At 34.7% G+C, this 115841-nt stretch overlaps 4 protein-coding genes and 4 pseudogenes across 4 annotated transcripts; 4 read left to right on the plus strand and 4 right to left on the minus strand.

Moving 5' to 3' along the window:
- The first annotated feature begins 14835 nt into the window (after positions 1-14835).
- Positions 14836-20183, plus strand: LOC120190936 (annotated as a pseudogene).
- Positions 20184-24860: 4677 nt separating this feature from the next.
- On the plus strand, positions 24861-25266 carry LOC120191017 (CSC1-like protein At1g10090). The gene is made up of 2 exons (XM_039194024.1): positions 24861-24994; positions 25068-25266. Exons 1-2 carry the CDS (start codon positions 24893-24895, stop codon positions 25221-25223), a joined length of 258 nt encoding a protein of 85 aa, XP_039049955.1. The 5' UTR covers positions 24861-24892; the 3' UTR covers positions 25224-25266.
- A 15133-nt stretch (positions 25267-40399) lies between these two features.
- LOC120190998 lies at positions 40400-42088 on the minus strand (annotated as a pseudogene).
- A 3941-nt stretch (positions 42089-46029) lies between these two features.
- Positions 46030-49479, minus strand: LOC120190832 (branched-chain-amino-acid aminotransferase 2, chloroplastic-like). The gene is made up of 10 exons (XM_039193866.1): positions 49295-49479; positions 48542-48615; positions 48043-48214; positions 47514-47690; positions 47278-47409; positions 47095-47193; positions 46833-46949; positions 46630-46725; positions 46429-46541; positions 46030-46313 (listed from the first exon to the last, which is right to left on the minus strand). The coding sequence occupies exons 1-10, from the start codon at positions 49361-49363 to the stop codon at positions 46199-46201; spliced, it is 1164 nt and encodes a 387-aa protein (XP_039049797.1). The 5' UTR covers positions 49364-49479; the 3' UTR covers positions 46030-46198.
- An 11009-nt stretch (positions 49480-60488) lies between these two features.
- LOC120190973 lies at positions 60489-61746 on the plus strand (annotated as a pseudogene).
- Positions 61747-63832: 2086 nt separating this feature from the next.
- Positions 63833-97826, minus strand: LOC120191041 (homeobox protein knotted-1-like 2). Its single transcript, XM_039194039.1, has 6 exons — positions 97703-97826; positions 70277-70693; positions 70029-70151; positions 69735-69870; positions 64255-64508; positions 63833-64126 (listed from the first exon to the last, which is right to left on the minus strand). Exons 2-6 carry the CDS (start codon positions 70664-70666, stop codon positions 63923-63925), a joined length of 1107 nt encoding a protein of 368 aa, XP_039049970.1. The 5' UTR covers positions 70667-70693; positions 97703-97826; the 3' UTR covers positions 63833-63922.
- LOC120190937 lies at positions 91634-93321 on the plus strand (annotated as a pseudogene).
- Positions 94270-97836, minus strand: LOC120191040 (homeobox protein knotted-1-like 2). The gene is made up of 6 exons (XM_039194037.1): positions 97703-97836; positions 97140-97561; positions 96886-97008; positions 96615-96750; positions 94646-94899; positions 94270-94517 (listed from the first exon to the last, which is right to left on the minus strand). Exons 1-6 carry the CDS (start codon positions 97707-97709, stop codon positions 94314-94316), a joined length of 1146 nt encoding a protein of 381 aa, XP_039049968.1. The 5' UTR covers positions 97710-97836; the 3' UTR covers positions 94270-94313.
- Between the last annotated feature and the right edge of the window lie 18005 nt (positions 97837-115841).

Genomic DNA, 115841 nt, shown 5'->3' on the forward strand with positions numbered 1-115841 from the left:
TGAACACTTACAAGACGCATACGATACAAAGAGGTTAGGTTAATATTCTACTTTTAATTAGACTTTGATCTGATAATAGAAAGGCCTTTACGCAGGACCAGGTTACTGATCACCCTCTTAATTTAATCATTTGTCCGCCATTACTTCTCATGCTATTGGTCTTCACGCTGATGCTGCATTTTCTTCTATCAATCACACACAATACAAGTAAAAAACAGTTTGGTCCGTCAATTATTACGGCTCAAAAACTGTAATTTTTTATTTTTTTGACTTTGTTAATTTAAAGATTAAGCAACAGGCGATGCATTTTCAAACCTCTTTCTCCAAGATTGCAGAAGAAATTTGTAAGGTTTTGTCGCCATAGAATTGTCACGTTTATTTCCATTTTCTGGTAATAGAAGCTCGTAAAAGACTTTGATGTTCCCATCCATTAATGTTCGCGTCCAATTTTTCAAACGTGTCTGCTGCATGCAAGTTATTGCAGATCGTACTTGTAAGAAATTGTCTTGTCCTTTGTAAAGTCAGTCTTTGAACTACTGGAATTAAGCTTCTAGAGTTGAGCACAAATCATCCCATATCTGTTTTAATATAATAACTCCATGGATGCAATGCTTTTTGTATTCTGTTTGTTGTAATATACATTACCATAATCTGGGACGAAGCTAAAATTCAATGTTGAGAGGTAAAGTTTTATATTAAAAGAAAAATAGTTCATTAAATATTTAAATCTAAAATTTGAGAATAACGAAAATCTTATTTGATTAATATTTAAATAAAAAAAGACCTAAAATACTATAAAAAATACTTAATGTCCAAATAAGTGCCGAAAGTTTATTGTTTGTGCCAAATATGTGTCTATATATTTTTAGTCAATCCGAGTTTTTAAGTTACCAACGTTAGTATTTTAGGTGTTTGAGATGTAACAACAGTTATCCATTCATTTGCTAACACGTGTCCCTGATTAATTTTTTTTTTCATTTTATGTAAATTTCGAATATATTAAAATTAAAATAAAAAAATATTAATAATAATATTTTAATCCTACTAATTTAACCTAAAAGTAAAAAATCAAAAATTTTACCACGATCCATCCTCCCCATTCTCTTCCTCACCCACTTTGCTGAAACTCTCCTCCTTCACCAATCTCTTCTGAAACCCTTCGTTTTTCCTTCGTTCGTCTTGAAATCATTCTCGATTTTCGTTTATGGTAAGTACCCTAATATTCTATGATTGACTTCGTTATGTTTTTAACCTACCTTAAATAGATTTGGGGTTTATGGTTACCTCAAAAATTGAAAACCTAGAACTATTTGGAATTTAATGTTACATATGAAATTGAAAACCCACATTTTTAAATCAAACCCCCATGATTTAGTTCGCAAAAGACGAAAGCCTAATATAACAAAAGGACAAATATTCGAGCCAGTACTTTTCAGAGAAAATGTCAAACTATTTTTGAAACCATGAAAAGGTCAAACTTACACTGCTCGAGTTATTTGTTTTTAACCCACATTGGATTCTAATGCTTTGAAATCTAATGCTTTAGCCTTTGGTGTTGTTGTGTGGAGTCTACACATAAAGTGGAAGCATTATGCTGCTGTTGCCAAGATATTTGTTGGTAAACTACTTTTTTATATTTAATTGTGTTGCAGATAAGACATTGGTTAAAACGAGATAAGACATTGGTTATAATACTCTCTGTTTTAAAATCGGATCGGATCGTTCGGTTCAACCGGAAATCATTGTTTAGTCCGGTTTAATCTAAACCGGTTGAATTGTTATTAGTGAACCGGCCAGAATCCATGAACCGTTCGAACCGGACCGGCTAAAAACCGAGATTTTTGTTTAAAAAAAAAAATTAAACCAAACAACGTCGTTTGTTAAATGAGCCAAGTCGAACTCGAGTATTGCTGAGCTCGACTCGAACTTGAAAACTTTAAAAGTAAGCTCAACTCAACTCAAACTCACTAGCTAAAAATTATCAAGTTCAACTCAAACTCGAAATATAATATTGAAACTTGAACTCAAAAAGGCTTGAACTCAAAAAAAATTATAAGCTCGATTGAAGCCTAAAATTCGTGCTTGATTGAAGTGAAAGAATAGTTCACTCAATGCTCACCAAAAGGCTCCATGATTTTGAATGCCAAATTACCTCTATTATTTATAGAAGTTAGTTGTGATGCGCTTCTATGTTTCTTAGTAATGTGAGATTGTTTTGTTCTCATATTTTTACTCTTTAGACTTTTGGGATGCTCTTCTATGTTTCTTAGCCATGTGGGATTATTTTAAAAAAAAATTAAACCAAACAATATCATTTGTTATGATTTTTAACCCCAAATTTATTTTTTAATTATACTTATAAATTATATTTATTATTTAATATGTTTTACCTTAAATTATGTTGTAGTTAATTTGAATCATTTTGTTTCACTTGATTTTATGGTTTTTAACTTATATGTTATGACTTGCTTTGAATATGACTTGTGATATAATTATTTTTATTAAATATTTTTGGTATTTTTATTTAATTTTTTTAAATAATTATGACGTCGTCCGGTTCTTCCGACCGATCGGATCGGTTCGACCGGTTGAACCAGTGAACCGGTAACATAACCGATTCGCTAACCGGTCCGGTTCTGAAAACCATGATAATACTATAAAAAGCATATGTTCTGTTTAAAATTGTAGGAAAAGTATGTGATTTTGGTTAAATATTGTGACCATATAATAAAACATTGGTCATAATAGTAGTAGAAAAAAGTATGTGGTTTACCATTTCATAGTGTTATGCAAATAGGTTTATATAGTAAATTATTTCATGGTTATGTAATGTTATTAAGTAAACTATTTCACTGTAAGTTTATTATTATTAAGTAAACTATTTCACTGTCAGTTATGTTTTTATTGATTCTGGTAATGACTGAAGTAGTGTTGTTACATTTTTGTTTATTTTAAAAAAAAACTTATTGTAGAAAATGACTTTAGGGCAAAGATATTGTTGGTTGTGGGCCTAATGCTAAAAGTGGGCCTTATGAAGAGGATGATGAGATCGTTTATGATGAAATAAATGTTACTGATGAGGATAGTAGTGAGACTGAATGGTTAGATGAGGGCATTTACTGTCTGAGGAGGAGGAGGGAGGAGGGAGATAGATGCAATTAAAGATCAATTTAGGCTAGTTAAAAAGAAAATCAAAGATAAGTTTGTCACTAGAGAAGACATCGGACCTGAGGTTGTATTGGAAGGAAATGAAGCCAATGAAGATGTGTTAGGATAGGGAGAGGATATTGATTATCTAGAATCTTCTGATATTGGTAGTTATGAGATGAATTCAGATGGCCAAACAATTTCCAAAAAGACTGGTAAGTTGTTTTTCGATCCTTCAATCGATAAACCCAGATTTCATTTCAACTATGAATGATTTTTAAATCCCGATAGCAATTAAAAAATGCCCTTCATGAGTATGCAATATCACATAATTTCGATTTTAGGTTTGTTTCAGAAAAAAATAGAAAATAAAGGTTGTTTGTAAGACAAAAGGTTGCCCATTTGTGATTCCTGCTTCCTAGGATAAATCCAATGGTTGTTTGAAGATCAAGACTTATGTTAGTGAGCATAAATGTTCAACCACCTTTAAGAACAAAAGGATAACTTTTAAGTTGGTTGGAAAATACTTTTTAAACAAGCTTAGAATTTTTCCACAAATGAAGGTGTTAGAGATGCGAAAACTTACTAGAGAGGAGTTAAAAGTTGAGATAAGAAAGAGATGTTGCTTGAAGGCTAGGAAATAGGCTTTAGAAAAGATAAGGGATAGTGTTGTAGAGGAGTTCAATTGGCTGTTTGATTATGTGTTTGCATTGAGAAGTGCTGATCCGAATAAAACGTTTGAGCTAATGGTAGAGAATCTCACTAAAGCTTGTAAACCGATTTTTAGGAGATTTTATGCATGATTTAGTGCTATGCAGAAAGACTTTAAAAAGGTTTGAGACCTATAATTTGTTTGGATGAATGCTTCTTGAAAAGGAAAATCAAAGGTGAAATCTTATTTGTTATAGGTAGAGATGAGAATAATCAAATGTTCCATATAGCTTGGGCATTGGTTGATGTTGAAAGTAGAAATACTTGGGGTTGGTTTTTGAAATTAATTCAGACTGATTTGAACGTGGGAGATGGTACCCAGTTCACTTTGATTAGTGATATGCAGAAGGTAATGACATTTTAATCACTTTGATTCAAACTATTTTTTTATTATCAATATTCATTAATTCAATTTTTTTCTTATCATTATAAATATTCTCTAATTAACACTGTTTTTTGATTGGAGAGATTGATTGAAGAAATTTAGGTGGTGTTTCCAAATATGGAACATAAATTATGTGCAAGACATATGTATGCTAATTGGAAGAAATCACATAAAGGTGGTAACATATAGTTGTTGTTTAGGAAATGTTGCAAGGCTACTACGAAAGTAACTTTCATACAAATGCTTCACGAATTGGTGAGTTGAAGAAGAAAACATTAGATGATCTTATGGCAAAAGACCCAAAACAATGGTCCAAAACTTTCTTCTGTACTAGATCAGAATGTGATACAATAGATAACAATCTCTCTAAAGCATTTAATTCTGCAACTATAGGGGCTAGGTTTAAATATGTTGTATCAATGTTTGAAGATATTAGGCATTATGTCATACATAGGCTAGTTGAATAGAAAAAAAAATCAAATAGCTGGATTGGTGAGTTGTGCCGTAGAATTGAAACAAAAATTGAATTATATAAACATAATACTGCATATTGTCATGTAATTTGGAGTGGGGTTGAAGGGTATTAGGTAATGTGTAAAGAAGACACATTTTTGGTTGGTCCTATAGGCCGTAAATGCACTTGTAAGATATGTGACTTAACTGGAATTCCTTGTCCCCATCCTATGTGTGTCATCTTTTTTAGGAGGAAATGGTTGAAGACTATATATATATCATTTATACAAGAAGCATGTGTACAATGATTTATATAGTGTTATTATGTCCACCATATCAAGTTCAAGGTTTTGGAAAGACATTGGAATGGGCTGCATAAACCCACCATTAAAAAGAAACTTATCTGGAAGACCAAAGAAAAAAAAAGAAAAAAAAAGACAGTGAAGTTTGCAGTGGAACAAAATGGAGAGAACGAGGATTTATGATGAGTTGCAGTGTATGTAGCCCCTTAAGGGACATAATATAAGAAACTGTCCAAATAAAAACCAATCCAATGTAAGTTCAAAGTGTTTTTTTAGTATATTTATTAAGGTATACTTTATGAAATAGTGACTCATAAATTTTTTATTTTGTTATTGATAGGTTGCGAGTTAAAGTGTCCAATTAGTATCTGCTCAACCAATGCATTTTGACTCATTTTAACAAATTCAAGTGGTGTTATGTTATTGATAAAAAATTTATGTTATTAATATATTGAAAATTCATTAAAATAGTAACTCATATTTTTTTGTTATATTGATGAAAGATTGAAATTGAAGGCGATCAAACAACAAATCCTAAATATGGATTGGGTAGGCCAAGAGGGAGAACAATTATGCAAGATTTTGGCATGTATACAAATGAATGAATCGATTTTCAAATTTTTAATATTTTTTTACTCTAACAGCCTAGAAGACCAAGTCAGGTCCTACTTTCTCGACCTCACAGTAGGGGCTCAAGCAACTGCTATATTTCTACAAGATTTTGCATCTTTCCAGGTGTCTACAACATTTTCCCAGCCCACTGCAACATCATCCCAACCCAATGTAGCTTATTCTCAACACTTAACAAATGTTGCTCAGCCTCCGTAGGGAAGACCAAAGATGCCCATAAAAATTCTAATCCTACATACATTTACCTTAGAAAAACTTTGATCATTCTGCTATGTTTGGTATTTTGTTTACTGTTGTTATCATTTGAAAACCTTTGATCAATATGTTGTGATTCAACTGTTTTGTTTAGGACATGTTTTTGAATCTAATGCCAGCAGTTACTATGTTTAGGACATGTTTTGCACAGGATTTGTTTATTATGGCTCATTTGAATGATGTGTCAATGTGTTAATTGGTATTTTGTTTGCTACTGTTATCATTTGAAAAACATGTTTTGGACATATTTTGTTTGTTATGGTTGATTTGTATGATATGAGTCAGTGGATTTGAATGATTAGACAGTTTGGGACATGTTTTGCTTATTATTGTTGATTTGAATGATATGAGTCAGTGTTAATTAGAATTGTTAAAAAGGTGTTACATAATGGGATATAATTTGTATGTTGTCCACAAATGTGTTAGCAAATATAGACACCTTATTGAGACCTACATTAAACATTAGGCACCTTATTGATGTTAAATATAAACTTTGGGCACCTTTATTATCTCATAGTAAAAGTTAGGTAGTTAATTTGACCCATTCAAACCTTGTTTAAATAAATAATGTCTTTAACCAGCTTCTATCTACGATAAACAATATTTTCCTCATAAGGTGGTTGAAATAAACAACATTTGATATTTAAAAATAAAATATCATTGACAAACATTTTCCTCATACTAATAAACATTATGCTTAGCCTTAAATCATAATAATAAATATAGGTTCTTACAAAAATTAAATCATACTACTAAAATAAGTTCTTACAATATACTCTAGAATCATCAAATCTAACAATTTATACTCTCTAAAGACCACATTTTATCAAATTGTACATTATCCATGAAGTAAAAAAAAAAGGCAATCTTATAGGTTCTAATCTTCACTTTTTGATTCTCTACCATTGCCCTCAACCTTCGAACTTCATCAAGTTCAATAAGTTCCTTCAACTCATTATTTTCGGCTTTGAGTTTACTATTATCGACCATCACCATTTCAAGTGTTGCTCTCAATTCTTCAACTACACAACCATTGTTTTATTCTTTGTCAACCCATTTAAAGAATTTGCATCAATTCTAATGATGTTTAAACAACATACAAATGTCATATTTAAAGTAGAAACAAAACAAACAACCACCAATTAGTCTAATTACATGTAAATGTTGGGAAATAAACGAGTACGAGTAATTTTCATATAACCAGATTAGTGAGAATACAAAATAAAAGCGGAAAAATAATACCCGAAATTGATAACGGAGTTCAGCCAATTATGCCTACGTCTTTGGACTGCTTTAGATCTTTTACTAAGAGAGAAAATTTACAGGTGTTTACAAAACACTCACTACTCACAAGAAAACTCTCTAGTATTGGGAGAAAGAAATGATTTGGGATTTTTGGATGATTTTGAAGCTAAATGAGCTAAGGTATTTATAGTTGAAACTTAGGGACTAATCTTTGAAAATACCCTAAATGACTAAAATATAATTAATTATTGCTTAAATTCAAAAAAATGGCTGCCTAACTTCGACAAATTAACAGCCCCCTTAGCGGCCCTTAATAATAGCCGACAGCTAATATTTTCAACAATCTCCCACTTGAAGACTGATTTTAATCTGTCTTTACACCTCGATCAATGCAGTAGCATTTCTGGTATTTTATTTTAGCATGCCAACTGAAGCTGAACACAACTTCAGTTTGTCCGTAGTCACCGTCTTTGTCAACATGTCTGCCGGATTTTGAGCTCCACTGATCTTTTCAAGTTTCAAGATATCATCTTCCAGAAGAGACCGGATAAAATGATATCTCAATTTTATGTGCTTTGTCCTGGAATGAAAAGACGGATTCTTCGCTAGATGGATAACACTTTGACTGTCGCAATACAAGAGATTTTTTCTTGTTTCTTGCCTAACTCTTCTAAGAAACTTTGGAGCCAAACCATCTCCTTGCTGGCTTCCGTAACAATGACATATTCTGCTTCAGTTGTGGAGAAAGCAACTATCTTCTATAGTTGAGAAACCCAACTCACTGCAGTTCCTCCTAGAGTATAAATATACCATGTAGTGCTTCTTATGATGTCAATATTTTCGGCTAAGTCAGCATCTACATAGTTGTTAGTATCGTATCTCTACCTTTGAAACAAAGTGCTTTGTTTGTGGTACCCCGCAGATATCTGAGGATCCATTTGACAGTTTCCCAGTGTACTTTGCACGGATTATTCATGTACCTGCTAACAACTCCCACTGCTTGAGCAATATGGTATGGTACAAACCATGACATACATCAAACTTCCAATTGCTGAGGCATACGACATCTTCACCATGTGTGCACGTTCTTCTTCTATCTTTGGTGACTGTTCTTTGGAGAGTCTAAAATGAACACCTAAAGGTGTACTTACTGGTTTAATATCTTGCATGTTGAACTTGGAGATTACTTTGTTGATGTACTCAACCTGTGATAACATCAAAGTCCCCGACTTTGTTTCTCTCTTAATCCTCATCCCAAGAATCTGCTTTGCAGCATCCAGATCCTTCATAGCAAATTGCTTCGACATTATTTGCTTCAAGTTTATAATCTCTTACATGTATGAGCCTGCAACGAGTATGTCATCAACGTACAATAATAAAATAATAAAGCTGCTGTCGAACCTCTTGATGTAGCAACAATGATCTGCTTGACATCTGGTAAAACCATTGCTACTTATGAAACTATTGAACTTCTTGTACCACTGTCTAGGAGCTTATTTTAAACCATACAAGCTCTTCTTCAACATGCATACCAGGTTTTTCTTGCCTGCCTCTATGAAGCCTTCTGTCTGCCTCATATAGATTTATTCCTCCAAATCACCATGAAGGAAAGCTGTCTTCACATCTAACTACTCAAGATGTAGATTCTCTTCTTTTTGCTGAAAGCATTTGACAACCAATCTTGCTTTGTAGCGTTTGCTACCATCGTGCTCTTCTTTGATCATGTAAATCCACTTATTATATATTACTTTTTTGCTTTGTGGTAATTTAGCTAATTCTCATATCGGATTTGATATAAGCGAGTCAATCTCATCTTTCATGGAAGACTCCCACTTGACTGAATCTTCCACCTGAATTGCTTCCACATAGCACTCTGGTTTACCATTGTCAGTCAGCAACAAGTAGTGCAAAGAATGCGAATAACGCTGGGTTGGTTTAGGAGTTCTAAATGAGAGTCTCAGTTCTGGTGTGTATGGTTCTTCTTGAACTACTTCAGGACTGATCTGAACATCATTTCCAGAAATCTCCTCGAACTCAGCAAATTCTTTTGTTTCAGCTTCGATATTAGAGCTACTTAATTCTATGGTTGACCTGTCTTTGTACATTACATTCTCATTGAAAATGACATCTCTGCTTCTGATGATCTTCCGATTTTCATAGTCCCAAAATCAGTAACCGAACTCATCACCACCATAACCAACAAAGACGCATTTGTTGGACTTTGCATCAAGTTTACTTCTTTCAGCAGAGTTTATATGTACATAAGAAATACAACCAAACACTCTTAAGTGTGAAATGTTATTTCTTTCTTGCTCCAAGCTTCCTCTGGTATTCCACCATCCAAGGGAACTGAGGGCCATGGTTGATCAGGTAAGCTGCAGTGTTGATAGCTTCAGCCCATAGCAATTTGGGTAATCCGACATGTATCATCATGCTTCTGGTACGTTCATTTAGAGTTTTGTTCATGCGCTCTGCTACTCCATGCCGCGGTATCATGGGAACTGTTGTCTCCATCTTGATCCCATTGTTTGAGCAAAAATCTCTGAATCTAATATTTATGTACTCTCCTCCATTGTCAAACCTCAACCGCTTGACTTTCAAACTAGTCTCATTTTCCACCATGGCCTTCCATTTTTTGAAGGTATCAAAGACTTCTGATTTCTTCTTCAGAAAATAAACCCACACATTCCTCGTAGAATCATCAATGAAGGTGACATAATATAATGAGCCTGCAAGAGATGGAACTGGAAATGGGTGGGTATCTTGCCAATCTTTGCAAAACTGACTTTCTTTTGTTTGCCAAAGATTCAATCCTCGTATAGTCCGACATCTACATTCTTTAGATTTGACAACTTCCCTTTTGACAAAAGTGTCTTCATTCCTTTCTCGCTCATATGGCCAAGCCTTTGGCGCCATATGTTTGATTTTCCATCAGCATCTGCTACTGCAATGATATTCTCTAAATTTGAGGTTACATAGAGAGTATCAGTCTTCTTACCACAAGCAATGATGAATGCTCCTTTGGTAATCTTTCATTCACAGCCTGAAAAGGTTGTGCTATATCCTTCTCCATCAAGCTGTCTTACAGAAATCAAATTTCTTTTAAGGCCATAAATATGTCTTACTCCTTTCAGCGTCCAGGTGGTCTGGTTTGGCAACTTTAATCGGATGTCTTCTTTTCCGACGATCTTCAAGGTTTCATCATCAGCTAGATGAACCTTCCCAAAATCACCATTGACATAGTTCTCCATGATTTCTCGGCATGGGTGGAAAGATACCCCTGAATCCAATATCCATGATTCAATTGGACTGTTGACGCTTAGAATCATGGCATCACCTATCTCATCTGTCACGTTAGCAGATTCCTGTGCGCCAGTATTTTTCTTCGGTGCTCGACAATCTCTTTTAAAGTGACCCTTTTTGCCGCAGTTATAACATATAAAATCTTTTTCCCGTTTTTGATTTTCCCCTTCTGGATTTGGATCTGCCATGATTTGAATTTTTTTATGAAGTTTTTCCTCTGGAATCCGTGTGCAAGGCTGAGGAGGTTGATGCTTCACTCAATTCTCTCCGTTGAATTTCTTCGCTCAGTACCAGATCCCAAACATCGTCGAATTTCAATTTACTGTTTCCTGATGAGCTGTTAACTGCTGTAACAGTAGTATTCCAACTGTCTGGTAGAGATGATAAGAGAATTAAAGCTTGAACTTCATCATCGAATTCAATTTCCATAGAACTCAACTGGGTTGTGATTGTGTTGAGTTCATTTAGGTGTTGAGCTACTGATGCCCCTTCCGCCATCGCAAATTGAATAATCACCTCATTAAGTGAACTTTGTTTGAGGTTGATGGCTTCTCATACATATTGGAGAGAGCCGCCATAAGACCCTCATAAGACCGCCGTGGTCTTTTCCTTTACTATGTTGAAAGCAACATTGCGGGATAACGTCAGTCGGATAACTTCGAGTGCTTGTATGTCGAGAAGAGCTCAGTCTTCATTCTTCTTGCCCTCTTGTTGCTTTCCTGAGAGAGGTTGATATAGATTTTTCTGGTTCAGAAAATCTTCAATCTGCATCTTCCAAAAGCCAAAGTCCGCACCATCGAACTTATCAATTTTCACATTCCCTTCGTTTGTAGCCATCGCTCCCACTCGAATATGGCTTCCTTTGGATCATTTCTGACAATTTCCGCGAACCGTCGTGTATTAGAACACCTCCGTCAACAGATTCGTATCGACAAAATTTTACTATTCATGTGAATAGTAATCTCGCAGAAAAACAACAAAATTCACCACCAAAAGCTCTGATACCATTATTGGAAATAAACGAGTACGAGTAATTTCCCTATAACCAGATTAGTGAGAATACGAAATAAAAGCGGAAAATAATACTCGAAATTGATAACAGAGTTCAACCAATTATGCCTAAGTCTCCGGACTGCTGCAGATCTTTTACTAAGAGAGAAGATTTACAGGTGTTTACAAAACACTCACTGCTCACAAGAAAGCTCTCTAGTATTGGGAGAAAGAAATGATTTGGGATTTTTGGATGATTTTGAAGCTAAATGAACTAGGGTATTTATAGTTGAAGCTTAGGGACTAATATTTGAAAATACCCTAAATTGCAATGACTAAAATGTAATTAACCATTGCTTAAATTAAAAAAAATGGGCTGCCTAACTTTGACAAATTAGCAGCCCCTTTAGCAGCCCTTAATAATAGCAGCCGACAGCTAATATTTTCAACAGTAAAAAATCAAAGTTGCCTAATTAGAACATTTAAATTAGATGCACACACCAATAAATCTACTTACAAACAAACATCAATTACAACATTCAAAATAGAAACAACGTAAACTAACACCAACAACACAAAATATATTACATGTCAAAATTCAAATAATCTACTTGAACATTCAAAATAGAAACAAAGCAAACTAACACCGATAAATCTACTTACAAACAAACATCAATTACATGTCAAAATTCTAATAAAGGAACCGTCTTCGACTCTCCTGGTTTCATAAGCATTATAGAAGCCGCAAAGGACCGAAATCTCGAAAACAAAGACGTATGGAGCGACATTCATATCGTTTACAGCCTTTCCAAGGATCTAGGTTTACCAGGTTTCGTGTCGGCATGATTTACTCAAACAATGGAACAGTTGTTAGTGCGTCAACCAAGATGTCGAGTTTCGGACTTGTTTCGTCGCAAACTTAGTACGTACTTTCAAACGTGTTAACCAACAAGAAATTGCCAGTAAATGCATGAAGGAGAATCAAATGAAGCTTAAGAAGAGGAAAGAGATGCTGGTCTCAGGCCTTAAGAACTCGAGAATCGGATGCCTGAAAAGAAATGCAGGCTTGTTCTGCTGGGTTGACACGAGACATCTTATATCTTCTAACACATTCGAAGCTGAAAGTTGTGGGGCGAAATTATAGGCGATGCTAGATTGAATATTTGTCCCGGTTCATCTTTTCATTGCAGTGAACCAGGGTGGTTTAGGGTTTGCTTGCCAACATATCCCAAGGAACACTTCGAATAGCAATGCAACGGGTTAAGGATTTCGTCTAACTTTGAGCTTTAGCGCCGGGATTAAGATAAGTTACCAGCAAAATGTGGCTATTTTAAGCAGAAAATTCCTAAGCAATTAGGTTCGCAAATTATCATCGACTGATCATGATGAATAAGAGCGTTAATTCATAATATATCTTCTTTTCTTACTCGGCCAAAGCAGAATGGAAATCGTCTGCCCTCATTGGTATCCCACTCCCGGCCCCTTGCATCATAACAGGCCACGTACTTATAATATGTCTCCAAATTATGCCCCTAAATCTTGCTCCCATCCGAGCCCCTATGTAAAATGCTGCCGCGTGTTTCTTGTAAATCTTATCTTTTATTTTAGTTTAGAGTTAATTTAAATTATTACCCTAATTTTAAACTAGTCCTTAAACATTTGAATATTTCAATTTCATCATTAAATAAAGAGTTTTGTTCTAAATTGATCCCAATTTAAATGTTTAAATTTCATCATCAAACTATCAATATATGCTATTCAAGTATTTGTTAATAAAACCATTAAAAATGTTAATTGCCATGTAAATGTTGAAGCATATTATGTAGTAACATAATGTGGCATAAACGATAATTTTTTTTAAAATAGGGGCATAAACGATAATTAATATTGTGTCATGTCTCCCAAAATCAATTTAGACTAAAAGTGAAAGGTTTCTTAGTTTTTATTTTTGTTCTCTCAAATTGTTTATAATTCTTTCTACATGTCAAAAAATATATTATTATTTTATTTAAATTTACCACTAAATACCGTTTATGTCACATCATATTATTATATAATTCACACTATTGTTTACATATAATTAATAATTTCTATAATGATTTTATTAACAGGGAACACTATTAGCATATATTGATAATTTGAGATAAAATTAAAATGTTCAAACGTTTAAGAATCAATTAGAATGAGTGTCATAGTTTGACAGTAAAACTGGAATGCTCAAAATTTTAGAGACTAATTTAGAATAAGAGTCATAATTTGAAGATACAAATATAATATTTAAAAACTTAAAGATCAATTACGAAAGAGAGTCATAATTTAAATTAACTCTAGTTTACTTTGGTTGCATTCTTTGAGTGATAAAAACTGATAGAAAATAAACTTTAATAATAAAATTTAATTTATAAAATAGAAAAAAAGATTATCTCATAAAATTATGATAGGTTGGGTTTTGATAATATTTTTTAATTAAAACTATAATTTTAAACAAAAAATCTAACTCTTTAACTACTACTTAAAATGTTCATTCAAACTAGAAAAAATATTGCATCCAAAAAATTAACTTCTAAAAAACGAGGTTACTGGGAGTGAGAATTGTGATATGTTTTAAACCATTTTCAATTATATAATTTATGCATATAAATAAAGATTAATTATTTGATATATGAATGGTATAAAATTTGAATTGTCCGTCCAGCTCAATTGGTAGTGCGCAAGGCTTTTAACCTTGTGGTCGTGGGATCAAGTCTCACGGTGGACAATTCATAATTCTGACTGTCGGAGGTCTCCTACGGAAGCTGGTCTTAACCTGGCGTTGGGGGCAGCCTATTATCCTACCTCCCCCTTACCCCATTACATATGGGAATAGATCAACTAATTTATAATGGTATAAAATTTAAATTTTATAAACATGTTTATTTGAAATTTATATCTATAACTTTATACATAACATAAATATTGTTGTGTTATTTGATATTGTACGCTCGTACATTTGGTATTCCTGATGTTTGAATCCATAATCTCAAAGAATAATAATAATTCTTTTAGCACCGTTTATGCCAAATCATGTAATAATTAAATGGTTTACAACCTTATAAATGATGTGAATTTAATGATATAAAAAAAGAAAATGATATTCGTGGAAGGTCAAGTCAACAAATGAAGAATCCGTCGCCGACCGCAATTCTATTTGAACAAAATAGGTAGCGATGCAGAAAATAGAAAGTGCAGGAAAGGGCATGATTGAGGTTGTAGTGCTGCAATTGTGTACAGAGGATCTCATATTTTTTGGATCAGTTGTTGCCACGTAGCTATTGTCCGCGTTTATTGCTAAACCACTCATTTAATAACAACAACAACAAAAGGTGGCGTGGTAAATTCGCTGAAAATTGGTCAATCTTTTTTCTCCTCAAATTCTTCCTTTCCTTCAAGTTTGGCTCTGAAATTCTTGCTTCTACCAATGGTTTCCAACTTGTGAAGTGAATAATTTTTTGCTTCTGCATTTGGGAACCTTTTCGGAGTTGTTTGGCAAGATATCACCTCACGTACTTTCTTTTTAACTATTCTTTCAATACTCGTTTATCGTCGTTTATCCTAACTGATTTATTTTTGTTTAAATTGCCCGAGATTGGTTGTTTGCTACATTTTCCAATTTATATCTATTTTTATATATATATATATTATTGGTCGTTTGAATTTCCTGAGATTGTAGCATTTCTTAAAGTTTGCTAATTATTTAGTTGAAATTTCATCGAATCTTTTGTTTGACATCTAAATACTATTGAATTTTAGTTCCTAAACTATGAAAAAAATCTCATATAAATTTTACAGGAATTTGTTCGGAGCCAAACTTTGTTTCTAAACTACCATTGTCGCGACAATGCATTCCACTGTTTGGAGCTAAATGGAAGGGAAATGATGTCATTCCATGGCCATGCGCTTGATACTCAAATCCCTAAAGCTCGAGAAAAGGATTTAGGGGATTGTGATGGACATCGGTGGTCTTTTAACGTCTGCCAGAATCAATATATCTATATGTGGTGTGCTTTTTTCATTTATTCCGTACTGAGAAAACAACCAAGCAATGCAAGTGTGTATTTCACGCGGAGATTTATTTCGGAACCCGTACATCGCGATGATCCGTTTGGCCTTCATAGATTTGTGCCCTCGGCAGGATGGATCATGCGTACCTGGAAAGCAACCGATAAAGAACTATTGGAAGCTGGTGGTGTTGATGCTGTAGTTTTCATGAGAATAGTTGTTTTCAGGTCATTAAGTCTCCCAATAGAAAATTTTGATTAATGAAGTCTAAGCTTGCAATCACTTCATCAAAATTTTCAACTACTTTGATATTTAAATCATCATGGTTTGCTTTGCCGGTTTACTGACTATCGTTCTTTACAGTATTAGGATATTCCTCATTGCTAATGTTGTTTGCATTTCCATGGTGCTGTCGGTGAATTATTATGGAAGAGAAATAGTGGAGCGCAAGAAGTTAAGTGTAGAAACATACGATGTATTTACCATCGGAAATGTAGAACCAGGTTCAAGAAAGTATGTTTTCTTTTTGGACCCATTACAATGACGTGACGGTTGCTTTATTACTGATTGACGAAAACCCACCATATATATTGAATGTTTTCTTCTTTTTTTTCCAGGCTTTGGGTGCATTGTACGTCATATCCTTTGCGGCATTTGTTCTACTATACTTAGTAAGGATGCTCAAACCAAAATGCATGATTTCCTCATAATCTATTATATAGTTTTTCCAGTGTTGATGCTTTCTTAAGTTTCTTCTAGCATTCATTTAAAATTATTGCTTCTATATAGGAGTATAAAAGTATCACTAAAATGAGGCTAGCACATATCACTGGATCTCATCCCAATCCAAGTCATTTCACAGTTTTAGTCCGTGGCATTCCATGGTCCCAGGATCATTCATACAGTAAGTCGTTGGAAAGTTTCTTTTCGACTTATTATTCAGATACCTATATGGGCCACCAGATGGTATATCGGCCTAGTACAGTTTATAAACTAAAGGTATGCATCTATCTTGAGTGAGTTATATTTGTGGCGTAAGCTTGTGTGAATTTGTAATTTGAAAGGGCATTGATCTTAAAATTTTCTTTTAATCTCGTTGGTTATGTATTTATGCTGTTATTCACTACTTTCTTGGCATCTATTGAATGGTGTTGGTGATTACGTTGTGTTTTCAAACAAGCACTGTTGCTCTCATTTCCCCTTTTTATCATTGTGTTCTATAGACAATATAAAATGGTTTGTTTAGTGGACACTCCACGTGTTCTATGCTTATTCTTCTCTAAACATTCTCTGTTTTACACGAAATATTCATAATTTGTAACAAGTTCTATTATGTTCTCTAACAATGTTGTCTTTGCAGAAGGATGCCAAGAAGATGTACAGAATGCTAAGACCCATAGAGACGGAGTATGTACGGGGTGATAAGCCATGTTATCTTTGTGGGGGAACTGCACATACCTTTAAAGTGGTTCGAAATGGAGAAGACAGCATAAGAAGTCAAACCAGCATTGATGAGTTGCACACAACTCAAATAGAAAAGGTTGTAAATCCTGGAATTCTTTAGTCTAATAATGTTGATTTTGTAGTTCTAGTATGTATGTCTTAGTGGTACATAACTATGTTTGCCTTTGATAACAAATAACTCTTTAGTGGATATAGATCTGCTCTTTGCCACCCTAGGAATTTCTGTCATTTGATGATTATAAAAGGCAATTTGCCTTTTTTTGTGTTTACTTGTTATTAATCTCATTCTAACCTGTTGTTGACATGGGTGTTTCAGCTGAATGTTACATTTGAGCAACTTGTTTTCTGTTGTTTGCTTAAATGCCAGAATTTGCTGTTCCTGATAATTCTGACTATTGAAAGGATATGTAGATATAGCAGTGGACTTTACATTACCTGAACACTTGGTTTTTTAAATTGTTATGGCCTTCAGAATTGATGGTCATTTTATTTTGTTTCTTAATGGAGATTCTCTCCCAATGTTGTTTCAGTCTTATCAATTCCGTTTCCATCATATGGGTGTTGGTGTTTGAAAGCAAATACATATCACTAATGTTTAAATCTTCAATGGCATTGTGATATCATATGTTATTTTGGCATTTGATACAGGAATGTCCAGCAGCATTTGTTTTCTTCAAGAATCTTTATGCTGCTGTTGTTGCTGCACAAGTCCTTCAATCATCGAATCCCATATTATGGGTCACTCAACTAGCTCCAGAGCCACATGATGTTTATTGGTCAAACCTCTGCATACCATACAAACAAGTTTGGGTCAATAAAATAGCAACTCTTCTATGTGCTTTGGCCTTGGTGTTCGTGTTTTGTTTTCCAGTTGCCTTTGTGCAAGGCTTGACTCGACCTGATGTGCTAATAATTTGGTTTCCACAACATGAAAGACTACTAAATATGTATCATTCTGCATCTCTTTTGCAAAATCAGCGTTAGCTTTTAGTCTCTACTACGTTGCTAGTTTGCACTTTACAGTCTTGGCTGATGCCTGATGCAACGAATTAGGATACGGAAATTGCAACAAGTTGGATTATATGCTTTCATGGAAGAAAAAAATGCATAGAAAGAACCACAGAAAGAGACTTTATTTGTAATTCGTATTGCGATTTCTACCATTCTACGCTCCTTTATGATCAAAGGTTTCATGTCGACTTCCTTAAGGAGATTTGTATCCACATATAATGCTGCTATCGACTCTCTTGTTTTTGGCAATCACATAGAAATTAGAATGGTTGGAAATACCTGGTATAGGTGACATCACTGACATGAACTAATCAACTAATGGAAATCTTTTACTTATAGTAGCTCATTTTCTTTGATTCTTAAGTACATTATTATTTGTTGTTTTAGATATTAGTGGAAATTGGAAGGAAATGCGTCAAGTATTGTGGGTGACCTGCAATATTTGACTCGATTGTTAACCCATCATGTTTTTGTTTTGAGCAGGCAGTTCATAAATCGTGTGGTAAAAGGTTACCTACCAGGTGTGGTTATGGTATCGTTTATGTATGCTGTTCCACCAATCATGATGCTGTTATCCAAAATTGAGGGAAATGTTTCGCGTAGTGAGAGGAAAAGGAGTGCTTGCATTAAAGTTTTGAACTTTACAATCTGGAATGTTTTCTTCGTTAACGTTCTTTCCGGATCCTTTATCGAGCAGGTGTATGTTTTCTCAAAACTTCAAGAGTTGCCTTTTCAACTTGCCAAACAAATGCCTGACCAGGTAAATTTCCATCACTCCGTAATAGTTGGCTTAATAAGACCTAACATCCTACAGCAAAAGTCTTAACAATGGCGTACACTTTAATACCATTTCTTTCATCGCCAACCATTCGTAGTAGGGATGGGCATGGGATCCAAACCCGACCTGATCCAATCAGGTCGGGTTTATTTTAAAAAATTAGGGTTCAAGTCGGGTCAGGTTTTTTAAAGGAAAAGTTCGGATTAAGTCGGATTCGGGTTTAGAGTGAAAAATACTCTACCATAACCCAAAAAATATTATTTACCATATATATTTAACAATAATTACAATAATACTCCTCTATATATAATTATTTACCAAAAAATCGGGTTCAGATTTTATATCAAAAAATGAGATAATGTTTAGGTCGAGTGAAAGATATATATTGTTTTAAGTAGGTGAAAGTTGTAAAATTTTTGGCGATTCTCATCCCTACGTAAGACAAAAGTAGCTTTTTGTCCCTTTTATATGAATCTTCAACTTGTAACTGTAGCTATTGTTCTATCTGCATGCTGCCTTCTTTACGACTTATGTGCTGTCGTCAGGCTGGGCAAGCTTGGCCACTGAATTAATACAACTTTTAAGTCTTGCTTGAAATTTCGTCACTAAATTTATTCTAAGAAGTAAGACAACCAACTAATATTGCTTATACCTTCCCGCACCATACTGAAATTCCGCGAATGCTTCTGTTTGGACTCCTGGGCTTCACTCTTTCCATCCTTGCACCCTTAATCCTGCCCTTCTTGCTTATTTACTTCTTTCTCGCGTTCCTTGTCTATCGAAACCAGGTTTGTTTTTGTCCCATTCATTTTATGTCCTTTTTTCTTCTTGTTAATCAAATAATAGTTTTGCAACTGTAAATTTCATACCCAAAAAGTTTCTTAATCAAATAATAGATCTTGAATGTATTTTCAGTACATGATGATGTTACGAAAATATTCTGTTTGTATATTCATCATTAGTTCAAGCATGGTTTTGTTGGCGCCAACTGAGCCAAGGTGCATGATAAGATAATTCAAGTTTATCTGTTTTCTGGATTTTCTGTTTTCAGCTGCTCCATGTATATGTCACAAAATATGAAAGTGCGGGACTGTTCTGGCCTGTTGTCCACAACACAACAATCTTCTCTTTAGTTTTGACACAAGTTATTTGTTGGGAAATAAACCAAGTACAAGTAATTTCCCTATAACCAGATTAGTGAGAATGCAAAATAAAAGCGAAAAAATAATACCCGAAATTGATAACGGAGTTCAACCAATTGTGCTTACGTCTCCGGACTGCTGCAGATCTTTTACTAAGAGAAAATTTACAGGTGTTTACAAAACACTCACTACTCACAAGAAAACTCTCTAGTATTGGGAGAAAGAAATGATTTTTGGGATGGTTTTGAAGCTAAATGAGCTAGGATATTTATAGTTAAAACTTAAGGACTTAATCTTGTAAATACCCTAAAACTTAGGGATTATTGTGATTATCCCATTATCATTTTTCAACAAACATCTACCAAACTTTGAAAACCATTTTTTCAAAGTTGGTTACCAAACTTGAAAACCATTTTAACAATCTCCCACTTGAAGACTGATTTTAATCTGTCTTCACACCTCGATCAATGCAACAGCTTTTTAGTCTTGTTACTCTAGCATACCAACTGAAGTTGAACACAACTTCAGTTTGTCTGTAGTCACCGTCTTTGTCAACATATCTGCCGGATTTTGAGCTCCACTGATCTTTTCAAGTTTCAAAATCTCATCTTCCAGAAGAGACCGGATAAAATGATGTCGCAATTGTATGTGCTTTGTCCTGGAATGAAAAGACGGATTCTTTGCTAGATGTATAGCACTTTGACTGTCAAAATACAAGACATTGTTTTCTTATTTCTTGCCTAACTCTTCCAAGAAACTTTGGAGCCAAACCATCTCCTTGCTAGCTTCCGTAACAGCGACATATTCTGCTTCAGTTGTGGAGAGAGCAACTATCTTCTGTAGTTGAGAAATCCAACTCACTGCGGTTCCTCCTAGAGTATAGACATACCCTGTAGTGCTCCTTTTGATGTCAACATTTCCAGCTAAGTCAACATCTACATAGCTTGTCAGTATCGTATCTCCACCTTTGAAACAAAGTGCTTTATTTGTGGTACCCCACAGATATCTGAGGATCCATTTGACTTCTTCCCAGTGTACCTTGCCCGGATTATTCATGTACCTGCTAACAGCTCCCACTGCTTGAGCAAATCTGGTCTGGTACAAACCATGGCATACATCAGACTTCCAATTACTGAGGCGTACGGCACCTTCACCATGTGTGCACGTTCTTCCTCCGTATTTGGTGACTGTTGAAATGAACACCTAAAGGTGTACTTACTGGTTTAGCATCTTGCATGTTGAACATGGAGAGTACTTTGTTGATGTACTCAGCCTGTGATAATATCAAAGTCCCTGACTTTGTGTCTCTCTTGATCCTCATCCCAAGAATCTGCTTTGCAGTGCCCAGATCCTTCATAGCAAACTGTTTTGACAATTTTTGCTTCAAGTTTATAATCTCTTGCATGTCTGAGCCTGCAACGAGCATGTCATCAACGTACAACAATAAAATAATGAAGCTATTATCGAACCTCTTGATGTAGCAACAATGATCTGCTTGGTAAAACCATTGCTACTCATGAAACTATCGAACTTCTTGTACCACTGTCTAGGAGCTTGTTTTAAACCATACAAGCTCTTCTTCAACCTGCATACCAGGTTTTTCTTATCTGCCTCTATGAAGCCTTCTGGCTGCCTCATATAGATTTCTTCCTCCAAATCACCATGAAAGAAAGCTGTCTTTACATCTAACTGCTCAAGATGTAAATTCTCTGCAGCTACAATTTTCAACACCAGTTTGATAGTAGACAGTTTCACGACTGGAGAAAAAATTTCATTGTAGTCAATACCTTCTTTTTGCTGAAAACCTTTGACAACCAATCTCGCTTTGTAGAGTTTGCTCCCATCATGCTCTTCTTTGATCCTGTAAATTCACTTGTTGTGAAGCGCTTTCTTGCCTGGTGGTAATTCAGCTAATTCCCACGTCTGATTTGACAAAAGCGAGTCCATCTCATCTTTCATGAAAGACTCCCACTTGACTGAATCATCCACTTGCATTGCTTCATCATAGCACTCTGGTTCACCATTTTCAGTTAGCAACAAGTAGTGCAAAGAAGGAGAATACCGTTGGGTTGGTTTAGGAATTCTGGAGGAGCGTCTTAGTTCCGGTGTGCCTGGTTCTTCTTGAACTGCTTCAGGACTGATCTGAACATCATTTCCAGAAATCTCCTCAAACTCAGCAAATTCCTTTGTTTCATCTTTGGTATTGGAGCTGCTTGATTCTACAGTTGACATGTCTTTGTACATCACATTCTCATTGAAAATGACATCTCTGCTTCTAATGATCTTCCGATTTTCATAGTCCCAAAATCGGTAACCGAACTCATCACCGCCGTAACCAACAAAGGAACATTTGATGGACTTAGCATCAAGTTTACTTCTTTCAGCAGAGTTTATGTGTACATAAGAAATACAACCAAACACTCTTAAGTGTGAAAGGTTTATTTCTTTCTTTCTCCAAACTTCCTCTGGTATTCTGCCATCCAAAGGAACTGATGGCCCACGGTTGGTCAAGTAAGCTGCAGTGTTGATAGCTTCAGCCCAGAGCAATTTGGGCAATCCGGCATGTATCCTCATGCTTCTAGCACGTTCATTCAGAGTTCTGTTCATGCGTTCTGCTACGCCATTCTGCTGCGGTGTCATGGGAACTGTTGTCTCCATCTTGATCCCATTGTTTGCGCAAAAATCTCTGAATCTCCTATTTCTGTACTCTCCTCCATTGTCAGACCTCAACCGCTTGACTTTCATACCAGTCTCATTTTCCACCATGGCCTTCCATTTTCTGAAGGTATCAAAGACTTCTGATTTTTTCTTCAGAAAATAAACCCACACTTTCCTTGTAGAATCATCGATGAAGGTGACATAATATAATGAGCCTGCAAGAGATGGAACTGGAGATGGTCCTCATACATCAGTATGAACTAACTCTAACTTTTCAGCCTTAGGTGTCTTACCAATCTTTGCAAAGCTGACTTTCTTTTGTTGCCAAAGATGCAATCCTCGCATAGTCCGACATCTACATTCTTTAGATCCGGCAGCTTCCCCTTTGACAAAAGTGTCTTCATCCCTTTCTCGCTCATATGGCCAAGCCTTTGGTGCCATAGGTTTGATTTTCCATCAGCATCTGCTACTGCAATGATATTCTCTAAATTTGATGTTATATAGAGAGTACCAGTTTTCTTACCACGAGCAATGACGAGTGCTCCTTTGGTAATCTTCCATTCACAGCCTGAAAAGGTTGTGCTAAATCCTTCACCATCAAGTTGTCCTACAGAAATCAAATTTCTTTTGAGGCCAGGAATATGTCTCACTCCTTTCAGCGTCCAGGTGGTTTGGTTTGGCAACTTTAGTCGGATGTCTCCTTTTCCGACGATCTTTAAGGTTTCATCATCAGCTAGATGAACCTTCCCAAAATCACCACTGACATAATTTTCCATGATTTCTCGGCATGGGGTGGAGTGGAAAGATGCCCCTGAATCTAAGATCCATGATTCAATCGGACTGTTGACGCTTAGAATAATGGTATCACATGTCTCCTCTGTCACGTTGGCAGATTCCTGTGCGTCGGTATTTTTCTTCAGTGCTCGGCAATCTCTTTTAAAGTGACCCTTCTTGCCACAATTATAACAAGTAAAATCTTTCTTTCCCTTTGTGGATTTTCCCCGTCTGGATTTCGATCTGCCATGATTTGAATTTCTTTCTGAAGTTCTCCCTCTGGACTCCGTGTGCAAGGCTGAGGAGGTTGATGCTTCACCCGATTCTCTCCGTCAAATTTCTTCGCTTAGTACCAGATCCCGAACATCGTCGAATTTCAATTTACTATTTCCCGATGAGCTGCTAACTGCTGTAATAGTAGCATTCCAACTGTCTGGTAGAGATGATAAGAGAATTAAAGCTCGAACTTCATCATCGAATTCAATTTCCACTGAACTCAACTGAGTTGTGATTGTGTTGAGTTCATTTAGGTGTTGTGCCATCGATGCCCCTTCCGTCATCCGCAAATTGAATAATCGCCTCATCAAGTGCACTTTGTTTGAGGCTGATGGCTTCTCATACATACTGGAGAGAGCCGTCATAACACCCGCCGTGGTCTTTTCCTTTGCTATGTTGAAAGCAACATTGCGGGATAACGTCAGTCGGATAACTCCTAGGCCTTGCCTGTCGAGAAGAGCCCAGTCTTCATTCTTCATGCCCTCTGGTTGCTTTCCTGAGAGAGGTTGATATAGATTTTTCTGGTACAGAAAATCTTCAATATGCATCTTCCAAAAGCCAAAGTCCGCACCATCGAACTTTTCAATTTTCACATTCCCTTCGTCTGCAGCCATCGCTCCCACTCGAATCTGGTTTCGTTTGGATCGTTTCTGACAATTCTTGCGAACCACCGTGTATTAGAACACCTCCGTCTACAAATTTGTATAGCCGACAAAATTTTACTATTCACGAAATTCACTATTCACGTGAATAGTAACCTCACAAAAATTGACAAAATTCACAACTAAAAGCTCTGATTACCAGTTGTTGGGAAATAAACCAAGTACAAGTAATTTCCCTATAACCAGATTAGTGAGAATGCAAAATAAAAGCAGAAAAATAATACCCGAAATTGATAACGGAGTTCAGCCAATTGTGCTTACGTCTCCGGACTGTTGCAGATCTTTTACTAAGAGAGAAAATTTACAGGTGTTTACAAAACACTCACTACTCACAAGAAAACTCTTTAGTATTGGGAGAAAGAAATGATTTTTGGGATGGTTTTGAAGCTAAATGAGCTAGAATATTTATAGTTAAAACTTAAGCACTTAATCTTGTAAATACCCTAAAACATAGGGATTAATTGTGATTATCCCATTATCATTTTTCAACAAACATCTACCAAACTTTGAAAAACTATTTTTCAAAGAAACATTTACCAAACTTTGAAAACCATTTTCAAGGAAACATTTACCAAACTTTGAAAACCATTTTTTCAAAGTTAGTTACCAAACTTGAAAACCATTTTAACATTATTGCCGTTGCGATCTTCGCCCTGAAAGAAGCACCAATGGCTTCTGGTTTCACCATTCCTCTCATAGTTTTCTCTCTACTCTTCAATGAGTACTGCAGGAAGAGGTTTTCCCAGGTTTTCAGGAGGAGCCCCGCACAGGTAAGAATCAGAAATCTTACAGTCTCTTTCTCTAGAAAACTCCCCAACCATTTATTCCGGTAGGTTGTAACAGGTTCTTATAGAGATGGATCGACGAGATGAGCAAATAGGAAGGGAAGAAGACTTTTACAGTCAGTTGCGATCAGCATATTGCCAGTTAGCGTACATTACAAAGGACTTGACCATTTCTGAGGATTTTTCCACAGCCGGACCCAACAGGAAGCGCTAACAAGAAGCAGCAGATGAAAATCCAGTGAATCATGGTATGCATGTTCTGAGTTGTTGGTGTTTCCTTTCTTCTTGAATCGATTAGCATTTTGTTTAAATCTTGGCTTTCAAATTTTCAGGACCTCGCCACATTAAATTACAAAAATAGCGGGCAGTTGAGAAGGGGATGAAGACCTGGCAAGAAGTGAAACTGATTCTTCTGAGAATTAGCAAATGAAGTAAGTTGCACTTTTAGCTCTAGAAATGATTTCCCTTTCCATTACGATCCTCATAGTTTGTAGGGGCAAAATGCCTTCCATACATTGTACATTTTGAAATGTATAATACACAACAGTTTCAAAGGAAAAGTAAAATGTCGTGTATCTTGTTAATTTGCATTACTGAAATAAGGGGAAAATGTTAATACTCTCTTCGGCTGGAGTCTTTTAATATATTTGTATTCTTTTTCGACCTCGGTAGGTTAATTTCGTGACCTATCGTATTATAATTATGGATAAACTACATGTTATTTAAATTATCAGTTTTATTTATTTTAATTCCTAAATTTTATTTGTTTTAAAACTATACCTAACGTTTATTTTTTATTTCATTTTAATATTTCAATTTTCAAAACTTAAAAGAACTTTTACACGTGATATTTTTTATGAGTAAATTATATTATTCGTCATTTAACTATTTTCTCACTTATATTATTGTCACTAAAGTTTTTAATTTAACTATTCAACTTCAAAATTGCTCATGTTTTAATCACTTAATTTATTTAATTATTCTCTTCTTCCACATAATTTGTGTCTTATATTTTTTTTAAACGGTAAATAAGGCCTTATTAAAAAATCTTCTCATAACGTGATCTAGTAAACACCAAATTAAGACAACGAAGGAAAAAAAATATCCACAATTTTATTAAACGAACAAAGAGGAGAACATCCAACACAACAATTGTACGAAACATAACTAAAGACCTAAGAAAAGCAATCCTAGCGTACTCATAATAACACCTAGATATGAAAAACCCTAATAGTAACAAGGGTAACGAAATTGCTAAAACATACTCCCAACAATGCACTGGCCAGAGCTTATGTAGCAACTTTACAAGCGAGCCAATGGGAAAGAATGAATCCATCAACACAAGGGATGTTTCTACCTACGAATGCAATTTACAAGCCTCCATACGAACGCACGAAACAAACCAAACCATGTTGGTTTAGATCGTATGCGCACCACACCTGAGGAAAATCAACAGTACCCAGACCCAATGTTAGCAAGCAAGACTGTCCCACGAAGCGAGAACAAGAGATAGGATGAATGAACAGCACACTAACAAGAAACGAAACACCCCAATCAATGATAGACCGAGGGGGTGCTCGGTGCGGTCGTACCCTAAAAATTTTAAAATCTCTTATATTTTAAGTATTTTCATTATATTTTATATGAATTATCTAATTTCGCATTCCCTCATGTTTTATAATTTCGCACCTCCTACATTTTTAATATAATTTTTTAAGTTCGCCCTCTAACATAAATTCATGTGTCCGTCCTTACCCCATGAATAAGCAATTACAGCAGAGAAAATCCTCTTAACTTTCAAAACCCCTTTTGGCCAAAGTATCAGCTTTAATGTATTGAACTCGATGAATGTGACGAATAATCCATCGATCTGTATGAATCTGGTTATGTAACCTCCTTATTAGCGACGAATACAACGAGACAACCTTCGTAGGATTCTTGACCCAATCTACGACAACACTACAATCACATTCTATGTTGAGACGAAATTTAAAAGCCCATGCAGAAGAACTAAAACATTGACAACATATTGAATAGCCAGCAATTTAGCAAAGAAAACAGTCCCTAACCCAGCTGACAAAGAAAATTCCATTAAGATATCGCTACAATTATTCCTGATTAAGTCACCTATACCACACAAACTAGTCGAACTCTTACACTGTTGGAAAAGTCAATTAAGGTGGGTTGAAAAAAAAACAAAAGGGGAGCACCGTTTTTCAGCAAAGGGGCATCGAATTCGGTGCCCCAAATTTAAATTAAAATGTTTTTGGGTTAATTACATTTTAGCCATTGCATACTTTAGGGTATTTACAAGATTAATCCTGAAGCTTCAACTATAAATACCCTAGCTCATTTAGCTTCAAAATCATCCCAAAATCTTCCAGTTCTCTCTCAAGTGTGTTTTGTAAACACCTGTAATTTTTTCCCTTTAGTAAAAGATCTGCAGCAGTCGGAGACGTAAGCACAATTGGCTGAACTCCGTTATCAAATTTTCGGGTATTATTTTTCCACTTTTATTTCGTATTCTCACTAATCTGGCTATAGGAAATTACTTGTTACTCGTTTATTTCCCAACAACTGGTAATCAGAGCTTTTAGGTTGTGAATTTTGTCAATTTTTTTGCGAGGTTACTATTCATTACTATTCACATGAATAGTAAATTTGTGAATAGTGAAATTTTGTCGGCGATACGAATTTGTCGACGGAGGTGTTATAATACACGGTGATTCGCACAAATTGTCAGAAACGATCCGAAGAAGCCAGATTCGAGTGGGAGCGATGACTGCAGACGAAGGGAAGGTGAAAATTGAAAAGTTCGATAGTGCGGACTTTGGCTTTTGGAAGATGCAGATCGAAGCTTTTCTGTACCAGAAAAATCTATATCAACCCATCTCAGGAAAGCAACCAGAGGCATGAAGAATGAAGACTGTGCTCTTCTCGACCGACAAGTCCTCGGAGTTATCCGACTGACGTTGTCCCGAAATTTTGCTTTCAACATAGAAAAGGAAAAGACCACGACGGGTCTTATGGCGGCTCTCTCCAGTATGTATGAGAAGCCATCGGCCTCAAACAAAGTTCATTTGATGAGGTGATTATTCAATTTGCGGATGACGGAAGGGGCATCAGTGGCTCAACACCTGAATGAACTCAACATAATCACAACCCAGTTGAGTTCCGTGGAAATTGAATTCGATGATGAAGTTCAAGCTTTAATTCTCTTATCATCTCTACCAGATAGTTGGAATGCTACTGTTACAGTAGTTAGCAGCTCGTCGGGAAATAGTAAATTGAAATTCGACGATGTTCAGGATATGGTACTGAGCGAAGAAATTCGACGGAGAGAATCGGGTGAAGCATCAACCTCCTCAGCCTTGAACACGGAGTCTAGAGGGAGAACTTCAGAAAGAAATTCAAATCGTGGCAGATCGAAATCCAGAAGGGGCAAATCAAGAACAGAACAAAAGATTTTACCTGTTATAATTGTGGCAAGAAGGGTCACTTTAAAAGAGATTGTCGAGCACTGAAGAAAGATACCGTTGCACAAGAATCTGCCAACATGACAGAGGAGATAGGTGATGTCATGATTCTAAGCGTCAACACTCCGATTGAATCATGGATCTTGGATTCAGGGGCATCTTTCCACTCCACCCCATGCCGAGAAATCATGGAGAACTATGTCAGTGGTGATTTTGGGAAGGTTCATCTAGCCAATGATAAAACCTTGAAGATCGTCGGAAAAGGAGACATCCGATTAAAGTTGTCAAACCAGACCACCTGGAAGCTGAAAGGTGTGAGACATATTCCTGGTCTCAAAAGAAATTTGATTTTTGTTGAACAGCTTGATGTAGAAGGATATAGCACAACGTTTTCAGACTGTGAATGGAAGATTACCAAAGGAGCACTCGTCATTGCTCGTGGTAAGAAAACTGGTACTCTCTATGTAACCTCAAATTTAGAGAATATCATTGCAGCCGCAGATGTTGATGGAAAATCAAACCTATGGCACCAAAGGCTTGGCCATATGAGCGAGAAAGATGAAGACGCTTTTGTCAAAAGGGAAGCTGTTGGATCTAAAGAATGTAGATGTCGGACTATGCGAGGATTGCATCTTTGGAAAATAAAAAAAAGTCAGCTTTGCAAAGATTGGTAAGACACCCAAGGCTGAAAAGTTAGAGTTGGTTCATACTGATGTATGGGGACCATCTCCAGTTCCATCTCTTGTAGGCTCACTATATTATGTCACCTTCATCGATGATTCTACAAGGAAGGTGTGGGTTTATTTTCTGAAGAAGAAATCAGAAGTCTTTGATACCTTCAGAAAATGGAAGGCCATGGTGGAAAATGAGACTGGTCTGAAAGTCAAGCGGTTGAGGTCTGACAATGGATGAGAGTACAGAAATAGGAGATTCAGAGACTTTTGCGCAAACAATGGGATCAAGATGGAGACAACAGTTCCCATGACACCGCAGCAGAATGGCGTAGCAGAGCGCATGAACAGAACTCTAAATAAACGTGCCAGAAGCATGAGGATACATGCTGGATTGCCCAAATTTCTATGGGCTGAAGCTATCAACACTGCAGCTTACCTGATCAATCGTGGGCCCTCAGTTCCTTTGGATGGCAGAATACCAGAGGAAGTTAGGAGCAAGAAAGAAATAAACCTTTCACACTTAAGAGTGTTTGGTTGTATTTCTTATGTACACATAGACTCTGCTGAAAGAAGTAAACTTGATGCTAAGTCCAACAAATGTGCCTTTGTTGGTTACAGTGGTGATGAGTTCGGTTACCGGTTTTGGGACTATGAAAATCGGAAGATCATTAGAAGCAGAGATGTCATTTTCAATGAGAATGTGATGTACAAAGATAGGTCAACTGTAGAATCAAGCAGCTCCAATACCAAAGATGAAACAAAGGAATTTGCTGAGTTTGAGGAGATTTTGGAAATGATGTTCAGATCAGTCCTGAAGCAGTTCAAGAAGAACCAGGCACACCGAACTAAGACGCTCCTCCATAATTCCTAAACCAACCCAACGGTATTCTCATTCTTTGCACTACTTGTTGCTGACTGACAATGGTGAACCAGAGTGCTATGATGAAGCAATGCAAGTGGAGGATTCAGTCAAGTGGGAGTCTTCCATGAAAGATGAGATGGACTCGCTTATGTCAAATCAGACGTGGGAATTAGCTGAATTACCACCAGGCAAGAAAGCGCTTCACAACAAGTGGATTTACAGGATCAAAGAAGAGCACGATGGGAGCAAACGTTACAAAGCGAGATTGGTTGTCAAAGGTTTTCAGCAAAAAGAAGGTATTGACTACAATGAAATTTTCTCTCTAGTCGTGAAACTGTCTACTATCAGACTGGTGTTGAAAATTGTAGCTGCAGAGAATTTACATCTTGAGCAGTTAGATATAAAGATAGCTTTCCTTCATGGTGATTTGGAGGAAGAAATCTATATGAGGCAGCCAGAAGGCTTCATAGAGGCAGGCAAGAAAAACCTGGTATGCAGGTTGAAGAAGAGCTTGTATGGTTTAAAACAAGCTCCTAGACAATGGTACAATAAGTTTGATAGCTTCATGAGTAGCAGTGGTTTTACCAGATGCCAAGCAAATAATTGTTGCTACATCAAGAGGTTCGACAATAGCTTCATTATTTTATTGTTGTACGTTGATGACATGCTCGTTGCAGGCTCACACATGCAAGAGATTATAAACTTGAAGCAAAAAATTTCGAAGCAGTTTGCAATGAAAGATCTGGGTGCAGCAAAGCAGATTCTTGGGATGAGGATCAAGAGAGACACAAAGTCGGGGACTTTGATATTATCACATGCTGAGTACATCAACAAAGTACTCTCCAGGTTCAACATGCAAGATGCTAAACCAGTAAGTACACCTTTAGGTGTTCATTTTAGACTCTCCAAAGAACAATCACCAAAGACGGAGGAAGAACGTGCACATATGGTGAATGTGTCATATGCCTCAGCAATTGGAAGTCTGATGTATGCCATGGTTTGTACCAGACCAGATATTGCTCATGCAGTGGGAGCTGTTAGCAGGTACATGAATAATTCGGGCAAAGTACACTGGGAAGCTGTCAAATGGATCCTCAGATATCTGCGGGGTACTACAAACAAAACACTTTGTTTCAAAGGTGGAGATACGATACTGACAGGCTATGTAGATGCTGACTTAGCCGGAAATGTTGACATCAGAAGGAGCACTACAGGGTATGTCTATACTCTAGGAGGTACTGCAGTGAGTTGGGTTTCTCAACTACAAAATATAGTTGCTCTCTCCACCACTGAAGCAGAATATGTCGCTGTTACGGAAGCCAGCAAGGAGATAGTTTGGCTCCAAAGTCTCTTGGAAGAGTTAGGCAAGAAACAAGAAAACAATGTCTTGTATTGTGATAGTCAAAGTGCTATCCATCTAGTAAAGAATCCGTCTTTTCATTCCAGGACGAAGCACATACAATTTCGATATCATTTTATCTGGTCTCTTCTGGACGATGGGATTTTGAAACTTGAAAAGATTAGTGGAGCTCAAAATCCGGCAGACATGTTGACAAAGACGGTAACTACAGACAAACTGAAGCTGAGTTCAGCTTCAGTTGGTATGCTAGAGTAACAAGACCAGAAATGTTGTTGCATCGATCGAGGTGTGAAGACATATTAAAATCAGTCTTCAAGTGGGAGATTGTTGGAAAAGTCAATTAAGGTGGGTTGAAAAAAAACAAAAGGGGAGCACCGTTTTTCAGCAAAAGGGACACCGAATTCAGTGCCCCAAATTTAAATTAAAATGTTTTTTGGGTTAATTATATTTTAGCCATTGCATACTTTAGGGTATTTACAATATTAGTCCTGAAGCTTCAATTATAAATACCTTAGCTCATTTAGCTTCAAAATCATCCCAAAATCTTCCAGTTCTCTCTCAAGTGTGTTTTGTAAACACCTGTAATTTTTTCCCTTTAGTAAAAGATCTGCAGCAGTCCGGAGACGTAAGCACAATTGGCTGAACTCCGTTATCAATTTTTCAGGTATTATTTTTCCGCTTTTATTTCGTTTTCACTAATCTGGCTATAGGGAAATTACTTGTTACTCGTTTATTTCCCAACATACACGCTCCGTCGACATTGAGGGTTAAGAAATCAGGGGAGGATCTCTCCAAAGAGATACAACAGAACTGAGAAGGGTCGGATCAGCTATCAAGTTATCCAATGATACAGGACAATCGGGAAATTTGGCTTTAAACCACCAGGCCAGCCGAGTCTTGACGATGAACATCAACTGGGAAACGTCCACAATATTGTCTTTGAAGACTATCATTTGTAAATAGCCACAGGGACCAAATGGTAGCAGGGGAAATTAGATTCCAAATTGACGCACGATTAGATTGAAAGAGGACACCATGCCAAGCTAAGATGAAAGTCATAGGATTATTAGGGAAAACCATAGACAACCCCTATAATGCAGCCAAATTAGACCACACTGTCCAAGTAATACTACAAGAGGAACCCATGGAAACTGAGAAGTCGTCTGTGTTCAAATGTGTCGTTGGATTGTGGCGTGGAAGTAGAATTTAAAAACTATATATTTGATATTTATAAGTCTTTTATTTCAAATTCACGTTAAAAAAATCATACTAGTCTTTCTTAACAAGTGATATTCTTATCATTTAATACACGTTATGTTAAATTTAATTAATTTTCAAATTTATCCTTAATCGATAAATTAAAAAGTTAGATTCTTTATTAATATTGTTGCGAAAGATGGCTATCGGATAGAGCAAAATCGCAACTGATAATTTGAGAAAAAAATGAAGATAAAAGAGACACAAAATTTACGTGGAAAACCCCTAAACATTTACGGTAAAAACCACAAGCAACGGTAGAAGAATTTCACTATGAGAAAATAGGAATTACAACTTCTCTCAATCTACCAAGGAGAAAAAATGATAATTCTCTCTTGATAAAAAAGGAGAAAACAACTCTCAAGAAACTCTCTAAATTTTCTCTAGTATTGGAAGAAAGCTAAATGCTTTGGGATGGTTTTGAAGCTAAATGAGCTAGGGTATTTATAGTAGAATGTTAAGGACTAATTTGTAAATACCCTAAATTACAATGACTAAAATTGAGATTTTACCATTATTGAAAAATTCAACAATTGCTGCATCCATTTAATTCCACCGAAAGCCACCGAATTAGCCATGTGCAAAGCCACCAAAATTGACTTTCAACAATCTCCCACTTGAAGATTTGATTGGAACAATCATATCTTCACACCATTCTTTCTACCTTGTACCTTCATGTTGGTTACGTTTCTGACATGCCACAAGAGGATCGACACCAGGTAAATTTATCAGCATTGATCACATTCGTCATGAAATCTGCTATGTTGTCTTTGGTATGGATCGTCTGCATATCTACCGTCCCTTCTTCCACCTTTTCACAAATGAAATGGTATTGAACTCGTATGTGTTTTGTCCTTGAATGAAATACTGGATTCCTTGCTAAATGCAAGGTACTTTGACTGTCACAAAACAGAGAGACATACTCTTGATTGTGCCCAAGCTCCTCCAATAGCATCTTCAACCAAATTGCTTCTTTACTGGCTTGTGTAGCTGCTACATATTCTGCTTCTATTGTGGACATAGCCACAACTGACTGCAATTTTGGAACCCAGCTACAGCTCCACCAACAATTTTAAACACATATCATGTAGTAGATTTGCTTTTATCCAAATCCCCTGCATAGTCAGAATCAACATACCCATTGATAAGTAAATTTGATCTTCATAACATAATGCAATATTTGAGGTCCCTTTAATGTATCTCAGGATCCTCTTTACTGTATTCCAATGCTCTTTGCCTGGATTCACCATGTACCGACTAACTACTCCCACTGCTTGTGCAATGTTTGGTCTTGTGCATATCATAGCGAACATTAAACTTCTCACTGCTAATGCATACGGTACTCGATACATCTCCATCCTCTCTTCTTCACTGCTAGGACTCATACTGGAGGATAATTTGAAGTTAATAGGAAGAGGGGTAGAAATTGGCTTACAATCTTTCATGTTGAATCGTGACAAGATCTTTTTTAAATAATTCTTTTGTGAAAGCCAAATATTCCTATTACTTCTGTCTTGGTGAATTTGCATCCCTAGAATCTTGTTTGCCGATCCCAAGTCCTTCATTTCAAATTCCCTAGCCAGTTGTTCCTTCAATTCTTCAATATGATCTTTATTGGGTCCTGCAACCAACATGTCATCCACATACAACAACAATATAACAAAATCGTTATCACCAGACCTCTTGAAATAAGCACAAGGGTCTGCATTAAGTCTGTTGTATCCAAGGCACATAATGAAGGAATCAAATCTCTTATATCAACACCTCGGCGCCTGCTTTAGACCGTACAGAGATTTGTTCAACCTGCAAACCAAGATCTTTTTTTCTTTTTCTTCAAAACCTTTAGGTTGGAGCATGTAAATCTCTTCTTCAAGATTTCTATGAAGAAAAGATATTTTAACATCTAGTTGTTCTAGATGTAAGTTCAATATAGCACACATTGCCAAAACTACTCGAATTGTTGTTAGTCGAACCACAGGAGAAAAGATTTCATTGAAATCAATACATTCTTTTTGAGCATATCCTTTGACCACCAGTCTTGCACGATGCCTCTCAACTTGATCGTCACCATTTCGCTTGATTTTGAAGACCCATTTATTACCAATTGGCTTCCTTCCTTGTGGTAGTGACACAAGGTCCCATGTATTATTTTTATGAAGGGCTTCAATTTCTTCTTGCATCGCCATCATCCACAGTGAAGCACCTGAGTTGTTTATTGTCTCCTGGTATGTTGATGGCTCAACGTCCTCTGTTAAAAGGCAGTATGCAATATTACCTTCTATAACATAATCTGAGTGCCAATTGGGACGTCTTCTCACACGATCTGATTGATGAGTTATTGGAGCTTCAGAACTCTCTGGTTCTTGTTCATAATGTGCTGGTTCTGCTTGAAAAGAATCTCCTTGTTCAAACTCTTTTTCCACATGTATCTATGTAGTCTCTGACTTTTCAGCGCTACCATATTCTTCTTTTCTTTGTAGTTTATTTCTACAAAGATAACATCCCTGCTGATGATCACTTTGCGGGCAGTGGGATCCCATAAGCGATACCCCTTTACATCATCAGCATACCCCAAGAATTTGTATTTCCTGGATTTTGGATCCAGCTTTAAAATTTCTTGGGAGTTGTACATCACGTATACAATACTTCCAAATACATGGAGGTTTGAATAATTAGTTGGTTTACCAGTCCATATCTCCATTGGTGTCTTCAGCTCTATTGCAGTTGATGGAGCTCGATTCACCAAATAACAGGCGGTATTGACTGCTTCTGCCCAGAATGATTTTTCTAGGCATACATCCATCAACATTGCTCTTGTTCTTTCTAACAAGGTTCTGTTCATCCGCTCTGCCACTCCATTTTGTTGAGGAGTGTTCGCCACTGTGAACTGTCTTTTGATGCCTTCTTTCCTGCAAAAGTCATCAAATTTTCGCTTGTATATTCTCCTCCATTATCTGTTCTGAAACACTTGATCTTATTTCCAGAATCAAGTTCCACTCGCGCTTTGAAGATTTTGAAAGTTGAAAACACATCTGACTTCATCTTAATAGGGTACACCCAACATCTCCTGGAGTAGTCATCAGTAAATGAGACAAAATATTTTGCTCCACCTAGGAATGTAACTGGTGCTTGCCACACGTCAGAATGAACCAATTCTAGAACACTTTTGCCTCTAGAATTGACATGTTGAATTTTAACCGGTGTTGCTTACTTGTTATGCAATGCTCACACAAAGGAAATGATATATTTGTTAAGCCTAGAAGTAGCTTTTGCTCACAAGAACTTTCATTCCTTGTTCTGACATCTGTCCAAGTTTCTGATGCCATAACATTGTTGAATCTGAACTACATGAGGCAACAGAGGCTTCTACTTCTAGCAAAGTCTCTCCCTTCAGCATGTACAAGTTTGCTGCTATCTTTTTTCCTTTCAGCACCACAAGCGCTCCACGGAACACCTTCATGATTCCTTTCCGTGTTTCAATCTTGCTTGCATTATTATCTAACAATCCGTAGGATAATAAATTTTTCTTCAAGCCTTTCACGTGCCGCATATCTCGAACAACTTTAATTGTTCCATCATACATCTTCAATTTGATGGTTCCTAAGCCAAAAATCTCTAAGGCATGATCATTGCAACTATACATAGATCCTCGTAAGACAGGTTCATAATGATGGAACCATTCTCTTCTTGAGGTCATGTGATATGTCGCTCCCGAATCAATGAGCCATATATCTACAAATCTTTTTCTGCCTTCCACGGTGGTTGACGCTTCACAGCATAGAGCATCTCCATCATCTGAAGTATTTGTGGTATTGCCTTGTGGATTGGAGTTTTTATTTAGACTCCAACAATCCTTCTTCAAGTGACCCTTCTTTCCACAGTTGTAGCACTTTAAATTCTTCTTGCTCCTCGACTTCGATCTACCATGTTTGTGACTGCTGCTTTGGCCACGTTCTGTTGATCTCCCTCTCGTCGTTTCAATGCTTCTGCTTGTTGCATATTTACTTTTCTGTCTTCCTTGTTCTTGTGCCGATTTTCTTCTTGTAGAACAGCTGCTGCAACGTCATCGAAGACTAGACTGGTGACATTACTATTTGTCAAGTTGATGATGAGTTGATCATACGAATCAGGTAGACTTTGAAGTAGAAGTTCAGCAATATCTTGTCTCCTATTGTACATCTTAAGGATGTAAGCTGAGAAATAACGTGTTCAATGTGTTTAAGTGCTCTGTCACTGAAGTAGATTCTGGCATACGGAGAGTGTACAATTTTCTCTTAAGAAAAATTTTATTATGCAACGGTGTGGCCTCGTACAATTTGGCGAGATGATCTCATATCTCCTTAGTTGTATTCTTCTCCTCGATACTTGACAATACTTCATCTGCTAATGCTAGATGAAAGTTTGACATAGCATTCCCGTCCATTTCGATCCATTTGTTGTCATCTGTGAAATCCACCGGCCTTTCACTAATAGCTACTAGACAACTATCTTTCCTCAGGATGGCCTTCATCTTTAATTTCCACAGTGAGAAATTTCTCCCATTGAACTTTTCAATATCAAATTTCGTTGCCATAGCTTCTTTTACGGATAGCTCCCACTATTTCACTATCGTGAATAGTTCTCTGGAACCTTCAAAGAATGAGTAATAACTTCTTACTTTCTTATGTTGGAGGATCCACTTTTTGGTGGCAACCACAAAGACAATAAGCAGATATTACACACTCAAATATGGCTCGGATACCAATTGTTGCGGAAGACAGCTAACGGATATAGCAAAATCGCAACTGATAATTTGAGAAAATAAAAATGAAGATAAAAGAGACACAAAATTTACATGAAAAATCCCTAAAAATTTAAGGTAAAAACCACGGGAAATGGTAGAAGAATTTCACTATGAGAAAATAGGAATTACAACTTCTCTCGATCTACCAAGGAGAAAACAATGATAATTCTCTATTGATAAAAAAATGAGAAAACAACACTCAAGAAACTTTATAAATTTTCTCTAGTATTGAAAGAAAGCTAGAATGCTTTGGGATGGTTTTGAAGCTAAATGAGCTAGGGTATTTATAGTTGAAGCTTAAGAACTAATTTGTAAATACCCTAAATTACAATAACTAAAATTGAGACTTTACCATTGTTGAAAATTTCAACAATTGCTGCATCCATTTAATTCTACCGAAAGTCACCGAATTAACCATGTGCAAAGCCACCAAAATTGACTTTCAACAAATATAATCATGAAGAATAAGTTACTAATTTAAATAAAATTGAAAAGTAAATATACCGTACTTCGTTGGGATTAATAGCTTATGTGTTGAATTCCTTTTTTGATGCCGATATTTTTACCACATTGCTAACTCCATTTTGCGGTGGAAATGGAATCAATGGGCTTCTTATGTCCATTTAGCAGAAAGGCTTGGTTGAATATGGATAGGCTGGGTCCAATTTGAGAAACTTGCTCGGAGATTTTCTAAAAATATACCTTGCTCTTAATTCTTATAACTAACTGGAATGACATCAAACATTGCAGGCAACTGGAGTGACATCAAACCTTGCTCTTAATATATATATATATTATTAATTAAGTTAGAATATGTAATGTAAAGAATGACAAAAATTCAAGCGAAGTATCATAATATCCAAATCCCACTGTTGACAAAGCTAAATGAAAACCTTCCGACGGCTACGAGAATGAAATTAATTAATTTGATTTTGATGCACGCTGTCATATTGTATTTTTCTCCACTATTATCACGTACGCATCCAAGACCTAGAGCAATATTGTTAATTCATCTCCTGTTAATGAGTGTCGTTATCACTATGATTTAAAAATGCCCATAGCTAATATAATATGATTATTTAGAAAAGAAGGTTTATACATAATATTTAAAACACAAAAAAGTAGGAGAAATAAGTCGTCGTTTGGTTGTTGTCATGGCTAGGGCGACGTCTTCCAGTCCAGGAACAGGGGTCCTTAATCAAGGATTCATTATTTTGGGCGACTCATTAATTAATTAATTAATTAAGCTCGAAATTTTGTAATTATTGGTTTCTTTCTTTGGACCTTTTCTGTTCTGCTTCTTCCTCGCCTGGGATATTCTTTCTTGCTTTACAGATAATTCTAATTAAATTTGAATTTGCTTATTCTTTATATATATATATACACACATGCTATAATTAATTATTTTTCAGAATTATTGTCCCTTTCTATTCCTTTGCCTGTCTGGCTGGCCGATATTTTATCATCATTTCTTTCTGCAAAACTAATTTAACTAAATGCATAGCACTGTGTCTGTAAACATTTCGAACAAGAACTGGATAAGATTTCTATAGTAGAACTTATATTGGTTTGGATACAGAAATTATAATTGGTAGAGCGAAATGATATTGGAAAACTACCTAGCATGTCAATGGTTGACTTGGTAATGTATTTGAATGAGGAATTGATAAAAGTGGTAAATTTCGGTTTTAAAAGTTGGTTTAGGTGATGAGACCAAAGCTTATGCAAATAACAGGTAGGGTTTGTGGAAATTGTCAACCAAGTTTAACAGATATCATGACCATCCCTTACCAATCAATAGAAAAACTTGTCAACCAAAATACACATTTTGTCACCCCAATTGTTACAACTGTAATCAACACACAAGAGTCCATGATGATAAAACGTGCTCCGTTTCTTTCTGCTACCAGAAGTGAAAGATTTTTATATAACATTATTATTTTGCCAGAGATTTACATAAATGGGAAGCTCAAGCTTCTGTTATATATATACTACTAAATGGTAATCTGAAACTCCAATATCTGTCAAGATAAAGGATATTGACACACCGCATTTGTCTAGCTAGCTATAAATATGTGTACAATTAGGGGTGATATCGGTTCTATTCAATCACATTTTTTTAGTTATTTATTTTTTAAATTTTAATTTAATTCAGATAATAGTAATTTTAAAACTTCCAAACTATTAATAGTTTAGATATATGATTATATTTCTTAGGTATCTTTGCTCACTCTTATGTACAGTTGATGAACCTTGTCAGTTTTCAGACGTGCTGATGGTTGGACCTTGAACACCCTGAATATTATTGTGCATTTACATGTTTCCCGATGCCATTGTGATCAGGAGCTAATACTTACAATGGGATGCGTGTTCAAGAGAATTAATTAAGCTGCTTTTCTGGTCTTAATTTAATATTTCTATCATGTATCAGTTCCTTGAACAGCCATTGATTATTACTTTCCAGTAATTTCTTCAAACTAGAGCCAACAGACCAGCATAACACACTTGGATATTGCTGTTGAACTTTAAAACTATGTCTCTAGATTCGTATTTTTAGGTATAAAATCAAATATATATCAGTGAGAAAGGAGAAGAGAGTGGAGGTAGAGAAGCAGACACAGATCAGATCTAAGAAGAAAAAAAGGAGAGCCTCGTAGATATATAGGAGCTTCAGTGTATGGCAGAACAAGCAAAAAATGTCGATGATTAGAGAAGGGATTGTTCTTTAAGAACATTAATCACTAATTAAGGAACGGTGGCATGTGCTTTTAGCCTTTGGAGATTTTATTTATTTCTGCTAGCATGCAATTAGTTCTATCCAGTAGCCTAGCTAGATACAGTGGGTTTTTCTTAAGGAATCTAGCGTGGAGGCTGCGGCTTGTTTGGACATTCCGAAGGAGCATTTCTAACTTGTAATAATATGAACATGGATATACAATGCAAGAAAATGCATGCACATCAGTTAATCATATCTGGCATAAACTAGATATTGACCCTTCATAATTCCCTAGTTCATCAATCAGCATAAGATAATGAGTATGATAATACAGTGTAAAAGAAAATATAAATTACAGTCACTATTGATTAATTAAGCATGAACAATGAAAGCAAGCATATTTATATATATCAAACTCAACGAGATTATTATTAGGGTTTTTCGTCTATGATTCAGGACCCACCATTTCCTATGCTATTGTGCTCCTCCTGGGTACCTCATATCAGTGAAAGCATATTCTTGAAGCATTCCTTGTTGTATGACTCCGTATTCTGAAGCACAAGGAGGGCCAACCAGGGAGCTTGTATCGGCCCAGCCAATGCTTTCGCAAGGATTCACAGCTCGATTATTGACCATATCTGCCCCATATAAGAACTCCATCCCATCTAATCTCTGTGGGTTGCTATATCCCATTTCCTGGAGCTCTGATGAAAAAGTACCGCTTTGTCCTTGCAGCATGTGCAGATTTGCTTCATCCATGGTGTACTGAGAGTTCACAAACTGAGCATCGATGTTATTGTTTAAGTTCAAGGCATCCATGGGAGAAGAAGAGGAAGAAGAGGGTATGTAAACAGACTGCTCATATAGATGTTGATCGGTGGAGGATGAATCGTTTGGAAACTGATGAAGTGTTGTCCCATCGTTAATCACATGATCATCATCAGAAAATCTTCCTCCAAGCTTGATAAGTAATCTTCTCATCGAGGCTTGGTGGTCAACTTGATGTTCTTGAGCACTTGAGTGTTGTATGGGTGGCGCCCCCGCCGCCAGCACAGGCAACTCTGGCCAGTAACGGCTTTGGTTGATGTTATCAGCTGGAACCATGGAATCCCCCACACTAGCTGATCTCTTCAGAGCTTGCTTTATGTTGTTGCCTCTACGAGACTGATGCTCTTTGCGTTGCTTGCCGAGAAGCTTCTTCTTAAGCCTCGTGTTCCAATAGTTCTTTATATCGTTATCAGTCCTCCCCGGTAATTGTGCAGCAATAATAGACCACCTATTGACGATCATGCGAGGTGTAATCTCTTAGACATGAAAAACGTTTGCTTAAAATGAATCAAGCAAAACATAGGGTTTGTCACTTTTGTTGACTTTAAAGAATTTTTTTAGGACCAAAAATACCTGCTACCGATACTGATATAGAGGCTGCAAATAATCTATCTTCTTCTTCGGAGAACCCTCCATGCTTAATATTCGGGCGGAGATAGTTTAACCATCTGAGGCGACAGCTTTTCCCACATCTCTTAAGGCCTAAGCTACAAAAAAGCAACCCTTTAGAATCTCATCACATCAGATACCATAAAACAATTATTAGTATTTTCTAGTTGGAAAAAGAAAGAAAAATCAAGCAAGCAGAGCCGATGGATGGGTTGGTTTATCTTAAAATATTACCAATTTTCTGAGGCAAAGCGATCCAATTTCCACCGGTACCATGCTGCTCGATGTATGCCTTGAGCTTGGCGTCTTCTTCAGGTGACCATGGGCCTTTCTTAACGTTAGCTTTGTCACAGCAAGGAGCTCTCCCCATGCTTTTCCTTAGTATTCCTTTTTGAGCTTTTCTCTCTCCTTCCACTGAAGCAAGAATTATAGGAGAGAGAGATAGAAAGAGCCAGGGGATTTATAAAGCTGGAAAAGGATAAACATGCTTCTCAGGAGATCCATATTTATATATTTATATATATTTTTTAGAAGAAATAAAAGTATGGCATAAAGAAAGACTGATATAAAAAATTAAAATGCCAGAGCAGGAAAATAGGGTTTTTTCTACTTGTCTGTCTTGGTCTAGAATGATACCAGTAATCAATGATTAATTTTATACATAAAGACTGCTGGCTTTTTTAACCTATGGTATCTGACTAGAATGTAAGTGTGTATTATTTGTACCTGTTTTTTTTTTTTAGTAAAAGGATATCTCGTTAAAAAATTCATACTCAAGTCCCATTGAAGAACAACTCGAACAGCAAAAAAAAAAAAACAAGGAAAAAGAAGAAAAAAAAATCAAACCATAATATTAATGCTCAAAAGCATCATAATTCAATATTTTAAATACGAAAAGATATGAAAATCACAACAAAAATAATACAATAAAAAAAGTAAAAGATAAAATCAAAAAATAAAAATTTAATAAAATCCAACACCACACTGAAAGAATGAAACAATCACATCAAAACGCAACGCCCAATTAGGGTATCAATACAATAAGAAGATCCCTAGACACCCATTTTCATTTGAAGAGATTTTTTAGAGTTTCTTTTATTGTCACAGCCCAAATTTAGGTTGAACCTTTGATTTTAGGGACTAATTTAAATTTTCTTGAAATTTTCAGTCTAATTCAAAAAACTCTAAAAGAAGACCTACGTTTATCTGATTTCCCCAAACAGTACTTATATTCATATTTTATGAGTATATATATTGCCATTGAGTAGTGGTATCAGCATAATTATTAATATGAGCACATGGAATTATGATATATATATTAATTTGTACCGTTCACCGCAGAGCCTCAGGATTGATTACTTATTATCAGCCTCGTTGCATTATTTTTGTAATATTATATTTGCTATTGTTGAGATTCTGATATCATAATATATATTTTTTCTCAAGGAAAGAGATATTGTGAGTAATTTATATGAGAGGGCTTTATAAGAAATTGCTGCAGCACTTTCCTTGGATTTGCTCATCACTGTAACATCTCTATATTTTAATTCGTATATCAATAGTATCCTTAGCAAAAACAGATTTATAATGGTCAATTAAAGTAGAGGGAAAATAAAACGTTGAAATTGAGAAACAAATGTCAAAGTCCATTTATGGGAATCTGATGCATTTTATATAATCACGTAATCCAGTGGGAAAATGCTCTAGAAAAATGTGGAGAATATAATTGATATGTCCAAGCAATTGAAGCAACTTTCTTTCTTCTTGGTAGGCACCAGTTGTATAGTGACATGCATGCAGTGTATTTAGCAGCATATGAAACTAGGCTGCTTGCCTGATTAATACGTATACTTGGTGAAGGCAACAATAGATTATGCCACACTTCCACCATTGAACAGCTCCATAAAACACAGGCTTTTGAAATCACATGTTGTATGGGTGAATCAACAGTCCAATTTTCACTTTTAATCTTGAAAGAAACAAATTAAAAGGAGATGATGAAATTAGCAAATTAGTTCAAATCTCTTTTATTCAGAAAATATAAATAAAATAAAATTCATGAAGAAAATTTATAATAGAATAAATTCAACTCTATCTATAAATCGATCTAGTTGAAAACAAATAATGCATGGAAAAAACAAATTACAAATAGAAAACAAAAAATAAGCACAATGATGAAGATGGAAGTGGAGAGAAAGAGGCCAAGCGTCAACATCACACCTTGATAGACCTTAATAATCGTTGGCTCTCGATATATGATTATATATATAGAGTTTGGTTAGTGCAAGACAGATATGCAATTCAGGTAGTGAGTGGTGCAGTAATATTTGAAGGCAGCCAAACCATTTATCACTTTCATTTTCTTTCCAATATATAACTCTTAATTATATATGAAATCCAAAACCCTATATATTGCATGGATGAAAAATCATTAAGACGTCATAAAATTACAGATCCCAAAGCGTTTTTGACCTTGCTGCCAAAAGAGAGAGAAAAAAAGTAATACCAGAAGAAGAAATTCAAAATAAAAGTGGAGATGGAGAAGGTCAAATTAGTAGGTCACCATTAACCATCTTTTTTGTTGTTGCAGCTTGAATGGACCTATACCTTACCAAAAGTCAATCGTCCCTTTGACAATTTTGTTGTTTAGTACAGCTCAAGACAACTTTCTTCTCCAGGTTCTATTCTAGTTTCCCTGTTTGACAGCCAAATAGATTGTAAAATAACCAGCACAAGCTGTTCCACATTTTCTGTTCACGGATTTTTTTCCAACCCTTTTCACATCACATCATTTTCACGTTAAATTCTGAGATTTTTTTTCCTGTATTTTTTGTTCTTGTTAAGACACCACTAACTCATGCACCCAAAGACTTTAAAAATTAGTATTAGGAAAAAAAATTCTGGAAAAAGCCATTTCGTTGGAACTCATAGGGTAATCAATGAAGATTTCATGCATGTCTTATATGGCGTCTGCCTTTGATGCTTGTTTTTTCTTTTTCTGCTCTTTTTAGTTGTTTAAGATTTCTGCTACCTTTTGTTTTGGGCCATATATGTTTCCTTTTTGTTGGCCCATTAGTTCTCGGACCTTTGGCCCGCTTTTGTTGCAATCCTTTTTCTCTTCCTTAATGAAGGCTTACTTTGGTTTTAAAAAGGTAAACTATAAGTTTAGTATCTAAACTATTACTTTTGTTTCATTTAGGTACTCATGCTTTATTTTTATTCAAAATCATATTTAACGTTTAGTTTAGATTTCGATTTGTTACTCCGTCATTAAAAAATTAACAGAATTATTGATGTACTTTTTTAATGATGACTTGACATTACCTCATGGTGACACTTCAACATAACCGTTAAGTTTTTAACAGTGGAGTACCAAAATGAAACATGAACTCAACATTAGGTATGATTTTGAAACAAAATAAAGTTTAGATATCAAAACGGAACAAAAGGAATAGCTTGGGCACTAAAATATAGTTTACCCTAAAAAACACATCCAAACGTCACAATTTCAAGGGTTAATTTTTCTTTTGTTTTGTATCACTACACGAAATATATGATATTCTATTTAAATCTTCAATTAATTATTTTCTTAGAGTATTCATGTTTAAAATTTGTACCAACATGTTTATAGTTTTATTATCTTAATGCTTTTTTTACGTGATTGTTCCTTAATCAATAATAATTCTTTTTAGGAAAATATATTAGAAAGTGAGTTTAATGGTCGAAAAAATGTTAATTTAAATATAACGATTTTACTACAAATTTAGACGATGAAATAGCAGATGAGTTTGTAAGTAAAAGTTCATTTTTACTTAAACACATAACGGGTTTATTTAAATTCAAAGCAAAAAGAATTAATTAATTTCGTCAAAGTATTTGTTCTAAATTTGCTTTGACTTATTCGATATTAGGAAAATAAATTGTCATATGATATTAGACAAATGATTTTAGTAACTGTAAATAAAATTTTAATAGTTTAATAGTAAATTAATTTTATTTTATTTTAGTAACATTTAACATAATTTTGATATGATTTTAGTAACTATTTTTTTATTTATGATCATAGCATCGAATATGGATTTATTAATTTGAGGATAGAGTTCTACGAGTTAAGGGGCCATCAAACTCAGCCTACTTGGTAAGGCCCAAATACCTGCAGGTTGAGTCCGCTGCATAAACTATCATTTTTTTTTCTTTGAATAATTTGAAGTGACTATGTATCTATTAAAAATATTTATTAATCATTGTCATGTATACGTTGTTGATTGAACCCAGGATTTCTAGAGAGAACAATACTCCCGTTCACCAGTGATATACTCCAACTATAATTTCCAAATTGCCATCTTCAAAAGATTGCTATTGCTTTTATATAATGCAGCCCAAAAATAAATTGGGATTTATCAAGGTATATATGAAGATCGAACTTCAGAAATATATTAATCCATCATATAATCCAACTATAATTTCCAATTTCAATGTTATTCATAAGAAAATTATTAGTGCATAGAATTGAAACCAAACCAGATTTCCATAGCCAGTTTTCTTCTGTGATCATTGCTTCTACTGCAAGTTTAAAAGAGATTGTTGATATATGATACAGAAAATTATACAAAACTTCAAGAGACTAAAGGATCTCGACCGTCCATCCTTTCTTATCCTCAATGCGGCCAGTCTGCAGCCCCACCAGAGTTGAGAACAGTTCCTTGCTGACCAAGCTACCCTCTGTTTTGAATTCAATTCTGCAAATATCCAAAAATTTACATGGCTTAATATAAGGGAAAATAGATCAACAATATTGACTTCCAGTTTTCCACGGATCATTTCAATTCATTTAAAAAAAATACTATCAGTTACCTTCTGTTCTGATGTGTAATGCTACCTACGGGAGCAACTCCGACCGCGGTTCCAGTGCAAAAAACTTCATCAGCATCAACCAAATCATCGACTGGAATTGCCCGTTCTTCAACCTGAACACATTAGTCTCGTATTAAATCATGTCCTTGTCTTGTTTGCAGTATTTGAACATTGAAGTTTTAAGAAGCAGCAAATAATCACCTGGTAACCATGATCCCTAGCAATCTCAAGGATGCTTTTTCGAGTTACACCTTCGAGAATAGTGCCATTTGTAGCAGGAGTTGAGATATGGTTACCCTACAAATGTTCAAAATGTGGTCATAAAATTTCTTTGGTTATCAGTTTAGCCTGTAAAAATGTGCTAAGAGGCCAGCTATTAGCCTGAAATCAAAATGCATCAATACCTTCACAATGAAAATATTACAAGACGAGACCTCCTCCAGATACTTCCTTTTCACGGCATCAAGGTATAGGACATCAGAAAATCCTCTTTCTTTGGCTCTGGCTATTGCTTTCAGAACCTGTAACAACGGCATAATAAATTTACAATAGGGTATATAGTACCAATCTTTAGCTGTCTCGAAGAACTTACAATTAATGAGAAAGTATACTCTACCAAAAGGAAAAACCAATATTGGAACATTGAAATGTAAGTATGTTACGCACTGGAGCATAGTTTGTGATTGTCTTGACGCCTCCTGCTCCTCCAGGAGAAGCCCGAACAAATTCTTCATCGATATATAAGTTCAAAGGTGCAGTACCCTCCTGAATCCAAGATAGTCACAACATAAATAAGTCTTTTCTCTGGAAATTCAAGGCTTGAAAAAGAAGAATTATAAAGAAGTCAACCTTGAAATAGTTGCGGACGGGGGAAGCATATACAATAAATGTATACTCCGGCGCCGGCGCCAAACCTAAAATAGGACCAGTCCCCAAAAGCAGAGGCCTAACATACAGCGACCCTTTTCCTGGTGGAGGAATCTGCACGAAATAATGGAACCAATTCATAAATTTGCAAGAAGAAAATGAAGTATAATTTTCGGTGGAAAACTAGAAAGAGAGAAGCACAGTTTTATCAAATTTACCCAACGCTTGTTAGCAAACACAGTTTCTTTCACTGCGTCGACAAATTGTTGAATGGAAGGTGATGACATTAACATTCTTTCAGCCCCATGCATCATTCGAGCGGCGTTTTGTTCAGGACGGAACAGAAGAATTCGCCCATCTTCTGCTCTGTTTGCTTTCGTACCTTCGTATAAGCCCTGGATAGAGTTTTCTAAGCTGTATTAGATTATTCTGACTAGAAGATAATAGTGACATTTTTTTCTTCTTCAAATAATAAAAAAAACATCTTTATCCAATCTTCACTCAAAGTTTAGATTTTTAAAGATTTGGGTTTGACAAATCTTGCGTGCTAAACACATATCAAATGTCCAAATCAAAATATGATAATAATGAAAAAGTTTGGTAAATGGATTCGTGTCCAACTCAGCAGCAGCAAGAAGAGAAATATTTCACAAATTTCATCAGTTCGGTCGTCAACTCCACGTTTTTTTTCTTCTTTTAAAGTGGATAATTTGTTTATTGAGCGAAAATGGAAAGTGGAATGCTTGCCTGTCCATAATTTAAGACGCCAGCGGAAGGGCTTATTTCGATGTTGGCGTAGCGATTCAGTCTTCCTTCTTTAAAATTTTCGTCTTTGGAACATCTCATTACGTACATGTAATCCGTTGGTGTCAGACCAAATCCAAGTTTATCCCAGTCCACATCAGCGTACTCATCGTCACTATTTTCAAATCAATAGTAATATAGAAGGGGAAAAAAGTTAGGAATGGAATAAAATATTCAGCATGGACGAAAATAAATTAATAATCACCATTATAATGTTGAATAGTTTAATAATTCTGCACTTATACAAAACATTAATGAAGACGACCCCCACGCCTTCGGGTCTTTTTTTAAATTTATCTCTTAGAAAAACCAAACACAATTTTTGGGACAAATGCATGCGTCCATTTTGTAGCTTAAAGCCCAACACCGCAACACGGAATTAAACTGTGTTTTAGTTCAATTTTGTATGGAAAATGGCGGATCCCCTGTTTTCTGAAATTACCTGGAAGCAGATGGTTGAGTCGCTTTTTGCAGAGAAGAAGAAGCCTGAGATGTGTGCCCTCGGTAATTTGTAATCTATAAACATGTATAAAACAACATATTAGTTGTACCTTTGCAGCCCAAATTCAACGTTTTAAATACTACGATTTCATTTATATAAAAAATTTATTATCTTGGACAATAACCAGAAATACAACACAAAAGTTGGAGCTAGCTCAACCTTGTCGTCCAGATGTTAAATTTCTGGAAAATATTGACTAAGTGGACTACTATATTATCTGTTCGAATTATAAGAGAAAACAAGTGGCTTCAAAATATATAAAACAACTAATTCTATTTCATTGTCAAAACTCCGAACTCAAAAACACTAGTGCATCTGATTCCTGCCCTGCTTCAATTGTCGAGAAAAAGAGTACTGTTGTTGATAATCTAGGGACTAGGATTAATTAAGCCAAATATTAATCCCTCGAATATATGCCTTGAAGGCGAGCTGGGTATCCTTGGGTGATTGTGGAGTTTGAAAAACAGAAATAAAAAAAATATATATCGTCATGAAAAGAAGAAGAAAAAAGACTAGCATCATTAAAAATTTAATATCCACCGACGAACAAAGAAGAGTAACGTATCAAATACTGTGGAAGGAAACAGAGAATGAAAGAAACGACGTATTCATGAAAACAATAGCAGTAAAAGCAGTGGAAGAAGATAACGTCAAAGATATATTATGAAAACTGGATATAAATATGGCATCTACCTTGGATGGAAAAGAAGCAGCCCGTAAGGATTGAACCAGGTGGCGTATGCGAGAACTCCCTTGAATCATGTTTTTTTGGTATGTTTCTTAATACAATCGTCCCTGAAGAAGAAAGGCCCAGATGAGAAAATTCAGAGAAGAACTGCTGAGAGATTAATATTTGAAAGAGAGAATTATCGGAACGATAAAGATCTGAAAACAAAGGAAATACAGTTAAACCTAAAGAGAGAGAGACGTTTCCGGGGAGGAATGATCCAATAAAGAAAGAAGGCGCCAAATATAAAATGACTGACTCGACACGGAATTGTCCACGTCAATACGACGAACAAAGAAGAATGGCAAAAAAAAATATAACAAGTTTTGCTACATTACGTGTAGTGTGTAGATAAATAATGCACATATTTACTTGAAAATCGGTTGAGTTTTTATTTTAATATCTAAAATTTGATTCTAATTCAACTGATATGTTTTTCTTTTCGGAAAGAGTAATTGAATTTGTTTATTTAATTATATTGTATGATTTATCTATTATTAGATTTTAATCTTTAAATTTACAATACATATTTGTTTTAAAGAGATGTAATCATTCATGTGATCTCTACAATTAAGTCTACTCGTGTATAAGTGTGACTGTGACACGTCATATAGTCTTTAAATTTGATGCCCTACACATAAATTGTCGAGTAATTTCCTATAACCAGATCAGTGAGAATGCGAAATAAAAGCGGAAAAATAATATCCGAAATTGATAACGGAGTTCAGCCAATTATGCCTACATCTCTAGACTGCTGCAGATCTTTTACTAAAGAGAGAAAATTTACAGGTGTTTACAAAACACTCGAGAGAGAGCTAGAATGATTTGGGGATAATTTTGAAGCTAAATGGGTTAGAGTATTTATAGTTGAAGCTTAAGGAATAATCTTGTAAATACCCTAAAGTCCAGGGACTAATTATAATTTTCCCTTTACCATTTTTCAACAAAAAACCTGCTAAACTTTGACAAAAAATCAACAGCCCCATGGTTTAAATTGAGCCGCCGGTTGCCACTCTTGAATTTCAATTTGACTTTTCAATAATCTCCCACTTGAAGACTGATTTTAATTTGTCTTCATACCTCAATCAATGCATCAGCATTTCTGGTCTTGTTACTCTAGCATGCCAACTGAAGCTGAACACAACTTCAGTTTGTCTGTAGTCATCGTCTTTGTCAACATGTCTATCGAATTTTAAGCTATACTAATCTTTTCAAGTTTCAAAATCTCATCTTCCAGAAGAGACCAGATAAAATGATATCGTAATTGTATGTGCTTCGTCCTGGAATGAAAAGACGGATTCCTCGCTAGATGGATAGCACTTTGACTGTCGTAATACAAGACATTGTTTTCTTGTTTCTTGCCTAACTCTTCCAATAAACTTTGGAGCCAACCATCTCTTTGTTGGCTTCCGTAACAACGACATATCCTGCTTCAGTTGTGGAGAGAGCAACTATCTTATGTTGTTGAGAAACCCAACTCACTGCAGTACCTCCTAGAGTATAGACATACCATGTAGTGCTCCTTCTGATGTCAACATTTTCGGCTAAGTTAGCATCTACATAAACCTGTCAGTATCGTATCTCCACCTTTGAAACAGAGTGCTTTGTTTTGTGGCACCCCACAAATATCTGAGGATCCATTTGACTGCTTCCCAGTGTACCTTGCCTGGATTATTCATGTACCTGCTAATAACTCCCACTGCTTGAGCAATATCTGGTCTAGTACAAACCATGACATACTCAAAATTTACGTCAGCCCTTCTTATTACATGAAGTCTAACACTCCTCGCATTGAACCCTTATCATTTGAGTTCTTTGTGCCACCATGCATCGACACTTTCTCACGGCAAATTCATATGTCTCTTCTTGCCTCCTGCCTTCTAACACGAAGGTTGGAGCTCACTTCCCACCTTACAAATGGGTAGTTTCTCCATGGTTGCCTTGTCCCTTAATATCTTGGCTCCCTTCGACTTTTGTCTACTAGTCTTTGAATGATTGGTTCTCACTTGAACATCCTCGGCAAGCCCTTGCTTCGACCCCTTCTTTTATGATGGTCTCTGAAGTCATGTTCTCTACTCGAACATGCTCGGCAAACTCCTTGGACATGGCCAACTCCTCCTACACTTGGCTTCTACTTGCCTTGGCAGAAATGAACCGTATTGAGCCAACTCTCAACGCCCCCTCGATCCTGAGTTCGTCCTCTTCTCTAAACAACTCGATCCTGGGCTCATCCATCATATTGGATAACTCGGCTCCCCTCGGGTAGTCTCGCAACACTTCTGGCATCTTAAGTTTGCACCCCCTCGTTTGCCCGACTCTTACCCTCGGCTTAGCATCTTTAACACTTGAACTTGTGTCAAGACTGCACACATCTTCTCCAGACTCACCATCTGGTTCATCATTGAGTGGACTTTCTCTACCACTCGATGAACAACATTCATCATCCTTTGACTTGCCTTCATCATGGATTCGCTTGCCACTACCCTCAGCTTTCGGCTTTGTTTTGGAAGTCTTTTTTTTCTTGACTCCAAATTCTTTGATTGACTCAGCGGTTGTTAAGACTTTAGACAACTCCTTGACTTCCCTTCGCTCCAACACTTTCTTCGCCCATGGCTTCAATCCGAACATGAAGGTGAAGAACCCATCTTCTTCTATCAAACTTGAGACTTTGAGCATGAGTCTTCTGAATCGGCTCACATACTCCTTAAGTGTCCCTTTATGTCTGAGACGCCTCAACTTGGATCACGCCTCCATCCTGGCATATTGTGAGCATACTTGCTCACTTTGCACCCTCGGCTTGACGGCTTTATCTCTTGCTATCGCACCGAGTCCTTTCTTGTGCTCGACTACTTTGACACATACAGTCTCGCCACACCTCGCTCCTCGATTTACTAATTGTGAACTTGTAGTCCCATCAAGTCTTGCTCCTACTTGATTGCTTGAACACTCGCAATCTCATTGGGCTTTCTTCTAGGTTCAGCTGCCCCAACATCAACAGCCTTGCCTCGTCTCGATCCTTGCTTGGTCGCATTGACCCCCTCAATCGAACCAAGTCTTTTCCCTGGCTTGGCAGCTTTAACACTTGCAACCGCGTCAATTCCCACTACTTCTCCTTCTTCCATCCTCTTCATGGTGGTTGCAAGGCGACGCTTCTCGGGACATCCTCTAATCAAATGAGGATCATAATAGAAGTAGCACTTTAACTTTTCTTTGCTCACATTCTTTTCGCACCGGACTTAGCCTTGTCATTCTTTCCCGATAGCTTTCCTTGGCTATTAACAGTGATGACTCATATTGGCTATTCGAAGAGCTTCCTCTACCATCTCCCCGTTACACCTTTTCCCGGTCTCCCCCATTATTTCCATTATCTTTGGGCATGGGCCGGGACGACACATCGCTACTTGGCTTGACACCTGCAAGCTCAATCAGCTTTCTGCTACAGCTATGGCTGGCCTCCGAAAGTCTCTGGGCATCACATTCTCTCTCTCGAGTATTGCCCCTAGTCTAAGTCCTTCCAAGAAGGTCTTGAGCGCACCATCCAACTTCTCAATTTTCACATTCCCTTCGTCTGCACCATCGCTTCCACTCAAATTTCGCTTCGTTTGGATCGTTTCTGACAATTTCTGTGAATCTCCGTGTATTAAAACACATCCGTCGACAAACTAGTATCGTCGACCAATTTTCACTATTCACGAAATTCACTATTCATGTGAATAGTAACCTCGCAGAAAAATTGACAAAATTCACAACCAAAAGCTCTGATATCAATTGTTGGGAAATAAAACGAGTAATTTCCCTATAACCAGATTATTGAAAATGCGAAATAAAAGCGGAAAAATAATACCCAAAATTGATAACGGAGTTAAGCCAATTATGCTACGTCTCCGGACTGCTGCAGATCTTTTACTAAATAGAGAGAATTTAGAGGTGTTTACAAAATACTCGAGAGAGAGCTAGAATGATTTGGGGATAATTTTGAAGCTAAATGGGTTAGGGTATTTATAGTTGAAACTTAAGGACTAATCTTGTAAATACCCTAAAGTCCATGGACTAATTGCAATTTTCCCTTTACCATTTTTCAACAAAAAAACCTACCAAACTTTGACAAAAAATCAGCAGCCCCATGGTCTAAATTGAGCCGTCGGCTGCCACTCTTGAATTCATGCTGCCAAAATTGAATTCAACAATTTGTTGCAAAATTGAATACATATTTGTTTAAAATCATTCATGTGATCTCTACAATTAAGTCTACTCGTGTATAAGTGTGACCTGTGACACGTCATAGTCTTTAAATTTGATGCCCTACACATAAATGTCATATAGGTTCATCAATATGTAACCTTTGTGTTCTTACGACATTTTCATTCGAAGGAAAAATAAAATTTCCGTTTGTTCTCGGGTAAGTGACAGAAAGTTATAAAAGAATATTTTGACATCATCTTTAATTTTCCATGATAAGTTTTGGTCAAAAGACTTAATAAAATCTTATAATTTCAAATTTGACAAATTAATCTTTATTACAAAATATTTCAGATTTAATTTTAAAAAGTAGCATATGACTTGCATATCTTTTGGGATGAGCATGTTTACAACTTCTTGGGTGTCAATTGTAGAGATAGTTTTGTAGAGATATTAAAAGAGTTTTAATGTTTTGTGGGATATATTGAATATTAGGGTATACGAGTATTTTATATATTTGTACTATATATGATCTTTACATTTTATGGTATTTTTTATTTGTGACTAAATAAAGCCGAATGATATTAAATATTAATTTATATTTAATATTATTTCTACTTTTAAATTATAACATAAAGTAAGGGGCTTGATAAGGATAACTAAGCTGACACGCGTAATTTTTTTTAATAAACTTAAGGTAGATAACTGTAAATGAACTAAACTTAAGCTGATAAGATTTTGTTATTGTTCATCTGTTTATCTTTTATATGTTTGTGCTCATTTTATGTTTGTTAAGAAAATTAAAATTGTTTTCGTGTTCGTTTATTTAAAATTATAAGCATTCATATTTATTTATTTATTTAATTCTTATAAATAAGTTTATAAACACTAAATAAATATATTAATGAGTACATTCATGAACGTATAATTGAACATGTATGCAAATAATTAAAATTCATTCATGAATAATAAACAAACTAATCATAAATGAACATATTTTTATATATATATATATAATAATTAATTATAAATACTAATATAATAATATTCTTTTTTCATAAATAAAATTATTATTCATCTAAAACAACTATCTCTGTACAAACAAACAATCAACAGAAACCCAACAACACAACCATAAACATCACCCCCTCCCCGAACATAAACAAAGCAAACATGAAACCTATAATAAACCCCACTCTGCAGTGAGAGCAGAGGACGATACTCTAAATCTTTCCAAGAGCTACACTATGCAGTTTGTTGTTTCTCTTCTACCAATTATAATAAAGATACTAACATCATGCTATCCAAATGATGGTGGCGTTTAAAGACCTACCCTACCATGTATTAATATTTTCTTGATATCTTTTAAAATAAAAAGATAAATTTTAGATAAACAAACTTATAAATGAATTCACAAACGAACTTATTCATAACTTAAATGAATCAATACACTTTATTCAGTTTCATTCATTTAATAAATAGCTAAATTTTTTATTAATATTTATTTAATTTAATAAACAAATATTATACGAATAATACATAAATAATTAGTCGGACGATACTCATTTCCAATCTTTAACTCAAGATTATTCATTCAAACCCACCTTCAGCTCTCATAGTGCATATCAATTTCCAACCTGCCCTTAGCCCTTTGGAAAACTAGAAGTCTGAGAGCACATTTCATTAATCCTTTTAAGAAGCTTTAATATGATTAAATGCCTAGACCAAAAAATTGTACCACTTTTCACTTATATTAACATGTGAGAAGGGAATACATATGTCATAAGGTTAAACTCGAAATTTGATTAAAGTAAATTAAATTCGATTTGAAATAAAAAAAAGTAATTTTTTAATTTAAAAATTCAAATAAAATTGCAGTTATAATAGAAGTATAGGACTCAAATAACTCAAAATTTTAATAATTAGCGGGTTTGTTTTCAAATTTGAGTCGAGTCCCTCAACTATGCATGATATATATATAATATATATAAAAATATGAAGAAATATATATATATCATATATGGTTTTCATATGAAAAAATCGAAACCAAATCAAATTGTAAAATTATTTTTTAAAACCAAACCGAATTGAAACGTATAATTCGATTCGGGTCATTTTTCGATTTCATTCCTGAGCCTTAATAAAATGTACTATTATAAAGTAAAGAATTAATTAAAATTTATTTAAAAGTTAAATTGGTCCTACGCCAATATTCCATGCAATTAAAGAAGCCATTGGGAGGGGCGAAAAGATGATTTTCAGATGATTAAAAAGGTTGAAAACAGATCATAATTCACAAAATTTTATTTGGTGTTCGAAGCGTGTAGAATGGGTTGGTTCGAAAAACAAAGGTTGTTGTCATTGTGAAAAATCAAGTAGAGGAGCTTTTATGATCCTTGTAATGGAAAATGACATGCATTCATGATTGTAGTATTTGTTAATGTTCTCGTGGATGTAGATTGGTTTAAATGTGTATATGAGGTTAAATGGATTATGCCTGGATACCAACGCTGTTTGTCAATTTCTTGATAAAAAGCATCATATTAAGCTTTGTTCCCCAGTCAATGACTTCAACTATGTGACTTAGTTACTTGATATGGCAGTAATTGATTGGTTCAAGATTTATTAGTGATGGGTGATTGTATCATCAATGTCAGTAAGAGATGAGAGGGTGTAACAACCCTACAAATTTCAAGTAAACATTAGAGAGTTGACTCGAGCTTAGGAAGGGATAAATTGAGGTGCATCTAGTTAATAATCAAAGTTTAGATCTTTTGAGAGAGAAATTGAGTTCATTTTTTAGATTTATTTGGATTAATTGTAATAATTTGAAATTTTTACTCAGACCAGTTCACTCGAATTACTTTGATCATAATTCCTACCTCAATATCCTAATTCACATGTTATTAAACAATAATGGGTTTATCGTTATGACAAAAGTCCATTAAGATAAATTAAAATGCAAAGATGATAAATTTAGTTTGATTCAACATTCAATCTAACAATACAATTCATCATAGATGAGAAAAATATTATTAGATGTGATTTTAATATCAACAATAAAATTCTAATACACATTCTTTTCGAATCTACTGTAAATCACATAGTATGGTAAACCTAGGCCTGCTCTCTTTCTTAACTAAGCAACACAAGGCTCCCTACTCGGTGCAACAAAAGCTTATTTCTATTCACAATAGATCCATGTCAAACTTGGGCCTGCTCTCTTTCTTCCCTACGACATAATGGGCTTAGTTTTCAGGCCTTCAACATTGGTTCAGAGTAGGTGGACATGGTGAGCACCCACAAACTTCTCATTGGCGAGAATATGTAAAAAAATAATTGTTCTCGGATTGAACTAGTTTCAAGAATCACCGTTTAATTGAATTAATTCGATTTAATCGGTTAATTTAATAAAAATGGAGAAGTGAATATCTCCACTAATGCCACAAATATAGCAAGGGAGAAAGAGCATTAAAGAAGTGATCCAAGTGGGGTAGGCCGACCATATTTGCTTTAGGAAAGTCGGTGCGTTGATTATACATATATGTATGCTTATACATGTTGCCATGACTAGGCTTCTTCTTGTCCCATAAATGCCTCACTTCAACCTCCTAAAGCCACATTACCCAGAAGAAGTACGCACCAACATGCTAAATTACTTGTTCATCCGAACCACCACAAGTTTCTTTATAAATGGTGACGGCAACAACATGTCACCGATGGGTGGACAAGTTTAATTTATGTTTATGCCAGCAATGAGAGTTGTACAATTCTCATCTTTAATGTAGTTTCGTTTGTTTAATAAAAAGGGTGTTTCACGGGTGTCATGCTTTCAATGATCAATGCTGGTGACTTTTAGTTATGTAAGAGAAAAGCTTAGATGGCAATAATAATGGTGAAAGTGATAACGTAGATTGCAATCCATAAAAGCCAATAGTTGCAGTGGAAAAGCAGACAAAAGTGGTGGCTTGCTCGACATGGACGGTTGGTAAAGAAAAGGAGGTGAGTAGAAAAGGCAAGCAAAGAGCACAATCCCTCACTATCACTGGTCGTAAAGGGCGAAACACATCTGAAACCTTATCTCCAACACCACCACCCCCTTCTATCATTGCCTACTCCTTTTCGGTTCCCACAAATCATTATATCCTTTTAGAATCGAATGCCTTTCATCTTTTTCCAAATCATTTGTAGCCTTTCACTTTTCTCTATCTACCACTGCCGCCAATCCTACTTGTCATTCTTCTCCTCTCCACACTTGGATTCCCCCATAATATGAAAGAAAAGAATCAATCCTACTGTTATTCTCGTGTCATGTGTGAACTAAGCAGAAGTATCCTTTGTTTTTAAGATACCATTTTTATTCCCGAACAAATATAAATTATAAATTTTTAAGTATGCTTCTACTTCTATATTAATGTCCAATATGATAAAAAGTAAATGGATTTTATCCCATATTCTCCCGGTTTCAAAGTCAATATGGCCATCTAGTTTTGTCGGCGCTGAGACAGAAACTTGGGTATGAAGGTTGGATAATTCATTATCTTAAAGCCTGCTAAAATGCTTTTTTTTAGGTCCATCCATGTCCCTGTAACTAGTTTAAATAACTCTCCTCTCCTTGTTCGCTTTATACAATATATTCCACAGTTAGATGTCTCGTCAATGAAAAAAATATTTCTCCCGGTGACCCACAAAGTAATGGATGCAATCAACTTATAGATTCGTCGGTGGATTAACCCTACCCGAATATATTATCCCGATACCTATATATTAATATCTGCATAAGTTTATGACCATAGAAAATATGCATAGGATTATTCTTGTACAAGTTTATGACAAAGAAAATATGTATAATATTATTATTTGTAGTATAGATGATACAAAAATTATAAATATTCTAAAAATGATAGACAAGTATCATGTTTAAATGTATTGTTAATTTATATATAAATAATTGTTTGGTACATCGATGATGTATTTTTTCTACAATATTACAAAGTGTTTTTTTTATTAAATATAATTTAAAAATCTCTTGTAAAATTTAAAAAAAATCTAAAACCCCCTAAGTCCCAAATTTCATGTGTCAGCTCATCTCGACCCCTAGTTTGAATTTGGTGGTTATTTCACTGGAAAATATATCAAAACCCGTGAATCTAGACTGAAACTTTTCGACTTCCTCACTTTCAATCTCAAATTCGTGGACTTCAGAACAAGTTTCTATAAAGTGGAGGTCAAATTCGGACTCACGGTATCGAAATGAAACGACCCATGAAATTTAAGACCGAACAACCACCATATACGATGGTCGACGATGGCCGGTAGTAGCATCCAACCACCTTCAACTTTTTTGTTATTTTTAATTATTTTATATTAATAAATAAATAAATAAATAAATGTCATCAAAACATTGTAGAGTTAACGGATGAGTAAGCAAAATGATTTAATCTGTAAAGTTCAGTGAGTAAATTAGAAAAATTGAAAGTACAGTGAATAAAATAAGAGAGAGAGTAAAGTCAATGAGAAACGATGTAATTTATCCTTTTAAAATAATATTAGTAAACTTTGTTGAGGCACATTTTAGGTGAAACCGCACGGTAAATAGTGGCGTGTGCCAAATTCCATAAATTATAATTAATTTGTTATAAAAATAATTTTATGACAATTTTAAGAACTCTTCCTTTACATGATACAAATTCAAGACGGCAAAATTCATGTTAATGGGATGGGGGGAAACCCTATAGAGCTTAGTCCTTAGCCACTTTTTTTTCTTTTCTTTTTTGTACCTAAACCACTTGGTGAAAAGATTCAAGATGAAATGATTTCCCGAATTTGATGTAATATATTCCCTTATTGTCCTTTTAATATCTAAAAGAATATGTTATTATTTTATTTGTGAACCACAATAAATTACATGAATTAGTTCAAAATTCAACATCATCTTTTAAGTTCGTGTTTAAGGAATTAAATTTGAGTACTAAATGTGCAATGATTTGATATAGAGAGCCCCCCATATTTTCCATTTTAACCCTTATGAATGGAGCACATTCTCTCTCCCTCCATATAGTGTGTGAAAGTGGTAGGTCATTTCTTCTTTTATTCTCAACCAAATATATATATATATATATATATATATATATATATATATATATATATATATATATCAGTGCAACCAGTAATGGTGCAGAATTATTTTACCCCTTGATCACATTGAATACTGTTTTTTTAGACAATTTCGACTTATTCAAAAAATTTAATTTTTTGAGTGATTTAAAAAAATTAAATTCTAACTTGATTCGAATTTAAAAGTCAATTTGATAGTTTGAATTAATTCGAATAACTCAAAATTAAAAAAAAATCGAGCCAATATTATACACCTCTAATGCTTATAACGAAATTAAGGTTTGTATGGATTCTTGGGGTAAGACAATATTATCTACTGCTTCTATTATGTATTGTTGTCTGCTCTCATTTATCTCACTAAAAATCAACATCATTCTTTGTAATTTGACAACAATTGTTTAGCAATCTGATCCCGACACTCCCTTTATTGTTAACTCTCACTGTAAATCTATATATAAAAAGGAATTATAAATTACAATATCATCTTCATGTCGTCATGTGTTACTGAAAGTTTGATTTATTCACAAATTTATTAATTGTGTGAACAATTGATCCCAGAAAAAATTCAAAAATAAATTTTCTTTTAATATTAAAAAATGTTTAAAGGTGAGGATTTAAAGTGTAAAATCAGAAGAAAATATCAAAAAAAAAGGGGGGTCGAATTATATTCTCCTTTATGTGTACATCCCACTTTACACGTGATTCCACGTATACAATCCATTGTATGCACTTCATACACTGTATTCTTGGCTCTGAATGGTCAACCTATGAAGAAAAAAGAGAAATAGGCGAGAATTTTTCATCATTTCACAGCCGGATTCGTTACTCTCTACATATAATTTTCCTTTGATTAATAATTCATCCCATCTCCTCAAAATAGACCCTTCACCACAATCCACATGCTCTCATTTCTCTCTATGAAAACCCTTTTTTCTAGCCTCCTCAACATCAAGATTCTCTGCTAGTTTTATCAACATTGAGCAACGTTTTAGTTTTTTAAAAGCGATGGGAGTCGATGATATTCATAGCACCAGTCTCTGCCTCGGTCTAGGTATAGGCTGCCTTGTTAAGCAAGAAGGGTTTTCGCAGTCGGATCATCAGCAACAAAAGAAGAAGAAGAAATCTTTCCTCCAAAGTGGTCAGTTTTCACCATTTCTTTCGTTAGGTCCATCACATGGCATGCATGGATCTTTTGTGAAGTTTGATTCCAGTAAAGCACGTGGTGAGTTGATTGATTTGCACCATCGTCAAGCCTCTTCTCTCAGTCTCAGCGCAGTTTCTTCGTTTTCAAACTCGAGTGTTAAGAGGGAGAGAGATTTGAGCGGTGAAGAGGTGGAGTTGGAGAGAGTTTCTTCGGGGGTCAGTGATGAAGACGAAGAAGGAAGTCCCAGGAAGAAACTTAGGCTTAGCAAAGAACAATCTGCCATTTTAGAAGATAGCTTCAAAGGACACAACACTCTAGACCTTGTAAACTACTGCTTGAACTTTATAAACTTATATCTTCCTATATGATTTATAGTGTTTGATAACAATTCCTTGTCATGTTGGCAGAAACAAAAGCAAGCTTTAGCAGAACAGCTGAATCTAAGGCCCCGGCAAGTTGAAGTCTGGTTCCAGAATAGGAGAGCCAGGTATCCTTTTTGTCATGAAATAAAGTTTTCCCTCTCCCCTAGTTTGATGCCTTTCTAAATTTTTAGCCCGTATTTTATAAAGGACAAAGCTGAAACAGACTGAAGTAGATTATGAGTTACTGAAGAAACGTTGCGAAACACTAACAGAAGAGAACGAGAGGCTTCAAAGGAACTGCAAGAGCTCAAATCATTGAAACTAACAGCACCATATTACATGCAACTTCCAGCAGCCACCCTCACCGTGTTCCCTTGTGAAAAGGTTGACAACGGAGGTGAAGGCCCTTCGGCATCCAACACTTCTGCAATTGGGCAGAAACCTCACATCTTCAGTCCCTTCACCCACCCATCTGCAGCCTGCTAGATAACTTGTTCAGGGCCATATAACATTGCTAGTTTTCTTCAAGGGTATATTTTAAGTGTCAAATATATAAATGTGTGTGCAGTAATTATCAAGACATTACTATTCTATATATTTATTTCATTAAATATTCTGTACATAACAAAAACTGAGAAGGTTTTTGATTAGTATTATCCTTGCTGATTTTGATTCATTTAGTGGAGTAAATTTCTATAGCTTTTGGTGAGGAAGAAACTCAATGGGGACTGCCTTAGTTGCTTAATGACCAAGAAAGTGAAACATGGAAGAAAGGGAAGGACGAACAATTTGCTCATAAAGTAAAACCTTCTTTAATTGGTTTAAATAAAGGGGATTTGGATTTGAAATTCGTAATTAAATGCGATTACAGTAGGATTACGTCGGTCACATAGGGAAAAGGGAAAAGGAACATTGTTTATAGACACTCGCCTACAAAATAAATAATTAGATGAAAATTAATACAGATTTGATTAATCATTTCTACATACATACAGACGTTACATGTGTGGACGATCAGAAAGGAATGGTAAAGATTAGAAGATGAGATTATGTTCGTATTTACAAATAAGAGAGGAGAGAGAGGGAAAGCAACTTTTAAACTAAAATAATTAATACACGCATGAAGATGATTAGTGAACCAATAATCATCATGTGTTTATTAATTAATTATTACAAATTAATTTTGACTTTGGTTGGCTTCTTTGATTGTCAGTGACAAAATTTCGTCATCTTCCTCTTCGGATCTCAAACTAACTTTTCCTTTTCCTAACAATTATTTGAAAAAGAAAGTAGCGTTTAGGATTGGAATTATTAGAGCTTTTGTAAGACAGTAAATTATGAGAACTGTATTCTCTCTCAGAGCTCGAGTAAAATTGAAAGTAAGAGAATATTTTAACAAAGTAATGGTACAAGTGGGGAAGATGAAAGAGAGTGCATATAGGATGTTCATACATGTACGTAAAATTTTATGTTAGAAAATAGAATTTATAAAATTTAAAAAAAAAACAACCTATAAAAATTTAGGACGGTTGCTCCACTTTTCCCTTTGTCCGTCTTTGCATACATGGGCTTAGGGTGCACTAACCATCATCTAAAAGGATTGATTAAGGCCAATTTGTTGTTTATGCAGCCTATAATGTATCAATACCACTCTAATAAGGGCTGAAAAGTAGCTAAAAATTCCCTCGTTTTTCAAGCGTTATCTGAAAATAAATTTTATCAATTTTGTTGAATTCTGGTATACGTTCAAAAGACTATAATTTTATCCAAATAATTTCTAGATGAACAAGATCTAAGTGCTGTAAATTAGTTAACAAATGAAACCCGAATCCAGTTCTACGAACCCTGATATTTTGATCCACTCTCATACAAACAAAAGATTCACTTGGATTATTAATCCCTTGTACATCATAATTTGTTGTTATTTATGAGCTAGGTTTGCATTTTAGTACGAGAAATTGACTGATCTCTTTGAAAACTTGTGTACAGGATAAGTTCAGAGTGCACGTCGCATGATACACCATTCTAAAACTTTTCTTGTATCAAACTCATTCAATTTCCACCAGAGACTACTTTAACACTAACCAGATAGCTCCATAAACTCGGTTCAACTCAATCACATTTATTATAAATACAGCTCTCGGAGTAAAAATCTTAATAAATCACACAACAGCTAACATGGAATATATAAGATAGTAAATACAAAAGACAAGGGACAAAAAGCTTAACATGTGATTAATATGGCATCCAAAAAAAAGGATACATCTTCAAAAGATTGCAACCCCTGTCCTAATCTGCAACTTGCGGATTCTATTATACTAAAGGAAGATTTCCCAAGTTACTTTAACTGATCCAAACTTTCCCAGTATGTACACTTAAACATATAGTGCTGCTCCCACACATTACTTTTTCAACATTCCTTCCATTGTCACCAACCCCTTTACACTAATCTTTCAAACAGCGATAAAGTTACCAAGTGCAGCACAGTGCCTAGTAACATGAGAAACACAGGCAGACATACTGAACCTGAGAAGCTGGTATATGATGATGTCAACGGAATCTCCATCCTCGATAATCATCTCAATGAATAGGCAAGCACAACATATTATAAGACGTGTCTCTTATTCAAAGACATTAGATTATGTTAGGGGAAGCTCATTTCTGTCGAATGAACAAAAGAAACAATGGAAGACTAATAGATCTCATATGCTGTGACTGCAATTTAACTGAAACAAATACTTATAAATTTAGTCCTGCCGAGCAGGTAATTTATAAAGCTGTATTGCAGATTATCAGGGGCCCAAACGATAAGGACCGTCACCCATGAAGTGACCATCCATATATAGAGATGCATTATGTGGATGCAGACCATCCATCACCATGAATTGCATGTCTTCAGAGGGTTTCCAGTGACGTTTCCTTTGATTTATGAACCAATTATTAATTTGTTTCTGGTCCAAACCAGTTGATTCAGCCAATGCCACCTTCTCTGATTCCTAAGGAATCAGCATCGGGTTTTGTTAGCAATCCGAGATGAAAACGAAAATCCCAGTAGAAATTCCAATAGCTTTTCAATCCGTAGCAGGTGTTAAAGAAAACAATTTAGCATAGAAAGGATACATACCGAGGGGTATGGCCATTTGTAGTGCAACTCCCACCAACTAAGCAATTTCTGTCTAGCTTCTTTTGGTAGTTTCCCTTTCTTCTTTTTCTTGGAGAGTTCTTGCTTCAGACTACTTAAATAACCACTATATTTTCTCAATAGGTGGTTCTTCAGTTCTCGATCTTCAACATGCGGATCAAATTCAGCTAGTTCTGCTTCTCCACAACTATTGTCTTGATCCTTCTCAGATGAACCAACACCCTCACACTTCTCATCTGTTCAATTTTTAATGGAAAAAAAGGAAAATGGCTTGAAAATAATCACTTGATTCAATAAACCAAAAACACAGTGCAGGAATTTTTCATAGCATTATTCTTGGTCCAATGACAACCAACATCATTATCGAATTCACAGTATTAGTGCAATATATACTTGGTAAATCAGTATTTGATGCCAGCAAACATGAGGATTCAAATCAAAAGACACTCTAGACTAAAACAAATACAGGTTCTTTGGGCAAAGTCTAAAACCTTTTTCTCAAAAGTAAATTCCATGAGTTGATTATCAGTTGATGGTTTCTGTTACTACATTTCCCTATATCTTTTGAATAAGGAGACTTACGAATTCAAACAGAAGAGCTATTAAAAGATAGGTACTAGAGAGGTGGGACATGTGAATCAATAGTTCCTACAGTGGAGTACACAAGTATTCCTTCCACCATCTCCACACCCTTATGGCTGAATTAACAACCACCATCACTAAATTCAGATACAATGCAAAGTTAATAATAATAATAATAATAATAAAAACCTTATTTATGTGCTAGCAAAACCACAGCAAGGTATCAAATAGCGTTCGCGGTTGCGGACATAACGGATGCCATCGCATTCACTGCGAGTGTCGCAGTCGTGAATTTTTTTAAATTTTGCACAACTTATCTTAAAACATAATAAAAATAATTATAATTATAAGGAATCTAAGCCTGTAAACGAACCGAACGCACACGAACGAAGGTATGTTCATGTTCTTGCATTTAATAAATAAACGAACATAAACGAACACGAATATAAAATTTTTTGTTCATGTTTGTTCATTAAGGAATATAGTTCGTTCATGTTTGTCCATTTAAATGATAAACGAACATAATAAATGAACACAATAAACGAACAACACAAACACAAAAACCAAACTTATTCGAATACAACAAATGAATGTAAAAAAAAGTAAACAACAAGAATAACAACTTAAAATTCTTTAATATAACCTGCAACTTTAGAGTTAATTTGTTCGAATACGACAAAAACATACATAAATCATAAATAAGCTATATGAACATAATAAAGTCTTAAAGTTAATTTGTTCAACAAAACAATCTTCTTGAAATCCAAACAACTTCAATAATCTTCGTAACATATTCAACTTGCCATCTGTTCTAACATAAATGAACATAAATAAACGAACATATAATCGAACGTTCACGAACGTAAATAAACGAACGAGCTCTCTGTTCATGTTTGTTCATTTAATTAAACGAACGCAAAATCTTGTTCATGTTCGTTCATTTAATAAATAAATGAACATAAGCGAACTTCCCGCCGCACCGTTCATGAACGGTTCAATGAACGTTCAGTTCATTTACAGGCCTAAAGGAATCATTTTTAATGATTTTTAAAATGTTTTCTAAGCGAAATTGACATATATATAGTTTAACTAAATTAGAACTAGACAAGAATTACAAGAACTTATTGACAATAATTTCATTTTGTTTTATGTGATAATCATATTAATCAGTGACCAGAATAAATATTCAGTAAACTTAGGAGTACCTGAAACATGAATATTACAATTCTTAATGCATAACAAATTGAGGACTAAAATGTAACAAAACAAAAATTGATAAGGCCAATCGAACATTTAACCATAACATATAATAGTATACAGGGTGACTAAAATGTAAACATCGGGAAATTTAGAGCTTCGCGCATAAAATGGAAACCTTATATTTAGGGACTAAATTGAAAGGTTACAAACTACGAATGACCGAAAAAGTAGTTAACCTAAACACACAAAACGTGTGCCTTCCCAACCCTAAACGACGTCGTTTTATGGGTTTTATATAAGCCTAAAATCATGGCCAAAAATGGCCCATAGCGCTCATTTGTTTATTTCTCTTTGTTTTCACCAAAAAAGGAAAAACTTTTTTCCTCTAAACTCTCTTACTCCCTTGGCTAAGGCACCCAAACTTCCCTCCGACCAGAACTCTCGATACAATCTTAAAAACAACCCTTTTCCTCTCCTAAACCCAAAAAAATCTACTATTTTGACCTTTAACCCCTCCTCTCGTCCTAGATCTAGAGAAAACAAAGAGGTTACCTCGGACGAACGGCGGTCTTCTTGTTCCGGTGACAAAGAAATCGAACCCCTTTGAAGGAAAAGGTTCTCCACCTTTCATTTCTCTCTTTTTCTATTTTGTTCTCTCTTTTTTGGTTCGAATGGTATCCTTTTTTTTCTTCAAAAAGCCTCCCCCGAGTCTGACTCCCGTATTCTCCAAGCCAGGGAATATATTGCAGCAGATGATTTTGTTTTTGTATACGATTGATTGCGGCAGATGTTGGTTTTTGTTTTTGTCTTAGAATCACGGTTGAATAACGGTTGTTGCGCCCCGTTATCAGTGCAATCTTCCATTTCCCGTTAAATTGCGAGCGCAATCGACGAGATTAGTGTGAATCCGCGACCCACCGCAAAAACCATGAAACCGGTTTCGGAAGGTGGCGCGACCGCAATATCACGGCCGCTATCACGTTTTCGGAATGCTATTTGATACCCTGACCACCATAACTCCATTGTATGAAGGAGAAATTATTAAAATCATTAAATAGTGGGGTGATGACAATTGAAAAAGGTTTGTGTCCTAATAATCCAAACTTGAACATGAATGATATATGCGATCAAATGAGATGCACAGAGATTTACAAACATATTTACCCCTCTCATGAAATCACTTCATATTAGGAATGGCATCAGAGGCTCAAAGCTATCATAAAATATATTAGGAAAAGTTTGCAGTACTTTGGAATCCATGGCGGAGTCAAAGGTTTAATCCTTTGCTTGCAGGTTTCTTAAGTTGGACCATGAAAGAGTCTAAAACCATATTTACCAGCTCTAGTAACCAAAAATCTCAAGACATCAACTTGAAAACTAACTTGACAAAAGTTTTTGAGTTTTTCATAATGTAGACTGAAAAAAAAACCCTGCATTTGTAGGTATGAGCATGACAGAAATACATTAAAAGACCATAAATCAATACTAACAATTCAGAGAGAAAACAAAGTTATGCATCTGAGTCCAGCACAATTTCATTCATTTTGTTAATGATCAACTATTAAAAACAACTCATGCACAAATTGTCATCAATTCTAAAAACAACTATAAACCGATGTTGACACAAATTTTACCAAAAACGGAGATCTCTTCTACGCCATTATGAGAGGGAGTTTTATGCTTGTAAATGAAGATCATTCAATACATTGCCAATTGAACTATTACTCATAGTGCAATTGTCTTACTCTTTAACATTATATAATAATAATATGATTATATACAAAATTGATAACTCTATTCAATTATCATTAGAAAAAAAATACATCAATATAAATGTCAATATTAAAAAAATCAATATAAAGGTCCAGGATTCACATTTTGGCAACGACATTCGCTTCCCGATACTTGTAATGTATCAGAAACACATAAAAATTAGTAAAACAGGACTAAACTGAATGATAAACCCATGGTTTTCAGAACCGGACCGGTTAGCGAACCGGTCATGCTACCGGTTCACTGGTTTAATCGGTCGAACCGATCCGATCGGTCGGAAGAACCGGACGACATCATAATTATTTAAAAAATTAAATAAAAATACCAAAAATATTTAATAAAAAATAATTTTTTATATCACAAGTCATATTCAAAGCAAGTTATAACATATATAAGTTAAAAACCATAAAATCAAGTGAAACAAAATGATTCAAATTAACTACAACATAATATTTAAGGTAAAACATATTAAATAATAAATATAATTATATAACTATAATTAAAAAATAAATTTGGGGTTAAAAAATCATAATAAAATTGTATAATTATAATTATATAACTATTCTTTCACTTCAATCAAGCTTGAATTTTAAAGGCTTCAATCGAGCTTCTAATTTTTTTTTTTTGAGTTCAAGCCTTTTTTAGTAAAGTTTCAATATTATATTTCGAGTTTGAGTTAAACTTGATAATTTTTAGCTCGTGAGTTTGAGTTGAATTGAGCTTACTTTTAAAGTTTTCAAGTTCGAGTCGAGCTCAGCAATACTCGAATTCGACTTGGCTCGTTTAACAAACGACGTTGTTTGGTTTAATTTTTTTTAAAAAAAAAACAAAAATCCCGGTTTTTTCCGGTTTTCAGCCGGTCCGGTTCGAACGGTTCAGCGGATTTAGCCAGTTCACTAATAACGATTCAATCGGTTTAATTGAACCGTACTAAACAACGTTCCCGATTGAACCGATCCGATCCGATTTTCAAAACAGATGATAAACCAAAACTTATAAAGAAACTACCAATAAAGGAATATTATTTATTTTCTAAAGCCGTGCAGAATGGGGGTAGCACTGATATGTACAGAATCCTATGTTCACCAATTTTCTTAGCCTTAATAATTTTTTTTTCTAGGGAAAGGAAATACATAAAGAAAAATACAAACTACTTGTTTTAAAAGAAGACAGTAATGATATCAATCACCTCTGGAAGTATATATTTATATACAAATGCCCACATGAATCAGAATCAGATTTAGCAGAAGTAGAGAGAATACCGTATCCAGATTTTTGGGAATAAAAAATAAGAAAACCCTAAAATAAGAATGGTTGTCAGAGATCATTCAAAAGGTCACCCCATTAGGAAAAGCCGACGTGCGTATTTTATTGTATACATACACCAGCAATAGAATAAAACCAAGTGCGTTTTGTCTTTCTTTTCAAACATAGGTAAACTCGTTCAGCCATTTGAAATTTCCAATCAATTTATTACTATATAGATTAGTCATTAGCTAGGGTTTCTCCAATTAGCTGATTAAATACGTTGTGTTTGCTGGTTTTTATCATATTGTTGATTCTTCTTCTCCATTTTTATGAATCAATTTTTTACAAGTTTTTTTCCCTCTTTGCCGCTTCTTCTGTATTGGAAGGCGTGATTTGGGTCAAAGTTATCAATGGCGAATAAATTAATACGAGAGCTGTAGGCTCAGGTCTACAATTTCCAAAGAAGGCCTAGCAAATTAGACTATTTTACAAATCTAAGTGACGAACAAATAGTTAGTACCGTCTCTGCAACGAACGCCAACGCCAACAAAAGTTTATTTTCCAGGCTTACACATTAGGCAAAGGTAAGCAAAGCATTAACCATCTTCTTCATGAAGTAAAGCGGCGGGAAATGGAAAGAAAAAGAGGGGGAAAAGTACCGGAGTTGAAGATCTGCACGGGAGTATTGCTGAGCATATTAAGTTGAGATTCAATCCTCCGCATGAAATCCAAAGCTTCTTGTATGGGTCTCGTTAATTCCTCTCGGTATTTCACCAACATGTCATAGTAAGCTTCCTGGGTTTATGGATCCACAATTTTCGAGTCAGACGCAAAAAGAAAATCAGTACAGAAACGGAACAAGTAGCTGTGTTTAAACCCAAAAGTGATCGTAAAGCCGAAGAGAAGAAGGTTGGATGCCAAAATTTGAATGATATAATGAGAAACAAGATCACCATAAACTGATCCAGCTCCGGGTCTTTCGAGAAGTCTCTCGATGCCACTGAAGATCGCTGCCTCGCTTCAAACTCTTGTCGAGAAGCTGCTAGTCGGGCCACTACTCCAGGTGGAGCTCCCACCTGTATGAAAATAGGATCAAAAAATTTTAATGGTGATAAAAGGGTCAACGATTTAATAATTATCTTTGAGTTTAAATCAAATTTAGTGTTCACGGAATCTGCACTTTCTTTTGTGGGGAACTTACCTTTTGGCAGTCCATGTAAGCTTCCAAGAGGTTATTGTACTGAGGATGAGCAATGATCTTCGCTTTGATAACTTCCCCTTCACTTGAGCTTTCGTTCCCTTCTTGTTGGTGATGAACTACTTGGTGCCCTCTCAACAAAGGGTAGTGAAAATTTTGACCAGGTTGAGAATTGCTAGCTTCAGTCATCACAATTGGGTGTGCCTCCGATTGATAACACTCGCTCGATTGAAGCTGAAAGGAAATTAATGGCATCTCGGTCTGCAGATTACTCACGTTAGAGCCGCTACACGCTCTCCCGTAAGGAGAAGAACTTGGTGCAATCACTGGAGTTGCGTACAATAAATTTCCGCTAGGAGTACTACTCTCCGTCAGCTGATTATATTCATCCATTTTTTTTTCTTTTGTCAACAAATTCAGCTGTGAGCCAAACATGCAGGAAAAGAAAAGGTAAAACTTTCTCTAAGCTAGAAAGCAATAGGCACCGAAAAGCGGTATTAAAAAACAAAACCTAAAAGAAAGCAGTGTAAATGAATAGAAACCCTAAAACAAGATAGCTAGACACCTAGTGATCATTCCTGCAAAAAGTTTTCCATTTCCATATCAAATCGAGAAGACTAGAAAGTTTGGATTAAAGAGAAACATATTGAAATTCTTTGCAGTTTTAAGTCAATGGAATTGCAGCAACACTTGCACTTATCAAGAGAAGATCAGAAAAGGGTAAGCCAACAAAACAAGGAAGACAGAATTAAGAGTTCTCTGAGTTGATCTAAACAAAGGCAGAAGGAAAGAAAGTAAATTTAAGCCGGAACCGGCAAGCGACTGCGTGGCATTGGGTGGTTGACAAGACGTTCTTTATTGAAAGAAAAAGAAATATTTGAAAATTAATAAAGGTTAACTAAGCCACCACCACGAGATAAGACAATTGAAATTCTACACTTTTCTCTTTTTCTTTCTTTGATTTCCTTTATATTATTATTGTAGCACTTCTTTCTCAAGGACGTACCGATATATTCACTCTATATTTCAGTAGTTTTGCTTCACTCTGGGGACACTGTTCACTCAATTAAGTATTCATAAATGTCTAAAAAGACATATAGTAATGAATTTTGTAACTAAAATAAGAATGTTTCATCATCCACGTTAGAGGTTTTTCTTCTTTTGTAATCATTAGTTTTATATATTTAAACCTAATAGTAACTATTTTATTTAAATGTGTATTGTATATCCTCCACTAAATAATACTTGTTAAATGGATCGATTCTCTGCAAGTCAATCGATGAAGTTTATAAACATTCGTCACTAAGACTATTAATTGATGTTAAGTTGAAGAACACGAGGCTCTAAAACTATTAATCCACTATAATCATAATCCAAGCGAATCCTAATTTTATTAGTTTCAAATGGTCCTGCATATTTTTTTTTGAACCGTATAAAGAAACATTTAATCCTTGAATTAGACCCCCAAAAATTACTTGGACCCTATTTTTTTTAATCTACGTTAGCCTTGAAGTTGAAATTTGTTCTCAACTTCGTCAATGGACTTTTATTTATGGTCTATACTAATTCTATAACTTGTTAACTTGATCTTTAAGAACTATGACTAAAATTTATGATGAATTCCAAGTTTAGAAGCGAAGCTGGAAAAAATTATCAAATTATTGGACTAATATGAATCAAAGGGATTGAGTTGAGAAAGATTGTCAAGTGTAAAGACTAATATAGATATAGAAATTAAATTAAAAGAAATATAAAATTTAAGGACCAGACTTACTTTATCACAAAAATAATGAAAACCCGTGATAGGTGTGAAGTTAAAATTTTGGCTAACATACCAAAGATGAAACATTTTTAATGCTTTTAACAAATTAAGTAAATTTTAAAAATATATTAAACATTACTTTTTAATTTAATCTGTAAAATAAAAATAAAAAACACGGCTGCTACACCAAATATGAAACTGTACTAACGCCTTTAGAATATCCATTTTTTTCTTTTTGGGCTTGCCATAGTCATACCATGCATTCATGGTATAGCAACATAAACTTGATAATTTGTAGTTAATTGTGCAATGACAATCAGTCTCAACAACCTAAGCTTTACTATACGAATGGAGTTTCTATCTTTTCTGCAACTGCATACATGAGGGAGAGTTGGCGAAGAAATTTAATGTCATGGTCATCAAGTCTTGCCATTTAAAACTCCATTATAATTTAAAAACGGGTAATGTAAATTTTCCCCTGAACTTAATGATTTGTACTCTTTTTTGCTCGAGATGATATTTAAGTTTAATATTTCTTTAAACTTAATTATTTTTCCCCGTCTACAAAAGTAAATCATTAAAGAAGGAAATAAATCTCCTCTCGTGATTCTAAATTCCTACTTAAAATATCAAACACTTTAACCTCTTTTGATGACATCAAAGGGAATAAGGTAGGTTAGGGAAGTGAAGATGAAGAAGATTAGACGATAGAAGATCCGTATACAATAGTTATTTTCAACGGTTAACAGTGAGAAGGGCCCCTACCTTCAGTCTAACCCAGATTGATTGGTCTGGTTTTTCATCGCCATCTGGCAGTAAAGCACATGCGAGTCCAAAAAAAAAATAAACTAAACTGAAACATTGTTTGGCTGTCTGCAACAACGTAATGTAAAGACAGTGAGAGACAAAGAGTCCCACAGGCCATAAAACAGCCTCTTTTCCCCCCGATAGTCGCGCGCTATAAAGAGAAAAATAGTGTGGGGGATGTGCTTAATTAATGATGAAGAAGCTGTCAAATTGGTTTCTTTTTATTATTATTGTATTTTAAAGTTTTCGGAAGAGGGATTGGACATGTCAAATCTCCAACAGAAGCCTTGCGGGGGAAATAGTAGGGTTCCCACATATTCATTTGTCGTTGGCTGAATTCAGTCACGGTGCTGTTCCATTTGCTTCTTCCCCTTATGCACGCACTTGCCTGCCTTTGCCTTTGCCTGGGAAAATAATTCTTTCCACTACTAATACTATTAGGGTGCGTTTGATTCACGGAAAGTAAGATTACCAGGGAATAGGATTACTGGGAGTGTTGTATTTTGTGTTTGGTTGGTTTAGCAGGAATATAATATTACCGTGATTGGTTTAGTAGGAATGTAATATTACCGTGTTTGGTTAAAGGAATAAAAGATTATTGGAATGTATATTTGACCAAATTGTCCTTATTATATATTTGTATAATATTACAAATTGTCAAATATTTATATATATATTTTTTTAAAAAAAATTAAATTCATAATATTTATATAATTTTTTTATAAAATTAAAAATATAAAAAAGGTTTAATGAAATGGTAAAAAAAAATTTAACCCCTGAACTTAATATAAAATTTTAATTATAGATTTTTTTTGTAAATCTAAAATAATTTAAGGATAAATTTATAATTTAACCTTTGTAGAATTTTTATTATTCAATGACAGAAGAATGATATTTTTGAAAAAAAATAAAAATTTAAGGGTATTTTAGTCCAAAACGCCGGTAATGTTACAATACCTAAGGGAAGGGAGGTAATGACATTCCCGGTAATATACTTCAAAAAATCTACTATTGGTAATAAAACATTACCGCGAATGAGATTTCTGACCAACCAAACATGGGAATGTGGGATTCCCATAGGATGGGAATCCCACAATCCTTGAACCAAACACTCCCTTAACACTTCACTGATCACAGGATGGATCCAGCGGTCGTCACACCCCTAAAAATTTTAAATTTTCTTATATATTAAGTATTTTTTATATTTTATGTGAATTATTTAATTTCGTATGAGATTATAAAATCTCATATTCTTAAATTTTTAATATAATTTTTTATATTCTAACACAAATTCTTGCGTCCGTCCATGCTGATCACCCTCGAACACTTCACTCATCTTTTAATTTGCTTCATTACCGTAACTCTCTTAGCATCAACTGTTTCTACCATTGAACTTTACTACTACACCTTTTCCCCACTATGAAGCAACACGAGACAAACAGAAGATGCAGGTGAATAGATTTATATTCATTAAAATCAAGCAAATTATTTTTTATGAGTATTTAATTGATATTTTTATATTATTAATGTATTGTACGCACAACACTTTTCTAACATTATTAATTAGGAATATGATTATCATAGATTATGTTTATAAAGAAAAAACGTGTAATTGTTTTTGAGAACGGGAATTGGATAAAAGGATTTATGATAAACATAGGGAAAACTACCAGCGTAATGGGAGAGCTGGGGGGATACGACAAGGACTCATGCTCGCCAAAGAAGCAGGAGTTAAAAAACTCATTGTGGAAACTGACGCAAAATGGGTAATCGAAGCCCTTAACAAAGAGAGTATGGATGATATTCAAAAGGAAGTGATTTACAGATAATGTGAAGAGCTAAGAAAAGAGGGTTGGATACAAGATATTAGACATATATGTAGAGAGGGGAACCGATGTGCGGATCATCTCGCTAATCTAGCATTTGAGAAAGAGGGGGGAGTTCACATTTTGGAAAACCCACCAGAAGAAATAATAAAGCTGTTAGAAATGAATTTAGAAGGATAACGTGTTAAAAGATGGTAGGCTATTATACATAGCCACTTCATTTGTACCCAAAAAAAAAACATGTAGTTTTTTTTATTAGTGGTTGAGGAAATATTCATTGGGTATAAGTATTAACTAGACAATTCAACCATGGTTTTTAAAATTTATTTTAAAGTAAATACGGAATATATTAAGTATAAATAGATAGCATCGTTAAGTACATGATCAGTTAAGAAATCAGGACAATCATAATCAAAGTAAATATATTAGTTTGAAGAAGAGGACCATCGCACTAGCACATGAGCAACATTGTTGGCGATTCATGGACATACCTGGCTCGAACAGAGGGATGAGAATCTAAAAGTTTATGAGCAGCGACGAGATGGAAGCTAGCCATAGATAGGTCGATACGACGAAGGAGAAGTTGCCGAATTAAATTCAATCATGTTTTTGCTTAAATTAAATTATAGCTTTTAAAAGATTTTTTATATTGAATGATGTATTTTTGTCATATAGTCCTAATTGATTTAGAAATTTAAAAAAAGGTTATTCTATTATAATTTTTTTTTTGCTTTAAGTATACTTTTTTTTAATGGTATTTCAACAATTTTTTTATTCAACCAACTTAAGATACAATATGATTCTTTTTTAAGATACACATTAATGATATGCAATTTTTTGAATGGACCTTATTAATTTGAGAAATTTACTTGTTCAACAAAGGTTTTATATAAGATTTTAATTAAAAAAATGAATGATTAGTCAACTTTTTGAGACAAATTAGAGATACAATTAAAGGAGATGTGTGTCACGAATCCTATAAAAATGTGTGATGTCTATTTAAAAGTTGTTTGTATAGTTTCAATTAAGATTTTAAATATTTGTTATTTTTAGGACATCTATTTTATTTGTACCAATTGTGAGAGCTTAATTCTTCTCCAAAAACATATTTATCAATAAATATTATAGAGTGTGATTTGTGAGTGCTAAATAATAACTAAGAATTACTCGGTGAATGTAATAATTAGCATGTTAATATGTGGTGAGCGTTTAAAATTAATCTGTATAATTAAATTAAAGATCCATATATCTTATATAGAAAATATTATAGTGAATATCACATTGAGCAAGACTTTACGAGAGTATCTTATCGTAATCAACCTTCTCATTATCTTAAATTTGAAATTAATTAACTAATGACGATGGTTTAGAGATGATGATGGGGAGGTTCTACTGTGAAACAATTAAAACACGGCTAAAAAAGGTGTGACTTGGTTAAATAGGCGACCGGTTAAAAGCGCTACCGAAATGTTATATGTGTTGATAATAATAATGGTAATAATCAGAAATATTATCGGTGTATGTAAAATGGGTCAAAAAATATTGCCTTTAATAATTTAGGTTAATTACTGGAAACATTATCAATCGTAATAACATAACAGGTCTGGCCTATTTTACGTAATAGGTTGCCCCTGTTTAAAGGTGATGGAGCCTTGTAAATCTGATGATAACAAAATAGGTTAATTACTTATTTTATTATTAATATTATCAACATATTAGGTAGCGTCTAAAATATTACCAAAGTTTAAGTTGATGGACCTTAGAAATCCCACAATAAACAAATAGGTTAATTAATATTTTGTTATAAATATTATCAACATATTAAGTTGTGCCTAATATGTTACCAAAATTTAAACTTATAGAGCCTTCGAAATCCCACGATAAAAAAATAGATTAAATACTTAGTTTGTTATAAATAAATATTAACATACTAGGTTGCGTCCAATAATATTATTGTGAATAAAGAAGTAGGTTACGATCTTGAATATTGAAGTTATGTTTAATGAAATCTTTAGTGATTTAATATATTACATATCTTTGGATGTAAATTATTTTTAAAATAAATATCGATATTACTATGATCTAATGGTCAATAATTTAGCAAATATCTATATTATTTTCTATGATGTTCGATATTTTATCATTTTAGAAACTTGTTAATTTGAAAAAAAAATTGAAATGTTAAGATCGAAAGTTACTTATTTACAAAATTCTATTCAAATATATTTGTAAAAATATCGATACTTAGTGTAGATGTATCGAAACTCTTACACTCCGTATCGATACTTAGTGTAGATGTATGGAAATTATTAATATCGATGCTTAGTGTATATGTATTGATACATGTTCAGGAAAATTATTAATATATGGTATCGATACTTTAGAATTATAGATTTTTTATGATTGTTATCGAGACTTTAGCATTTGAAAAAGTTGATGAATGTTAAAATATCGATAATTGATATATGATGTATCGATATTTTTTGAAAAAATTGATTAACTCCACCTCCACATCAACTTACAAGTATGGATACTTACGAATTAAAAAAAATTCAAACGGTTAAGTTATAAATATTTTAACGTTTACATTATTATTATACCTTATAAACCGTTAAGTAGTTTAACATAATAGGTAGCGTCTATTTTATTTTAACCGGTTAAGTTGTAAATATTTTACCGTTTACATTAATATTATACCTTAAAACAAATCGATAGGTAGTTTAACATAATAGGTAGCGCCTATTTTATTTTACCGGTTACAATATTATTATACCTTTAAACAAACCGATAGCTAATTTAACGTAGTAGGTTGCGCCTATTTTATTTTAACCGGTTAAGTTGTAAATATTTTACAGTTTACATTATTATTATACCTTTAAACAAACCGGTAGCTAGTTTAACGTAATAAGTAACGTCTATTTTATTTTACCGTTTATATTATTATTATTATACTTTTAAAAAAACAGGTAGCTAGTTTAATGTAATAGGTTGTGCCTATTTTATTTTACCGTTTACAATATTATTATAGCTTTAAACAAAATTGGTAGTTAGTTTAACGAAATAGGTTTTGTCTATTTTATTTTAATCGGCTAAGTTGTAAATATTTTACGTTTACATTATTATTATACATTTAAATAAACCGATAGCTAGTTTAACGTAATAGGTAGCGTCGATTTTATTTTAACCGGTTAAGTTGCAATTATTATTAGACTATCGATATTTTTATAACGATATTTTAATGAAAATTTTCAAATAAGTAACTTTCGATCTTAACTTGAACAATTTTTTCAAATAAACAACTATCTATATTTTAATTTCCATCAATTTTCTCAAATGTCAAATTACTGAACATAATAGAAAAAGTATCGATATTTTAGCATTCATCAAATGTTAAAGTATCGACCATCATATTGTAGTATCGACATTTATTTTTAAAAAATTTAATATTTTGTAGTCTTCTCATTTTCTACTTTTTTTTAAATTCGAAATTATTGATATTTGTAAAAAAAAATATTGAAACTTTGCTGCCTTCTTATTTTTTATTTTTTTTAAAATTTGAAAGTATTGATATTTAAAAAAAATACTGATACTTTGCAACCTTCGCATTTTCTATATTATTTTAAATTCGAAAATATCTATATTTATAAAAAAAGTATTGATATTTACCTATCATATAAATTTATCAATTATGCCATTTTAATTAATATATTAAATATAAATCAATATTTCCAGTTGTACTAAATCGGTTTTGTTATGGTTATTTTCAGATTTCCAATTGTATAATTTTTTTAGACTTATATTAATATGTCTTTCCTTACACAGCACAGTTGGGTTGTGGATTATTGGTGCATGTCTTTCACCAGTCAAATCATCATTTGAGTGAGCTGTTCCTGTCATGTCACACTGAAGCTAAGTTACCCAGCTAAGTTAAATTAGCTATCCCTATTCATATATATATATATATATATATAATAGAGTAAGGGGAGGTAGAGTAATAAGTTATTCTCAATACTAGATTGAGAGCAGTTTTTGTGAAAGAACTCTGTTATGAATTGTTTTTTGTGAGACTCGATCTCACGATCATAAAATTAAAAACATTACATTCTACCAACTGAACTAGACGAATAGTAAAAAATGTTGCTCATTTTTAGGACTATATAATTTTGATTGAACAAGTGAAGTGACAAATCAACCTCAATTATTTTCGAAATTTATCCTATTAAATTATAATATTATACTAATAACATTCCTTTGTTTGTCTCCGGAAATCAAGCAAAGAAACGAATGACCATTCAAATCATGTTTCATAGCAGTCTTGCAGACAGACCCAGTTTTTCTTTCTAAAGTAAAAACCGGATTCAAGATTAATTAATTTATGTAATCATTTTTAATTATGCCTTTTAGTAAGTCTGAACGGTATAGCAAATTCATTGAATTTTGAAAATTAAATATTGGTGAAAGTCCAAAACCACAAAGGCAGCTGTTGCTGTTGTGCTACAGTCGAGGTAAAAGGCATTTTTGGGTCGGTTGAGCGTCTCATTAATGCCCACTACTTCTCTTCCTTTAATTATAAAAATTAGAATGACGTGACTGCAGATAAATGCTAATCAACGATTAATACCATTGGTGAATACCATTAGTTCATTTCCTTGATTAACCAACGATTATGATTTACTAGAAATGAATCGAATTTGAATAAAGAAGGTTATATTTGAATTTCTATAATAATCATCTTATGCTATTTTATTATTATTTTATTAACATCTATAATTTCTTCCTATGCATCGTTCTCATAAGCGTGAAAAATTTTGGTGTTTTAATTAGGGCCGTAAATGAATCGAATTTGAATAAAGAAGGTTATATTTGAGTTCGTTTGTTTATTTTTAAGGCGTTTGTGTTCATTTAAATTTTTAATATCATGTTCGTGTTTATTTATTTATTTAAGGTTTTCGTGTTCGTTTATTTGTTGTTCGCGAATATGTTCATTTAACGTTCACGAACACGTTCGTTTAGTTTTCGTTTAATGTTTGTTTATTGTATGTTCAGTGTTTGTTTATATATTCAATTTTTAGTTTTACCATTTCATTTGCAAAATCAAAGAAAAATGATAAAATTACACCACTAATGATTAAACTCCTTAAAATCCACAATTTAAATATTAACTTTTATCATGTGTTCAATATAATCTATACATTCACCAATATTTAAAATGTAAAAAATGAAAAGGAAAACAGGGTAAACGAGCTTGTTCATGGACATAGAACGAGTCGATGAACTAGCTCATAAACGAGCTTGTTCGTGAACATAAACGAATCGAACACACATTTGTTCGTGTTCGTTTGTTTATTAAATGAACATGATTTTTTTTGTTCATATTCGTTTATTTAGCTTAACAAACAAACATAAACGAATGTTATACGAACAATTCATGAACAGTTCACCGAACGCTATATTCATTTGTACCCTTAATTTTAATTAGTCTACTTGTAGGGTCATTCATCGAGTAATTAAAGTTGGGATTTAAATTATTTTTCATAAGAGTAATTAAGATAGACATCTTTCAAATACATTTTATATTTCACCAATTATTTAGAAATACTTGGGGGAAAAAACAAAAGTCGGTCCATAAAGACGAAATAGTATTACTATTAACAAGTTCACGAATAAGAAAAGAATATGACAGTTTTGTTTTAAGTTTTTTTGGTTTGTTTTTGAAATTTTTAAGTATTTGTCATTATGTCACGGTTGTGAGAGAGGAGGAGAAGCACGAAGTGAAGAGCATGGGGGATTTAGAAAATAAATTAGGGATTGAGCTAGGGATTGCACGTAGTGAATTGAGGAATTTTAACGAAGAGGAATTAAAAGGGGAGCATGTGACTCACATGGAGAAAATTAACATAGAATAAAGCATACTTACTTGAGGAATGGAAACAAGGACCTTAGGATAAGCCCAAGCCAAAATAGGAGAAAACCTAGTGTATTGTGATTAAATAACCATGTACTGCAGAATATAGTTTTTATGTGTGAAAATAATGAACTCTTTCTTCTCTATTCTCTCCTCTACTCTCTCCTTTTTTTCTTCTCTTCTTTGTCTATTTTTCTTCTCTATTTCTTGAGGGTCATAACAAATTGGTATCATAGTCATCATTTCCTGGCAGCTTGAAGCAAAAAAAATCAAGGCATGGCAACCTCCATTAATCTTTCTTCGATTCAGAGTCAGATTGACGATCTCACGAAGATGATAAAGCATACAACGACTAAATCAACCCCTCCTAAATGGTGGCAGAAACAGGACAGTCGGTTGAGTATGTTGGAATCAAAAATGGCGTCGCAGTAGAGAGATGTGGAGCACATGTTACAGTTTTTTATTGGTAAAAAGTGTGAGGAAAAACATGATGATTCCCAGGTGTTCGATAAATTGCCAACACCAAAGGTAGATGTACCAGTACAGCAGAGCTACCTGTGGTACAGTTCAAGCAGTGGTGATTCTGATCCCCAAGCATTTGGTGCATATGTATTTCGGCCTAACGGCTCATCTCCAATCGTTATTTCATGATCAATTCCATTGAGGGTCACTCGTGGACCCCTAGTTGATGAAGTTTACCAACAGTTTAATGAATGGATCTACCAGGTCACCAGACTCTACAAAGACAAAGAGCATGCTGAATTTGAATTCACTATTGGTCTGATTTCCACGGATGACATTGTCGACAAAGAGATCTGTAACCCCCTAGACCCGGCCTATGCGTTTCGACTAAGTTTAGTGGATCACATTATGATTATTAAATACATTTTTCGAAACCGTTATTCCATCAATATAAAATCACATTATAAATAACCTAAAATTATAAACAAATTATACTATCAAAATCCAACTCGTAAATATAGTACCAATAAATAATAATAATTTAATTTAAAACATGTCTTCAAATTCAATATCACAATAAACCGAGCAGTATTAGCAAAAGAGTTATCATTATAAAATCCGATATTTTAAAATAAGGTCCATGTCACCAAAATAAAGTCAACTTGCCAGATAAAAACATTACAATCTGATTTACTTCAAGAGATATGTTGATCCTCCAAGTGCTCGAACCAAGGTATCTAACCAACAGTATCTGAAAGGGGAAAACATTTTCAAAAGGTGAGCTAGGCTCAGTGTGTCCCAACATTTCCATAAAATCACAATAGGTACAAATCATAGTCCAGTAATCTCACAAATTCGTAAAAGAGTTTAACTTTTTGAAAATCATAGTTTAAACCCTTTTCCGGTACACCATCAGTAGTTCCCAAAATTATTTTCCATATAGCTTACTTTATGCACATAGCAAAAAGAAAGCCGACTTAAGGATAGGCTCTGAAGCTTGTATCCTTAAGCCCAAGTCAATAAGTCCATATAGCTTACCCTAAGCACACAGCAAAGGAAAGCCGACCTAATGAAACATCTTGGGGCCCTCAAGAGTCACATTAGGCCCAGTTAGCTTGATCAGAGCTATTCCATCGTAATTCAATTCCAAAATTCAATTGCACCGTGACACAAATTCCATAAATCCAAAAACATGGTAATCATATACCAGTTCAAAACAAAAATTAGATAGCAGCCATAATCCATAAATTGTCACATTAAATTGGTGCATCAATAAAACAATAACCAATGAATTCGGTGTACCACATATAAAACCAATAAAACAGTTCAGTAATAAGTAGGGAACACACCTCGACAATAGATTCAAATAACAAATCTACCGATTGCTGGTTTCACCACGCTCTGCTACAGTTTTCGAACGGGTGAATACTGGTACACGTGGTTTAACTGATCTAGAAGAGCTGGGTCGAGCTGTCGAACGATCCGGAGAGTCTCTTGTACCTTCAAACAATAATATTTATCAGTCCCAAATCCTATTTAATTGTTCAAAGCTAAACTTCTTAAGTATATAAGCATTTTTCGGGTTTGACTATCAATTTGAGGTATTTCGAGTCTGAATTTGGCCAAACGGATTGCGGAATCGGAATCAGGGCGTCGAAAAACATAAAGTATGACTTTTCGAAAATTCAAAATCTTGGTCAAAGTCAAAGTCAACCACTTTGACCGTAGGTTTGGAGACCTTCAGATTCGAATTTGACAAAACGGACCACGGAAACGGATTCGGCACGTCGAAAACTATCAGGATAGGTATACTCGGAAAAGATTAACGGTCGTTTAATGCTCGGTCAAAGCCATTTTAAGTTTTGGTCAAAGAAAGTCAACGGTCAACAGTCAACGGTCAACGGTCGGGTCGGGTCGGGTCAACGGTCGGGTCGGGTCAGACCGGTCAAACCGGTTCAGACCGGTCAAACCGGTTCGAACCGGTTGAAACCGGTCAGAACCGGTTGAAAAACGGTTAAACCGGTTTCCAGCAGCCACTCGCCCTGCGGCGGCGCGTGTGGCGCGTGAGGCGTCCTCCGGGGCCCTAAAAATCCCGGAAAAATTTCTAAAAATTATTTTGAGCGATTTCGAGATACTTACAACGATCGGTTCAAATTTTTGAACGGCGGAGAGCTCGATTTCAAATCGGCCAAATCTTTGACTGCACCACCTCCTCACGCGCCGCCGTCTACGACGGACAAGGTTGACACCGGTGAACTCGGAACGGCACAAGGAACACGATGGTGCGGGAGGTGTCGTAAACGGAGCAACGATCAGCGGTGAATTTAAGATTTCCTCGGCGATAGAGCTAACAAAACCGTCGCTACTTTGACTGGAAATTCCCGACGTTTGGCCGCGTTTCGCTTCAATTAATTTGAAGGGTTTGTTCCTCACTCGATGATGAACACAACGGTGGTTTTAAAACGATGATCGGAATTTGGACGGCGTCGGAATCGGAGTTGGAAACTGCGTATGGGAAAGGAAAATTGGGAGCATTTTGGTTCTGAAAATCAGAACCAAATGTACGCTTATAATCAAAGCTGCCGACAGTTTTAGGGTAAATTCAAGGCTTGGTCCTTGGATTTCCTTCACTTCTAAAATGGCCTATAAACTCTCATAAATTTTGATTTAGTCACCAACAATTTACCAATTTTCACAATTAACCTCCAATTTCAATTAAATATTATTTTGTAAATATTCGGGTTGTTACAATTCTCCCCCTCTACAAGAAATTTCGTCCTCGAAATTTACCTTATGAGAATAGTTGAGGAAACTGAGCCTCCATTGACTCCAATGTCTCCCAAGTAGCTTCTGAGGGGCCTCGATTACTCCACTGAACTTTGACCATTGGAATTCGTCTATTCCGAAGAACTCGTTCATCTCTCTCCAAGATCTGAATGGGCTCCTCTTCATATGACAAATCAGGTCTCAACTCTACTTCTTCAACCTGAATAATGTGACCTGGATCTGGACGGTATCTCCTCAACATTGATACATGAAAGACATCATGAATACGACTTAGCTCAGAAGGCAACTCAAGCTGATATGCAACAGGTCCTACCCTCTTCAAGATACGAAATGGTCCAATAAATCTTGGACTCAATTTACCCTTACGCCCGAATCTCAATACTTTCTTCCAGGGTGAAACTTTCAAAAAGACCCGATCTCCCACTTCAAACTGTATATCCTTCCTTCTTTGATCTGCATAAGATTTCTGCCTATCAAATGCCTCTTTCAGACGGTCACGGATTAATCTGACTGTGTCCTCCGTCTCTCGCACTAACTCAGGTCCCAACGTTTTCCTATCACGCAACTCAGTCCAACAGATCGGAGTGCGACATTTACGCCCATAGAGCGCTTCATAGGGTGCCATACGAATGCTGGTCTGATAACTGTTATTGTAAGCAAATTCAGCCAACGGCAAAAAGTTCTCCCAACTACCATGAAAATCGATTATGCAACCCCGCAACATATCCTCCAGAATCTGAATTACTCTCTCAGATTGACCATCAGTTTGTGGATGAAAGGATGTACTATAATCCAATCTTGTTCCCAAAGCCGTATGTAACGCCTTCCAAAATCTCGAAGTAAATCTCGGATCTCGATCAGAAATAATAGACAATGGAATACCATGCAATCTGACAATCTCTGAAATATACAATCTTGCCAGCTTATCCAAAGTATAATTTACTCGCACAGGAATGAAGTGAGATGACTTTGTAAGTCTGTCAACAATCACCCAAACTGAATCTTTTTTCGAAGGAGTCATAGGCAATCCAGTAACAAAATCCATAGTAATACGCTCCCATTTCCATTCAGGAATCTTGATAGGCTGTAACAAACCTGATGGATGTTGATGTTCTGCCTTAACTTGCTGACAAGTCAAACACCTAGCCACAAAGTCAGATATGTCTTTCTTCATACCAATCCAATAATACCTCTCTCTCAAATTTCGGTACATCTTATCTCCTCCGGGGTGCATATCATATGGACTACTATGAGCCTCAGTAAGGATAGTCTGCCTCAACTCAGCATCATCAGGCACACAATATCTACCTTTAAAGCATAAAACTTCATCCTGATCAATTGTGTAATCTGAGTTTGTCCCCTACTCTACTTGCTCAAAGATGGAAAGCAAGGAGCTATCAAGGGGCTGCTTAGCTTTGATATCATCAACCAAGGTCGGCTTAACTTGCAATTCTGCTAACAAAGTGCCATCGTCATATAACTTCATCTTGGCCATTAAAGACCTCAACTCCGATACCGTCTTTCGACTCAAAGCATCTGCTACAATGTTAGCTTTACCAGGGTGGTAATCAATCACGCAATCATAATCCTTTAGAAGCTCTAACCAGCGACGCTGTCTCAAATTAAGTTCCTTCTGGGTCAGAAGATACTTTAAGCTCTTATGATCTGTGAAAATGTAACACTTCTCTCCATAAAGATAGTGTCTCCAAATCTTCAAGGCAAAAATTACTGCTGCCAACTCTAAATCATGAGTAGGATAGTTACTCTTATGCGGCCGCAGCTGAAGGGATGCATAAGCCACCACCTTACTTTCCTGCATTAAAACACAACCAAGTCCTGAATGTGAAGCATCACTATACACTGTAAAATCCTTCCCAGACTCTGGTTGAATCAACACCGGTGCTTGAGTCAAAACCGCCTTTAATTTCTCAAAGCTCTCCTGTTGTGCCTCGCCCCAGTCAAACAGCACATTCTTCCTTAACAACTTTGTCAAAGGAGAAGCAATGATCGAGAAGCCCTCAACAAAACGTCGATAATAACCAGCCAAGCCCAAGAAACTACAGATTTCAGATACGTTCTTAGGTCGTTTCCAATTCATAATAGCCTCTATCTTGCTGGGATCCACCTGAACACCTCGCGCAGAAATAATATGCCCCAGAAATGACACTTCTTGAAGCCAAAATTCACACTTGCTTAGTTTGGCATATAGACGATGCTCTCTCAAAGTCCGCAGAACGATCTTCAAATGCTCGTCATGCTCTGCCTCAGTACGAGAATAGATCAGAATATCGTCAATGAAGACCACCACAAATTGATCCAAATATGGTCGGAACACCCGATTCATCAAATCCATAAAAGCTGCAGGAGCGTTCGTCAAACCAAAAGGCATCACTAAAAATTCATAATGACCATATCTAGTGCGAATGGCTGTTTTTGCAACATTAGATCCTTTAACTTTCAATTGATAATACCCCGAACGAAAATCAATCTTAGAGAATACAGTAGCTCCTCGCAATTGATCAAATAAGTCATCAATCCTGGGTAATGGGTATTTATTCTTGACCGTCATCTTGTTCAATTTCCGATAGTCAATACATAATCTTAGCGACCCATCCTTTTTTTTCACGAATAGAACTGGAGCTCCCCATGGTGAAGTACTATGTCGGATAAATCCTCGATCGAATAATTCTTGCAATTGGACTTTCAACTCCTTAAGTTCCTTTGGAGCCATACGATAAGGTGCCATAGAAATAGGTGAAGATCCCGGATAAGTCTCAATCTCGAACTCTACCTCTCTATCAGGAGGTAACCCAGGCAACTCCTCCGGAAAAACATCAGGAAACTCGCTAACTGTACGAATCTCCTCGATCGTGGACAATGCACCTTTGTTGTTCAAAATACAAGTAATGAAGGTCTCATATCCCTTCCGGATCATATGATCAATTTCCATCGCTGAAACTATATTGGAGAGATAACCACGCCGTTCACCAATTAACACAACAGTCCGACCATCTGAAGTCTTCAGAGTAGCCCGCTTGTATTCGCAATCCAGCTTTACCTTGTGTTTATTCAACCAATCCATTCCAAGAATTAGATCGAACTCCCCTAAAGGAAGTTCCATAAGATCAGCGAGAAAAATTTCTCCCTGAACCTCGAGAGGACAACGTCGAAATACTTTTATTCACTAATACTGCTTGTCCTACTGGACTTGTAACTGTAACAGTATTTTCAGTGTTCTCGATCGGAATCTGAAGGTTTTGAGATACTGAGCTCGATACATAGGAATGAGTGGAGCCATTGTCCAATAATGCAAAGTATGGGGTAGAATAAATAGTAAATGTACCTGCAATAACCTCAGGCTCATCTCTGTCATCACGACGTCTAGTTGCATAAACTAAAGCTGGCTGTCTAGCCTCAGAAGCTGTTGGCCCTCTATTTTGCTGAGGTCGGGCTCTACTGTCTGTCCCTGGACGCTGATCCTCGAGTCTTTCCTTGACTACGATCTCTAATTGGGGTCTGTACTGTAGTCTGCGAACGCACAGGAGTTTGGGTAGTGGTCTGCTCAAACGAAACTAACTGAGGACAATCCCTCCGATAATGACCACTAGATCCACACTGATAGCAAAGACCCATCTTCTTACGACACTCTCCTGAGTGTTGTTTACCACAATACTCACAAAGGGGCCCATTATAATACGACGAGGAACCGCCTCGACTGACAGCTAAAGGTGAGGATACTGCAGGCCTGAAACGTGTATTGCTTCTCTGAGGGGCTGAAGTACGAGTCCACTTTCCGGACTGTGCTGATGACTCCATCGGGCCTGAAAATTTCTTAGATCGATCTTGATCAACACGCTCTCTACCAGAAGCTAAAACCTCCACCTCTTCCGCATCTTTGGCTCTGCCCACCAGCACATCAAATATCTCATCCTGATGGGTTACAACTTGCCTACGCAGCTCGTATCTGAGTCCAAGGGCAAATTTACGACATCGATCTCTCTCCGTAGGTACCATACTGAATCCATACTTCAGCAACTTCAGGAACTCGATCTCATATTCAGAAACAGTCATGTCTCCCTGAACCAGATCTTGAAACTGTTGTCGTCTCTGAGCTAAGTAGCGCTCTCCCAGAAAACGGCTCCGAAAGCGATCCTTAAAGAAATTCCAGGTCAAACGATCGGTAGGAACACTACTGGTCACTGACTCCCACCAAGTGTAGGCATTGCCATCTAACATCGCCACAGCACCCTGATATCTCTTAGTTGAGTCCAAACCCAACTGATCCATGCGTCTCTCTGTATCCTGGAGCCAATCCTCAGCTTCAGTAGGAGCTCCACCTATTTGTCCCCCAAAAGTTCTAACTCCATTGGCAATCAAAGTCTGCGAAATAGGAACCTCAGATACAACACCAGTAGCTCTGACTGCTCCCTGTATTAACTGCAGAAATTATCTACCAAAATTCTCATCCAAAGCAACTCCGGTAGACTCTGACTCAATATCGGTCGCTCCTATTATCGGTGTAGTCATGCCAATACCAGCGGCAGGAGGCAGATCCGTTGGGGTCGTAGGAGCATGATCACCTATCGGAGGTGGGGGATCTACCCGTATCTCATCGATCGGATCTGCGAATCTAGCCACTCGACCTCGTCCACGGCTAGTTCGACGACTACGTCTAGCACTCATTTTGATGGATCTCAAGTTTACTACAGAAGATAAAACTTAGGGTTAGATAAGCACTTGGAGTCTCAAACATAGTTAAAATCTTAATAACTTTGTGACATGGCCTTAGTAACTCGTTTTGTAAAATATTTCAAAACCGTATTTTCAATGTGGACTCATACACAGTCCGAGGGTTAAAAACCAAAAGCTCTGATACCAATAAATGTAATCCCCTAGACCCGGCCTATGCGTTTCGACTAAGTCTAGTGGATCACATTATGATTATTAAAGACATTTTTCGCAACCGTTATTCCATCAATATAAAATCACATTATAAATAACATGAAATTATAAAAAAATTATACTATCAAAATCCAACTCGTAAATATAGTACCAATAAATAATAATTTAATTTAAAACATGTCTTCAAATTCAAAATCACAATAAACCGAGCAGTATTAGCAAAAGAGTTATCATTATAAAATTTGATATTTTAAAATAAGGTCCATGTCACCAAAATAAAGTCAACTTGCCAGATAAAAACATTACAATCTGATTTACTTCAAGAGATATGTTGATCCTCCAAGTGCTCGAACCAAGGTATCTAACCAACAGTATCTGAAAGGGGGAAAACATTTTCAAAAGGTGAGCTAGGCTTAGTGTGTCCCAACATTTCCATAAAATCACAATAGGTACAAATCATAGTCCAGTAATCTCACAAATTCGTAAAAGAGTTTAACTTTTTGAAAATCATAGTTTAAACCCTTTTTTGGTACACCATCAGTAGTTCCCAAAATTATTTTCCATATAGCTTACTTTATGCACATAGCAAAAAGAAAGCCGACTTAAGGATATGCTCTGAAGCTTGTATCCTTAAGCCCAAGTCAATAAGTCCATATAGCTTACCCTAAGCACACAGCAAAGGAAAGCCGACCTAATGAAACATCTTGGGGCCCTCAAGAGTCACATTAGGCCCAGTTAGCTTGATCAGAGCTATTCCATCGTAATTCAATTCCAAAATTCAATTGCACCGTGACACAAATTCCATAAATCCAAAAACATGGTAATCATATACCAGTTCAAAACAAAAATTAGATAGCAGCCATAATCCATAAATTGTCACATTAAATTGGTGCATCAATAAAACAATAACCAATGAATTCGGTGTACCACATATTAAAACCAATAAAACAGTTCAGTAATAAGTAGGGAACACACCTCGACAATAGATTCAAATAACAAATCTACTGATTGCTGGTTTCACCACGCTCTGCTACAGTTTTCGAACGGGTGAATACTGGTACACGTGGTTTAACTGATCTAGAAGAGCTGGGTCGAGCTTTCGAACGATCCAGAGAGTCTCTTGTACCTTCAAACAATAATATTTATCAGTCCCAAATCCTATTTAATTGTTCAAAGCTAAACTTCTTAAGTATATAAGCATTTTTCGGGTTTGACTATCAATTTGAGGTATTTCGAGTCTAAATTTGGCCAAACGAATTGCGGAATCGGAATCAGGGCGTCGAAAAACATAAAGTATGACTTTTCGAAAATTCAAAATCTTGGTCAAAGTCAAAGTCAACCACTTTGACCGTAGGTTTGGAGACCTTCAAATTCGAATTTGACAAAACGGACCACGGAAACGGATTCGGCACGTCGAAAACTATCAGGATAGGTATACTCGGAAAAGATTAACGGTCGTTTAATGCTCGGTCAAAGCCATTTTAAGTTTTGGTCAAAGAAAGTCAACGGTCAACGGTCGGGTCGGGTCGGGTCAACGGTCGGGTCGGGTCAGACCGGTCAAACTGGTTCAGACCGGTCAAACCGGTTCGAACCGGTTAAAACCGGTCAAACCGGTCAGAACCGGTTTAAAACCGGTCAAACCGGTTTCCAGCAGCCACTCGCCCTGTGGCGGTGCGTGTGGCGCGTGAGGCGTCCTCCGGGGCCCTAAAAATCCCGGAAAAATTTCTAAAAATTATTTTGAGCGATTTCGAGATACTTACAACGATCGGTTCAAATTTTTGAACGGCGGAGAGCTCGATTTCAAATCGGCCGAATCTTTGACTGCACCACCTCTTCACGCGCTGCCGTCTACGGCGGACAAGGTTGACACCGGTGAACTCTGAACGGCACAAGGAACACGATGGTGCGGGAGGTGTCGTAAACGGAGCAACGATCAGCGGTGAATTTAAGATTTCCTCGGCGATAGAGTTAACAAAACCGTCGCTACTTTGACTGGAAATTCCCGACGTTTGGCCGCGTTTCGCTTCAATTAATTTGAAGGGTTTGTTCCTCGCTCGATGATGAACACAACGGTGGTTTTAAAACGATGATCGGAATTTGGACGGCGTCGGAATCGGAGTTGGAAACTGCGTATGGGAAAGGAAAATTGGGAGCATTTTGGTTCTGAAAATCAGAACCAAATGTACGCTTATAATCAAAGCTGCCGACAGTTTTAGGGTAAATTCAAGGCTTGGTCCTTGGATTTCCTTCACTTCTAAAATGGCCTATAAACTCTCATAAATTTTGATTTAGTAGTCACCAACAATTTACCAATTTTCACAATTAACCTCCAATTTCAATTAAATATTATTTTGTAAATATTCGGGTTGTTACAAGATCATTACTTTGCTGATAGCAAATATGGCCACAAACAAAGTGTTTCATACTGATTCTAATGGAAGGGATAAACTTGTAGAAGATGATAACCCTTACAAGTTTAGATTATTGCTAATGGGAATCAATCTTAAAGATTCGCGAGTAGAGGTCGAGGAGATAATTGGAAGGGGCAGTTATTTTGTTGTTATGTAGATTCCATTTACTCATGCCAAATGTGTTTTGGAACTCTTGTTGGAAGATGCCCGCCAACTTGACCATAACTATATTGGATCCGAGCATATTCTTCTTGGGTTGCTACTTGAAGGTGAAGGTGTAACAGCTCGTGTTCTTGAAAATCCAATGGATATCGAGGAACATGGGGTTGACAGCTCGGCCACAACTTACATTGAAATTCAATGAATAATTTCCTACAGTGCATTGGATGACGGATGGAGGGTGGACCACTATAAAACTCAAACAACAACAAAACAATTAGACGAATCTCCTTCAACGGTAAATGTGAATCAATTCTACAATGCCAAAAATTTGCTGTTGAACATCCCTTTAAGGCAATGTTGACAAGTCTTCCCAAGCCAAGTGGTGGCGAGTTTGGAAAGTTCTACAGCTTGCCTGCCCTGAATGATCCAAGGATTGATAAACTGTCATACTCTATCAGAATCTTGCTTGAATCTGCGGTTCGTAACTGCGACAACTTCCAAGTTAAGAAGGAAGATGTTGAGAAAATAATTGATTGGGAAAATACATCACCAAAGCAAGTAGAAATATCCTTCAAGCCAGCTCATGTTCTCTTGTAGGATTTCACTAGAGTACCTGTTGTGGTTGACCTTGCTTTTATGCGTGATGCAATGAACAAACTTGGCAGTAATAAAAGCAAAATTAATCCTTTGGTTTATGTAGATCTAGTCATTGACCATTCGGTTCAAGTTGATGTAACCAGATCAGAAAATGCAGTGCAAGCAAACATGGAACTTGAGTTTCAGAGGAACAATGAAAGATTTACTTTCCTTAAGTTGGGATCTACTACCTTTCATAATATGCTTGGTGTTCCTCCTGGTTCTGGTATTGTGCATCAGGTTAATCTTGAATATCTCGGGCGGGTTATTTTCAACACCAATGGAATGTTGTACCCCGATAGTGTGGTTGGAACTGATTCCCATACAACTATGATAGATGATCTTGGAGTAGCTGGTTGGGGAGTTGGTGGTATTGAAGCTGAGACAACCATGCTTGGTCAGCCTATGAGCATGGTTTTTCCTGGTGTTGTTGGATTCAAGTTATCTGGGAAATTAAGAAATGGCATGACAGCTACTGCCTTGGTTCTAACCGTGACACAAATGCTGAGGAAGCATGGTGTTGTTGGCAAATTCGTTGAGTTTTATGGGGACGGTATGGGTGAACTTTCATTGGCTGACAGGACTACCATTGCTAATATGTCTCCTGAGTATGGTGCAACCATGGGATTGTTACTTTGCAGTATCTAAAATTGACTGGCAGAAGTGATGAAACTGTGGCAATGGTAGAATCATATCTTCGTGCAAATAAAATGTTTGTTGACTATAACGAGCCCCAACAAGAAAGATTGTACTCATCATATATAGAATTAAACCTTGTAGAAGTTGAACACTGTATATCAGGGCGAAAGAGACCTCATGATCGGGTTTCTTTGAGAGAAATGAAGAGAGATTGGAATTCTTGTCTTAACAATAAAGTTGGTTTCAAGGGGTTTACTGTGTCAAAAGCAGCACAGGGGAAAGTGGCAAAATTTCCGTTCCATGGACAGCCAACAGAGCTTAGGCATGGCAGTGTTGTAATTGCTGCAATTACGTGCTGCACCAATACATCAAATCCTAGTGTGATTCTTGGGGCAGGTCTTGTTGCAAAAAAGGCTTGTGAACTTGGTTTACAGGTCAAGCCTTGGATAAAGACAAGTCTTGCACCAGGTTCAGGAGTTGTTACAAAATTTTTACTACAGAGTGGGTTACAAGAATATTTGAATAAGCAGGGCTATAATATTGTTGGATATGGTTGCACAACATGCATAGGAAATTCAGGAGATTTGGATGAATCAGTTGCCACTGTTATTTCAGAAAATGATATAATAACGTCTGTTGTACTTTATGGGAATCAGAACTTTGAGGGTCGTGTGCATGCCTTAACAAGAGCCAACTACCTTGTTTATCCTCCTTTAGTGGTTGCTTATGCCCTTGCTGGCACGAAGTGAAAAGCATGAGGGATTTAGAAAATGAATTAGGGATTGAGCTAGGGATTGCACGTAGGAATTGAGGAATTTTGATGAAGAGGGATTAAAAGGGGAGCATATAACTCGCATGGAGAAAATTAACATAGAATATAGCATACTTACTTGAGGAAGGGAAACAAGGACCTTAGGATAAGCCCAAGCCAAAATAGGAGGAAACCTAGTGTATTGTGATTAAATAACCATGTTCTGAAGAATATAGTTTTTATGTGTGAAAAGAATGAACTTTTTCTTCTCTTGAATCTCTATTCTCTCATCCACTCTCCTCTTGTCTTCTCTTCTTCGTCTATTTTTCTTCTTCGTCTATTTTTCTTCTTTATTTCTTGAGGGTCATAACACATTATTATTTGGATTCTTAAAAACTTAAACATAATTATATTATTAACAATATTATTTTCAAAAATAAATCATTTTTCTAGAATGTTTATATTTGTATAACTAATAATTTCTTTGATCTTTTAGCTCCTTTTAATTATATTGACACAGAAAACTCTTGCGAATTTATATTAATTTTTAACGGTAATCATTAAAGTGATAAATAAATAAAATATAATATAAGGTTAAACTCATCATAAGAATGTCAGTACATGACATCCATAGAAAGGTGACATCCTCCCAATGTTTGTAACCCCTATACTTATCGGCACTTGAGGATTCCGTTGTACGAAAGGAAGATCACAAGTACTTAACCGCTCCAAAGTTTTCCAACTTTATCGGTATATACACTTAAACATGTAGTGCTGCCCCTCACAAACGCATAAACCATAAGATAACATCATCTGGCAGCACTAGCCGATTTCTATCGAATGAACAAAACAAACAATGGAAGACTTTTTTATCTCATATGCTATAACTGCAATTTAACTGAAACAAATACTTTTATATATATATATATATATATATATATAGTCCTGACTTCACGAGGCAGGTAATTAATAAAGCTGTATTGCAGATTATCAGGGGCCCAAACGATAAGGACCATCACCCATGAAGTTACCATCCATAAATAGAGCTGCATTATGCGGATGCAGACCATCCATCACCATGGATTGCATGTCTTCAGAGGGTTTCCAGTGACGTTTCCTTTGATTTATGAACCAATTATTAATTTGTTTCTGGTCCAAACCAGTTGATTCAGCCAATGCCACCTTCTCTGATTCCTAAGGAATCAGAATCGAGTTTTGTTAGCAATCCGAGATGAAAACGAAAATCCCAGGAGAAATTCCAATAGCTTGTCAATCCGTAGCAGGTGTTAAAGAAAACAATTTAGCATAGAAAGGATACATACCGAGGGGTATGGCCATTTGTAGTGCAACTCCCACCAACTAAGCAATTTTTGTCTAGCTTCTTTTGGTAGTTTCCCTTTCTTCTTTTTCTTGGAGAGTTCTTGCTTCAGACTACTTAAATAACCACTATATTTCCTCAATAGGTGGTTCTTCAGTTCTCGATCTTCAACACGCGGATCAAATTCAGCTACTTCTGTTTCTCCGCCACTATTGTCTTGATCCTCCTCAGATGAACCAACACCCTCACGCGTCTCATCTGTTCAATTATTAATAGAAAACAAAAGTAGAATGGTTTGAAAATAAGTACTTGATTCAATAATCCGAAAACACAGTGCAGGAATTTTTCATACAATTATTCTTGGTCCAATGACAACCAACATCATTTTCTAATTCACAGTATTAGTGCAATATATACTTGCACGCCAGTATTTGATGAAAGCAAACATGAAGATTCAAATCAAAATACACTCTAGACTAAAACAAAAATAGGTTATTTGGGCATGGTCTAAAACTTTTTTCTCAAAAGTAAATTCCATGAGTTGATTATCAGTTGATGGTTTCTGTTACTACATTTCCCTATATCTTTTTAATAAGGAGACTTACCAATTCAAACAGAAGAGCTAGTAAAAGATAGGTACTAGAGATAGATGGCACATGTGAATCAATAGTTCCTAAATTGGCACAAAGACCAGGTGCCACAAATGGATAAGTAGGAGAGACTTTAGCATAGTGGAACGAAAGTAAAGGAATAATAAATGCATTGTCTATTCAACGGCAGCCTACTACCCTTCTTTATCCAATTACATATAGGAATAGGATTTTGTTGTTGTTGTTATTCAATTTAGTGAAAACTGAGAAATTGAGAATGTAACTCACCAGCTAGATTTAAATAATATTAATGCAAGAGAAGGTCCGAATACAGATACGCAAATTTACCAAAAACGACAAATAATATGATTTAAGATGGAAATATACTGCTAAATACTACAAAGTACAAACTTTGACAATTACATTCCTACTCCAACAATTATATTGTACCAAAAATATATTATCCATATAAAGATAACAGACAAAGAAAATAGGAGTAACCCGTGAATGATAAAACCCACAACAGATAAAGAAATTACCAATAAAGGAATATATATATATATTTTTTTCTATATCCGTACAGAATGGGGTAACACTGATTTGAACAGCATCCTATGTTCTCTACTTTTCCTATCCTTTTAAAAAAAAATATAGGAAAAAAGAAATGCAAAAGAAAATTACAAGGTAAGTGTGGTAAACGAAAACTGGGGAAAAGAAGACCGTACTGCCATCATTCCTCTCTGGAGGTATATATTTATGTACAAAAACCCACATGAACATATAATAAAGTATCCAGATTTTGGGAGTAAAATTAACAAAACCCTAAAATAAGAATGGTTGTCAGAGATCATTGAAAAGGTCACCCCATTACAGAAAAGCCAACGTGTGTATTTTATTGAGTACACCCAGCAATAGCATAAAACCAAGTGCGTTTTGTCTTTCTTCTTTCAGACATACGTAATACATTAAGCCATTTGAAATTTGCAATCAAATTATTATTATATAGATTCGTCACTAGCTAGGGTTTCTCTAATTCGCTGATTAAATACGTTGCGTTAGCTGGTATTTATCCTACTGTTGATTCTTATTCTCCGTTTTTGCTGCTTCATCCGAATTGGAAGACGTGATTTGGGTCAAAGTTATATCAATAAATGATACGAGAGATGTAGACCGAGGTCTACAATTTCCAAAGAAGGCTTAGTAAATTAGACTATTTTACAAATATAAGTGACGAACAGCTAATACCGTACGGTTTCTGCAACAAAAGTTAGCAAGACTCTTGTTTCATTCTTCCCTTCTTTTCCAGGCTTACGCATTAGGCTAAGGTAAGCAAAGCGCGAGGGAAATGGAAATAAAGAGAAGATAAGAGGAAAAAAAGAGTACCGGAGTTGAAAATCCGCACGGGAGTGTTGCTAAGGATGTTGAGCTGAGCTTCGATCCTCCGCATGAAATCCAAAGCTTCTTGTATTGGCCTCGTTAGTTCCTCTCGATATTTCACCAACAAGTCATAGTAAGCATCCTGGGTTTATGGATCCATAACTTTTGAGTCAGAAGAAAGTGATAATAAGTACAGAAGCGGAACAAGTAGCTGTGCTTAAACGCAAAAGTGATCATAAAGCCAGAAAGAAAAGGTTCGGTGCCAAAATTTGATCACCATAAACTGATCCAGCTCCGGGTCTTTCGAGGAGTATCTCGGTGCCACTGAAAATCGCTGCCTCGCTTCGAACTCTTGTCGAGCAGCTGCAAGTCGGGCCACTTCTTCAGGTGGGGCTCCCACCTGTATGAAAATAGTATAAAAAATTATTAGTGATAAGAAAAGTTTCAACGAGTTAATCGATCGAATTCTCTTTGAGTTTAAATCAAGTTTAGTGTTCACAGAATATGCACTGTCTTTCGCGGGAGACTTGCCTTCTGGCAATCCATGTAAGCTTCCAGGAGGTTATTGTAATGAGGATGAGCAATGATCTTGGCTTTGATAGCTTCCACTTCACTTGAGCTTTCGTTCCCTTCTTGTTGGTAATGAACTGCTTGATGCACTCTCAACGAAGGGTAGTGAAATTTTTTGCCATGTTGAGAATTGCTAGCTTCAGTTTTCACAATTGGGCGTCCTTCCGATTGATAATACTCGCTTGATTGAAGCTGAAAGGAAACTAATGGCATCTCGATCTGTTGATTGCTCATATTAGAGCCGCTACTTGCTCTCGCATATGGAGAAGAATCCGGTGCAAGAACTGGACTTGCGTAAAAGAAATTTCCCCTAGGAATACTATTTTCGTTCAGCTGATTATATTCTTCCATTATTTCCTTTTTCCTTTTGTCAACAAATTCATCTGTAAACCAAACAAGTAGGAAAAGATATTTAAAACTTCTCCAAGCTAGAAAGCAATCGACAAAGAAAAACGTAGTAAAAACCCCTATAGAAAGCAGGGTGAAGGAACAGAAACACTAAAACAAAATAGTTGGACACCAACTGATCATTTACTTAAAAAAGTTTTCCATTTCCATATCAAATCGAGCAGACTTGAAACTTTGGATCAATGGAGAATAAGTAATGAAATTCTTTGTAGTTTTATGTCAGGGGAGACTTAGTGAAATTGCACCAACATGGGCACTTATCAAGAGAAGAACAGAAAAAGGGAAACACGAAAACTCGACAAAAAAAAAAAGAATAAGGCGTTTTTACCGAAATATCACCCTTACATGCAATAATTACCTATAAGACACATTTTTCCAAACCAAATATTATCAATCTAGCATCATTTTTGACACGGTAACAATAAAACATGGATCGTCATCCATGCCTTTGCGGGTTATGTCTGAGCTGCAGCCACGTAAGTGAAAGGCTCGGATGAGATTCTGACACATGCAAAAGGCGCAGATCATGATCCGTGCATTATATTATGCACATTGAGTTATTCGCACCCATCATTACTCGAGCCTAAAAACTCGACTTTTAAATGCTCCCCTCCCCTATAAATAACAGCCCCTCTAAATACAAACATCACCACACCAAAATTACTTGCTTATTCTCAATTCTATCAATTCCTTCTATAAAGCTAAATAGTTTTTTTATTGTTTTTTATAAGGTAAAATTACTTTTGATTATATTATATATATTTTATATTTAACTATTTGAAAAAAATTATTGTATTAATTATTTTATATTATTTTTTGCGGTTGTAAAATTAGAAAGCGGGATCATACCTCGAGATATTATGCCGATACAGTAACAATATGAAATTGTGTTATTTAAATTGTGAAATTTTTTATAAAAAAATTGGATTACTTTATATTTTAATTCATATAATATTTATTTAATTAGGCGTATTTCAGATACAAGAATCTCAATCTTTCAAAGTCACAAAATGACACGTATTTCAGTTATTGTTTACTATGATGGAGAAATTCGGGAAGATTAAACCGACGTCATCTTCGCATCAAATCATTATGTTAGAATATCCTTTAAGAGAAACATCACTAGGAGCTGATCACTAAAATTTCAAGGCAAGTTCTTGTTAGAAGTAGTAGAATATTGTCTTCACTTTAGTACTTATTTCCAACCACAATATTTTCGTAAACTTATACGACGTTTGAACTCTCCAACGATGACGATGTTGCTATGACGGTTGATTCTTAGAATCAATATTCAGACGATGATAAACAGTTGTATGCAACATTTATTAAAGTTTCTAATGTTCGTGGTATGTCATTATGCTCCCACTATGGGCTGGCTCAACAAGCTGATCAATTTGACCGCTCAACTCAAGTATTGTGTAGTGATTTTAACTCGTTAATGGGAAATCCACATCATGATGACATCCCATCAAGTTCAATGGGGGACAATTTCATCAGAAACTTCTTACTATTTGTACGAGGTGGTTCCACAAACAATCTGCATGGCAACATAGCTTTCAGTTCAAGGGGAAGATATTCATCTGCCAATTTATGACCTGAATATAGAGATACCCTCAACGCAACAATCTATGCAGTACCCATTTGATACAATGCCTTCAAGTTCCAGGGGAGGCATTCAACTGCGAGCTTCTTCGACCTCAATGTTGAGATGCCTTCAAGTTTAAGGGGAAGGTATTCAACTACCATCTTGTTCGACCTAAATATCGGTATCATAGAGGAACCCTCATCTCCACCAGAAGAACCTCTTTATGAGTCAGGTGCAGATGGTGCTGAGACTGGAATATTCGTTAAGCCAGAATCACCACAGTTCAACATGGACTTCGATGATGATGATGTAGATGAAGTTTCAATAAATAATGTACACACCGAACCTCCAACACACATGTATGAAGCTGACTATGGTGCAATGTACGGGCCAAAATTTGCGGATATGCCTAATGTTGATGACTATGGATTTAACTCATCAGTCAATGATGTTGAGTTATATAAAAGAATAGAGTTTCCATTAAAAAATGCGATGATGACAATTAAGAATTACAATATTCGTAATTCTGTTCAGTCTAAAGTCGACTGTTTCACCATTAAAAAAATATTTGTCACTATGTATAACGTGATAACGGATATAACTGGATGATTCATGTATAGAAGGAGAAGAGGAAAAATAATATATGGGAACTAACAGTATACAACGATCCTCACACATTCTGTGCTGGAGGGATCAACCAAGATCATCCCAACTTGGATTCCAACATTATCTGCCATGCCATCATGCCCATGGTCAAACAAAGCTCTCATATAACTATTGTGATGCTTATTTACACTATACAGCCGCAATATGGGTACACTATTTTTACACTATACAGTTGCAATATGGGTACACTATCTCATATAGGAAAGCATGGAAGGCAAAGTAGAATGCCATTAAAAAACTTCACGGCGAGCGGGATGCATCTTACAACGAACTACCAAGTTAGCTTAGGTAGTGTGCAGATTGAATCCAGGAATAATCGTCGACTTAGAAATTTGCCATGCATACCAGATCGAGTACTTCGCGATCGATGCCAATTCTACCGGCTTTTTAGGCTTACCCACAGTGCATTAATAATGTGAAATACTGCAAGCCCGTGGTCCAAATTGATGGGACATTCTTGTATGGAAAATACAAGCAAATTTTACTATTGGTAGTTGTCAAAGATGGTAATCACAACATTCTTCCAGTTGCTTTTGCCCTTGTTGAAGGAGAAGATACAAATTTTTTTGTTTTATTTCCTTAGAAACTTACGATTACATGTTGTCACGAGGGAAAAAACCTATGTCATTTCAGATCGCGGAGGTGAGATCAAATCAACAATGGAGTCTTTAGGTCCAATGTGACAACCACCCTATGTCCAATATCGGTAGTGTATCCGACACATTGCTACTAATTATCATGGAAAGTTTAAGAAAAATTATGAGTGTAAATTACTTATGCGCATAGTATGTAAAAATACTTAAGTTTTATGGAAATTTAACAGTAAGTTTTACATTTGACGCTCAGGTTGCGAACTATTACCTGAAACATTTGAGTACATGCTTCAAGATTTGAGAAGAAAGAACGATGAATGATACAATTACATCGGCCTCGTCAACAAAGAAATGTGGAAAAATACATATGATGGTGGATATTGATATGGACACATGATGACCAACTTAGTTGAGGCTATCAATTCGACCTTAAAGGGGGTAAGCCATTTACCAGTAATGACTTTGGTTAAAATGATGTATTTTTCATTTTGGAGTATTTTTTCCAAGCTCGAGGGGACAAGCTCAAACTTGGATGTAAAACGGTCATATCTATCACCCAAGATTAGTTGTAGATCTACAAAAATGAATTGATGCATCAAATGGAATGTTTGTAACAATCTTCTCTATAACCCATGAATTACTTCCTGTCATAGAGATGTCGCGGTCTCTTCAAGGGATCCAAGCTAACTCATTCAGAGTTAATCTACGAGACATGTGATGTGACTGTGGGTTTTTTCAAGCTATGAAGTATCTATGCTCCCATGTCATAGCAGCTTACTCTCATACCCGTCAAGACTATAACTATTTTGTGGAACCCGTATACAGACTTTCAGAAGTATTTAAGATATGAATTTGAGTTCCCCCTTAGGTAATGAGAAAGACCCTGATGAGGTTTAAAATTGGCTTCCGATTGTATCAGATCTATTTTTATTAAGAGAGCTCGGTCGTCCAAAATTCACTCGAATTCATTGTGATATAGACATTCGGGAGACGTCTAGAGAAAACAAAAGATGTGAATATTGTAGAAACCTAGGACACAATAGGAAAAAAATCTCAATCTCTTTTGTCATCAAGTAATCGTTGATGATGTGATGATGTAATAGTTGTTTATGAAACCTAAGTTTGTGTTATTTATTTTCATTTACTTTCAATTAATATCATTTGTGCATAACTGAGTAATGGGTTACTCAAGTGAAAATTAAATAAAAACATTACAAAATAAATATTAGAAAATGATACAATCCAAACAATAAGAAAACCTAAATAGAAACATTAAATGCAAATGATAAAATTCAAATAATTAAATAAAAACATTAACAAACAAAATTAAATAAAGACATTACAAACTAAATAACTTTATCGATGTATGCGTCTTGAATGTGTTCGTAGGGCAGTGACTATCTGTTTCGATGAGGATTTCCTAGTATAACTTGTTCTTCCTCCTCACTCTCATCATCATCATCAGAAGCAGCTACATTTGTTGACGACGAATATGTAATACCCCAAATTTTGACTAATAACTAAAATGTAAGTTTTGAAAGTTTATGGGCTAAACTATAAACTTTATAAAAGTCTAGGGACTAAAAATGTATTTTTGAAAAGGTATAGAGTTTAGCTCGTAAATGAACAGTTTAGACTAAAACAAAGATTTTTGTGGGAATCATATTTTCGGTATGGGATTTGTGTTAAAAGTTATAAAGCGATAAAGTTTGGTATTGAAATTGGATGATCGGATCGAACCAGAATTTTATGAAAATTTGAAGGATGTTAGAAAATAGTAGGAAATATTATTTCCATCTTTTAGATCTGATAAATTTGGCTCAGAACAGTGTAATGTTTCAGATTTGACTAAAAAATGGAATTTTAGTGACTAAAATACAATTTACAAAAATTGCATGACAGGAAAATTGGGAAAAATTCAAGGACCTAAGAGGTAATTTTCCCAAAATGAATTTTTATTCCATAAATGAATAGTTTACTCTTGAAAGTGGGGTTTTATTGAAATCAGATTCTTGATATGGAAATTGTGTTAAAAACTAGAAAATGTTAAAGTCCGTTAAAAATTCGGTAAAATGGATCGAATAGAAATTTTTAGAAAATTTGAAGGATGACAATTTACAATTAAAAATATTATTTCCACATTTTATAATAATGGAAAATAATATGGAGCATTGGATTTGAGAATTTATTTTCATGTTCAATTTGGGTCATTGGATGAAAAATGACAAGATTGAAATTTTTGGAAAATTACGTGGGAAAAGTTATAAAGGGCAAAATATTTTGTCCATATTTGACTTTGGAAAATGATAAGGTTTATGTGGCTTGATATTAAAGTAAATATCATTTTCATTAATGGTAAAATGAATATTTCTCGTTAAATGAATATTTTATTCATTTAAGCTTAAATAAAGGCTAAATTAACATGAAATTAACCAAAATTTCATAAAACCAAGCCATTTTCAGCCAACATTTCGTGATCATTCATACCAAGGTAAGAGAAATTTTATTTTCCATTTTTGAGCAATTTCCTTTGGTTTTTTGGATCACGTCGTGAAATAGAAAATTATTTTATTCAAAAAACGCTATCATTTTGTACCATTATTGCTTGCTAATTTGGTTTGTGTTCAAAGATCCCAAATTCTAGAGTTTATATTCACATTAGGGTTTATGGAATTGATGAGGAATTTTTGACGTTATAGAAGTTGTGGAATCATTTCCGAGCATGATTGATGATTAAAATCACTTGTACAATGTTATATGAACAAATAAATTTTTGGCTAAACCCTATCTTTAGGAGAAAGATGTGTTTTGATGAAATTAAGTCGGGGCTTTGATTGTAGAGATTTTATAAGGTTGAATCGAAGTTGATTTCATACTTGAATCGAATAAAAATCGAGTGCAATATGAAAACTTTACTTTTTAAAAAAACAAAGCATTCGACCTTAACTATAGAGGATGAAAAAAATTATGGAAAAATTATTTAGGGGCTGAAAATGATGTAGGAAGTATTCTAAAAGCCTTAGAAAAATTTGTGGAGCATTTTATAATTTTTGAAAAGTTAGGGGATCAAATTGATAATTTTGAAAAGTTTTGGATTGTTGTGTAATTGTTAAATAGTTGGATTACTATGCTGGAAATTAATGTTTGAGTGTTGAAATTGAAGTTAGGATATGGAATTGGATTATTTTGGAAAACTTGTAAAAGTTGAAGTTTAAATCACAAAAATGGAAATGATGGGAGTTTAAGTGAAAATGTTATGTGAAGTTGGGTTAAAAAGGAACTTGAGTGTCCAATTATAAGTATTAAGGTCAACATTTATGTTGTGACGTTGAAATTATATAGAATGAACATAAAAAAATTTGTTAGGAATTTATTTTCCAAAGTATGTATATTTTAGTAAGATTCTAACATTTGGTTTGAATTTGTATATGCTTGGTAATGATGATCATTTAGATTGAGTGCTTGAAATAAATATCAAATATTATTAAAGCTAAGGATAAGCTTAAGAACGAAATGGAAAATTCTAAGGAAGATTGGAAGCTAGGGAGACCAAGTGAGTGCATTTAACTTGTATTTATATTATCGAAACAAACATTGACTTGCGATGGATCAGTGTCGGAGTTACGTTAAGAAGTGACTCCTAGTGCATGAGAAGTGTACTTCAAGCCTATATGTTAAGGATGCAAGTTGGTCAAATCTGCTTAGACATTATGTTCTAAACAGAAAGTTTAGAAAATCACCAGAAATTCTAAAAAATAATTGAAGAATGAATCTTATATCATTGGATTCATATATCGGTCTAGTTTCATTTAGAACTAACAGAAACTGATTTCGATAGGTATACAAAAAGATATGAATTTTTAATATGTGATAGGTCATAAAACAGGGCAGTAGATTATGCCTGAAACAGCTTCTTTCAGTTAACTTTGAAAATTCACTATAAATTGTACAAGTGGATAAGTTAAGGGTGCAAGTTGGTCAAATCTTCTTAGACATTATGTTCTCAACAGAAAGTTTAGAAAATCACCAGAAATTCTAAAAAAATAATTGAAGAATGAATCTTATATCATTGGATTCATATATCGGTATAGTTTTATTTAGAACTAACAAAAACTGATTTCGATAGGTATACAAAAAGATATGAATTTTTAATATGTGATAGGTCAGAAAACAGGGCAGTAGATTATGCCTGAAAAAACTTCTTTCAGTTAACTTTGAAAATTCGCTATAAATTGTACAAGTGGAACTAGACAGAGTGTCTTATATGGTTAGATTCTTATTCGGGTATAGTTTTTATTGGTGCAAACATAATATTTTTCAGTATATAAATTAATACATAATAATATTTGTTTGAAGGTAGTGCAAATTGTCAGAATATGGAATTTTGATAAATTGTGTATTGAAAGTAGTGGATGGCAAATGATTTAAATCTAAAGTTTAGTGAGGCTTATATTTTGATTAAACAATAATAAATAAAGTGTTAAAGTGAATGCAATTTGTTTATTTTATTATTATAGTCGATGACGATTTACGATAAGTTAACTTTATTTTATTTTTCAGTATGATTTATAAATTTTTAGTATGTAATATTTCTATAAACATTTTCATCAAGTTCTATGAATGATTTTGGGTATGAGCTACCCAAGTATGATATTAATGATGATGAATTATAAATGTTTATAGTTATCATATGATTTTCAGTTATTATATATTTACAGATATCAAATGATTATAATTATCATATATATACAAATATCAAATATTTTACAGTTATCAGAAACATATTAATAAATGATTTTATGATGATACATATAAGTTCATTGTATGTTGCATTGAGGGTCGTATGTACATTTGGCATGCCATTTAGTGAATACTTTTCAGTTATCACTTACCAATTCAGCTTCGGTACATTCGTGTACCAATGTTCAACACCGTTGGTGCTCAGGTTATGATTGCACTGAAGTGCATTATATCACAGTTTCAGTTATGATTTGGCACCATGTTGTGCCTAGTGCGCACCTTAAACTCACGTACCTTATATTCTCTTACATATACATTGGACTATAACAGTAAGTATGAAAGTTATGATAATATATAATAGAAAAGAAAGTTAGGAAATATGTTCGAATGAAAAGAAAAAAAAGTTATTTATGATATTTGATGATAACTTACATGATTTTTTATAAAATCATGAGATGATGATTTTCAAGTTTGCAGAAGGAAAAACTTCTTGACTAGCCCAGTTGGAAGTTTAATGTTTTTATTTAAATTACAGTTGTAACATCCTCAATATCGGGTTAGTGACCAAATTGTAAAATTTTAGAATTTGGTGATTAAGGTAGAATAATTGAATAGTTCAATGATTTATTTGGAAATATTTCCTGAAAGTTGTTAGTAATTATTAAAAGAATTAAAGGGCAAAATGATAATTTGATATGAAAGATTTTTATTTCCCTTATAAGATAAGGGAAACCCACGTGGAATCCATTGTGATTCCACACAATTCTCTCGTCTTCTTCATATTCTTCTCTTCTCCACCGTGGAGCATACAAGCAAAGGTGAGTTCTTAATTAGTTGATTATTTGTTGAATTAAAGGTTGGGTTTTGATCATTAGATGATAACTAAGCTTAATGAAAGCTTAAGTTATCTTAAAATCAAAAGATAAAGGAGTTAGGGAAGATTAAATATTTGGAGTTCTTGAGTGAAATCTTGAAATAGAGTTGATAAGTTGAATTTGAAGTTAAATTTGACTTGTCATCATCTTAATTAAGAAGTATTAAGTGTTAGAATTGGATTTGAAACATGTTGAAAATTGGGTATGATTCTGGAAGTTCATAAAGAGGAGAAGATTTTGAGGTTTAAGATGAGATAAATGAATATAAATTGGTTTAAGTATGTGTATTTGAGTTAATAATATGAAAAGGAATGAAACATGAAGTATTGAAGCTGAAAATAGTGAATTTTCATATTTGAACAGTGATTTCTGGGAAATATTTACAGATTTCAATAAGGGTATCGATACCCCCTAAAGGAAAAATGGAATTTTGGTTCATTAAACTAGCTTAAGTTATTAACATCAAGTTATAAGGTTTAAGTTTCTGATAATCGTCTCGGAAATTATGTTTATGTAGATATTGAGCCTAAACAAGTTCCGGAACAATCAAAGAATTAGGATCGAATCAAAGCAAGACTAAGATGAGAGCATATTAGTTGTAAATGATGTGTATGGAATTAAGACTCGCGATGAGTCTAATTCCAATATTTGATTGCATAAATATTTGAATGTTAGTATGTGTTTGATATGACTATTATGTATGCATGAATACATGAATAGATTCATAGATGTTATATGTTATTTGGTGTGATAAGAATATGAATAGTTATATAATAACAATGTATAAATTATATGAATTAAATCTAAGTGGTTAAATGAAAAATGAGAATATAATATATGTTTATATGATAAGCTATGTGAAAATGAACTAATGGAAAATATGAAATTAGTGTATAAGAAATATGATATAGTGATCATGTAAAAATAAGATAAAAACTATATGTCATTAATGCGTAGAATATATGAAATTATAATACAAGATATGAGGTATTGACATAAATGATTATAGGAATGTAAGATAAGACACGTGAATTCAATATAAGTGATTATGTAAAACTGTGAGATAGGTATAGGGCATTGATATACGGACTAGATGAAAGTATATACATGAATATATGTACAAGTTTATATGTTATTTTATGTGCTATGTGAAGTATATATGAATATATGTGAATAAGATATGATATACATGTTTACAACCATGAGAAATGATATATGTTACATGATATAAACCTATGTGATACATGTTATATGAAATGATACAAATGTTTACACATACATGTGATATGTGACAGAAGAAATGTATATGTGATCACAAAAGAAATGACATGAGTACATGAACATATGAAACATAAGAATAATGCCCATGGTATATAATACGATAGCTATAAGTATAGTTGACATGCCAAGAGTCGAGGGTCTACGTGGTCCTTCGGGACAAATTTCATATGCCACTCAGTGGGACTTACACGAGCTGTGGTGACAGCAACAGTGCACAACCTCAATGTACTCGAATACCTTGAGTTCTCAGTAATGTACATGGGCTAATAAAGAGACAATAACAAATACAATATATGAGATGTATATGATTGTGGTGATATGAAATGTATTATATGAATTATATGATGTTATGTGTATTATATGATATACAGAAATGATAAGTATAAAATCATATGATAAATAGAGATTATGATAATGATGGTACATGTACAGGTATGCATTCTATTATGTGAAATGTTTTATGATTTTTATTATATGTTTTATATGTCTCACTAAGTCAACGACTTAACGTGTGATTATTTCACGCGTAGGTTCTGAGAAGATGAAGATTGATAAGAGTTATGCAAGATATATTAGTTTCTCATTTCCAAAGATCAGATCAGAAAAGAAGTTAATAGTATGTATTTTGTAATATTTATAGTGGTTGGCATGTAAATAAAGATTTCGATCCATTATGCTCTAATCGGTTTTGTAAAATTATATAATCAACTTTTGTAATGTTTTAAACGTATTTATGTAAATGATAAATGTATAGCGATAAAAGGTTAAATTTTAAAAGTTTATGTATATTTTACGGAAATACTGTAGCATGGTATCAGTACCTGTAGCAGGGGTATCGATACCCCTGCAGAATTCTGGAAAATTTTTAGCATTTGGTACTGTTCATCACTGTTCACGGTACTGTTCATATCGTATTTTACTTTTCATAAAAACGTATATTTTCTTAAATTGGTTATAACAAACATGATTCAATAATATATTATCATATTTTCTTAATATAAGTTCAAATATTTTATTATTTTATAAGAATATTGTTTTAAAAATCAATGTGACATCTCAGACTCTTATCCGAGTCGGGTATGGGTTGGGGTGTTACAGTTTATTTCTTATATTTTATGAAAATTATGGTTTTATATCAATTTAGTTATATTTCTGCTTCACTAAGTTTTACTTAGCGCGTAATGATTTTTATGCATATGTTCGAATAAAATAGAGTCCATGAAGTGAGGAGCTTAACAACATCTTATGCAAGATCAAACCTACTGACAGTATCAGTAAGACATCCTAACTTTGACTTATTAATGACATGTATATTATATCTGTTGGGTTGCTTTATCAGATTTATTTTAAAAGAGTTTGTAATCTAATTTTAGTATTAATCGTATTTATGAGTGAATAGTATAAATATTATATTTTAAATGGTTTATAATCAATCAATATTAGACAGTTGTATTTGCATATGAAACAATACTGAACTGTCTAATTAATGACTGAAATCAAATTAGTTTCCAATGATCAAACAATATTTTATAAATTTATATGATTAAGGAAAAAGTTTTTAAAGTTAAGAAGGAAATTATTAAATGAAACAAAATTTTTAAGCATTTAAGTTCAACAAATGTCAGTTGAGTTGATGCGAAATATGTGGCTCATATTATGAGACATATAAGAGCTATGGGTGTTACAGGACAGAAGATGATATAGCACCTCCATAGAATAAGGATATTGAAGGTGTATGATTGACTATCCCACCGCTCATAAAAAATTGTGAAAACTACGAAAACACCGACATTGATGAGTACGAAAACTGCGTCGGAGGTGTCTTTGTATGTAGTCCACATTCACCCGCTAAATAAGTAGCAAATGAACCCTACAGTGGCATCTGACCCTGCTGTGGTGGCATTTAACATAGAAGCGGTGGCATCTGAAATAGTTGTGGTACCATATGGTACGACTGTAATGTCATCTGAAATTACTATTGAATGTACACCGATATATATGGTGGTTGCTATGATGGTTTCGGTGTTACAGCTGAGGATGAGCCGGAAGTGTTTGCTATCCATCTACGAGTCGGGAGACGATGATGTTGTGACGATGGATATTTTTGTTGGTGTCGATGAATGCTCCCGTCTCGTGTTTCCTTAGAAAGTAGGAACGTTTTCCCGTTCGTGTTGAACCACTCATAATAATCATACGCAACCGAATAATGATCAACATAAATGGGTTTCGTAAGGGGAATGCGTCCAAGTCGGTCTTCTCATATCCTTACCCACTCAATGTTCTTCAGCCGCCAGTCGACTTATTTTTTGCCCCGTTTATCGATGATATGCATATCGTCGATATTATTAAGTACATCCAAAATATATTATATGAAACCAAATTGGGGGAGCACGCGGTCAGTAGGATGCCACTCGACAATAACATAACATATCAGAGGTACCACCGCCATCCAAACATCTAATGGGCCTTTCAAGTGATGTGAGATGCAAATCCTCATTTCTTCAGTAGAATAAGGAGCCCATTGAAACTAAAATAAATATATATAATTATTATCCAAATAATATTTTAATTATATAACGATCAATGAGTAGCCGAATTTCTTCCAATTCATCTGGTAGATCCCAATGATCTTTTCTTGCACTTCATCACATATTTAATGAAAAAAATTCATTATATACTCAACAAAATTATTTATATACGAATTCAATATTGAAATTACCTCAACAATAACGAGAAGACCAATGAGTTTTTCACGAACGAACATGAAAAGAGCATGTGATACCACGACCAAGATTGGAGAAAAATGAGACATTTATGATAGCATTTTTCGATAATCGGTTGCTCAACACATTTCCCTATAAAAATGCCAAAACTGCATAGCCCCAACTGAGTGTGCTGCCAACGTAAAAATATGTGAGGTGACACAACCACATACAATAAACTTGGTTGCGCGATTTGTCGGGCATCAGGATCCCTCCTATGAGATGTAATATGCAAGTACGTGCATACATTTTAACTTGTTCCTCGGAGGTGTAGCGACTCAAATGTTTAAAAGTTATATCTAACCGATTTAACGATATTCGACCACCGTTGAAATTAGGCGAGACACCTCCAAGATACTTCTCACACAAGGAATGTCAGTCACTATCTGCCCCGCAGAAATCACATCCCTATTTACCGGAAGCCCCAAATGTATGAAAACATCCTCCATCGTAATCATGTACTAACCACACGGAAGATGGAATGTGTGTATCTCTAGTCTTCACTTCTCAACCAGTGCAACAATAAGGTTGGATTCAAGGTTACAATGCCCTTTAATATTTTGCTATGTAACCGAATCCAACCTCAGCTAAATGCAACCAGACACGAGTAAGTATCTCTAACTTAACGTTACGAATGAATGGATCTAATATATGGTCTTTCTCCTAATTTAATAAATAGTTTACAAATTAAAATATAAACTAATACTAAAAATTTAAATAAATAAAACATTCACAATAATTAAAATAACAACACAATTTAAAATTATTACTGTATCGGTAAAATATCTTGAGATATGATTTTCATCTAAACATAGTAATCCATATTCCATTTTATAACTGCAAAAAATAATAAAAAATTAGTACAATAAAATTGAATAAAATAATAAATTATTAAATAATTCGAATATAATAGAAAATATTTTATCTTCTTAATATAAAGATTGATAATAAGAAGAATGAGAGAATTTGAGATTTGAGTGTGGTTTGAAGGTTGTGTTGGATATGATATTTATAGGGAGGGGGAGACGGACGGTTGGGGAAATAAAGGATAGTCAGTGCCTTTCGTACGTGTCAGAACCCCACGAAGGTGCGATCTGCACCTTCCCCTTACGTAGTGTCAGCTCACATAGAATCCCGCGAAGGCGTGGATGACGATCCACGTTTTATTGTCACCGTGTCAGAAAAGATGCTAGCTTAATAATATTTGGGAAAAATGTGTCTTACATGTAATTATTGCATGTAAGGATGATATTTCAGTAAAAACGCCTAAGAATAAAGAATTTTGAGTTGATCTAAACAGGGTTGAAGGAAGGAAAGAAAGAAAGAAAGGTGAGAAAGCTTAAGCCGGAACCGGCAAGCGACTACGTGTCATTGGGTGGTTGACAAGACGCTCTTTGTTGAAAAAAGAAGAAATGTTTTAAAATTAGTAAAGGCAAAACAAAGCCACAGCCACGAGATAAGGCCGTTGGATTTATAGATTTTTTATTTCCTTTCATATATATTATTATTATTATTATCATTATCATTATTATTATTATTATTATTATTATTATTATTATTATTATTATTGCACTTCCTTCTCATGGACGTTCCAATTTATTAACTATATTGTTTCTTCTTTTTTACCCCTTAGACGCTCTTTTCAGGATTGAGGGGAACAGAACACTGTTCACACAATTAACTATTCATCAATAACTAAAAAGTTTAGGTAAAACTACTTTAGATACTATTAAATTTTATATGTTGATTCATTTATATCATTGAACTTTTAATTTTTATAAATTATAACATTATATTCTAGTTATACATTCAATTATGTAACTCTGCGATTAAGTCAATAACGTGACGATGACATGGCTAACAGTTGATGATCTGGCATGCCACACCAAAGCGACGTTGTTTTAGTGTAATTGTTTTGATACCTAAAACGACTTCGTTTTAGACGCTAATATTTAGGTGTCTATTAATTTTGTTATTGAACTTTTAAACGATTTACTTTTTTGGCACTGTACTTTTCGATCACCGTCAACAATCAATCATCGTCTATCATCAATCATCTTTCACGACAAAATAAGTACCAAAATATTCGTAGTTCACTCTTTATTTTTTTGTCCGAATAGTTTTTCATAAAACTCACTCAAAATCCACGAAATTAAACAAAAAATCTATCATTTTTAGATGTTTGGAGACTTTTTAGATTTACGAGATTTGAGGTGTTTGTTCAAAAAACTGAATGGTGAAAAACATTATTTCGAGAATATAAACAACAAACCTCAAAACTAGCCTAACCGGAAGGTGATTGAAAGAAATCAAAGTATTAATACGTCAAACTTTTAAATAGATCTTCGTATATTCTGAGTGGGTTTCATAGAAAACCAATCATAGAAGAAGAAATAGGAGTGAAATATGAATGTTTTGATACTGATCTTACCGTAAAGTATGATTGATGATGGCCAATGCTTAGCTGCCAACAGCGATTGAAAAGTGTAATGCCAAAAAAGAAAATTGTTTAAAAGTTCAGTGGCAAAATTGATACACCTCTAAAGCTTAGTGTCTAATGATGTCGTTTTAGGCATAATAATAGCTCCACCAAAACAATGTCATTTCACGCATCAGAATAGTTGCACCAAAACAATGTCGTTTTGGTTTGGCAGGCCACGTCAACAACTCTTAACTATGTCATAGTCTCAGTATTGATTTAATGGTAGAGTGATATAATTGAATCTAAAACTAAATCAGTGTTATAATTGATAAAATTGAAAGTTCATGATATAAACGAGTTATCGACAAAAGTTAATGGTATCTAAAGTAGTTTTACCAAATTTTTAATTAAATTAAAAATGTTACATCATCCACATTAGAGGCTTTTCCTCTTCATAATAAAAAAGTTTTATATATCTATTCTTAGTAATAATTATTTTGTTTAAATGTGATCATTATTACATAAATAGAATTTTTTGAACGTGGTTTGTAGGTCAAAAATGTAATTAATGATCAATGATTTTTGTTAGCATGTGATTAGTGTAATTAATAAAAATTTAATGATGTACCCTATCTACTGTATACCCTTCAATAGAAACAAATTCCTTATTGTTACTTGTTTTTATAATTTAAATGAATTAATTTCTACCGTTGAAAATTTAACACAAACAAAAACTAAATACTCCATTCTTATCAAATAGATTCTGTCTAAGTCAATTTGATGAGGTTTATCGACGTTTGTCACTTAAAATTTAATCATTTCACCATGGAATTATTCTTTTGTCAACAAGTCTCTTCTTTTCTTGAATTGACATCATTTTGAAGGGCATGATGAGGCTATAAAATAACATTACAATTGTCATTTTTATCGGTCCATGTTACTTGAAATATAAAGCAATCAACAAATTTTTTAATCTCATGATAATATTTTTTAGGTAAATAGAAACAGTTTGTTTTATTAAAAAATAAGATTTTTTTTGTTACTAATACAATCATTTGACATTTAACGTTCACACATTTGATATCCTTAGTGTTCGAATCCGAAACTTTAAGGAATAACAACAATTCCTTTACCACTTAGGTCGTTTGATTCATACAAAATTTTTAATAAAGGTTTAGAACCATAAATATAAATTAATTATATAATTAAAATATTTTTTATAATCATTGACACAGAAAATTTAATCTCTTGAGATCATATAAGGACCATATAAAAAATTAAAAATTTATTAAAAGATTTGAATAAAATATAGATACGTAATTATATCAAAAAATAAACTATAATAGAAATTAAACTACCGAAAGACTATCATAATAGAAAATTCTCAATTGATAGTGTGCATAATTCCTGTAAAATATTCATCTGATCATACCTTAAAATGGCACTAATTAGGACATAAAAAATAACACTCGATTGAAACAGATTCTGATCATACCTTAAAATGGCATTAATCAGTCCAACAACATAAGCCATACTATTAATGGAATTTCATTTATTTTCTATAATTATATAAAATATGAAAAGAGTTGTAGAAGAAATTAAATCTCAAGAGCACAAATCTTAATATTTATTTTCACGTTCATGCAGTACAGTCAGAAACTCACAATTATAAGTAAAAAAAAGCAAACTCATTTAAGGATTGACATCCGTAGGCCACTTATGTTTCACTCATTCCCCTCTACAAACTTCCACTGAATTAATAAAACGAAGCAGCACGTATGAACAAATTTCTTATTATTTTATAAATGACCATGCTTCATTTCCATCAAAAGAAAAAGAATGTAGCATGATTCATGACTAGTAAGTAAATGTGGAACAGTTGAAGCAAATACCATTTGGTCACCTATTTATTTATGTTTAAAATTTATGCGATGGGTAGGGATTGAAGAAGAAGATAGGAGGACAGAAGATCCGTATAAAATAGTATTTTCAAAGGTTAACAGTGAATAAGGCCCCCTCCCAGCTTCAGTCTCAGCCATAAGATTGATTGGACTGTTTTGCATTACCATTTGTTTATAATATTCGTTTTACCGAATAACTGTGCTATAATATTTGTTTAAATTCCATGTTATCATCCAATGTCTTATATATATAGAAAGACAGGGAGACCCACAGACCATGAAACAGCCTCTCCCCCGATAGTCGCGCGCTATAAAGAAAAAGTGTGTGCTTAAATGATGAAGAGAGAAGCTGTCAATTTGGTTTTTAGTATTGCTTTGCCTTGCCCTTCTTTATTATTATGTTTAAAAGTTTTCTGAAGAGGATTAGACGTGTGAACTCCAACAAGAAATCTTGCAGGGAGGGTTCCACCCATAATTATTTGTCTTTCACTTAATTCAGTCACGCTGCTGTTCCCTTTGCTTCTTCCCTATGCACTGTTCTTTCTAGTATATGCACTCGCTTAGAATTTCATTGCCATGATTTTATTACCATCGACTCTTTCCATTCCACCTTCCAACTTTACTACTACACGTTTCCCCTATTATGAAGCAACACGAGACTAATAGAAGATGCATGTGGATATGATTAAAATCATTATAAGAATCAAGCCATTTGTCCTCTTACATATCTTTACTTTGTATTTAAAAACTATAAATAATAAATTAGACGTATGGTATTTATTGAATTATTACTAATATGTTAGACAATACGCGCTGAGAATATAAAAATCAAGTAATTTAAAATTTTATCTTCATTTATTTTCGAATCATATCAAAATTTTAATATATTTTGATAGATATAGAAAGACTTTTTCTTCTTCTTTTTGTCCAATTAAACGAATTTGAATCTTCAAGATCACAGAACGATGGGTCTATTGTTGATTCTAGAGATATCCATATATGGTAGAGAATGTCACAATAGTACAAATTAGTGATAGGAGGAGCTGGTGAGCCTATCAAATTGATTAAGATGGTGGTATGTTGTTGGTTCTTATTCCCCCAAAACTTCAATCATTTTACATGGTACCTGTTTAGTTTTTTTGGGGGGAAATATCATAAATTGTTACAGAAAACACATCGTATGAGACTTCCAATTGGATATTTAACTGAAATGATGGTAGAATCCAATCCAAAATCAATTAATGGTCCCCATTTAGGCCGAGAACTTCCGTTTCTCCCGCCTAACTTTCTCCTTTCCTCTGATTTTTCAACCTCATTGGAAAGCTTGTCTAATCATACCTTCCACTTCATCTCTTTCTCCTCATATTTCTACATTCAGTCATTTCCTCCTTTGTTTTCTTTACTCACTGAACAACAACTTTTGTTTCTGT

The sequence above is a fragment of the Hibiscus syriacus genome, unplaced genomic scaffold (genome assembly GCF_006381635.1).
Source record: "Hibiscus syriacus cultivar Baekdansim isolate YM2019G1 unplaced genomic scaffold, ASM638163v2 tig00116964_pilon, whole genome shotgun sequence".
Taxonomy (NCBI): domain Eukaryota; kingdom Viridiplantae; phylum Streptophyta; class Magnoliopsida; order Malvales; family Malvaceae; genus Hibiscus; species Hibiscus syriacus.

Excerpts from the sequence above, each read along its gene's own strand:
- LOC120191017 (XM_039194024.1), top strand. The coding sequence starts at position 24,893 with ATGGCTTCTGGTTTCACCATTCCTCTCATAGTTTTCTCTCTACTCTTC. Across the intron at positions 24,995-25,067 it reads TCAGGAGGAGCCCCGCACAG|GTTCTTATAGAGATGGATCG; the intron begins GTAAGAATCAGA and ends AGGTTGTAACAG.
- LOC120190832 (XM_039193866.1), bottom strand. The coding sequence starts at position 49,363 with ATGATTCAAGGGAGTTCTCGCATACGCCACCTGGTTCAATCCTTACGG. Across the intron at positions 47,410-47,513 it reads TGTTTGCTAACAAGCGTTGG|ATTCCTCCACCAGGAAAAGG; the intron begins GTAAATTTGATA and ends TATTTCGTGCAG. Across the intron at positions 46,950-47,094 it reads CAATCACAAACTATGCTCCA|GTTCTGAAAGCAATAGCCAG; the intron begins GTGCGTAACATA and ends CCGTTGTTACAG.
- LOC120191041 (XM_039194039.1), bottom strand. The coding sequence starts at position 70,666 with ATGGATGAATATAATCAGCTGACGGAGAGTAGTACTCCTAGCGGAAAT. Across the intron at positions 69,871-70,028 it reads CGGAGCTGGATCAGTTTATG|GAAGCTTACTATGACATGTT; the intron begins GTGATCTTGTTT and ends CCATAAACCCAG. Across the intron at positions 64,509-69,734 it reads CGTGCAGATCTTCAACTCCG|ATGAGAAGTGTGAGGGTGTT; the intron begins GTACTTTTCCCC and ends AAAATTGAACAG.
- LOC120191040 (XM_039194037.1), bottom strand. Across the intron at positions 96,751-96,885 it reads CGGAGCTGGATCAGTTTATG|GATGCTTACTATGACTTGTT; the intron begins GTGATCAAATTT and ends CCATAAACCCAG. Across the intron at positions 94,900-96,614 it reads CGTGCGGATTTTCAACTCCG|ATGAGACGCGTGAGGGTGTT; the intron begins GTACTCTTTTTT and ends ATAATTGAACAG.